We start from the raw sequence: 144,179 nt of genomic DNA on the forward strand, positions 1-144,179 counted from the left end.
TGCTAATTTAGGATAAACAATGTGCAAACACATTAATAGTGGATTGGCATGTCTTTGCTTGGGTGTTAATGTGCTGTGTCAATATGGGGAAAATGTAGTTCATGCAAAGCAATTAACATTTAGATCCCTTTTAGAGGCAAGAAGGCATTGTGAGAAACAACTGAACCAAAACATATAAGAAGCAATAGCCCAAAACAGTACTAACTGCAGAAATTATGAAAACCTCTAGAGGGGGTGACAGGGCACAAACTATTGTGGGGTAAAATGTAACATGGATATTTAGTAAATAAGTAGCAGGTTCTTTGTAAACAGGCTCATGTACAATGTGCTTTTGGTGATCTTCTTGTATCCCTATAGCAACCACGTCAATAGTATCAATAGTAGTCCATTTGTTCTACATATATTCCACCACTGAAAAAAAAAATCCCCATTTTTTTGCAATTAAAGCTACCATTTTGGAAAGTGACAATGTCCAAAACAGTCAATTTACATATAAATTGATCAAAAATGTACTATTCATACAATGTAAACAAACTATATTTAATATAATTCAATTTTATCATGCTGTTATTTGCTGTTTTACTTTGTGATCAAAAATAAATGTGCCATATTTGATCCACTCTCTTATCAGTAATCACTGGTTTTGATGAATATATGTTTTATCCATTTATGTTGGAAATCTTGCCTAGCACAAACAACATAGAACTATAATGAATTAATTATGTTTTGCTGGCAAAATATTTGTGCTTGTGCTTCTTGATCTTAATCCTGCATTTGATACTGTTGACATTCTTTTATACAGACTGGAAAACTGGGTAGGGCCTTCTGACCTGTGGCGTCCCACAAGGATCCATTCTTGGACCTCTACTGTTCAATCTTTATATGCTACCACTGGGCCAGATCCTTAAAAATAATATCTTGCCATTGCTTTGCGACAGCACCCAGATCTACTCAGCTTTTTCGCCAGATGACTTTCGTCCCATTGACTCTACTCCAATCTTTAAGTCACTGAATTGGCTACCAATTAACTACAGAATTGACTTTAAAGTACTTCTAATTGAAAACACATCACTGAATGGTCTTTGACCAAATACATTGCTGCTGTATACAAACCCAATAGGCCTCTCTGATCACTAGAGACCAGTCAGTTAGTAGGGCCCAGCATTAGAACCAAACAGGGCCAACTGCTGAAACAAACACCCAGATGCGGTCAGATATGCTCCAAATGTAGTCATTTTTAATTCCAGTTTGAAGACGTTCCTGTTTTCTTGTGCCTTTATAGAGCACTGGACTTCTTGGCACTACTATCTAGGCATTACAGCATTTTTATTTCCTTCAATCCCTTATTTTATTGTCTTTTAACTCTTCAATGCACTTTAGTTTTCAATTTTTGTACAACTTGCCTGTTACAACTTGCCCCAATCTGCTACAATTAACCCCACATTGTTCACAAATAGTAGGTGCTGGGAACAAAGGTTATGTTTTGATTTGTAGCAGACATGTGTAGGTTGCTTAAATACTTAAATAAAATCATTAAGCAAAAACAAAAATGTGTTAGATTGTGCCCTGCACTCCCTCACACATTTATAAAAGCACAATGTATGTCATTAAGTCTATCAAACTATAATTTACCACTTAAGCATTAGCTTAACACTCTGTGTAAGCCTCCTTTGTAATTATGAAGTTCTTTGAACCTGATCTGTATAAATGGACTGTAAAAATTAGCAGGGGACTTATGTAAGGCCTTCTACAATTAAACAACCCAAACAAAAATGAAATGTGGGAAAAAAGCTACAAAAAAGAAATAGAACAGAAAAATAATACTTGTTTAGTAGAAAAAGAAAAAACGGCCTAGTGCTACAAAGCCACAACCTGATAAACCTTCACAAATTCACACCTGTTATATCAAAATAAGCATATCTTAGACCACCTTAAAACTAAAGTACCTTTTTCTTAAAAGTGTAGGGGTCAAAGTAGTCCAAGCTACTCCAATGCTGGTAATGTCAATGAGCAGCACTGTTCGAATAGAATAAAAAGAATAAATGTATAAATACTAAATCTGTAGTGCTTAAATGAAGCATGCCATTTCCTTTGTGAGGAGAAAAGAATATACAGTGCTTTCAGTCACATCCCCAGATGTTAACGTTCAGGGGTTAAATTAGCATACTGGGTTGTCTCTGACTAATCCTTTCAAATTAAATATGAATTTCCTCATAAAAAGACAGCATATCTTAGCAAGCTGTAATGTAATCGTGTTAATGAATCTGTTTCATTATTATTTTATCAAAGTCTTATGTCATGTTTAATTGCATTTACATTCTCACTAAGTGGCCTTAGTTCCACATAGAAAATGTGTATGCCATTTCGCTGTAGACTACAACATAAATTGCTGAAATGCTAAACCAATAAAAAAAGGACTAGCAAATAATGCAACAATGATTATATTATTACATGATGTTTTAATAGCAATTTATCTACAAAACTTACTGACATCACTGTATTCTGTCCAAGGAAAGTGCACAGTCACTGAAGCAAAATAACATAGAAAAGTTACAAACAATCATACCATATATGTAAAACGTCCCTCCATGTGGTTTCAGTGCAGAACCATACAAGAAAAATGACTCATTTGTTTTGAGCACAATGGTCTATGTATAAATGGAAATTTGTGAGATATCTGAGTGGATGATTCAATTAGTTTATTACGAATCCATCACTGTTCTTTCTCTTTGCAGCCTTGACTCATGCACAGTCTCGTCTGTGTGTGGATGTGATCTACAGCTGTCTGGACTTTTAGCTGTTAGCTACAGAGTTTAGTTGTCTCATAATCAAGAGAGTTTGGAAGCCGGGCACTGAAGGCCTGGAGAGAGGAGTGGATGCGCACCACTTCATTGGCGGTGAGCTTGAGGCGGTGGCGCAGCAAGCAAGAAAAGAGGTCCAGAGGCTGCTGGCCTGGTGGAGAAAGCCTGTTCACCCGGTCTCGGATCTCCAGCAGCTGCAGCAGGGCTGAGTCCTGCGAGCCCTGCGTGTATGGGTAATCCAGCTGCAGGATCAAATCACGGATAGCCTCCGGGTCGAAATGCATGCTGTAACCAAACACTTGGATGCTGTTGATCTTCATGTATCCCAAGTTCCTTGAAGGGTCAGTCATTTCCAGAGGCTCCAGGTAAACGCTCTCGTTGGTGCTAGTACCTGATGTTTTGATGCGGCTCCTCAGGTAAATGTGAATGGTCTCAAAGAAGGTCTTCCACTTGTTGCCCAGAGTCAAGGTCCAGTTGAAACATTCGAGTGGAAGATCCAACTTAGTGGACTGCCAGTCCGGGAAACTGTTTTCACTTACAGGGATCAACCAGCTCTCTGAGTGACTCCCACCAAAAGGATTGATGAAGAGAGTAAGGGCAGGTTCTAGGGTGCTGTTCTTAGTAAGGCAGATTTGAAGGGAGATCCCCAGGAGCATGTGCACCAGGTTCGATTTGTACTTGTTGCTCTTCAGTGTGAGCAGCATTCTCTTCCTCCATGAGGGGTCGAACCAGCTGTTGAGGCGCATATCATTGCTAATGAAGATGGCGTGGACCTCCAGGCGACGGTCAGCCCTTTGCAGGAGGTACCTTAGCTCCAGGTCCTGCAGGTCAGTCTCAAAACCCAGGTAGTTCTCAGTGGAATCAGCCACCATAGGTCGACAGGCTCCCTGGCTTAGCATGTAGCCAGCATTGCAGCTGCCACAGCGAGTGTGGTTGTCACTGGCACAGGCAGCACAGGCCAGACCCTCTCCTATAGAGCATGGAGTGGGCACCTGGCACGAGTTCTGGTCATATGCACAAATGCAGGTGTGCAACTCCTCGGAGAAGAAGCCCAGCTGGTTGTTTTCTGAGCAGTAGAGTAATGACTGGAAGTAGTTCAGCCAGTATGATCGTGGCCTACATTTGAGGAAAGAGGGGGTGGGATTCAGTAAGCATGTCTCAACATGTCTAAAGTAGAGCTCCAGACCATATGTGTGGCCGTGTGCCAGAGGTAGGTTCTGTCACACAGCAGGGTTGAAGCAAAGGCAGTACAAAATCATTTTTTTTTAAATAATCACAGCAGTCGCATTTGCTTTAGGGAGAAAATTAAAACACCATTGGAGTGCATAATTTACTGTTAATTAAGTAGCCTTATTTTCCAAATTTAGCACTTCCACCTTATTGTGAAGCCAAATTGAGCTTTTGACTCTGCTGTTTACAAAAATAAGCAAACATAAACAAACCATTTAGTCTCTTAACTACATTGTATTACAGAGTTTTTGTTCCTGCATGCAGTGTTCTGTGAGCAGCACTGTGTCTGTCATTCCTGTTGTGCCACAATGTTAAAAAATGACAGAAAGCTACATTGGCAATGACAAATAACAGCATTCATCAGTAGGGCTGGGTACCGAAGATCAGTTTGCCAAAACCACTGATTGAAACATCTCGGTAGTACTGAGTACCAGAAAAAATAGTGCCTATTTCTTGATACTTTGGACAAAAATTACATCTTTACTGAGTCCCTTTTTTTAGATAAAAGGAACGTGGTGTATTTTTTTTAGGTAAAAATCTGGTGCGCACCAGATACTATCAGGTGAGCACTCAATACTATCAAGCCAGTACCATATACTATGTGGTGAGCACACGATACTGTCTGGTGAGCACCATATACTATGTGGTGAGCACCTGATATTATGTGGTGAGCACATAATATCACATAATACCCTGATATTATGTGGTGAGCACACGTGTACTAGGTGTATCTGGTGCTCACTTGATAGTATTGGGTGCTCTCCTGATAGTTTTGGGTGCTCACCGCATAATATTTGGTGCTCACTTGATAGTATTGGGTGCTCTCCTGATCGTATTGGGTGCTCACCACATAGTATCTGGTGGTCACTTGATAGTACTGTGTGCTCTCCAGATAGTATCTGGTGTGCACCAGATTTTTATCTAAACATATATAAATATTTTATATAAATACGCCATGTCCCTTCAGAGGCTCCATTCATTTTAGAAGATTATTAGAACTATTTTAAGAAAAAAGAAGAAGACATTGATGCAAGAGTGGAAACAGGCAGCACATACAAATCTAACGGATGATCACAAAGGTCCAAGTTGTGCTGGTATTTCATAAAAGTTATCCTTACATGAGAACAGTTCCTCATGCAGAAAATACTTTAAACTAGTAGTTTCGAAGTTAGGTAATACATCAAATCTGACGTGTCATACAATCAAAAATGATATTTATTTCTGTCGAGAACGCTGTTTGAAGAGCAGCACTACTCCATCGCTGCCGGAGATTAGAAAGCTTGGTCACAACCATGCACAGCCACAAATATTTTCACTAAGGACATAACAGCAGGTAAGTTATTACTGCACCGCTTTCTGACTTTTGCAAGAGCAAAGTTAACTGCTGTGGCATCTGTCAGCGTGGTAAACACATTTAGATTCAGCTGGCACCAACACTCGCCCTGCTTAGCTAGCCAGCCAGCTGCCGTCTGGTGCTGGATTCATCTATACATACATGCTAAATCACTCTTCACAGGTTTCATAAATCAGCCCTCTTAACTATGATGTTTTGTTTGCATGTTGTAAGTGAGAGCTTTGACCATGTTAGGACCAGTTCATCCCCATCTAATGTGACTGCCCACAGGGAAACCACATTCATTATAGAAGTGATTCACATAGAGGGCCAAGAAGAGGGGAACATGGAATTATTATTAATAAATAATAATTCTTTATTATTGTTTTGTTTGTCACAATTGGTAAAAAGGCATCAAAAAAGTATCAAATTGGTATCTGTATCAAACAAATTCAAACGATACCCAGCCCTATTCATCAGACACATTTCATAGCAGATGACATACTCTAAGCCACAGATTTCCTCACTAATTGTCTAACTACACACTGAGAACTAAACTCCTGAATCAACTCTCCTTGTTCCGTCTGGCTTCAATCCGAGCTGCTATCCGACTGCAGGTTTTGCAGGCATAATTGTCAGCACCGAGAAACTGGCCTGAGGAACCGAAATCCAACATGTACAGCTTGTTTGTGTGAAGCGCTCCAAATGGGGTGTGGAAAAATCTTTCATCTGTTCGCTATCACTCTGAGGCACACTGACAAACATTCCTCTCCACAGTCCATCGAGATTTCAGGCTAAAATACAGGCCACTTTTGCGCACCGGCAGTAATTTAGTTCTAAATTGTGTGGGGAACTCCCTCTACTAATACAGAGACCGAGACATTATCCCATTTCTGAATTAGCCATCAACCTACTCACCAGAGTCTCAATGACAAGATAACGAGGCTGTTGTGCTCACCTTTCGCGTGGTAAGTTGATGAGGGGTTGCTTCTGACACCTCTTGCTCAGACTGAAGAGCTTGTACACAACTCGCTGGGCCCTCCTAAAGAGGCCCTTCATGCTACTCTCCAGCAGCTCATAACGCCGCTGAAACGTGCCATCCAGCAGCCACAAGTGCTGGATCGTAGAGGTGTTGAGGAAGAAGTTCTGAGGCAGCCTCATCAGGAATGTCTTGAACTCATCTGGTGAAAATAAGAGGATAAAAAAAGTTCTCTCTTTCTGAGATCCAGCGAGTTTAAAATAAACAAGGCGCAGAGGGTGATTGTGAGGCAACACTTTCTAGCCATTCCCCACAGCAGCAATAAGGAACAACCATTTCACTCCAGAGCGGCTAAGTATTTTTCTTTCCCCAACACATTCTCTATGGAGACAGCATTTAATTTTAGCTGATGGAGCAGAACACTGAATGTCTTTGATATCCCTCACCAAAGGACACATTTATGATACCTGAGAAACTACTTATGCCTGGCACTTCCTGCACTTTCCTCCAGCTCTTATAACATAAACTGTAAAAGTAATTGCACTCACAGATATTTCAGGAAAGAAAAAAAATGATTGAGTTAAGGGAGGAAAAAAATTGTGATCTATTTTAATTTCATTCCTGCTCCAATGGTCTTTGCAGGGTGACCTAAAAGGCAGTCATATTTAAACATTATGTTAAGTGCTCTCATTCATATGTTGTGGCCAGTCTGATGACCAATGCTGGCCTGATAGTAAAGATATTTTATGGACAGTTCATCTTGCTCGGCACATTGTAAACTACCTGTGTGTTGATTACTTTTTTTCAAAATCCTGCTCCATTCAGATCTTGATTTTTTTTACAGTGTGTGAAATGCATCAGTTCACTAGATGTCATCAGTGTTTACTCAGTCTTGCTCATAAATCACATTATGAAGAATAGGTCATGGCTTAGCAGGTTTAATCGTAAGACTAGATTTATTCGGGTCTTATTTTCTTCACACTCTCCCTGTATAATGTATGGCGTATAAAAGGCATCTCTTACCTGAATCCTTAAACTCTTTGTAGAGGAGTTCCCATGATTCAGAGATCCGAAGGAGGCTCTCTTCCATGGCCTGGATATCCATGTATGGACAGTTGCATTCCGGGAACTTAGGGTCACACTTGCACCAGCAGTCGTTGCCTCGGCAGACAAAGTCTCCTTCTCCGTTGCAGGCAATGTAACTAAGAGCTGCTTGGACAAAGGTATCTTTGAGGTAGTCTGGCAGAATGACCTGCAAACCTTCAATTTCAGATAGCAGAAAAGTCACGTAAACTCAGGGGTCTAACACGGGGGTCACTAATCTTATCCGCAAAGGGCTGGTGTGGCTGCAGGTTTTCATTCCAGCCAAGCAGGAGCACAACTCCTATATCTAACCAACTGTTTGAAGACTGAAACCAATCAGGAATGTTCCTGCTTGATTGGAGTGAAAACCTGCAGCAACACTGGTCCTTGTGGATGAGATTGGTTATCCAAGGCCCATATTCAAAAATCTTCTTAGAGTAGGAATGGTGATCTAGGATCAGATCCCCTTCTTATTTACTATGACTTTACTGAGAGAGATATATACTACATCAGCTTAATCTGAGGATCTTTATGAATATGGGCCCTAATCTAATAAATTAAAATATCAGTATCAGTCAAAAGCTTATTAGACTCTCTGACAGCTAGAGTTTTTCATAATTTACAATGCTGGCATTGTTAAAGGTTCTGTAAATCCATGAAAATTAAAATTAGGTTTGCATTGATATGGCAATTTTGTGCAAATGCTGGTAGAGATTTATAAAATATTGAAAAATGTAGATCTACCTGGATTAGCATTACTAAGAAATATAGCACTTATTTCTTTATTTCTTTAATGCAGACGTTAGCACGGAGCCCTAGGATTCTCAGCCAAATTTCAGCCAAAACTAAACATCTGTCCAATGTTGATTTTTTTTTATCCAATTATCTGCCAATACGATGTTATGATATGATTGTGATATCATTGTGCATCCCTAATGGAAATGTAATGATGTTGCTTATACATTTTTTTCAAGGAAACTAAATCATTTCCTGAATCTCAAGTTCGCAAAATAGCCAGGCTTTTTCTTCAAAACACTCTTATAAATTCAAAACATTCAATCAACATGTTCAGACAGAAAATCACTCAACATATCTTCCAAAAACAGTTTCCAGAGATGTAGCGCCCTTGTGGTTTACTTTGCTTTGATTCCTTTATTTATTTCATCCCATAAAAATACTATGAGATTGAGTATTTTTTTTTCAGGTTGATAAACTATTACGCTCAAGACTTTGATCGTGAAAGTTTGCTAAAGATGCAACTGATGAATAACAAAACTATCTGTCAAATTTGTGTGTGCTCATTTTACAATCAGATTAGACCATACAAAACTCTGATGAATAAGGCCCATCATCTTGCTGAAGAACGAAGAACTGCCCAACTAGCTGTAATCTTGATGGATTGGCACACCTCTCAGCTCTGACAGCTATGCTGGTTGAGAGTTCTGCAGAACTGAAAAAGATCAGCTCTGTCACAAGCAAAGTAAACCATGACACTGCCTTCTCCATGACTGACAGTGGAAACCACACATGCGGAACTGCATACACCATCTCTACATCTAATAAATACACCATAGCTGGGCTTCAAGTGTTGCAGTTTTTGACTTGTTGGTCCATAAGACCAAGTTCCACTTCTCAAACATTCTGGTTTTTTTTCTGGCCCTGGCATGACTCTTACGCTTACTTGATTTTATTTTATTCTTTCAAACAGCCCAGCTTCATGCAATCTCCTCTGACTAGCTGATGGTGAAGAATCTGAGAATTCTTCCAGTAGTATTAAGCTGTGCTTCTATTAAAGAAGCAGTTCACAGACTTGTGGCTCAAATTAACTTCTTCTTTGATGGTGAAGTCCCCTGTGGCCTGCCCACCCTTGTTTGGTCTTCAGGAATACCAGTTTCTGACAGCTTTAGCGACAGCAACTTTCTTTGCTTAACTATGTATCATTTGCTATTTTTGGATTTCCTACATTCTACAGTGAGTTGCTGCCTTGTAACTTGTATTTATAGTAATCCACATTATGTTAATGACTGCTCACACAAGGTTAATTAGGCAACATGGCTGTTGCGTCAAAGCCTTAACATTACAGTTACTTAGCTTCCTTTGTGTTCATTTTTATTTTAAAAACTAAAACTGTTGATAAAATTATTTTGGATTATTTGCTAATTGTTAAACGTGATAAAATATTTAGTTAATTATAGGCAAGTTTATCCAGTTTGAAGCACTGACAGCAGTTTTTGGCAGTAGTGCTCCAACTTTGGGCTTGTTTTGTGTATTGAACTTGTATAATCAGCCAAATAAAGATTTTAGAATTTAATCTTGGAATCAATGAAATGTAAACTGACATCATTTTAGCTTCCTCCGAGCTTCACCTGAGACTGGATTATAAAGACATACAGTGCCCTCAATTACTATTAGGGCAGTGAAGAAAAAAAGCAGTGCTGTATTCTCAACAGCTTTGACTGGTGGAGAAAATGTACATGTGCTTTAAAATTAAAGGGGAATTCTACCGATTTTTTTAATTTCTGCATAATTCAATTGTTGAGATGTATAGAGAGTTTTTATATGTTATGTTGATGATTGTAAAACTGAAAAATGGCATAAATGCCATGGCTACCTTTAAAAAAGACATTTTTCAGGCTAAAACATTTTCAAACTGTTGTAAAACAGTGTCTCAGCAGTGTATTCATAACAGCATATCATAACCATTTTATGGCTTTTAGAAGCATAACATTTTTCAGATGTTTGGTTCCTATAACCCCCACTTTGAACGACATTACATGTCAAACCACTCTCACTTTACATCTTAATCATTTAATTATGCAGACATTTTCAGTGGAATTCCCTTTTAATAAAAGCATTTTTGAGCCTAAGTGTTGGAAAAACACAAGTTAATTTAAGCAGTTTAGTAGCAGCATCAAACCACACATCTCACAATCTTCACTGAGCTTTGTCAGTTTGTGTGTTTGGTAAAATGCAGCCTAACTGAATGAGCTTTGCAGTTGGTTATTTGACAATTTGTTGCCAATTCCACCTGAATTGGTTTGGATGTTTTGTATTTTTGTAGTTCTGGTAACTTTTCTGCTGGTTTTTGTTGTGCTCTGGTTTTCTTTCAGCATCCAAACAGCTTCTCTTTGACCCCGTTTACACCTGGTCACGTCACATGACTAGTGTCTGGATTGTATCCTGATAAGGTTTTAGCCACATGCATTTACACTTGGTAGTCAAATGCATCTCCGGTTAGCCGGACTATGCAAATCCACTCGTTATGCGGCAACTAGTTTCTAATGACTCATTAAATCATCTGCAATTTGTTTTGCACAGTAGTGGCTGTCCATATTGCTATTAAGCATTCGTTTCCTCTGGTCCCTGACCATGTGTGTCCTCCATAATTATCGTACTCAAAGACTCGGAGCATGCACCCAGTGACATACTGCATAGGGAGGAGTTTCAGTTGTACTGGGAGGTTTTGGTTGTCAAATGTGTCTTGGAGAGGCGAATGCATTTACACTACTATTACATGTGGCTCAAATGTGTCTCCTCCTGAAGTGGACTGAGCGAACAGATTTGTATCTGTCATAAATGCGTCTTTGGTGCGTTTACACATGCTTATCTGTTTTGAGCTTATCCAGATATAATCCTGATACTCAAGACACATGAGGTGACCATGTGTAAATGGGGTCTTTGGCTATATTCACATTACAAGCCTCTTTGCTCAAATCAGATGTTTTGCTCAGATACGATCTCTCTGACATGACGGTTCACACTCGTTTAGGTAAGTGACTTAAATCTGTCATTTATGAGAACAAACTGGTGTCCTGAAATGACCTGCATGTGGGCAAACTAATCAGTAACGTCATGTGAATGAATCATGCTTAATGAACAGCAAACTAACATGCAGACCGAGCCTTAGCTACGAAGATAATTAATTAGCTTTCAGCCGTTATTATTAAAGTGAGACGAAGGTGAAACGGGTGAGGTGTTGCTTTTTCACTCTTTACTGGCTTTAACTTCTTTTTGGCGCTGCTGCCATGGTAACGCTAAATGACGGAGCACGCACAGTGGGGAAAAAAAGCACATAAATTCCAATTTGAGTGTTCTCATTAAGGTTGCATGGCCACGAATCGGATATGTATCTGATCTAAGACCACATATGAAAGTGGCTCGGGTCAGATTTGAAAAGATCAGATTTGTGTGTTTACACAGCTCTGAATTCACATTACAAGGTCAAAGTGGCATAAATCTGATGTTTTACTCTAATGTAACTCAGATCTAATGTTTTTAGAGCTGTGTGAACACACAAATCTGATCTAAGACCACATATGAAAGTGGCTCAGGTCAGATTTGAAAAAATCAGATTTTTGTGTTCACACAGCTCTGAAAACATCAGATCTAAGTTACATTAGGGCAAAAAATGTGACTTGTGCCACTTCAACCTGGTAAGGTGAATGTAGTCTTTGTCTCACAAACAGCATTCTTGGTGGATGATCTAGTGATTCCAACAGTAAAGAATATTTAGAATAGTTAATAGATTGCTTTTATTTTGAAAATAACCCACATAAAATATTGTTTTATAATGCTCTTACTTGCATTTTTCATTTGTAAACATAACGAATAGATATGTGCAAAAAGATTAATAAAAATCTGTACCCTATCTTCACATCCATGTTTTATTTTTGATTGCACCTGTTTATATATGCAGCAAAAATAGATTGACAGCTGTTTTGCATTCTTCTAAAAGATATCTTGCCTATTCTGTGCAGCCATGTTCTTGTAAGACATAATAAGGAGCAAATCATTACAATCAGAATGAAACAAAGCATATATAGGAAATTCATACCTTGCAAGTGGACTTTGTTTTCAGGGCTTTGAACCAGCACAGAACTAACAGAATCAAGGTTGTCATAGTTACTGCAACCAAGAGGGCCAGTCCTTGTTTCAGTTACCTGGGCAACAAAAGACAGACCATGGAATTATGGTTTAAACATCCAGACGGGGACAGTGCATTACTCTACTTGGAATACAACATGTAATGTATTTCCCTGAAACGGACCATTTAGCATTGCCAATATGTTTCCATTCTGAATATCTTTGCTGGGAAGAAGAAGAAAAAAGAAGAAAAGTGGTTTGAGGACATCCTGCACTTGCTAAAGCACTAGTGCCAATCACAATGATAGCATGCATGCCATGACAGTCCACTCAAAGATAATCACCTACTTGACTTGAATCACTGCAAAGAGAGATGCTTTCAAACTCATATGTTTTTCCATCTCTTCGTACCGCTGCGAGCACTTAATTGATTATCGTCCTTGTTTGACACATTCTTCTGCATCCATAAAGAAAACATTGTCTGATTTAAAAGAGGCTTTGGGGCTTAAAGACTGCATGACTTTTCGCTGCCGTATTGACTGAGGCATCTCAATTTACCCTTAGCTGGTCTTCTCTTTGCATTTGCAATATGGGATCACGCTCAGCTTTTCTTTTTTTTCCTCTCCTCATCCTTCTCTCTTCATGACACGGTGAAGCATACCTAATTGATTCACATTTTCCTCTTCGTGGTGCTGGCACACTTTTATCAATTCGGTGATCTCTTTCGATTTGGCCTGTCAGATGGTATCTTTTCCAGGCTGACAGTCAGATAAGGTAAGACAAGGCAAGCTCCTGCCACTCCATCACAAACTCACTGAGGAGAGCAGTGGTAGTAACATGGGTGCACTTTCATGCACACACATACGGCGCATAAACCACAGTGTTCCCTTAAAGGATAAAACCTGCTTTGACATTAGATTTCTGACCTTTAGAGGGCCCATATCTCACATTTTTCTTAGTTTATGTTTTCCTTGTATTCCACTTTATGTTATTTGTGTGGCTTCATGTGTCCAAAACAGTCATATTTCATTTTACATGACCATTATCCAAACCTCTGTTTATCTTTAGAATTAAACAGGCTGTGATTTTGAAGGTGATGTTCATAATTTTATTATTGGAGTCTACTAGAATAGATTTACATGCTTGAGTGTTCCAAAAACACATTTTTTTTTGTCATACTGTACATCTCTATCCACCTCTGTCTGAAACACTGTTAGAGCTCATGTGTCCTTAAACCCCTCCTCCTGATGAGCCCAATGTGCTCTGATTGGTCAGCATGCCCACTCTGTTCTGACTGGTCAACCACCAGAGTGGTTCTGGCCTGCTACATGTTCCCCCCCTTGTCTTGCAGTCTGCAGACTTTTGCTATTTTTCCGATAGCATCAGTTCAGCCATGTCAGTTTGAGCCAGAATACAATCCTGAAAGTCAGGTCAGCGTCTTCTCGACATGGTTACAAAACTGAACAAACTCTTCCTGGCCTCCAGTAGTTGCTGTGTGTTGTGTGAGGGCATGCAAAGGTTGCCAGCAGATGTGCAATAAGGTTTGTGTTACAAGATTGTGTCATCTTGTAAAAGAGGAAAAAAGCTGGAGGCGTTTCAGGCAGCTGAGAAAAGTGGTTTATGTGGGAGAGAGTTACTCCCCCTGGCGTGTACTTTGGGCTTTGTGAATTTGCAGACCATTTACATGCACAACAAGCTACATAATGCACTACAGGAAAGAGAAAAAAAAAACAGAAAAGCATAATAGGTCTTCTTTAAGATATGTGTACATGACTTCTGCTCTGACTGGCTGCCCTGTATTGTGCCTCATTCAAAAACAGTCTGAACTGAAACACCCCGTATAACTTCAGCATGAATGGATAGGCTATAGTGCTGTAGGCTGACGAGGTGATATACAGTTTCATGCCAAATCAGACCCTTTATTTATTTCATTTTTAGTCAAAACAGCCATTAAAGTTACTCATTTTGTAGAAGATATAGAAGTTCTGGGGAGATTAGTTGTAATATAGTCCACTTGCATAAGGAAGGAGTAAATCAAAAGAATATAAGTTGAAAAACAGGGGTTTCCAAAACTGAAGTCTCAAAAAAATGATTAAAAACAGAGAGAAAATTGGACTCCTAAAGGCCTGGTAGACCACCAAAACTGTCACCATCAGATCAACAGTGCTTAAAGCTTTCAATCCACAGGTGTTTCTGTCCATCCTTCCACTGTCAAGTAGCTGTCAAAAAGCCGTTACTAAGAAAAGGAAATGGAAAAGGTGCAAAGAAGAAAGTTTGCAAATCAAAGAAAAAAGCTGCTGGTGTTCTTAGAACATTTGACTGACCGTCATAGAGTCCAGACCTCAACATCATTAAATTATTTGTATTGTGAGGAGCAGAAAATGCAACCAACTTCTAAGACTGAACTTTTGTGATGTGGAAAAATATCCCTGCAGATTTCTTTGGAAAACTGCAGGTTTTTCTAATAGAATGGATGCCATAATAAAGGTAAAGGTAGATACTGAAATATATTACATAGTAATTAAGGCTTCTGTGTAATTTTTTGTTAAATAAATGTTTTCTGCTTTAATCCTGACGCTGAAAAATAAATATTATGTACTTAATGGCCATTTTGACAGTAAATTAAATAAAATGAATAGTGGTGTCTGACTTTTGCACAGCACTGTACAATATGTCACAAAAGCGTTGAGTTTAAAACAGACTTTGTTGTATTCTAGTTTCTATACATGGACTTCATGAACAGAGAGTGGATGGTACATTTTGTAATGTGATATTTTTTAAGCTCAATTTCCAGGAATATAAGCTTGTAAAAAAAGACAAGACGCCAAGGTTTGCGACAAACATAGCAAATAGAATCTGCTCAGATCAATATCTGTATGAGTCATTATTTGATGTGTCATATGATGCAGATTATGACAAAGAAAAGTTCACTGAGAAGCATGTTGAGTGTGATATTTTGCCATATTTGCTATGCACATAACAGCTGTTGTTCATACTTATACATATTGGCAAATTGCAAAATGGCTAATGGCAGATTACTGCCCACCTGGACCTGTATGGCAGTCTGCTGTTCCGCCTTAACATGTGGTATCAACAGCTCGTACGTGATTTTCCACACAGAGTGCAGCTGTCTTTGGATAAGATGAATTTCCAGATTTTGGCATTCAAATAATTAGATCTCTTGTGGTGGCTCTGCGTAACCAAACTGCTAAGTAGATCCAGATGTCAAACAGGTTGTCGTCAGGTTGCAAATCTGCCTGATAGAGCTGTTTTGTCTGGCCAGAATATGGTCTCATTATGCACTTTAAAAAATAAAGGTTCCAAGAAACAAGTAATGTCAAAGAACCACTTTGGCTTCCCTAAAGAACCTTTCAATGAGTGGTTATTTAAAGCACCCTTTTTTGTGTGAAGAACATGAATAGTTTCATTCCAAAATTCTGTATATCCATTTGTAACAGTTTTGGACATTACAAGCTTTTGGTCACATATAGGGGAAAACACATTTGCATCTCTCTAATAAAGGTGATATCAGTCATAATATAGCTCTGATATTTCTTGTATATGTAAAGCCCACTCCCAGCAATGTATATCCTAAAAAAATGAAGTTTTTTAAGTGGTCTATAATGCATTTTGGAACAAAACCCTTTATATTAACAGCTTAAAGTACTTCGTCTCTTTACCCCTTTAGGGTCTTTTTTTCCTACAGCAAGCAAAGAATAAGGAAGCCTCTTTAAGACTCTGCTCAGATCCTACATACTAAGATTGAGTAAAGCTAACAATGTATAACCCATTTTGCATTTTCATTTGTAAAGCCGACTATGATTTGAAAACCAATTTTCGGATTTACCGCCGACTGTTTTCTTTAAGAAAGTCTGCAAAAGCAATACTGAAGCCTAAACAAAGTAATGTTTTTTTTTTTTAAAGGCAAATCAACAAAGCAGTGGGATTGCACGCCTGCTGTTTAGAAGTTCTGCCACAGTTTGCATTCCAGTAGACACCGAGGTTACGCCTTCACTGGCAGATTTGCAGGGTAGCAGGGCTGTCTGAGCGCTGATTTCGATTTGGGAAATTGTCAAATCATGAACAAAACGATCCCTGCTACTCACAAAAACAGCTTGAGTCATTCTGCATTAAGCAAACACCCTGTGCAGAAGTACGTGGGTGGGATGCATCCTGACTTTTTGAAGGGTCTTGCTGTTTTTTTGTTTTTTTTCCGAGCCCCTGAGGCCCAGCGCACCAGCTCACTAACAGGCTTTTCCTCCAAAATGAGTTGCTAAATTTCTCCTCCACAGAGCCCAGCAGGGAATGCTGGGAGCCTCATCCTGCACTCTAGTTTCATTCAATTTGGAATTCATACAGCAGAACGTTCACTTCTGTCTGTCCCGTGAAACGCAGGCATGGGTCAACGCCCTGTGGAAATGATGCGTGCATCAGAGGCTCCTGCGATTCATTCTCCTCCACTGATGGAGCTGCACCGCCCTGCCTCACAGGCTGCTCCCGTCACTCAGCGAACACCCCGGCTTTCTCACACGAAAGCGCACCTCAGCGAGACGAGCAACCTTCAATGATCAACAGACAAACACTCGCCGACAGCCGAGATCTGCTCTCCCAACTATAATGAAAATGTCTAAGTTCCACAGCAGTGGTGTGCTGAGACAAGGCGCTCCTGTATGTAATGAAATCAAAGGGGATAATGAAGGTTTTGGCCTGGAACAAGAGCATCACTCTTAAAGCTGCTAGGATAGAGTAAATGCAGCTATATAGAATGCTTGGGCAATTTGCCTGGCTATAGTATTAGAGTAGGCTGCAGGGAGGTACTTAGAGAACACATCTAATAAACAGAATTCTATTTAAAAAAAGTGTATGAAAGTATATTAAATCCTGTCAGAATGAATGTGGACCTCTGACATATACAAAAACACAGTGCCCAAATCCTTAATTGGGGCATAACGTCATTTGTCTATTGAAATATGTTTGCATTGACTGGCCAGATTTAAAATGAGAAAATGTCAGAATACATAATATATGTGAGCGATGAATTGTGAGGCCACATATTTAAAAATAAGCCAATAAAAATGTAAAAAAGAAATTAGAATAAGGATATTACGAGGCATTCACATTTGATACAGTCCACTGGGAGATATATGTTGCAAATCTAATACCATTTTAGAATGCTTGTGACTAGAGATGCACTCTTCCTACCTATACCAATACCTGATGCCAACTCTGTCTAACCTAACTACTCAATAGGTACCTATATTCAAATATTTTATGTTGATAAAAGCAGTGTTCTGTGCCACAGACTGAATTAATGGCATTTAGGCTGGCTTTTTACAGTGAAACTTTTAATGCAACCTTAGTGGCTTGAAACCTGCATGAAAATGTATGTAAATATATGTAATGTAAAGCTTCCTGGAACTCATTTTAAACTCAGCCACAGCAGTTGCAAGTGTCTTAACTTAATGGAACAAGTTTAATGGAACAGCCAATCAAAACGGCAATAACATATCATGTGATCATGTCAAATGACATACTTTCAAACCACTAATTTCTCTGACAACAGACCCCCCGCCCAACTGACACAAGGTACTGAATGTGTTGCATGCAACTGTTTTTTTTTTATTGCTTCATGTAACTGTCAAGTTGCATGGAAATTATGTTGCAGGCAACTCACAACATGCAACTATTTAAATGAAGGTTTCACTGTGTAAAGCCAGCCTTACTGGTTGGATAGCTTCACATTTGGTTTCAGAACTACTGCCGTGCTCTTTGGTATGGTTTATCCTTAATCACTATATTGAATTTGAGGTATTGAGCCCCTCAAAACACTGGCATTATAGATTTTGCAATGAGCATTTTTACTGCTGCTTGTCTCAAGTGTGAAAAAATCTTAAACTACTTGCTTCAGAAATTGCTTCATGGCATGTATACATATGCTCCATTGCTGATATTGATACTATATTTAAGTGTCAGTATCAGGGCCGATACAGATATGGTATTGTTATGGGTGCAACACCACAAGTTAGTCAAATGCTGGTTGCCAAAACCTGCTTCATTAATCCAATACAAAATGGTAGAAGTTCTCGTTTTCCACTCATAAGATGCTGCATATAACATAGTAATATGTGTGCTGGTCTGACATAAGTGGTCCAGAGAAATATGATATCTCCTCACAGTGAGACATGACTAATGGCCCACCTTGATGGCAGTGGAGGCGATCTGGAGGTGGTGCAGCTTGCGCAGTGTGCTCTCTCGGTCTATGAAGTAGGAGGCAGCCAGCTGGTGAAGCGCCTCCAGAGTCACAGCCGTGCTGTTGCTGGTATAGTCGCTCACCTCTGCCTTCTTACTCAGCTTCCTCTTGTCCACAAATATGGTGAGAGCCTCCTCTCCTGAATAAGTGAAGAGGAAATGACTGAAATTACCCAAGCTGTTCTTACTGACTATTACAGCATTTACAAGGCAGATGAGCAGTGCTGGTTCATTTTCTTGTAAATGTGATTGGAGTAAAAGCGTACTTTATTTGTAAGAGCCCCAGACTCAAATTACTGATGGCAATATTGTGACTGAAGGAATTTGAGTTGCTTTTTTGTTTAAATTTGTCATATGAATTGGTGGTTGGCTGGTTTTACATTATAATAATTTTGATAGATATACTGATGCATATTGGCTAGTAAGACTACATGTTCACTTACCTACTAATACTTATAACCAATAATAAATATTGAGTGTTCAGTATTCAAGCACATTCGCACATTCCTGTATGTCTGTGTGCAATTCTTTATTATACATCATGGTAATTATGTTCGCTGTTCTCATACTGTACGCATTTAATTGTTGCATATAATCAGTTTTACACTTCCATTTAGAAGCTGCCATAAATGCAAATGGAAGTGTGCACAATAAATGTGCCCACAATGTGCATAACTTAACATTCGATGTACTAAGACTGCAGTGTTCATGCAAGCTGCACGTGGCCCCACCAACTAACTACGTGCTCATGAGGTGCAGGGTTTAAAAGGTGCAGTGAAACCTTCAACAAACTCAAGGCAAAAAAGTTGAGGGGACCGAAAGGATAGGGGTATTATTAAATAATGTGTTTTCCCATCAAAACATTCTCCAGAGGTATAAATCACCTTTGGCAAATAAAACAGAGTTTGTGAAAGATCACATGGACTGCGTGCGCATATTGTGGCCTCATTACAGCCCACGGCCCATAAACCGAGGATTTAGGCTGGTATGGCAGTTCTGTACATAACACGCCGGCAGAATGCCTCTGCAAAAAGGCTTAGTCCACTGGGTCCTGAATGTTCTCTTAAATAAAAATAACTTGTATTGTTGTGATGCTGCTGTCACTACAGTAATTCCTTTTTCATTAAACTCTTAACTGTAGTTGATAGTATTTCCATTCCCCACATCGATCACTGTTATATTATTTACCTCATGAAGGCCATAAGCTCCAATCTAGACTCAGGCATTCAATTTATATCTAAGAAATATCTCCGGCACGAGGCACGGACATGACTCTTCGCTTTCGCATTTCTTACAGTACAAAATATTGTTTGTTTACTGGAACAGTGGAGGTCACATCAGTTGCAAACCTCCATGAGTTTTGCATTACATGGAGCCACTTGTAAGTGCAGCCTTTGACAGGCAGAGAGCAGGGAGGAGTAATCGACAAGTATGGCTTTTGCAGAGGAAACCCATTTCAGACATCATCCTGGGCTTTTTTTTACAGAAATAATCATGTCACTGTTATTCTGAAGCTATCTAGCTGCACCTGCCTCCCACTTACCACTATACACTAGAGTAAATATAGGACCACGGGAATCAGTGCTTGTCACCAGTCATTTTCCCTGGTTTGACATACTACCAGCTGCAGTGGAAATATGCGTGAGCACTAGTGTTCTATATGGGAGTTAGACAGCTTTTGTTGTTTTGCAACAGAAAGTACACATATGGCAGACAGTACTCAAACTCGATTGGAACCGGCTGGAATGATACAACACATAAATATACAATATATATTTCTCTTCTATCTTCCTAAAAAAAGATATCTTGGCAAGTGAAAACATCTTAAATGTAGGCAAGATATCTATTATTTCTTTTTAGAATGTCATAAGATTATTCAACCTACTTTTTTGACACTTTCACTTATGTTAAGTCTTATCCTGTGAAGCTGTAACAGATTTTTGCTTTTTTTATGAACTAATGCTAGAAGAGAGCAAAATTGCCTCATCCATGCTCCGCCCACAAGTGTGTCTGTTGTGAAGTTGGACGAGCTTTACAGAATGCTGATAAAAATCCAATTCAAACTGACGAATCAAGGCTGGAGTTTAGATGCGCTCCATACTATTGAGCTCCCAGTTTAAAATGCTACGCTACTGAGCTGGACTGTGTTGTTGTAGCTATTTGAAACTATGCAGGTTGAAAATTTAACACTAAGCTAATATGAGCTCAATGGTACAAAACTACAGCCTATCCTAAAAGTGTGACCCTTCAAACTCATACAAAAAATAAATATAACTAGAAATGAAGGATTCACTCTAAATATCTGTATTTTTACAAAAAATGATGTACAATTTCTCATTACAACCAGCAAACCAACTGTGTAACAGTTGTTGAGGAAGAACACATTTGTGGGCATAGACTGGATTAGTCAGAGTGATTCATAACAAAACCTCAATGATAACTTAACAGGACAAGAATTGTTACTAAAAAGATTTCATTCTTAATATTTTCTATTGGTCAAGTGGTGCAAAAAAGGATAAGGATATGCAAGATTCCAGTGATAAAGTAAGTAAAAGTGTCTAGAATTGAGTGCTATAGTCTTCTGTGTTCTAACCTTTTATATTATTTTCACTTGCTAAGATATCTTTTTTTTTGCAGTGGACATTTCGTTTGGCAAGCACAGCAGTAGTCTGTAAGATACGGCTACCTCCTAGTGTAGCTGAGAGAAGAAAATGAGTCCCATATTTCTTGATCAGGTTGTCAGTAATTAGCTGGGCGGAGGGTCTTCGCCCCAGGAGTCGAATGTTCCGAATAAACTCAGGGGTGAGAGGTAAAGGGGAGTCCAGGAAATCCCTCCGCTCCACAGCCAGGTTATTCACTTTCCAGCGGCCAAACTCCCTGCAAGAGGATCACACATACAATAAACATGGCTGGCTCTAATGATCTGTTTTTATTACAACACCTCAGCTCCTGCAAGGGAGCAGGACCACATGAGTCCAACAGGGCAGACATAAATAGTGCAAAGACTGCATCATTAGTCTTAAATTCTAAGAGCAGGTAGGCATTTGGAAGACGAACACTACAGAGAGGAAATCGATTCTGGAGATGCTGCTGACAGGTGCAAGGCTTGATAAGCACATCATAGTGGAATCTGCACTGACAGGAAGACCCACAGAAGTCTGCTGAGTGGTGACATCTGCTGTGTTTTATATTGGTAAAAATAAAGAGGAAATATTGCTTAAATTTCCCAGAAAAGCCTTGCAGAAGAAAAAAGAGCCATGGCTCAATTTTCAGAAAAATGGTCATCATAGATTTTCCTCGACGGAAATATCCACCGCGAAACCAATTAGATATGTTTATTCTGAAATAGGTACACTACCTCTGACAGAAATGATTTAGCAACTTTTGAAGTCAGGGTCATAAATAAGTTTCTCAGCTTTTTTCTTATTACGGGCCGCATCAAATTGTCTGCATGAAGACACAATTTGCATACAGTTTGAGGCAATTAAATAAGCAGGCCTTTCTGTCACCACCTTCCTCAGCGCTTTCCTACTTATTACTCTCTCTCACCTCTCTCCGTCATGTGCCTTTGAAAGCAGTAATCCACAAATCAAAGGAGATACTACCATCCACAGAGGGCTTCGCTGATAATACCTCCCCGCTGTGAAACTCGCACATCCTCGGAAACACTCGCCAATGATAGCATGCTCCCTCTTGCCTTTAGTCATCTGAGAAATGGTGGGCAACCTCATAGTCGGTTGATGGATGGAGTTGGTGTGGCCTTATGAAAGGGGATCTATCACATTAAATCAGAAGTAATGACAGGGGCCTCGCGACCAGATGTTTGATTGATTCATTCCAGAAAATACTTTTAATTCCATCTGCTGTTTGGCAATTCATAAGGGGTAAAAAAGAATTATGGGGAAATTAGGTTAAGAATAAAGTGCGTACTATGGCCTACAGTGTGGCCCAAGCTGTTTTTGTTGGACATAAGTCAGGCATAATTTCCAGTAATTTCATAAGCTGTAAATTTAACCGCTGTGAAACAGTCAATGTACCTGGCACGAGCCATTACATCAGTCAAGACTGGGTGAACTGCTGGCTTTGTGAAATTTGATGATTTATCTCAATTTCACGTAGATAAGCCACACCCTCAGCAGGCCTTGGCAGATGTGTGGGAGCCGTTAGCGAGCAAGCCCTCAGCAGTTCAAAGGTTTGCTGGAACAGAGAGGTAGAGGGAGAAAATCCTCCCTGTCATTCTGTTCCTCAGTTACCGCTGAGCATGATAAGCTCGCCTTGTCTTATCTTAAACCCTCACGAGGCCTTGTGGCACTGACCCCAGCAGGGAAAGAGAGCAGTTTATTGGCTACACTGTGAGGCTCTTCCTGGAGCTTTAGATGAGCTACATGAGATGGTTCCTATCATAAATATCATCAGTCTCAACTTCTGGGCAAAACAAAGACCCGCTGACTCCTCTACACTTGTAGACAGAAAGGTTCTTGCCTTTACATTGTGCAAAAAGCTTCTTCACACTCACACAATACAACCTTCTTTACGTGAACTTAACTGAATTATCGACAGTTTGTCGAACCTGATTTACTGGTGTTTGAATTTATGTTGGTCCAACTTATTAGAGTTGTTTTAAAAGTGGTCACTGTAATGTCCAGTCAGTTTAGAACCAAACTAGAAAAAAAGAATATGGTAACACAATAACAAGGCTAAGCAATTAATGGAAATATAGAATGTAAGAATGTCCCCTAGGGAAGTTAGACAAGGAGTAAAGACAATTCAGAGAAGAAAGACACGCCCGATATGCAAATAGACGGAGCCCAGAGCCAAAAAAATTTTGTCTCCTATGCCAATCTCTCCAGTTGCTAATGGCAACAGACTAGACTAAATTTCACTACGCTGAATCAAATCAAAGATCCTACTTGAACACATACAAGCATCAAAAAAGTTCCCCTAACTTATAATAAGTGGTAATCTGGCATAAAATCTATTTTAAGTATAACAAATTTTTTTTAAGTGTGTGTCTTGTGATAGCAAGTGGCAATCCCATGAGACTTGGAAAAACTCAATTCATTCTGTTTTATTTGACTTGGGCTGGTTTAACGCTTGGGACAGTTACAAAAGCCAATTCAATGTTTTTTGAGCTACGAAAAGAAACATTTTTACAGCCACAGAGAGGCTACTTGCTTTGTTTTCTGCTGGTCTCTCACCAAAGCCTGCTCTTGCTGAAGATCAAAAAGGCATCAAAGAGCTTAGAGTTCAGCTTTTGTCCGTTCTTTGAGAGGAGAAAGATTAAAAAGATTAAGAAACTCTTGTAAGCGCAAGTGTCATAAAAAAAGAGGTAGCATTTTACGACGTGACCTTTTAAAAGCAATTTGGAACGAAATTCCCCACTTATGTTATCCAGAGAACTGCAGATATTTTATCTCCTTGTGCATCTGTGTCTATGGCAACAGTCCTTTGGCAGTGGGTCAATTAAGCAGGTGGCGCACCGAAACCTCATCTTTGTCTGGTATGGACGTTGCATCTTTTCTCCAGCAAACACTCTTCATGGTGAATCCCCTCAAATGAGAAGAGCCATTTCTGAGAAAGAGCTCATTAAAATTCTTTCAAATTCAATCAGGAGGAAAGGTGGAAAATTGAAGGAGGGATGAGATGGTGCACTTCCATTACGCGGACATTGCTATTACACACCACTGTAACTACTTCTGGTAATTCATCTTCTCTGTGTCATTGAAGATTATTAAAATTTGGCAGAACAACAACGCCACGCTTGGAGGAAAATACCGGCATCGAAAATAATATTGTCACTTTTAATCTTTTCAGGTCTGTGGTGGGCTGAAATTGTTTGTTATAGGCAAGTGAACGGAGCGGGTAAGAGTGAGGTGGTTTGAGTTAGAACAGTGTGTGCTCCGAGAATGTGCCATAGAAGCAGAGAAGAATCCACAGTGGCGTTGAGAGATCACGTCTTAGCGTTTCATAAGCACAACATGACACTTCTCATACAGAGACACTAAGCTGTAATACCATTATCATGTATCCCTTTCTGCTTCATCTGGCCACACTTTGCGCACACACTGAAATGGGCTGACACACAGAGAGATCAAGCAAATAATTTGGGATTTGACTGTCTTTGATAGCCTGTCTCAACGCCAGCAGGCGAAGGCCCAGTCACGCGATGCTCTCCTTGGGACTTTAATGGTGAACAGAACACAAATATGAGTGCCAGCCCTTATATTTTGAAGTGCAAAGAGAGTTCAGCTCGTAACGGCACTCGCTTACTCTATGGATTATCTGTACCTTATGTCCCTTTAGTGTCGTGTAATAGATAAAAATCTGACCAATCAGAGTGGATATTGAGCATGACTAATGTGAGTTTGACTTTTGGAGGGATAAAACACAGCTGGTGCTCATGCGAGTCCTGCATGCTGATATAATATCACTATTCAATCAAGGAATGATTGTAATCTTCCCTGTCTGTACCACGCCTTGCTACCAACAGTAGCCTCTCAAGGGAATCGTGATAATGCCGAGTAATAAGTATTAAGAACCTACTAATCACTCGGTCATATGATAAGGCTATTAATCTTGCAAAGTACGCAATGAAAATCTGATGTACAGTAGTTGCCAGCTAACAAAAGAAAATCAAAATGTTTTAATGGTGAGCCAATCGCAGGCGCCGTAAAGTAGCTCCCACAAATCCATAGCTGTCAACTGAAGCTGCTGTGACCGGAGGAATATTCAATATCCGTCCCTGCAACGCAGGATGTGATTTATGATGCGCTGCCACTAATTTAAGTGCCAAAGTGTACGTTCGTGTTCTAACAAATCATCCATTTCGCCATGCGCAAGTCAACACATTTTTATCTGTTCACAAAATAGAATATTCATGTTGCTGCAAGGCTCAGATATGAATGATGCATAAATGTGGGAGACATGCTGAAAAATGGTAAATCGTTAACAATGCGAAAACAGTAAAAGTGACTACAGGGGGAGATCAATTCCCCTTACATTATTAGATAGGACGAGAAATATGTTTGGCATATACTTAGTTAGAGCAATATCCTTTTAAATGGTAAGGACTTCAAATCTGATATGCGCTATTATAAGCCACTTAAGTGTGTATGAGTGATGAGCGTGCTCTTGTGTGCACTTGTGTCTGTGATGTTCTTTAATGTTGATCAGTGAGTCTGATTAGGGGTTATGTGTGATTTTGACTGAACTCAGCTTGAGTGCATGTTTATATGTTATCAGATCATAACAGAATTCATGATGCATTCTAATAAGGCAATCAGGCATGATGTCATGCATTACTGTGATTTTATTTTAAGAGGTTTTCTTAGGCACAAAGCAAAGTGGAGTAACTGCCTTATCTCTCGTATAGAAAAATATATGCATATTTTTGCTCAGTTTAAAAATATATGTAGCAAATATATTTAACTGTGAATATTTAAATGCCAATGTATGCACATATATTTCAATGTGTTCATATACATATATATATACATACACATATATAAATGTCAAACATATATGGAACTATATTTTATAGTTCCATTAACTAATACCAACCACAACAGAATTATCCCACTGAGAAATGTATTTTTTTACAGTGTCATCACTGCAGGAACAAAATCTCAACAAGTCATTTTGGACTATTTCTATTGAACCATTTGTCAGGAAGTTTAGATAAACTATAAACAGCAACATATGCTGTTGTTCCCAAACACCTATGGACTGCTGAAAGAGGACAGAAACTGCCTGTCGTTCATCATTGTACAACACCAATAACAGAAACCTTCATCTTGTCTTTTTGCTTCAAAAAATTACTACTGCACCAAAAAGGCTAATTTCTGCTAGCACCTCAATACAATTTCCTGTGTTGTGTTAGCATTAAGCTAACAGTGTCACACATTTGCTTTCACACAATGAGTTTAATACTACTTAAGACAGACTTAAACACATACACATTTGAAGGATGTATGACAGTTGAGTAAGATATCATTGCTGTCCAAAAAAATCCATGCATCTCCAGTTTTGTGTTTTTCTTCTACATCATATATATATATATATATATATATATATATATATATATATATATATATATATATTGTATTTTACAGTGAATTATTCAGTAAAAACTTAAATTTAAAGCCCCACACTGTATACTCATGGAGGAACAGTTTAGCTGCTTAGCTTGCTGTTCTTTAGCCTAGTAAAGAAAATAAGTTGTGAGCCCCTCAGTTTTAGCACAATCAGGTTCTTACATCATCTATCAATACACTTGGTGGTTTAAGGTGACTTTCATATAGAGGCGGACATAGATGTGCATGTAAAGAGTATTTCATAACGACTTCAAACACGCCTCAGCAGTTAGATTTTAGTATCTCAACTATCTGTTTTTATAATCATTACATTAAATATAAAGAATAATTCACTGTATTACATTACACATATAATACACATATGTGATAAGGCTTACTTTTGTGCAAGTCAGAGGGCTACAGAGCTTTTACATTCAGTTTAAATGGAAATATCATGTGATGGTTTGTGCTGCTGGTAATGTGGTGAAAGTAGGCTAAAAGCGGCCACTTGGGCACTCAGATCATCCAAATATGTATTATTTTTGCTGAATTATCAGAGGCAAAGACTTTTAAAACATTCCAAAAATGACCCTGGCCATGAATAAAATGTCACACTCCCTAGTGGTAACTCATTATGTGTACTGAATCAAGGTATTGCAATGAAGAGTCATATGAAGCATCGCTATGGCTACAATGTTCTACAGCATCAAATAATTAATTTACTTTATGAAAGGAAAGCCTCATAATGGTAAATTGTGAAAATAAGTAGAGCATACAAAGCATTTAAGTGTACTTATTTGTCCACATTGCCACATTTTTAACTAAGTATGCTGTTGCAGTGTTACGAGACAATCACCCGCAGCCCTTTACAGCATTAAATAGCTTTCCGAAAAAAATAAGCGTTTAATAATTGAGTGACTACTTGATTTCTGCATTCATCCTTAAGGGAAAACGTTGATTAGTCACCGCATTTAAACAAACCATTAGTTCACAAATTAGTTCACAAATAATATATTGACAGAAGAAGAACACAATGGAATAAATAAAAAGGAAGTGGAAAAAATGCTTAATTCTACGTTTGGCCTATGGCAATGCGCATGCAAGAAGCCTATGAAGGAAATAAAAATTAGATTTTGCTAGTCCATGAGGTAGAGCTCTTAAAAAAGGTTCTGAAACCATACCTGGCATTCCACATTATCCTTTCATTACAACTCAGGACTGGTTCTGTGCACAAGGGCACCTGAGCAGACTGCGATGGAAAGCGAGGGATATTAGATCCTGCAGTTCTTTGTAGTACTTAATTGAACTTTAATGAACTATACTGGATTTGACCCTGGGTTGTTAAAGTGAGGTTAGCGATGTGGTGCCATTGCTGGTTTATACAGTGCATGCAAGATCGCGAAGTTTCTTTTTTTTTGAAAGTTTAATAATTTCTGCTACATATCATGTCCAGAGTGCAGTATATTGAAATGTCTCATGGTAAGATTAACTTTGATATGTTTTTGTCACAACTCCCCCAGCCCCCACTTCCCCTTCCCCAACTTGGTTCTAGCCTATTTCTAGTGTGCAAGAAATAAAAAAAAAATAAAAAAACACCGAATCTCAAAGGTTCTATTGATTTATCAAGACATATACTATAAAGACCTGCTAAAATATTTGTGAAAGTCCATTTTTATCATTAGACACTGAGATAAACACTTCAGTTAGCTACTGAAAAATGTCTAAAAACCCACTTAAGAAACTTTTTATTCAGTGCGAGGAATCACAAATTTTTCAGTCGGCTGATGCACATTGCGAGGTCATTTCCTGGAACCAGCCATAGCTGTTGGAACTTTGTTTGAATGTCTTTCGAAATGTTCTACACCAGAGGGACATCATCTTATGAACCGAGCAAAGTATTTCAGAGGACCAAACTGAGCACTGAAAAAGAAATCTGTGACAAAGCCTATTAACATGTGTAAAAAAAAAAAAAGTCACATTTCAGAGACATAAATGAACGTGAACATTAAGCAGCAGGGCTTTTGTAGCAGTCCTGTGCTGCAGTTTATCCATTCACATCCATTTACATAAACGGCTCATCAAGACAGAGACTGGCAACAGAGCTAGATATCAGGTCAAAAGGCAGATCATTTACATATTTGCAGATTTTTAATTTTAATTTCTGGCTTGAGTAGTGAAGCGACAACATAATTATTTAAAAACGGAAAGTCATTGACGAAAACAGTGTTCAAAATAAATGTGTTTTTTCAAGCTCAAAACGGATGTCTCATCTGTTTAGAGTCTGTGACGGTGGTCAAAAGTGGAAATGTTTAAGACCACTGCGAAACAAATCACTGCAAAGTAACCTACCCACAAAATTTATTTCTGAAGACAAATAAAAAAACCCAAAACTCAACATGATCATAAACATGTTCTTAAACAGCACCTTTATTTTAGGAATTTTTCTTCAGTGGACAAATATTTTTTAAAGTTTTAAGATTTGTTATTTTAAAAATATTTTTGGTCAAACAATTGTACTATTAAAATGATCATTAGATTTTAAAAATATGATCATGTATCAAAATACACTGATCAAGCAATTTATTAGGAACACTATACTAATACACTGCAGGGCCTCCCTTTGCTCTCAAAACAGACTCAATTCTTCATGCCACGGATTTTACAAGATTTTGGAAACATTCCTTTGAGATTCGGGTCCATGTTGACATGATTGCATCATGTGATTACTGCAGATTTTTCAGGAGCTGCGAATCTCTCGTTCTACCACATCCCAAAGATGTATTAGTGGATTCAGATCCGGGGGCTGCGAAGGCCATCGATGAACACTGAACTCAATCTCATGTTCATGAAACCAGTTCAAGGCTACTTTGGCTTTGTGACATGGTGCACTATCATGCTGGAAGTAGACATTAGAAGATGGTCAATTGTAGCCATGAAGGGACACACATGGTCAGCAACAATACTCAAATAGGCTGATTGATTGGTATTAATGGGCCCAAATTGTGCCAAGAAAAGTCCTTACCATTACACCACCTCCACCAGCCTGGCCTGCTGACTCAAGGCAGGTTGGGTCTATAGATTCATGCTGTTGGCACTAAATTCTGACCCTACCAGAACAGGCTATGTTTGTCCAGTCTTCAACTACCAGTTTTGATGAGCCTATGCCCGCTGCAGTCTCAGGTTCCTGTTCTTGGTTGACAGAAGTGGAATCTGACATGGTCATCTTTTGTTGTAGCCCATCTGCCTCGAAGTTGGACGTGTTGTGCATTCTGAGATGTTTTTCTCTTCACCACAATTGTACAGAGTGGTTATCTGAATTACTGTAACCTTTCTGTTAGCCTTAACCACTCTGGTCATTCTCTGTAGACCTCTCTTATCAACAAGGCGTTTTCATCTGCAGAACTGCTGCTTACTGGATGTTTTTCTTTATTGCACCGTTCTGAGTGAGCTCTAGAGACTGCTGTGTGTGAAAATCCCAGGAGATCAGCAGTTATAGAATTACTCAAACCAGCCCATAATAAAGTGCTCGGTAAGTGTATATTTGATGTCTTACTATATTTTATTAGTTGCTTGGACTAATCATTAACGCTTAAGCATTTAAAGGCAGTTATTGTCACCATTCACCTATATTAGACCATTCATCTAGAACTTTGTAAGCAAAAAAAATGATGCGACTGGGCCTGATCTAGACTGACGACTGACATATGGGGATAAATGCACTCTTAAAACTAAAGGTTCCTAAATGGCATTTGGCTTTGACATACGGTTCTTGGAAAGAAAAGTCCTTGACTGATGTAGAACCTTCAAATTACATGGCAGTTCTAAACTTAAAATAGGTTCTTCACCCCCACATATCTCGTTTGCAAAGAGAACTATCCATTGAAAGGTTCTCTTAGTTAAACTAATATAGTTCTTCTATGGCATCACTCCAAAGAACCCTTTTTGGCACTGCTGTTGTTAAGAGTGTAGGTGAAAGTTAAAGCAATACTTGTCCTGGAGTAGCCCTGCTCTGCACATTGTAGCGTCTTCTCTACTCCCAACACACCTGCCTGAACTCATCAGCTAATTAACAAGCCCTTTATGAGGTTAAATGGGTGTGGGGAGCAGGGAAAACGCAAAAAAATGTGCAGCGCAGGAGAACTCCAGGAGCAAGACTGGAAAAGCACTGTTCTAGTGGATCATGCCTTGATCACATCTGACTGCCATAAACAACGCTTCTCAGGGGTCTGGGTGATTATCTGCCAACACAACTGTCAAACATGCTGCTTCTGCTGAACAAATAACTTCGGGGAAACATTAAACTACCCATATAATAATTAACTAGACTGTGCTGTGGGAGATGATTGTGTCTCAGTAGGAAATGTAATGTTTGAATCCAAATGAAGCCAAAAATTTAGCATACACTGAAAAAAGTGATGCAATTAATAGTAACACATATACACACATATACACACAGTATATACTACAACAGCACACTTGTCTCTTTCAGACAGTAATTTTGTTGATGTAGGAAACTATTTTCATGTGGAATTTATGGATACATTTAAATCTAAATCAAATCAAACGGTCAACTGATTTATCCTCAACATATACCCATAAGCCATGACATTAAAACCATATCCATAGTTTTACAATTACAGACTGTAGATCATCTGCTTCAATACTTGCATACTTAGCTCCCTTTTGCCCTGTTCTTCAATAATCTTGACCCCCGCAAGACCACCACAGAGCAGGTATTATTTGGGTGGTGGATCATTCTCAGTACTGCAGTGACACTGACATGGTGGTTGTGTGTTAGTGTGCGTTGCGCTGGTACAAGTGGATCAGACACAGCAGTGCTGCTGGTGTTTTTAAACACCTCACAGCTTAGTGTCACTGCCGGACTGAGAATGGTCCACCAATCAAGAATATCCAGCCAACATCCTGTGGGCAGCATCCTGTGACCACTGATGAAAGACTAGAGTAAGACTAACACAAATTGTGCAGCAGCAGATGAGCTATCGTCTCTGACTTTACATCTACAAGGTGGACCAACAAGGTAGGCGTGTCTAATACAGTGGACTGTGAGTGGACATGGCATTTAAAAATCCACCCAGTGCAACACACACTAACAAACCACCACCACGTCAGTGCTCCGAATAATCCACCACCCAAATAATTCCTGCTCTGTGGTGGTCCCATGGGTGTTCTGCCACAGAAGAACAGGGTGAAAGGGGGCTAACAAAGTATGCAGAGAAACAGATGGACTACAGTCTGTAATTGTAGAACTACAAAGTGCACCTACATAGTAAGTGGAGCTGATAAAATGGACAATGAGCATAGAATCAAGGAGGTGGTCATAATGTTATGCCTGATATGTCAGTACTTTAAAGAGCAAAAAAAACACCAGTTGACTAAAAATGCCATAACGGGTTCACACGCATGACAGTGTTTCTACTTATATTAGGCACTTTTTAATTTTTAGCTTTAAATGTTTAATATATATGTACATACTTGTGTACAACAATGCATCCAAAATTTCCCTGATTTCCACTCATACACAGGCACAGCTCAAGAGAGGACAATGAATTAGGCCAAATAATAAATGTAATAAAAACATTTTTACATTGCCTTACATTAAAAGTGAAGAAGGTGTTTTCCTTCCTGCTGAAAGGTAACTTTTTTTGAGATACAAAGGTTTATTTCAATAGCGATGATTTACATTTCTTTGTGGAAAAGTTGCTTGTACATTATTGAAATGTTGTACATTTTCTTATACTTTATGTTGTTGCTGTTTTATAAAAGCAATCCACTTGAGGTCATGAATAGTGTTTTACCAAGAGGTTACCACCCCCTTTATGTTGTGCCTAAGAACAGCCCTTACCCATGAAAAAATCACAATAATGGCACTATTAGGCATTATTCTCAGGATACCACAAGTTATGTAAACACTTCAGCCCTGTTGTCAAACTGTTCCTGCATATTGCCAGTTCTGAAGTATGCAAGACTTTGATTATGCTGTTTGCATAACTGTCTTGACTTTTACTGAATGCACAAAATCATAGTTAACCTGATGTGAAAAATAAGCTATGAGAGGCAATAGGAACACCAGTCATTACTCCTGTTTTCCGCTCCAGCTTCACCTGAAGCTGGCCCACAGCATCTGCCACCAACTGACAAAGCTCATATGTCGTATACGAATACAAAAAAGAGCCTGAAACATTCCTGCAAATATTCAAAAACTATGAAAATCATGTTCAACAAAGCTACTGGTGCTGGCCAGGAAAGACAATGAAAACCAGCAGCATTAGATGACCACTACAGACATGCATAAAATACATCAATGTCTCACCTGTATATCTTGTATCGGGTGGAAAAGCCTTGGCGGTTCCTCTCCACAAAGTCGGTGTACTCCTGGGAGTGGTGGAAGGGGCCCTTGTCTGAAAGGAGCCAGTCCAGGGGCCCAGCGGGACCATCCTCAGCCAGACTGGCAGACGCAGCCAGCCAGCAGTGGAGGCCCAGAGACAGCAGCAGCTCCCATAGAGCCATGAGGAGGCCAAGCACCGCAGGCTTCAGCAGCACAGGCACTGAGGCAACAGCACGCTCCCCCACTCAGCACTGCAGATCAGCATGGCCTCCTGTCCCCACAAACATCTGGAGAAAGGACAGATTGTACATCTGCACATAGGCACACACACAGTTTTGGTATTTACATATTATGTAGACGTGGTGTCATATATACAGCACTTGCCAAAATAATGTTTTTTGTTATTTTCTACACAATAATAACTTATATAAGGGTGTAACAGTTCACAAAATTCATTATTTGACTCAAAGCTATATAGCAGTGTCTCGAGTTCATACTTTTTCAAAACTGCATTTTGAAATAAGAAATAAAAGAGTACTCAAAATGTGCCTTACATTACTATGTTAATGTTTTATTAGAGCATGCAACATTATAAAAGTGCAATATTTTAGACAAAAGCTGCGTTTCTAGTGTCCCAATCTAATGCTTTAGCCTCAAGCTAATATGTTAGCCATGAGCTAACACACTAGCCTCAGGCTTACATACCAGTCATGATACAACAACACAACATAATATGCTGCAAAAAAATCTGAAACAATTATATGTTGTATTGTTACATCCCCAAACTTATACACAGTAGATTAAAGATGTGTACATGCCTTATTCAACATTTCAAGAATTTAGGAACAACAGGATGATAAATAATATACTGTAAATAACTATTATGATACATAAGTATTATGATCCATTCTGAATGTAATTCTGAGGTATTCTGAGTGGTATTATGTTGCATTGTGAATAGTATTCAAAATGTTATTATGATACATTCTGAATGTCGTTCTGTGTATTATTCTAAGGCATTCTGAATGCTATTCTGAGATATTCTGAATGTTATTATGATGCATTCTGAATGTTATTATGATGCATTCTGAATGTTATTTAATCAATAGAACACTCGAGGTTGTGTGTTATCGTGAAATAACATCACGGCTGTGATTTACCGTAGCACGCGACCTTGAGTGCTCTATTGCTTTTATACAACAGTTAAATAAATAAGCAAGAAATTAATAAATTGGGCCGTGAACGCGGCATTTAATATGTTTTAATGTTCGCAATTCCTTCCGCCAAATTATAGTTCCTTAACAAGCAGCTTGTTGCTACGTCAGAGTAATGACCTCCGCTCACTCTCTGCACAGCCAGCAGTTCTCCAGCTCCTTACACTAAATTCTGAAACTGTCATTACCACTGAGCAAGCTTTTCAGTCGGCAGCAGTGACAGAAGAACACCTAAATAACCTGGAATTAGCCAGAAATGAATCTACTACTATTCGCCAAATGTGTAGTCTCATCTTCAGAGTCATAAAACTGCCGCAATTTTAAGTGTAGCTCAGTTTTGTCAATTTTTGCTAGATCAATATTAATGTTGTTTTGTTTCACCCAGTCTGTAAAGCATCTTACAGCCCATTTTGTTTGGCGAATGGTTTTTGGTTCATTTCTGGCTAATTCCAGGTTGTTTAGGTGTTCTTCTGTCTCAGCTGCTGACTGAAAAGCTTGCTCAGTGGTGATGACAGTTTGGGAATTTAGTGTAGTCTCATCTTCAGAGTCTGACCAAATCGGCTGTCGGTCAAATGTGATCTTAAAAGTATCCATTTTCTGTTTGTGCGCAAAGTAAGAAGTAAAAACGTTCAAATGGCTTGAACGTCTCCTACAGCTGTCAAAGTCGTTGCTTAGCAACGGTGTCTCAGTGGAGTAACACAGTGTTTGTGAAAAAAAAAAACGTGCTGTTGTTTCGCCATAGAATGCTTCTCAACCAATCAACTTGTATGGCCGGAACTAACTGTTGCATAATCTGAGGTATTCTGAATGTTATTATGACGCACTCTGAATGCCATGCTGAGAAATTCTGAATGTTGTTATGATGCATGAATGGTCTTCAAAATGTTATTATAATGCATTGTGAATGTTGTCTTTTGTGTTCTGATGCATTCTGAACATTATCCACCTTATTTCTACACCTCATGATGCTTGAAGTGACTTCCAGAAAACTTCCAGCGAAGCGTAAACTGACAATATGCTTGTAACATCCGAACATAACAGAAATGTGGGAACAAATAAAAATTTCAATAATCGTTATTTTTGGGATGCCTGAATACTTGTGTGCTAATGTTTGTACCTTAATCAACCTGCCAAAAGAGACCTGAACCTGGAGGAGAGAAACACTTCAGTCAGAGGATCCTATTTATAGCCTACACCAGTTATTCATGCTAATAAAGTCATTTAATTTAAACATTTTAAATGTGTTTACACTGAGAGTCACATACAGGCAGAGAACCACAAAGCAGTGCCATTACATAGCTACAGGATTCCTTATATCTTCACAATGGTAGCTAGCTATGTTAGTGTTAAGCTAGTGGGGTTAGCTCGGCGCTATGGGATTTTTATGTCAAGTCTAGTTTAAATATGAATATGTATGTCAGCTCTAGCTTAAACATGGATCTTTTTAGCTCATGACAGTATGTCTCAGTTTTTAAGTAATGCTTTATTTAAAAGCTTGAACTTAAAGTCTGTCTTTTATTATTGCTGCCTGGTCAGCCTACTAGTGAAGCCAAAATATGGCCACTTAAGAGAATATAACCTGTAAACCTGTTAAAGCAAGCCTGTTAGGAGCAAACAGTGATGTTCAACCGGCAGTTCATCAGATTGCATTTTATGTGCCAGATTTCAACTCTAACAACTGGACTTTTTTTAAGCAGTGATTATGAAGCCACATTCACATGTCTGCTGAAGCTCTGTGCTATTTATGCTTGTAACATTGCTGTCCTTGCCGTAATTTCATCTTCACTTGGCTGTACTGACAGCCGCACACTGCATGATGTCTCAGAATGACTCAGAAATAATCTGAAACACAGTGGTCACGTGAAAAATAAGGTGAATAATGATGCATTCCGAATGTTATTATTAGATATTCTGAATGTCATGAGACACTGAACATTATGAGACATTCTGAATATTCAGATGAGACATTCTGTATTAATTATGATGCAGTCTGAATGTTATTTTCAATGTTATTATGAGGCATTCTGAATGTCATGAGGCATTGAATGTTATTATTAGACATTCTGAATGTTCATGTTATGTTTATAGTCTCCTAGCTTCCTGCTTATTATATGAAACATGTAAATTTGCACAAGACTGGCATATTAGAAATATTTTATACATTTGTAAAATATATTTTATACACTCAAATTGGTTTATTACTATGGAAAACACTGATTACAAACTTTTATATGATGATTCCAAGCTCTTGAACAGGAATGGAGTGTATGTGCGAAACCCTAAAAATGAAAGTTGGAGCTTTTATAAAAATAGAACTTTACAAAGTCAGGAGCATTTTGTTGATGGCCCTGTTTTCCTCTGGCTTTTATATAAACTCAGGACACACACACACACACACACCAAGCAATTAGCCAAAAACTCTCCTGACTCCTTAAGGCCATGAAAACTTCATCAGGGCCACTGAGAGATCTCATGAAGACTGAGTGGAGAGCGCAGGAAAATTATCCATTATGGGAATAGCCTACTAATTGTCTGAAAGTGAGAAGAATAAGTATTCACTTAAAATTTTAATGAGCTTTCTTTTTTTTCTTCCAGAGAACAAATTGAAACCAGGTTAACAATGAAAACAAGTAAAAGGAAACTTTTTAGTGGTTGAAAAGGTATACGCCTCGTGCCAGCTTCCATGGTAGGATTATGTTGTTACATCATATCCACTGAAATGACACCACTTACATTAGATTACTAAAAATGAGCCCATCTGCCACAAAGTTATACACACAGTTCACTGTAGACTGCAATACATGGCTTCGAATATCAATGCTACGATTCGCCACAATGCCAAACAAATAATTGCTAGTTTTCCACTTCCTCTGTCTGTAATCTGTCTTCGTTCTCTCTCGCTGTTCCAGCTCTTGTTCTGGTCCTGCTATTATTTCCATATTTTTTTTTCTACCAAGTGCTGTCAATCATTTCCTGCAGCCGTGACTGAAGCAGATGTTGGAAAAGCGTCTCATTACTGTAGTATGATGACAATCTGCCAACTGATGTCTGCCATGTGACCAGATGTGTGGGCGTCTCTCAAAAAACCTTCTCTCTAGTGTGGTGTAGCATGTATGAGGATGCATACAGAGTTTATTAGAAGCGTTAAAGCTACAAACAGCGTCTTTTGGGTTAATGTTTTCCCACTTTCACACTGCTGTAGGCATGACCGTTTTCATGTGTCTGAAACTGGACTGAATAAATTAGCAGCAGATTCTGGCATTTTAGCATGCCCGTTATTCATTCTGGGGTTTAGTATTTTGTGGGCTTATTTAATTGATGTTGACGAGAGTGGCATTCATTTACATGTAATTTAGCGCTGAAAGCTTTCTGATTATAGGGCTTTTAACTATAGCTAAGCAATAAGTGACTCTAGCCACAGAATATATCACAAATGGACCAAATAGGATAGTGTACATCAATGCTTGGTGTTTCAGCATTAAGACTATAATTAACAGTGTAACTCATGAGAGTAATTGTATGACCATAATTAAATCCACTGAAAAAGAACACATGGTAATAGCACTGTCTTGTGCAAAACGTCCTTATTTGATAACAAATGTTCTAACTCAAATTTAAATTGCGTCAGAAAGATGTGGAAGTTATTAATGGTCAGCTGCTGTCCTTTATTGGAGCCTTTTTTGCATGCCTCCAAGTTCTCATCTCCAAAAGGACCCTACAATGTAATGGACTGATAAGCAGATCCATAACAGGCTGAACACAGTTCCAATCTGGGCTACAATGCTTCCGCTGTGATTACAGCAGATTTAAAAGCAGGCCTTTTTTTGCTGCATGACATCTAATTCTTCAACGTAGACGTCCGTTCTCTTCCATGAATAACGATGAGCAGGCTCCAGTGGAACACAACAGCCTCTCAGTGGGGATCCCACAACGCAGCACACTTCAATGCTACGGTGAGCCACAGAACGAGGGGCCTTTCAAATGCCAGCTACCTCTGCATTTCAACAACCACTTGTTCTGGCTTACTGCTCCTCTGTCTTATGTAGCAATCCAGTGCCCCTCTGCTCTAGTGCCAAATCACTGTTTACATGTTGCTCCCAAGAGTGCAGCATTGTTATTCAATTTGAGCTTCTACTTGCGTTTTTAATGGTTTCTAAATGTTAGTTCTATTGAGGATTTAGTAAACGTCTCTGGAGAAAATTTGCTATATGTCAGATTTTAAACAGGCAAAAATAGAAGAATTAGGCCTGACTAGAAATGGCATAATAGGTGCATGCCAGGTTCTCCATATAACCTGTACTAGGCACTATTATGTGACAAGTTACAGTATTAAAAGGTATAGGAAAATGGGAGTCTGACGACCATGCAAGACCTGGTAGCCCACAAATACGGTCACCATCAGATAAATAGTGCTTAAGCTTTCATCTCTGAAAGATAAAAATCAAGCTTCATTTTTGCTTCAGATCTAAAAAAAATAATTCAAAAAATGTTTAAAAGGATCTGAAAGGATGTGTAGCTGTCAAGAAGCCATTACTGAGAAAAGGAAACTAAGAACAAGAAAAATCAAACAAATAAGCTGCTGAACAATGGACTGACCACACCAGAGTCCAGACCTCGACATCATTGAACATGTTTGGAATTACTTGGATCATGAAAAGCAGAAAATGTGACCAACTTCTAAGACTGAACTTTGGAGGTGTGGAAAAATATCTCTGTATATTTCTTTGAAAAACTGAACGCAAGTCTCCTGAAATGAATGGAAGCTGTAATAAAGGTGTGGACATGGGTGGACATACTGTATACTGAAATGTTTTGATTATTTAGATGTTTTCTGTTAAATATATCATTTCTGTGAATTTTATGATACTGAAAAATGAACAGCTTGCACAGCTTGACTTTTTCACAGTACTGTAAACACCTCAGCTCTGATGTCATGCTCTTCTGGATAATGATATGCATTCTTTGCAAAACAATCACTGTTCTGAAGTATGCAAGATTACGATTAAGCATAATTCTCTTACTGAGTGCACATGACTGCAGTTAACCTGAAGTGAAAAATAAGCTATGAGAGGCAATAAGAAGACCAGTCATTACTCCTGTTTTCCACTTCAGCTTCACCTCAAGCTGGCCCACAGCATCTGCCACCAATTGGCAAGTCTCGTCTGTGTGTAAGCATACCAAAAAGAGCCTGAAATATACCTGCACATATTCATCAAACCATGCAAACTCATTTGCTCGGCAAATTGAGTAACGCTGGCCAGGGAAGACAAAACAACATTACATAACACGCTGGCTTTTAACAAACACAACAACACGGCACCACTACAAGCATATAGGTACATAAAGCAACAATCCTATTAAAACTTACAGTTTACCATGCTTTCTGTTAACACACTCAGAGCTAATCCTGAGGCGGCCAATATGCCTTTTCAGCAAATTTCTGTTAGGGGCTTTAAATTCTCTTGAAATAAGACTACACAAACAAGGCTATTTGCATGATGTAGCTTACATGGAAATCCTCCTCTTGGCATAGCCTCACACTTTTTGCTCATTCTCAAAATGCAGTTAAACTGAATGTGTAATTATTTATCTATGCAGAGTCCCTGTTCATTTCAAGTTGGTGTGCACATGAACCCAGTATAATCATATGAACTCCACATATATACAATGGGAGCAGGATTTTGCCTATTATTTCAGTTAATTAACATGTCATTCTGACTTTACAAGACATTATTCCACAACCACTGCTGTAAAGCTGATTCATCCTGATCTAAATGTATAGCCATAATCTTTACAGGACAAATGAAACATTTGTAATGGAGCAGTAATGTGTTTTTGTTACTGAATGTGAAAGCATGAAGTGCGCTAGAGCATCCACACACAGATAATTGTGCAAACCAGCAGCCAGAAATACCCGTAGGCTGGACTGTGCTGCAATAAAAGGGCAATTTTGTTTGTACAATGTTCTGAGCAGCCCAGAAAAGTTAAATATGCTTGTGAGTGGGATGAACTATGGGTCTCCAGATGAAGTGCAGACATATGAGTACAAGAAAAATAAAGTAATAAAATAACTTTGGATATAGTGAACGTTTTTTGTATATATGTGCACGAGAGAAAAAATCAGAGCCTGTTTAAGCACAAGAGATTAAAAAAAGGGGGGGATGGGGGGGTGCAGTGCACAAAGCGTCATCCAAAATTAATGAAACAACAATTATCTTATCACATAATAGATAACGCTCAAAAGTACAGGAGAAAATCCAGAAAAATACGAAGTTTTTAAGGTATTCTCAAGGGTAATTTATGGAGTAAAAATTCAAAAGACAGAAATGTATGATCATCTTAGCCTTGCTTCATGACACACAATTTTTCATTTTAACTCTGTGTTTCAAGAGCATTTGCGCCCAAACCTGCAAGGTTTCCACTGGCTATAGAAACGCGTTGTAATTTGTCATGTAAATGGTAACTATGACAAGGTCCTGTGTGCTTTCCTGGAGGGACGAATCATTTTGAGACTACAGCTATTTCTAGTAATAAGAGGGATGCATTTTATATAAATGGCTGTCAAAATGACAAAAAGACAATTTGTTTTAAACAGTATACCGTTTTGTTCTGGGAGCATAATGACTAGTTGCATTCATTAAGTCGCACTGTGAGACAGGCGTTTTAGATTAAAGACAGCCACAGAAAGTTCAGAATTCATCTGGAAAAAAAGAGTGACTACAAAGGAAGAGTCTGCTTGGCTGAAATTTTAAATCATTTGGAAGAGAGTTTATCCTCAATATAGAATTTTGTATTGTATATTAACTTAATAAGAGGTAAAGAAGACAAAGACAGAAATTGGAGGATAACCTGGCTCAAACAAATGTATAACAATATAACTGGATACTGTATGTGCTGGGATTTAATACATACTGTACTGTGCAAAAGTCAGAGACCACCCTTCATTTAATTACTATCCAGTCAAAACAGACAAGTTCAGTCTTAGAAGTTGGTTGCATTTCATTCAACACATTCAGGGTCCATGTTGAGGTCTAGAATGGGGTGGCCAGTCAGTTGATCTTCTTCTTTATCCATTTTCTTTTCTCAGTAACGGCTTCTTGACAACTACACATTGTATCAAACCCATAGCATTGAGTTGTCTTCTCACAATGGAAGGATGGACTGAAACATCAAATCTGAAGCAAGAGTGGAGCTTGATTTTCTCCTCTCTCACAAAGATGAAAGTTCTGGTTTGACAGTTTTGGTGGTCTACGAGGTTTGTTAGGAGCCCCAATTTCTCTGTATCTTTAATCAGTTGTTGACCTACAGTTTTGGGAACTCTTATATTTTCACTTATTTTGCTTTGACTTTCTCCTACCTTATGCAAGTGGATTATCTTAAATCTCAGAAACATCTCCTGAAAAATGAATACATTCCAATTAATGGCTGTTTTGACTGAAAATCAATAACTAAACAGTGGTCTCTTTTTTTTTTGCACAGTACTGAATGTGCATGTGAAAGGAATTTCATCAACTGTGAAAATAGTCATTTAAAATTACACAAACATTACATAAAGCTTGTGCATATTAATAATCAATACAATTATTTAACATGGATTTAGGGCAATCCCTTCTGTGTGTATCTAAATGGGTCAGAGCTTTATGGGACTGTGCCTAGGCCTCCATTCAATCCACAAAGAACAAGTCTGCCTGGATTCAAATACAAAGAATGTTTTCTGGGTAAACTGACATGACCTCACATTGTTTACTGCAGTGAAATGTATTCTTAGTCATTAAAGTAATATGTTAATGTATTCAGCAGTGGAGATGATGAGTGTTCTACCATTCATTGTGCCTCACAAGACAAAAAGGTTATTGATGTTGAAGCCAGACAGACCTTAATCAAATTTTCTACTGGACTGACAGTTCATAAACAACGACACGTTAATGTATTTCTCTCTGTTTTGGTGCAAAGTCAATGCTGCCCAATGCTCATCAACAGCTCTGGCCACTTAGGACCTACCAGCTTCTACTGGGACTTTAGCTCAACCCTGTATAAGAGATAAGCATTTGTTCAAGTGTCAGATTGACTGCATGGAAATGTATTACTTCTCCAAATGGCCTTAAGAAGGTTGTGATGATGAGATTTGGGAACTCAAACCTGAGTTCTCCAAGGCGTTTCCTTGAATTATAATTAGAGAACAGGCTGAAGTGTGTGGGGGCAAGTTGGACTCCAAGCATCTGTTCAAGGCTCTCGTCTGAAAGCCTCGCCACAGCGCAGAGCCTCAACTGACTCTGCTGGAAGTATGCAAATGACACTACCTTTTTTTTTTTGTGAAACTCCCTTCCTCAAGTGTGTCTGAGGAGTGTGGGTGGAGGGCTTTGTGGGTACGAGGAGGGTGGGGGTTAGCTGATTAAAAGGTTTCTTCAACAGGATCCAATTTGTAATTCTGCCATTCTGAAGCTTGTCTCCAAGCCATCCCCAAAACCATCTTCAAAGACGGCTCCAGGAAGCGCTAAACTTTACATCCTGCCTTATCTGCTGAGTAAGGGGTTCTCGCTCCTAATTAGCTCTCTTATCATCTAGCCCACGACAGTAAACAATACCTTTCATTGGGTGCCAGAGCAACGCACTCCTTTGTAAAATAATATGACTCCGAGTCATAATTATTTATATATTACAGATGAGCGCGAAAAAGATATGTACAAAGAAGTGCATGGTAGTAATGTTTGTAATGTATCAAAGAGAATATTCCAGCAGAAAGGCAATAAAACAAATATGAAGCTGTGATAATGAACGGAACATGGGAGTCAGACCCATTGTGTGATACTGTATCGGATATTCTGTCTAATCTTGCTGCCCTTCTGAGAGATAGAGAACAGGTAGCTTCAGAGACAAGAATCAGTCTCAGAGCTAAGATGAAAATTGAATAAAGGCAAGTGTATACTAGACTATACACTCTACAATAAAGATTTCAAAAAGGGCTCTTTGTAGTGATACTATAGATATCTAAAGAACCCAATAATGGATGTTTTTTAAATGACCCTTTTTATAACTGATATGCAATGTGCGAGTGTAAAGAAAGTTTTTTTAAGGTTCGAGGAAACTCCACATAATGTAAAGGGTCCATATCAATGAGAGGCTGTTCATAGAACTGGACAAGGCAAGAATCTTTGAGGAACCCAAAAAGTTACACAAAAACCTCAACAAGTAAATATAAAATTCAAAATTCTTACTGTGTCCACACTCTACCTCTATTACAACTTCCATTCTTTTCATGAGACTTGCTTTTGACTTTTCAAAGAAACCTGCAGGGATTTTTGCACACCTCCAAAGTTAGAAGTTGGGTGTATTTTCTGGGTCTCACAATCCAAGCAATCCCAAAATTATTCAGTGATGTTGAGGTCTGGACTCTAGGGTGGCCAGTCAATTGTCCAGAGAACAAGCTCATTTCCTTCTGTTTTGAGAACAGCAAGTTCTCTTTTTCTTTTATTTTTTTTGTCAGTTTTCCTTTCTCAGTAATGTCTTTTTGACACCTACACATTCTCTTAGACCCATAGTGTTGAGTCCTCTCACAGAATGGACAGAAACACCTGCAGACCAATAGAGAGTGCACGTGAACGCCTTCTTCTAAAACCTGTCCCCCGTGAAAAAGTGCCAAAAGTTGGAAGCAAAAGAATGATTTCAGAAGCAAAAAATATATCAGCGAAATCAGCAAACAGAAAAAGATTCCAGCAAAAACTGGCAAAATGAGTAGTAAATTTATGAATGAATGAGTAAAAATGAGCAGTAAACTTTTTGAAAAATTAAGTTTAATTTAACTCTCATCATTTGTACTTGCGGACGGAGGGTGCAGTACTGTTGCCTCACAGCAAGAAGGGCCTGGGTTCAATTCCCCGGCCAGGCGACCAGGGTCCTTTCTGTGTGGAGTTTGCCTGTTCTCTCCAAGTCTGCATGGGTTTCCTCCCACAGTCCAAGGACATGAAGTCAGGCCAATCGGAGATGCTAAATTGCCCCTTGGTGTGAGTGTGTGCGTGTATGTGCGTGCGCGTGTGTGTGTGTGTGTGTGTGTGTGTGTGTGTGTGTGTATGAATGTATATGTTTGTGTGTCTGTGCTGTATTAGACAGGTGACCTGTCCAGGGTGCCTGCCTTCCACCCAGTGATTGTGTGTGTATTTGTTCTTGCAACATATTTTAGAGATTTTCATACTTAGCATTTTAATTGTGGATGTTATTATTTCATTTTAAACTTCTGGCACAAAATTAACTCTTTAATTAACATTGTTATGCTGAGCATTGAACAGGGTCCATTCACTCTTCAGCTTTTTCACATTCACTGTTGCATGAATAGGCAGCAATGTATACTGTGGACAACTGTCCTCAGGGTAGACAGCGCTTGATTGGTCCACACTGGCTCTGGCTCCACCCTTTCATCATCAAACACAGCTTCAGCTAGTTATGCATTCATTACCTTCAGTATATATGCCATATTGTCTGGTTTATCTCTTTGTGTGTGTCCTGCTTTTCCTTTGGGCATTTCTAAGCTGTTCTCTAGTTTTGTAGTTTTCAGATATTTCTCATGGTTTTGACTCTTGCTCTGCTCTTTTGGTTCTAGATAATGGATTACCTTTGTGTCCGCCTGTCTACATGTGTACTGTCTTCTGCTATTCAGCACATGTGACTCAGACATTACAACAGTAAATTAACATGTGCTTTTGATCTTTTGGAAGACTGGCAAACTAGTAATTCAGATGATTACCTGAGCCACTCTTTGTGTCAATGATCCAGACTGCATCATCATCCTGAGGCGTATGTAAATTTAGCTTCATGGCTGGTGTGATTTAGTGTCAAGACAACCAACCTGCATGTAAGGCTTAAGGTTTAGAGCGGATTTCATCAATTAACCATGACCATTAAACTGAGGGGGTTATTTAATTAAAATGTGTGTAGGCTGAATAAAACACAACAAAGAATTGATTACCGGTTCTATAAAAAGCCCTCTTGAAATGTGGATGGGGGGTAAATTAAAAAGATACCATTTTAATTATTGCTCTCCTGCTCGTAAAGTTCTCACTTTTGCAGTTTTATTTGGCCACATATCACCGTGTGGCTTAGGGAAGTGCAAGGGAAAAAGCACCTATAAATCTCAGCAAAGCACACATAGGTCTCACTTCAAATGGGACCAACAAGACCTGGTGCAAGAGGCCTAGTGCATCCTCCTAAAACAAGACTATTAAGGTTATTTTGTGACATGCTGGATATAAATCTTAAGAATAGCCGGTTCAAGTTTGAGCGTATTATGTATGTGTAAACAATAGACCATCTGAAAGGAATGCACTGGAGGGGCTGGCTGTTTGTCAGTGCAAGTTAAACCTTTCAAGATTTGTTACAAAAACCATGTTACTGCAACATGCTCAGTCTTAAAAAAAGCAAAAAAAAGGCTTATACTCTTAAAAGGGATCTATTATGCTTATTTTCAGTGTTCGTAATTTTATTTTGGGGGTCTACCGGAATAGATTTACACACTTCCAAAACGTTTTTTTTTCCTCACTGTACATCCCTATTCACTCTCAGGAAAGAAGGGTCTGTCTGTTAGAGCTCTACATGTTCCTGTCTTGCAGTCTGCAGTCTTTTACTATTTTTCCAATAGCATCGGTTCTGCTGTATTAGTTTGAGCCAGAATACGATCCTGAAAGTCCGCTCAGTGTCTTCTCGACATGGATACAAAACTGACCTCCAGGAGTTGCTGTCTGTTGTGTGAGGGTGTGTGAAGCTTTCCAGTAGGTAAGCAGTAAAGACTTTTTTACAACCCCATTTCCAAAAAAGTTGGGACGCTGTGCAAAATGTAAATAAAAACAAAATGCTATAATGTGCGAATCATTTAAACAGTATATTTGATTGAAAATAGTACAAAGACAACATATCAAATGTGAGAAAGTTTTTTTGAAAAATATATGCCCATTTTGAATTTGATGCCAACACGTTCCAAAAAGTTGTGATGGGGGCATGTTTACCACTGTATTTCATCACCTCTTCTTTTAACAATACTCTGTAAGTGTTTGGGAACTGAGGAGACCAATTGCTGTAGTTTTGGAAGTGAAATGTTTTTTTTTTGTTTGATATAGGATTTCAGCTGCTCATCAGTTCGGGGCCTCATTTGTTGTATTTTTCATTTCATAATGCACCATATGTTGTCAGTGGGTAACAGGTCTGGACTGCAGGCATGCCAGCTTAGCACATGGACTCTTTTAATACAGAGCTATGCTGTTGTAATACATGCAGAATGTGGTTTGGCATCATCTTACTGAAATAAGTAAGGCCTTCCCTGGAAAAGACGTTGTCTGGAAGACAGCATATGTTGCCAAAACATGTATATCGTTTGGCATTAATGGTGCCTTCACAGATGTTCATGTCATCCATACTATGTGCACTAATGAACCCCCTCATGAATACTGGCTTTTGAACTGTGCACTCATAACAAGCCGAATGGTCTTTAGCCTGGAGGACACACTGTCCATGGTTTCCAAAAAGAATTTCAAATGTTGATTTGTCAGACCACAGGACACTGTTCCACTTCCCCTCAGTCCATTTTAAATGATCTTGGGCCCAGAGAAGGTGGCAGCGTTCCTGGGATCCTGTTTATGTACAGTTTCCTCTTTGCATTTTAGAGTTTTAATTTGCATTTGTGGATGCAGCGACAAGCTGTTTTTACAGACAGTGGTTTGCAGAAGTGTTTCTGAGCCCATGCAGTGATTTCCACTAGAGAATCATGTCTGTTTTTAATGCAGTATCACCTGAGGGCCCAAAGATCATGGCCAGCGAATACTGGTTTTCTGCCTTGTCCCTTGCGTACAGAGATTTCTCCAAATTCTCTGAATCTTTTAATGTTATTATGTATTTTGCTATTTTATGTTGAGAAATGTTATTCTTGAATTGTTGCACTATTTGATCATGCAGTCTTTCACAGAGTGGTGAACCCCTCCTCATCTTTACTTCTGAAAGATGCTCTTTTTATACCCAATTATGTTACTGACCTGTTGTCAATCAACCCCAAGGTGTTTTTTTTGTTCAGCATTTCACAACTTTACCAGCCCTCTGTCGCCCCTGTCCCAACTTTTTTGGAACATATTGTTGGCGTCAAATTCAAAATGGGTATATATTTTTCAAAAAACAATAAAATTTCTCAGTTTCAACACTTGATGTGTTGTATTTGTACTATTTTCAATCAAATGTAGGGTTTAAATGATTTGCACATCATTGCATTTTGTTTTTCTTTATATTTTGCACAGCGTCCCAACTTTTTTGGAAATGAGGTTGACCCCTTTGTTGCTGTTGTTGTAGTAGCCAGTCAAAGGATATAGCAGTCAAGTAGATCCAATCAAAGCAGGAATTTAGCTTTAGAGACCCTCCTACTCCCACACCTCTGTGGTTTCATTTTGAAAATACAACTGCAGACATTGTGGTAGCTGACAGCACTGAGAATGGTCACAGATCTGTAATTATAGACAATATGGACTTCCACTGACTTTTACAAACTGAAAATGTTTTGATTATTCATTCAAATGGTTTCATTCAATTTTTTTTGTTTTCTCAGTAAAAATGTAAAACAAAAAAGGAGTTTCTAGATTTCTTTTTAGGTATTTTTCTACAGTTTTTATCCTAAACATTGAACATTAGTATTAATAACTAGCATTATTAGACTTTCATTTTAAACTTATTATTACTTATTATAGACTTATTACTAGACTGATTCTAAAAACATCTACACCTACACCAGGGGTGTCCAGTCTTATCCGCAAAGGGCCGTGTGGCTGCAGGTTTTCACTCCAAACAAGCTGGAGCACACCTGATTTTACTTGTTTATTAGTTGGTCTTAGTCGTCAAACATTTCAACAGGTGACCTCCTGCTTTGTTGGAAAGAAGACCTGCAGCCACACCGGCCCTCTGCAGATGAGACTGGACACCCCTGATCTATATTATGTGGAGGGTTTTTAAACTTTTAACAAAATCTTCACACTCATCTCAGCTCAACTCATTTACAAAAAAAAAGAAAGAACCATTTGAAAGGATCTTTAGGGAACCAAAAATGGTTCTTCTATGGCATAGCTCGAAAGAACCTTTTCAGCGCTTTCATTTTTCAGAGCTGTTATTATTATTCAGTAATGCTAATGGCAGCCCAGAGACACGAGTTTCTTACTTTTTTTACCTCTTATTACCTGTTTACACTCTCATCAAAGTTTGTGGTCAAAGGGTGTCTGGATCTACCTTGCGTCAGATTTTTTTAATGATGCCGTGTTCCTGGAGGTCTCTGTTTTAAAGCTCTAATCAGTGAGCCAATCTCCCTAAGCCCCTCTTTTCTCTCGTATGTCTCGCATGAGGCCCAGAGTCAGGACGGATTCAGTGATCTGCCAGTTTTCCTCATTATCATAAAATAATGGGCTATGGCTGCTCAGCACAAAGCCCCTCTCATGCTCAGGCCTGTCTGCCTGCTGCATGTTCAGCCGATCACTCACTCGCCCTGGGATTTCTGATGTGTTACAATAGCTGCAGTAGAGCCTTCATGCATGAGTCATTCATTAATCTGAAGACTTGTTAGGGAGCCACTTTACCTGTAGATAGCCATTTGAAGAAAACAGCTCCACAGGGGCACGCTGTGCCACATTCACTTCACTAAGAGGGGATATTTGTTTGGCTCTCGTGGCTTTTGATCTCTGGCTACATCTACGCATTTGGATGGCTGAAAGAATCATCCAGGAAAAGTGGGCAGCATTAGATACTGATGTTTGTACATGTCACTCTAAAGGTCTTTTGTAACCCTCTAAAGCTAGTGGTGGTCTACAGAGAGAGAGAGAGAGAGAGAGAGAGAGAGAGAGAGAGAAAGAGAGAGACAGACAGAGAGAGAGGGACAGAAAGAAAGAGAAAGAGAATGTAAGAGAGGGACAGACAGAGACAGATACAGAGAGAAAGAAAGACAGAGAGAGAGAGAGAGAGAGAGAGAGATGGAAAAAGGCAGTAAGAGAAATAGAAAGACATACTGACCGAAAGAGAGAGAGAGAGACAGGCAGACAGACAGACAGAAAGAAAGAGAGAGAGACAGAAAGAAAGAGAAAGAGAATGTGAGAGAGGGTCAGAGAGAGAGAAAAAGAGAGAGAGAGAGAGAGAGAGAGCGAGAGACAGAGAGAGAGATAGAGAGAAAGAGAGAAAGAGAGAGAGAGACAGAAAGAGAGAGAGATGGAAAAAGGCAGTAAGAGAGACAGAAAGATATACAGACTGAAAGAGAGAGAGAGAGACTGAGAGGAAGTCAAAGAAAGAGACAGAAAGAGCGAGACAGAGGAAGAGAGAGAGAGGGAGAAGGGGACAGAAAGAACGGGAATGTGCGAGAGAGAGAGACAGAGAGAGAAACAGAAAAGGAGGAAAGAGAGAGAGAGATAGAAACTGTGTGAAGACAGAGACAGAGAGTGAAACGGAGAGTGAGAGAAAGAGAGAGATATAAAGAGAGACTGTGAAACAAAGACAGAAACAGAGAGAGAGGAAGAGAGAGAGGGCAAAGGTAGAGAGAGGGACAAAAAAGAGAGGAATGAGAGAGGTAGGGAGAGAGAGGACAAGGACAGAGAGAGAAAGAGAGACAGACAGAAAGAAAGAGAGAGCGAGACAGACAGTAAAAGTTTGTGGCATCAAACTGAAACAGATTTAACAGAGAAGGTTGTGAACAGGCCTCTACAATGATCTGCTCTCACTGTATACTGTCCCTTCTTACTCTATTAAACAAATCACAACCAGACTAGACCAACTGTCCGCCTGCAACTAAACAGCCAACACCGGCGCTGCATAAAACAAACCCACAAAACACTCACAATCTTTAACATCCTCTATATGAATTAGCTGAAAGAGCCTTTTAAAGAAATCGCACTCACACACACACACACATCTAAAAGAGCAGAACATTCACACCATGCTTTAAGCCCTGTATTGTGCAGGCTTTGAGGCTGGATCAGAAGGATGCTGAACAGTGAGCCCGCTGTGGGTAATAAACAGGACCATAACAGCGCTCTGCTAAAATCCTCACAGGGCATTGGCTGCCATGCTCTTTCCATCGGCCAGAGCCTCGCGAGCAGTGTGCTGCAGCACAGTCGCTCCATCTGTGACAAACCAAGCTGATATACCTCATAATATTTGACCAGATCTGTGTGTCATACGCCGCTCTGCCAATAAACACAGTGTGCATGATCTATGATTATACTCTTCTGTCCATTCCTTATGGAAATCACATACAGTGACACAATACTTCCAGCAAGAACTGTTCCATCATTTGCACTTAAAAGGCCCAAATCCTATGTTTTTTTTGTGTTTTTTCTTCTCAATGAACAGTACCAGAAACAGATGCAAATTCATTACATTTCCATTTTCCAACCTCTCTTTATTCACCAGTATTAAACAGACTATTTTTGTTACTGTGCTGTAGACTGATGTATGACTTCTGTTCTGATTGGCTGCCCTGAACTGTGATGAAATGCCCTAAACACTCCTTACAACTTCAGTGTGAATGGGAGGATCTTAACTGCTGTACTCTGAAGACGGGGTATATGAAAATGTGCTGGTTTTCATGATGTCACAAAAACAATGATTTCAAAATAAGCTGTTTGTGCAGCTTTGTTTGCATACTGGGACGTGAACAGCATGTTCTGAAAGTTCTACAGTGATTACATGTTACATCAAACTCTTTCAATTCAGAAAAGCATTGGAAACTAGTTTTCCCTAATATGGGCCCTTTCACACTCTGAACTTACATAACAATGTACAGTGTACAGAGCCCTGCTGGTGACATCCTGTATAAATAAAAATAATGAGTGACCACGACTTAGTAAGGCATGAGAATGAGATTCTAATACATGGCCATGACTTAGTAAGGCATGGGAATGATATCCTAATGCATGATCATGACTTAGTAAGGCATTGGAATGAGATCCTAATGCATGATCATGACTTAGTAAGGCATGGGAATGAGACCTAATGCATGGTCATGACTTAGTAAGGCATGGGAATGAGACCTAATGCATGGTCATGACTTAGTAAGGCATGGGAATGAGACCTAATGCATGGTCATGACTTAGTAAGGCATGGGAATGAGACCTAATGCATGGTCATGACTTAGTAAGGCATGGGAATGAGACCTAATGCATGGTCATGACTTAGTAAGGCATGGGAATGAGACCTAATGCATGGTCATGACTTAGTAAGGCATGGGAATGAGACCTAATGCATGGTCATGACTTAGTAAGGCATGGGAATGAGACCTAATGCATGGTCATGACTTAGTAAGGCATGGGAATGAGACCTAATGCGTGGCCATGACTTATTAAGGTGTGTGAATGAGATTCTTATGCATGGCCATGACTTAGTAAAGTGTGGGAATGAGCTCCCAATGCGTGGCCATGACTTAGTAAGGTGAGGGAATGAGATTGTAATGCGTGGCCATGACTTAGTAAGGCATGGGAATGAGATCCTAATGCATGGCTGTGACTTAGTAAAGTGTGAGAATGAGCTCCTAATGCGTGGTCATGACTTAGTAAGGCGAGGGAATGAGATTGTAATGCGTGGCCATGACTTAGCAAGGCATGGGAGTGAGATCCTAATGCATGGCCATGACTTAGTAAGGCATGGGAATAAGATCCTGATGCGTGGCCATGACTTAGTAAGGTGTGGGAATGAAGTCCTAATACGTGGCCATGACTTAGTAAGGCGTGGGAATGAGGTCCAAATGCGTGGCCATGACTTAGTGAGGCGTGGGAATGAAGTCCTAATATGTGGCCATGACTTAGTATGGTGCAGGAATGAAGTCCTAATGCGTAGCCATGACTAAGTAAGGCGCAGGAATGAGATCCTAATGCTTGGCCATGACTTGGTAAAGCGTGAGAATGAGATTCTAATGCATGGCCATGACTTAGTAAGGTGTGGGAATGAGAGCCAAATGCGTGGGCGTGACTTGGTAAAGCATGGGAATGACATTGTAATGCATGGCCATGACTTAGTAAGACATGGGAATGAGATCGTAATGCATGGCTATGACTTAGCAAGGCATGATCTTGTTCCAACACCTTTCTAAGTCATGGCCATGACTTAATTATTTCATTCCCATGCCTTACCAAGTTGTGGCCACACATTATTTGGATTTATACAGGTTGTCACCAGCAGGGCTCTGTAATGTACTGTATATTTTAGATATATATTATATATCATCCCTGTGAAGGCCAGAGCACACTGACCAAACAAACACCATGTTTGGCTGGTATAAACCTGTGTTTGCTGCAGGAAGAGATATCTAGAATGTTCTCTCCACATTCGCTCTGGTTCATTTGGTTCATTATTTCTTTTTCTGTGCATTTTGAGGACAACCACAGACCTCTGAATGTTTCTGTTAGTTTCAGACTGTTTTGTTGGTGTTTGGCCTCAACACTGATTCAGCTCTACCCTCTTCAGTTGTTTTCTCTGTGCAGTGACTCATGAAGTTGATTTTTTTTGGTATGAAGGCATATTCGGATTCCTCCGAGCCATCAAAATGACCTGATCTGTGACGCCTTTCATTGAGGCTTAAAGGCAAAGATTTAAATTAGTCAATCACTGGACAAATGGTTTGTGAATTGCTTGAAGCTGGTCCTCCATGCATCAGTAACACTCGACACTAGTCAGCTCAGAGCTCATCACTGCTGGGGTACTTGGGCCCCTGGAGAAATATAAACAAACTCTGAGAGAGAGAGTGAGAGAGAGAGAGAGAGAGAGAGAGAGAGAGAGAGAGAGAGAGAGAGAGAGAGAGAGAGAATATGAGTCAGTGTGAGACAGCATGTATGTGTGAGAGAGTAAATGAGTGAGGGGGCGATCAAGTGAGAAAGAAAGAGAGGGAGAGAAGTGAAAGGGTGAAAGAGAAACAGAGAGAGACAGAATGAGTGATTGAGAGTGAGTGAGAAACAGAATGACTGAGAGAAGAGAGAGATGGAGAGAGAGAGAGAAAGAGAGCAAGACAGAGAGAGACAGAGGAAAAAGAGGAAGAGGGTGAGAGAGTGACTGAGAGAAAAGCAGGGAGAGAGAGATGAGTAAATGAACGAGCTAATGAATGAGAACGAGATAGCGAGGAACAGAGAAGAAAGGGGGATAGGGAGTGATAGAGGATGACAGAGTGAAAGAATAAATGAGAGTGAGTGAATGAGTGAGTAATATAGAGGCAGAGGGAGAGAAATTAGGAAAATGAGTGCATGTGTGTGTGCGAGAGAGAGGGTGAGTGAGTGATTTGAGATATATAGAGGCATAGATAGAGAGAAATTAGGAAATTGTGTGTGTGTGAGAAAGAGAGATAGAGGGGTCATAAGAATGATAGAGCGAATGAATAAGTAAATGAGCGAGTGAGTAATTTAGTGATTTGAGAGAGAGAGAGAGAAAGTAAATGGGAAATCGAGTGACGAGGAAGAGAGAGAGAGAGAGAGAGAGAATACATATGACCCATCAAATAGCATCACATGGCATCATAAATAGCTGAATGTTCTTGCGGGATTAGAGTTGTAGCTCAGCAGCTCAGGTACTGCGTGTAATAGGCTTAATGCGCCGCTGTGCGCTGCCCGTCTCTCATGTGGATACATGACAGACTAAAGGCAGCACATTCTGCAGCACAAACTCACTAAAGCACCCCGCGGCCAGCTTCACAGGCAGGGCTGGACTTGGGAGATGCTTTTAGCGTGTTAACGCAGCGCGAACGGGAGCACAAACCGAGCGTTAACTCACCCCAACAACGAGCAGCCTGTAAACTTGACCCGAGCTCGTCCCATTCTCCGCTGAAACGTCCACACAGTCGCTGCCTCCCAACTTCATCCAGTGTTCGGCTTCAGAAATATCAGGGCGCGCGTGCAGAGAAAACAGGAGCACAAACCGAACCAGGAGCGAAAAAAAGTCGGTCAGTCCGCGCCAGTGCCCTAGTCCACTGACGAACTTGGGTAACACACTGCTCCCATTGTGCAGCGCGAGCGGGGCTGTCCGATTGTTCCCCCAGCACCTCCTGCACGCGCCTAGAACGACCTTTTTGGTCCTGAGCGGAGCTGAAACGTATCCTTTGAGCGCGAGAGGGCTGGAAGGTAGCGCGTGGAGCTGCGATAGACCGCAGTGCTGCACGGTGCGTAATGCCTATAGACGACGCTTAAATATTCCCTCATAAAAGTCCGAGACAGCTCTGCTCTGCTTGACCCTCCTGCTCTGCATCGTCGTCCCTGTGTGTGTCTGCGTGTGTTTGCGCGCGCGTGTGTGTTTGTGTGCGAGGGGACCACATTTCAATGCATAGACGCTGATCGCCACGGCTGCCTTGCTTCTTTGCTGCCCCCCTCTTTCTCTCTCTCTCTCTCACTCACTCAAGTCACATGTTTAAAACACAAGTAGTCCTCTGTAATGTTTTTTGGAGGGTGTGCTCGAGCCCCTTGACGAGGCAGGAATGATAACTACATTAGAAGCTAAAGCCCCCTTTATTTAAGAAAGCTGCCGCTATACAGGCTTATATACCCAGCTTTATGTCTGTTAGTGGGATTGCAGGCTGAAGCTTGATTTTATTTAGAAAAAATAATGTTTTTGAGTTTGGAATTTGCAGATTTGTCCTAAATGGTTCTTGGCTTGAGCGCATGGTTCTAGGAAAAACCTTGCAATGATAATAGATGTGCATATTCAGTGACATTCGGCATGCGGTATTGTTGTCTTAAAATATTGTCACTGCATTTCAATCAAACAAGAAGCAGTTTTACCACAGATGTTTTTAGACACACAGAGTAGCTCTGGTTTCACATCCTGTTTTATTTGATGTTTATACAGCTGTTTTAGTGTGTTATTGGCCTGAGCTGAGCACCTTCACAGCTCACAGTAAAGGTGTCAGCGCTATTCTTTCATTCTCAGTGTGCTAGCTCGAGGGTCCACCACCCAGCCAGAGCAAACAATAACAACAACAATAAATTTAGGAAAAACTAAATACATGGTGGCTATTAAGACTATCAAAAAATAAGATTCCATAAATGAATGAAGATTACTGTGCCATCATACAGAACACTATCAAGGGAGTCTTTTTCAAAGAATCCCCAAAATGTATAATCCCCAATATATTATTGCTAAAAATCACATCACAACACTACTTGCTTGTTCACTGTGAAATAAAGGTTCTGTGCAGGTACATTTTTCGCTCATCAAGGAACAGACAATGTAAATGTACCCTCAAAGGTACAACAGTGGTTTTAAGGTACAATTGTGTAACTTAAATAACATTTTTCCAAGTGAAAAGTACATATTTACACCAAATGTTTCAAAACAGAAGAATAAAAAAGGCCTGGAGATGAGACGGGGTATGTGGAGTCAATAAAACTTAGAAAATATAATTTTAGTGGATTTTGGAACAGTTATGTTTCCTGACTAAATGTACCCTTGAGGGTACCACCCCGGTGACAAGAGGGGTACTCCCCCAGTGACAGCTTCGTACCTTTTTTTCTGAGAGTGCACATGTATTATAACATGGAGTGTTTATTCATAACACAGTATCATGGTAATACCCAAACTGTGATAAACATGCCTAATTGGTGCACTCTCAGAAAAAAAAAGGTACTAAACTGTCACTGGGGTGGTACCCTCTCTCACTCTTTTAAGTTGTGTTGACTACCACACACCCTGTCTCATCTCCAGGCTTTTTATTTTATTGTTCTGTTTTAAAATATCAAGTTATAAAAGGGTACAAATATATACTTTTCTTATGGGACAAAAACTTATTTAATGAACACAATAGAACCTTAAAACTGCTGTTGTAACTTTGTGGATACATTTACATTCTACCTTGATGAATGAACGCATTACCTTTTTTATCTAACAGTGTAGAGAAACATTACGTTATGTGGAGGTTCTTTCATTTTTAAAAAGGTTCTTAGCACTCACATCTTATGTACAAAATGGATATTTAATAATTCATTGAAAGGTTCTTTAAGGAACCAAAATGGTTCTTTGATGGCATCACTCCAGAGAACCCTTTTTGGCACATTCATATTCATGTGTTACATTGAATTTACTTGATTTAACCCCTTAACAATCCAGGCTTATTACATACAAATGTATATTATTCATTAACTACAGGGACTTCAATACAAACTAATGGAGCTATTATTAGGTTATAGAAGTGTGATCTTAAAATAGGTCAGATCAGCACAATTTTGTCTTTTAAATCCTTAGTTTTGGCAAAAAACTGCGTTGATGTTATATGACAGGGTAAATAAATTGTCACAATACACTACAAATGGCTTTCCTGTGCACATTAGGTTACCTGAAGAACACTGACTAACTACATTTCATTAAAAAGAGAGCATAATTGATCCTGTTTAATTGGATTTAGTGCAGCTGTGAAACATTTAATAAAAATCATGCTTTCAATAAATGTGGCTCCACTGGGTCATTCTGTGTGTTCCAACTTACGCAAACTCAGTAAAACTACTGTGATACACACTGTATATAACAAAAACATCAAAGTATCATGACACTGTAATTTTGCCATGTCACCCACTCTTATGATCTAATAGATTTTATTCATGTGGAAATGAAACCGATTAGGATCAAGCAAATTCAAGAGCGCTGTTCTGACTGCAGCCCTGGTTGAGTAAAATCTCTTAGAGTAAGTAGAAAATGTATGCAGTGAAGTTGCCCTGAGATAAATGGAAAACTCCATATACTAGCAGATCTATATTTGTGCCATATCAAGAGGCAGAGCTGTGCCATTATGTGCTCCCTTAATGTGTGTAGGTGCTGCGCTCCCTTCTTTGGACCCTAGCCCTCATCTATGCTGGAAGAGTGAGTCAGACTGCAGAGGCAGGTAATAAAATCATGCTTCTGATTTTTTTTACCCCAATGCATCCATTCAAATTCCTCAGTGAGAATGAATAGTGTCTTACAACAAGAGAGGAAATGGCAAATGACAAGCATTCAGCACTGCTACTATTGGACATGTTCCTGATGTCATTTTAGATATATTTAGTCTTTTTTTTTTCTTTTTTTCGGCTGCTTGAGAGTTTTAGTGAAAACCTGTCTGCAGTGTTCAGAGCGAGCACTACTCTTTAACCATGGACACACAGAACAAATCCATCGCTGAGGTTGGCAAAGAGAGGCTGTTTGTCTTCTGGTGATTTGCAGGAACACCGATCTGTGCTGTGTGTGTGTGTGTGTGTGTGTTATCAGAGAACAGATCGTGATAGATGGGCTAAAGCCACAGCGGAACAGCTCTGGACTCTCAGCAAAACAGGAACTGTCCATGGTGCTGAACTCATAATTCACGAAGCCCCAGCGTAATTCTGATCATATGATTACACACGAGTTACTTCGCTATTTGTCACTGCAGTTTTACAGTGTTTGAGTTTGAATATATACATCTCTGGAATTTAATTTTATAAACCAGTTTTATTAAAGAAGAAAAATGGGTAAAATTTTATTTTATAGTGCCATTATTACACCACAATTAACTAACTGTTGAATAAACAGAGCTTACAAGGCTTGGAATATGGAAATAATATCTGTTAAACAACTTGTACATAGTAAGTAGTTTCAAAATTATGAAATGATTCTAGTTCAAATTCATATTAACGCCTTAAAATCCCAGGCTTATTACAAACTAGGACTTATTCTTCAGTAACTACAGGGACTAAACTGGCTGAGCTATTCTTAGGTTATAGAAGTGTATGATAAACCTTTGGGCCTGTTGGTGGTCTCTGGCCATTTAAGGGGTTAACCAGCAAATAATAAACAAGCACATTATCAAGTCATCACTAAGTGAATGCTATCAAGCATCAGTTTAACTACAACAATAGCTAAATGGTAAACAGTGCTAACCAACTAAGTAGGACAAAGTGCTAATGCTAGCTTAGCAAGTATGATAACAGCTCCACACCCCTCAAAACAGGTCTAATTAACTTCTCTGCTGAGGATAAAGGCTCAAATGTGAGTAAGCAAAGTCCAGTTAGCAATCCTGTGATGTGTTCAGTTGTTAGTCTGCTATCTAAGCTAGTGCTAGGATAACAGCCAGCTCCACTCTGCTGTCCTAGCACTGTTAACATTTTGCACTTGTTGTTAGATTGATGCTTTAGCATTTATTGAATAGTAAATATTTCCCTTGACTGTTTTTGTTCTGTTTAATCTGATAAGCTGACTGAAAGGCTGAAGGTTGTTAAAATAAAAGTGCATTCAATTTTAAAAGAAGTACATACTTGGAATCAGTTTCGAACGCTGTTCTTACTATTTATGAAACTGTTAACTGTAGTTACACTGTAAAGTAATTTGTTGCCAGGGAGTTAATTGCTAATGCAATACTGCCTTTACTAGAAGCATCTTTTTTAGCTTTACAGAAGGCAACAACATCAGGTCTTAATAAGACTCAAGCATGCTATTACTGTCTTTAACCTTTTCTAGATCACTGTACCAGTCCCTGTACACTTCCGTCAAAACATTCTATTGTGGTTTTTTTTATGTATCATATAATCCAGCAATATAGTGACAGAATATAGTGTAGAAAAGCTTGAAATCTCAGGATTCGATTCCCGATACGATCAGTAAATTTGCAATATAAGCACCAAATGGGTAAATGCAGGCAAATCTGTGAATCCTTACCTTCAAAGATTTGCTACTACCCACAGAGACATTATAATCTAGAACATGTGGTCTTAATAACATGGCTAGAGTCAGAGATCAGTTCAGAGATATATGAGTAAGGTGGAAATAAACTCATCCATTCTATCATCTGTTATTCTCTTTCAACAATTCATACCATTATTCTCACGGTTGGAGGACAAAAACTTGAGAATGTTTCCTTTCAAATGAGACCAAGATCATGACTGTAGCCCAAAGTATTTGGGTGCTCCTTTAACTTTGGGTACAGTGCTCCTTTAACTTTGGGTATGTTGTTACTGATGCACAGTTAAAAGGTTAAAATCTATTCAGTGTACAATGAAGCATTTCTTTAATAAGTATGTGAAATGACTATGACTAAAATGTAAAAATAACAATGTCAAAAGTTCATCATGGTGTAATTTCAGCAAAACAGGTGTCAAGGCCAGTCTTGATTTTATGGTCTTAGAGAATCACTGAAATCAATATACATCTCTTTGTCTTTGATGACAAAGTGAATGCAAATTGATTGATCCCACGCCGCCTAAGCACTTTAAGAGGTGGCACCTCGAGATAAATGGTCGAAGTGAGCTTTATTCTTTTCTTTTCTCCACAGATGGTACAAAGGGGCTGTGATAAATAGACATGTTAAGTGGTCTCAGACCTAATTCAGGCTCTTTTGATGCCGTTGCTCTTAGGCTAACATAACATCAGTCACGTCAACTTGCTATTCTACAGAGGGAAGACCTTAAAGATCAGACGCTCTTATGACATTGAAACTACAGGATAAATGATCAAAGCGTTTGTGAATCGCTCTCAGGGTTTTCAGTTAATTCACTTCATCAGCATACGAGATTACCATTGTAGAACACCTTACAAAAGGCATTACTTCAGTTGTGCCTCTTGATTATTATTATTTTTTTGATTTATATGGAGTTTATGGATGTATTCAGCTCCTCTGTCTCTTCTGAGCACACAAGGAGGTTGTGATTATCTCTTTTGGAGTTGGAAAACTTTTCTCTGCCAGAGAAGTTTAATGCTTTCCGAATCCCATGTAATTTGACCTTGCCTTTCCTCAATATCCCTTGGTGAATATAGGACAGTTGATTCAGATAACTCCATTCCGTGAGCTGGCAAAATGAATTTAGCTCTGTTGGACTAAGCGCAGTTTCACCTCGGCTCTATCCGTGCAGGTTTATCGCTTTGCAGAAAACCATCAGCAGGGCAGTTAGGGTCTGTTTTACATTTAAAACTGGGAGGATTATTCAGCACCCTCAGAGCTGATGAGAAACATACAATACCTTGCATGGATTAATGCATGCTATCTCCTTTTGTGATAGCCTCATCTGCTGGTGGATAGACCATTCAAATGGAATTCTCATTGTGGTCGTTATCATGGAGTGAATTACGATTAAACCTTAACAAAGCTCAATCTTTCCACTGGGGCGTTAAACAAAAACTTTTTATTATTTTGAAGAGTTCCTCTTGTTTTATGTGGTTATACTCATTTTACTGCTACATCCCAAAGACGTTTTCATTGATTTTGCTGTTGAGATTGCCTTGCTGAGAAAAAAACAAGGGTTCCTTTTGATTCTGGGGGGTATTTCTTGTTGTAATAACTTATCTGAATGAGCTGCTACTCACAGACACTTTTTTTTTCTTTTGCCTGCAAGATGCCGCAAGATGTTTTGTTCAGCATTAAAAATATGATATAATGAAAGTGATAAAGGGCTTTTCAACTCAGGCAGATACTATACTAATCTCCCTCTTCAGTGATGTGGTGACTAATTCTACTGGATTCTCAAGTGATAACCTCCAAACAGATAACAGTAAGCTGCTTTTTTCCATGCTCGGGCAGAGGAATCAAATTCTGCATCTAACTGAGGTAATAGTCCGGATGTAACTGCATTAAATCTAAAGACCACCCTGCTGAATGTGGCCCGCTGAATTTTGAATAATACTTTAATTTTAGATTTTTTAGTGGGATAAAATAATGAAACCTCACTTGCTTGACTGTCCATTTTGTTATTAATAATTGGATTTTAGTATTGTTAATAATAATGGGATTGTATTAATATGCCATTGTAGAGCATCTCAATTCAATTGTTTAAGCACTCAATGTGATAAAATGGCAATTTAGATGATCATAAGAGGTTTTCTTGGTGGACTGAGGAAAGCTAATGACTCATTAAAATGTTTTTATGATAGAACTTTTGACAGTTTTGTACTTCACCTAAATAGTTTTTTTTGTGTGTGTGTGTGTTCAAAAATAGCTCTTGAATGCTGTTTCAGCCCTTGAGCGTAATTTACTAATGGCCAGTGCTGTACATTAGATCTCTTGCTATTTTTGTAAATCCTGCATTTTATGTAAAACTCCATAATGTGTGATACAGTACTGTGCAAAAGTCCACTTGCGTAAGGAATGGGAAAGTTGAAGGAAAATAAGTACATTTCCAGAAAATTTCAAAAACTTACAGAGAACATAGGACCTGTGAAAGACTGGTAGACCACCAAAACTGCCACAGTCAGATAAACAGTACTTAAAGCTTTCATCTTTGAGAGAGAGCAGAAAATCAAACTCCACTCTTGCTTTATATCTGAAAAACCCACAGGTGTTTCTGTCCATTGTTCCACTGTGAGAGAATAGCTGACCACTGTGAAAAGATGAATGGCTGGCAACTTTTGAGAAAAGCAAATAGACAAAAAAGAAGAAATACTGTAGCTGTGTTCTCAGAACAACAGACTGACCACCCCAGAGTCCAGACCTCAACATCACTGAATGTGTTTGGGATTACTTGGACTGTGAGAAGCAAAAAAGTGTAGCCAACTTTTAACGCTGAACTTTGGAGGTGTGGAAAAATATCCCTGCAGATTTCACTGAAGAACTGAAAGCAAAACCAATGAACTGTAATAAAGGTGAAGACTGGGCACAGCAAATACTGAAATGTAGAATTTACAGTTGATGCAAAAATTTGGGCACCTCAGGTAAAGATAAAAATAAGTGAACACATCCTCTACAGAGAACACACTTCTGCACATCTTAATACACAATTATTGTTTAATTGCTGAATTTAACAAATTGAAATGTAATATTTAAAATGTGGCCTGTGCGAAAGTTATGGTATATGTTAAACTACACATTTTACTTTTTTCCCCAATATATTAAACTTAGCAAATAAATAGAAATTACGCAGTAAAACGTGCAGAAAATGCCATATTAAGTTCTCTGTAGAGGATGTGTTCACTTATTTTCACTTAGAAAATCAACAAAACGTAATTTGAATAGAGGCGATCAAACTTTTGCATGCAGCTGTGTGTAGTCGTTGATGCTTCTGTGTAATTTTCTATTAAATATATTTAATATGCTTAAATATGTGCAAATATGTTGTTTTTCACTGAGAAATTGATAACTTGTATGGTTTCCGTTTATGCTGGAAATTAAATAAATAAATGGAGATCTCTGATTTCTCACAGTACTGTATATAACTGTAGAGGTATTAGCTTCATCATTTCTATAAATAGTGAATGAAGCTTTGACGCAGACTGAAGCAGAGTAGAAGTGTCTGAATTCACATCAGGGTTGTACCTTAGCAGCACGCTGCAAATACCAAGAAACGAGGAGATGATGTAATGCTGAGAGTAACGTGGATTTTGTTACTTTTTTCAAAGTCCTTGTCTCAACAGAACCCACAACAAAATATGTGGCTACCCCTGCCTGTATGCTTTCTGGGATGGTAGTATCTCTTTTGTGGAAATAAGAAGAGTGCAACACCCTTGTTCTGACCACTGACCCACTACAAAAATCAATAGTTTGGACAGCTGTCTGACAAGCCAACAAACAGATGGTTTTCTGGAATCATAAAACAGAAGCACTTCTTCATCAAAAACAAAGTAGTGCTTACGTCAGAAAGCCACAGCACCAGGATCAGATTTGTTGAACGCGAACAAATGACATACAGTTTGTGGATTCGCTCAAATGTGCGGCAGCATGCGTAAATCCAGCGCCTTCTGTGTGTACTCCAGAGGCTGATTGGATAAATCTGTGAGGAGCAAGATGACAGGGATAATTCAGGGTCATAAGACTGACTGCTTGGTGACAGTGTTGGGAAGAGCTGCTGAAAAAAGTGCATGACTCAGCATATTATATTGCTCCATTAAAATTCAATTTACAGCCTGTTTCAGGCACATCCCTGCTCCCAAGCAATATGAAGGCTACTGGGGATGTGGTGGACACTGCAAATTTACACATTTCAGTGCAGTATAGTTCGTTATTAACCTTACCACTGCCCCAGCACTGTCCTTTGGCTGCTGGAACCATAAAACACTATTGACCACTGCTGAGTTTTAAGAAATGACCTCGTAAAAAATGTGATGCAGAAAATTATTGCATAGATTCTCATGACAAGTGTCCCAAATGCACTGTAGTGTGAGCTTCTTCAAAACAAGAAAGATCTTCATTCCATGACTTGAAATTGGACCTTGAAAACATACTGTTGATTATGACATGTGGAGATGAGTACAAAGTATGGCTGGGTGGTATGATGGTAATACAGTATACCACAGTATGTAAAAATAATGACGATATTTAAAATTGATGACTGTATTTCAAAATTATGACGTGTCACATTTTTATTCCATGTCTGAATGGATAAGTAAAGACATTCCACCCATTTAGATTTAAGAGGCTCACTGATTGGTTGTGTGGGAGCTCATAGAGAGGTGGTGCTAACAAAAAAGGGGAGAAATCAGATCCAGGAAAAACCTCAGAAAAACTAAGCATGATAGCAGCTCAGCCACAGCAAAGAGCTACACGCATCAGAGCCGCACGTTCTCTGCACACACCACAGAACACATTCAACTTCAGCTTTCACTCCAACACCAGTCACTCCACTTTGCACTTTCCTCTAAATGGGTATTATTTTAGCATCAGTTAGATACAACGGAGCCCATGCTGTGGTGTGGCATGTATGGCCTGCTAACTCTTTCCCAAACACCACACAATAGGTTTGATTGCGGTTTACCTTTGCTCTCTTAAAAAATGTTATCCTCTAAATTTGTGTTAACATAGTTCCAATTTTCAGAATCACGCCTGTACTGTGATGGGTGGCACTCTTTATGTCTGTAGCCTGCTCGCTAAGCTAACGTTAATGTAGCCTGTCAGGCTACAGATCCAAACACCACAGAACAGGTTTCATTTTGCCTATTATTAATCATTCAAACTTCTGTCGGTGCTTCGGGTAGCCGGATTTGAACATGTTCTGTGTTGGGTACAGCTGTTGGCATGCTAGCAGAGCTAACGCATACCAGCTCCTCTCTCCTAGTTAGCAGCACTGTTTAACATTGCTCAATTGTTCAATAGATGGTTTGACATTTATTGAATGATGACTTGAAAATCATGCACTGTGTTCACTTATTTGGTAACCATGTAAAGCAAACTACTTTTTTCGCTTGTGATTTTGAAGTAGTGCTAAAAGAGAGGCCAAAAAGCATTGATGGTCCATCCACTGTTACATATCTATTAATAAATGCTTTAATTTCATCCTAATCATTAGTAGTAGTTTGTTTTAGGATTTAATTGCTTGATTCTCATAACTGACAGTTAAACAATACTACAATTTCAGTTATTAAGAGTTCACTTAACTGCATATAAACAATTCATAATCATTATGAAAAACTACTCCATAAACTTGTGCATTACATTTTAAATGATGAAGTAGTTGTTTATTATCTTGCTAATTTGTGATTAATAAACTAAATTTCCTTAGTTTATCACTTTTAAATGGCTCATATTCTTCTTTAATAGTTAAAAGGACGCTTACTATAATGTTATGACTGAATTTACAATTTATTCATTTACGATTGTCCTTTAAAAGCATTTAAAAGCATTTCTACGGTTGGGCAGCTTAATTTTGATGGCATTTCAATATTGTTACTGTGATGTCTAATCATTAGTTATTCACAGTGAATATGAATTATTTGTATATAAACATTTTACATGAAGTTGTTTAACTTGAGTATAATGAGTAGATGAGTATAAAATATCTAAACAATTACTAACAAACAGTTGTTAATGGTTAGGGTTTATAACAAATTATTTATCTGCATGTCAATAATTAAAATAAGTAATAACTGAAATTAAAGCATTTATTATTTCCTTGTTAAAAGTCATGAATAAACTATTAGATATTTATAAAGGCCTGTAAATATAAATTGACATCAAAAACTATTGACATATCAGCATAACTTTATGCAAGAACATATCTGTGAGCCCTCAAGACCATGGAAAGAAGTAATCGTGAGGAAGAACAAAATATTTATATAATTGTATTAAATGTATGTTTGCACACATTTGAACAGTTGCATTCCAAAATGCTGTGTATCCATTTGTAACAAAAAACTTTGTTAACTTTGTCATTATAATTTCTCTAAAGAAGATGTTAATCATAATATAGCATTACTATTCTTTGTATGTGTAAAGCACTCTCACAACAATGTATATCATGAAAAAAAGAAAAGAAAGTGTATGAAAGGGGTGTTTAATGCATTTCGGAAACCAATTATTTCATGAGAAATGGACCAATAGAAAATCACCAGGAATAAAATCTCATTACTTCAACCACAATTAAATGTTAACAATGTTTTTCCCCTTTTTTTATCAATTAGGAGATGCAAGGTTTATTTATGATTGCAACGTTATCTCAGTTTCTCTAACATGTTGCAATAAATCTAAACAAAATTGATGGCCATTTCAGTCATTATGTTTGTATATTAGAGTATAATCACCTGTATTTCTTTTGCATGTTTTCCTGGATTCATTTGAAGTCATTTGGAGGCAAAGTAGATTGGACACCTGTTCTGCTGCGAGGGGAAATACACGCAATGACCATTGTTTCCTCTCCCCCCCTCTGTCTTTCTCCTTTCCTGTCACTGCAATGGCATAAGGGAATGTTAAGGAAACTCTGATTGACAGCACTGTTAAATTACTGTGAAATTTCAGGAGAGGCTCTTCCACAAGGGAAGCCTGGCGGTAATTCTCCTCAAATCAGGCACAGGCATTCCCATGTTCCTCGAGCTTAAATTAACAGTTCTAAAACAGCCCCATGAGCTCGGCGCTAAACAAAACCGAACGTGGCTAATGCCAAGTTAATTAACACAGACCCAGATGCTCAGCCTTCTGAATACTTGTACCGCCAAAGAGGGAATATTCCACTCTAGATATGTTTATTTTGACGGTAATGCCTCAGTGTCAGTGGGACAGGCAGTGCTAGCTCTCCTCAGCTGCTTTGCTCACTTGGTTTTACCCGATTGCCTCTCTTGAATCGTGTGATTAAATCCAACGTCCTGGCATCTGAGGACACCAGCGGCAGCCTGATTATTATTGATGCCAGGATCTGTCAGCGCAGGAACCGAAATTAAAGGTGAAACTTCAGGCAATGAGAGAGGAAATCAAAGTCATTGTAAGAAGAAATAAATCTTTAAACCTCTACCTATGATTCTTAATGCAAAGATCTATGTTCTGTTTTTCTCCTTCTTTGTTCAGATGCTGCTTGTCAGAGTCGTCTACAAAGGAGGCTGATGTACTGCAGAGTGATCATTAGCCTCCAACAACAACAAGATCAAACAATGTGACTCACCTTTAAAGATTTCCTGACTAATGAATAGCTCATATGCATGGCCATTAGCCTGTAACCCTGGATTTTTACTTATTTATTTATTTAGTTTGTGGCTATAGTGTTTGGCACAGAGCAAGCGATGCTTAATTAGTACTGCTTTTTGGTATTTCATACACTCTTTAAAAGATGGTTCTGCAAGGGTTCTTTAGTAAGGGGGACAGTTCTAATTAGAATCAAGAGTTCTACATGCTTCAAAAAGATCACTCAGCAGAACTCTTTTTATGCTATATAGAATACTTCTGCATCAATCTGAAGAACCATTTCACCATGCAAAGAACCATTTAAGCATGCAATGGTTCTATATACCCTCTCAAAAAAGATGGTTCTTCAAGGGTTTTTTAGCAAAGACAATGGTTCTATGAAGAACCATGAACACTCAAAGAGACATTTGCGCTCTTAAATGCTTCTTTGAATGTTGAAAAGGTCCTTTATTATTGATGGATAATATGTTGTTCTATATAGAACTTGTTTGAAAATGGTTCTATATAGCACCGAAAAGCGTTCTTCTATTGTTATCGCTTGACATCGTGTTCATGGTTCTATTTAGAACCATTGTCTTTACTAAAAAACCCTTGACGAACCATCTTTTTTGAGAGGGTATATAGAACCATTGCATGCTTAAATGGTTCTTTGCATGGTGAAATGGTTCTTCAGACTGATACAGAAGTATTCTATATAGCATAAAAAGAGTTCTGCTACTGTTAGGTTACTTATTGTTAGCTTGCAACAATAGAAGAATCTTTTTTAAGCTATATAGAACCATCTTCAAATAGGTTCTTTATAGAACAAAACATCTCCATCAATCTGAAGAACCTTTTCACCATTCAAAGAAGCTTTTAAGCATGCAAATGGCTCTTTGAGTATTCATGGTTCTACATACAACCATTGTCTTCACTACAGAACCCTTGAAGAACCATATTTTTAGGAGAGTATATAGAATCATTGCATGCTTAAATGGTTCTTTGCATGGTTAAATGGTTCTTTATATTGATTGGAAATAATTCTATATAGCACCAAAAATAGTTCTGCTATTGTTAGGTTGTCAAGCTTGCAACAATAGAAGAACCCTTTTTGATGCTATATAGAACCATATACAACATACCATCAAAGAACCATCAAATGATTCTACATAACTCATGGCTCTAAGCAAAACCAATTCTCTTACTAAAGAACCCTTGAAGAACCATATTTTTAAGAGTGTAGTAGACTATTTGAGCACATGTTCACAATACTAGTTACTACTTTGTTTAAACTCTATGAACTCCAGCCATCAGTCATTAAATGAAAAGACTCAGGCACGCTGCTGTTTAGTTTATGGTACCATTGGAACCAAGATGTTAGCACAGATATTCCCTTTGTACTTTGTATTGCTTTTGCTTGTCTGGCATAAAAGCATTTAGAGTTTACACACAGTTCATTCCAGCATGAGTCCTAGTGTAGTGTTTTCAAAGTGTCAGTTTCTTCGAGCTTCTGAGCCTTTGTGGGCTTTCAAACCCCCCTTACACTGTCTCGCTTATGTGTTTACTTAAAAAGTAATCAAGGCAGAACAGAAAACATGATACTTAAAAAATTAAGCCAAATTTTGCATCTTTCACGTCATTTAAATATCCAGCTGAAATGAACAAGAAGTCTTTCTAGGCAGTCAAGGCAGTTAAAAACATCAGTGACTGAATCAGCTGCTTGGAAGGAATTTTACACACAAGCACACAAGTTTATCATTGCACAATATGCACATTTTCCTTTTCTCCTATTTTGTATTGATATAATGTAGTATAGAATTATGGTGCATTTAGACAGCTTCAACACCAGTATATAACTACCAGTTTCTGAGCGGTAATCAGTAACTGAGACAGGTATGGAACAATGACATCATTCACTGAAAAAATATTTACTTTGATAAAGCTTATTGTAGGAGTTATTGGTAAATTATTACAATTAATAAAGGTGTTACAAATTATTATTAATACATACATACATACATACATACATACATCATCTAAACCGCTTATCCTTCTGGGTCGCGGTGGGGTGCTGGAGCCTATCTCAGCTGTCATTGGGCAAAAGGCAGGATACACCCTGGACAGGTTGCCAGTCCATCGCAGGGCAGACAGACATACACAGTCACACATTCACGCCTAGGGGCAATTCAGCATTTCCAATTGGCCTGACTGCATGTCTTTGGACTGTGGGAGGAAACTGGAGTACCCAGAGGAAACCCACACAGACACAGGGAGATCAGGCAAACTCCACACAGAAATGACGCTGGTCACCTGGCCGGTAATCGAACCCAGGCCATTCTTGCTGTGAGGCGACAGCGCTACCCACTGCGCCACCGTGCCGCCCATTATTATTAATAATAATATTAATTCTAATAAGCGAGGCACCAGATCAACAAGACACAATAGTGTCCACATGAGGAATATTTGATGGGCAACTCTAAGGGGACAGTATATAACAAGTGAAACAGTAATCATTTTCTCAATATCTGAGAGAAATCTTAGTTCTTGGTTATTAGAACTCATGGAATTCAAGGTTTAATGAAAGACAGGAATAATGCAGGATGTACATAGAAAAGGAAAATGACCACAGCATACATAGTAAGATAAACAAACTGAAACAACTAAATATGAGAACTCTAAGAGATATACATGTATCTCTATAGGTGAGATCAAATCAGACAGTACTATTAAATTACCCCAGTGAAAACCAGGAGTCAGATTAGTTAACAATCTATGCAACATGGCATACAACAACAATAAACTTCTATCTAGAGCAGTGGTCACTAACTCTTCTCCTAGAAATCTACTTTCCTTTAGAGTTTGGCTCAAATCTAAAGCTAGCATGCTACCCTTCCCGTTACCCATAATGTATCTGATCTAACCAATCACAGACCTCTGAAGAAGTGAACCTTCTGAAGGCATTTTCTCATTTTTTTGCATATCTTCTTAAATTTGCCCATAAAGGCACTTGCATATAACATCATCGCTACTTTGCAAACCATTGCAGCAACTTCAGCGGCTGTAAACTTTTTTTTGCGTGCCATTTCACGTGTCTCTGATGTGGAATGAAAGGAAGAATGAAGGGTTCTGATGTAATGGGTCAGTCCTTAGTGACTTCCCGAGCGTCCATTGGTCAATTTCACACAAAATGTAGACACACAAATCCACATATTACACACGGTGAGAGGCATGTATTTCAAGCCCTCTTCACAGCCTCGTAAATCTGGAAATGTTTGAACAGTGTTTCTGTGCTGTATTACCACTACATAGAGAAAGATAGATAGAGAAACAAATGTAGAAACATTTTATGCATTTAATGCGTGGGCCAGTTCATGGACCCCAGAGGGTTCATTAGCTGGAGCAGGTGTGGCAGATTGCAGTTTGAACTAGACTTTGCAGGATAGTATATATCCAGGACCAGGTTTGGTGGCCACTGATCTACAGTTTACCCTGAATCTGGTTCCAGAGTGCTACAGCATCACATGCGGACACTGGAGAGGAAAGCAGAGAAAAGCTTTAGGTTTATGGTCTAGATGGTCCTTAGGTTGAGACTGAGAGGCTTGGCTACTAGCCTGACTTTGGTCAGTTTTCCTCAGAAATCAAGGGAAAAAGACCCAGTGTACCTTTGAGATCCAGAAGTCCTCATCTGACAAGAAAGATTCTGATTGAGTTCAGAATGGGTTCAACAAGATTGAGTTGAAAATGAGGAGACCCTCAATTCACAACTCATAGAGAAACTTGAGGTGCTGTGACTAATGGGGTTTAGGCATGGGAACTGTCTGGGTCACTGTCATGTCTGGTCCTCAATGCTGATTAATTCTCTGATGAGTTATTTCAGTCACACTTTATTTGGATGGTCCCCTAACTCTACTCTACCGATACTTAAATCATTAACAAACTTTCCAGTGATGTTCAGCTGATTATCAACAACATTGTGGTTAGGGTTAAGGTTAGGAGTAGGTGTAAGTTTAGCCTTGAGGTTAGGGTTATGGTTAGGTTTAGGGTTAGGGATAGATTTAATAAACTCTTTCACACTGATATAGATAGTTTAGTTGAATGTTACTTATTAGCAGACTGAGCATTTACAAAGCATCTACAGTGGATCCTCCAAATAACACTCAACTTAAAGTTCAGTTGCTTTTAACAAATACTTAGTTGAATTTTACTTAACGATATACTGAGCATTTACAAAGCATCTACAGTGGACCATCCAAATAAAGTGTTACCATTTCTCACCACACGTCTTATATCAGGTTTGTACTGTGATAACTGGAAATCCTGCAACTGGCGTCTCATATGACTTCATCATCTCAATGTATCAGGCATGATTTTACATTTAATTTGAGATGAAACCATGTCAGGAAAATGAATGAACTACGCTTTCATACAACATGATAGCATTACAAAAACAACACATGGCACAGGATGTTAGGAAGGTCTTGTGAAATTGTCATTTTTATTGTGACAATTGTGACATTTGTCTTCTTCCACTGAATGCTGTGTGGTTGTGACTAACTGTCAGTAGGTCAAGAGAGAGGTCACACACTTGGGAAAAGTTCCCTTTAAGTAATCCAGGACATTGTTTTTTGGCTGGTTGTTGTCATTGTTTCTGAAGATAAGGGTAAAACAGAACTTTTTTTTAATGATCACTTCCCCATTACAGCAATAAGCCCTGTAGAGGAGTAGCACACTCATAGTTTATGGCCTAGGTCAGACTGGCCAGACAGCTTGACATAGTCTTTACACTGTTCACAACAAGCAACAATTTACCATTAACTTGGCAGACCGCAGTGTTTGCCACCTTGGTCAGCAAAATTCACCAGAACATACTGACTGGTGATATGTGGGTGATTTCCCGACCAGAGCTGTGGTTTAGCCTTTGTGGCTCTTAACATACATACATACATACATACATACATACATACATGCATACATTCATACTTCTGACTCTTAACATACATACATTCATTCATTCATTTATTTATTCTCTTTTTTCAACACTGAATCAAAGAAAATGTTTAACCTCTCAAAAATGTGTTTACATTTTGTTCAGGTAACAGGATTGAGTGAATGTTGAGGGATGTTTTGTAACCTATAATGGATGTATGAGATTTTAAATGAATTCATACATGAATGCAAAAAATAATATGATTTTTGAAATATTTTAATGATTATTTTTTAACATCTGAAATGGCCAGGAGGCACCAGCAGGCCTAAGGATTTATTTAATGCTTCTATAACATAAGAATAGCTCAACCAGTTTACATTGAAATCCATGCAGTTACTGACCCTTAGTATGTAATAAACCTGGGATTTTAAGGGTTAAGGTAAAGTAAATATAGTGGGCTGAGCAGGCAAAAGTACTGTTTTCTAAGTGCTGTAGGTTTATTGCTGTATAAACAGAACTTGCCCAAGCTTGCCACTAGCATTTCTGACTTGATGAGTGCAACATCATTGTGGTGAGTTTATAAGGACAAAACACACTATTAAACCAATCATTTGCAGAAGATACACTCAATGGAATAAAAGATTTCTGGAGTTTGAAAGAAGGCTGCAAGCCAAAATTCCACCTTCAAGTGACAGCACGACAAGCTTTGACAACAGGACATGAACAAATGATCATCAAGATCATAATGAAAACTGCTAAAGCTAAAAGCCATTAAACATGAGCTAAAGCCATTAAACATGAGTGGTGTTGCCAAATATCAGTAATTGCCATTCAATAATTGCAATTAATTTACTGAGACCTTAACATCTTTGTGCCTAGAGCAACAACTGATGCTTTTTTAAGCTGCACTTCACTTAAAGTCGGACATCTTTAAACCAAGCCCTCAAGGAGTTCTGCAGAGTTTTTACTGCTCTAACTCACCTTACACTATGACGGAAGATTTAAGTATGGTGTTTTTAAACCTGTAGTCCTCTAGCATTGAGACCCTTTAAGCTTACACATTTCCAAATATTCCTACTGACAAGAGCTGATATGAAAAGAAAATGATCAAACAAAGCCAAAGTGCGTTTATTCCCACATGAGCCACATGAGGAAACAAATAAAGTAAACAGTGGGAATATACTTCAAACTTTAGCTTAATTTTTTTCATGCTTTGCCAGAGCATTTTCCTGATCATAAATAAATCACGGAGGCTGTATAGCTAGCTTTACTTAGGAGCAGAAACAGACTGCAGCCTGTGGCAGAACTCCTCTTTTAAATGCTACAAAACAATGTAACATGTAGCAAAATAACTGCAATGTTATATTATGTCCATGTCATGCAGTCTTAATTTCAACGGCCTCAATGACTGTAGTGGTCACTTTACAGAGGAGGGTGAGGAGATTTGAGCAGTATTATTAGCTATTAGTGGTCTGCACTTAGCTTTCACAGCATGGTGGCATTAAGTCAGAACTCTATACTATTATAGCACATGTCAAGAACATTTTATAGTATATGTGTATACCAGTGGGGAACCTTCATTGCCTGCTCAGCCTTCATAAGGCTTAATGATTTCTGGGAACTGAAAAATAAATGTCTGTAATGTGTAGTTCATTTTTATTTAAAGGGCCCATATCATGGAAAACTGCCTTTCCCTTGCTTTTTTAAAACAAAGAAGTATATCTATCTAGCCTACAGTAGTTTAGCCCCACCCATTCAGATTGAAGTTATAAGGTCTCTCTGTTTCAGTGCTTTTTGAATGAAGCACAATACAGAACAGCCAAACACAATAGAGCTCATTTATCCTTATTTCAGCCCTGAAGGCACAGTAACAAAAACAGCCTGTTTCATTGTAAGGGATAAAGAGAGGTTAGAAAATGGTCATGTAAAAGTGAGTTGTTCTCTTTTTGGTATATAAAACCACACAAATGTTGCAAGTGGACCTCAGGATGAAAAATAAAATAGAAGGAAAATGTAGGATATTGGTCCTTTATTGGAATAACTGGAATCATCATGATTGTTTTATTTAAATTCTGCAAGCATTGTAGTAACGCTCTCATTTTGTTTTTGGTGGAAACACTCCATCTTGAAACGCTCAGCAGAAAATTGTCCAATCAGGATTTCTTTCTCTGTGGTGTCTAAGTAGATACAGCCAAGTGAGCTCGCTTACTGGTTAGGTCTTCGGGGGCTGGATAGAAGGCCTAACACTTTAAATTAATGCCATTTTTACAGCACTTTTTAAACATTTATTTGGCGACTTTAACTCACCACTTAGAAGTGCGTCACAATTATGTTACACAAGTGACTGCTCAGCACAAGGGTATGGTGAGGTCAAGTTGACGACGGCTTGTTAAAAGCAGAATTGAAATGGATGGTAACTACCATCGTAATTACGAAGTAACAGTGGAAGCAACTAGACCTGGGTGCTGTAATCGGATATTGTCGATGATGGACAAGTCAACCGATGGTGTTGTGTAAAAGGCGAGAATAGCCGTTTTGGGAAAAGAACTGACAGGGATTTGGAGAGGATTACTTTAACTTTAAACAGCTTGCTAAAAAGGATTTTAGAAGTGTGCGGACATGCACACAAGCAGTCAGCCTCCCACTGTCTGCGCTGAGTAATTTACTGAGTAAAATGTGCAGTATTTTCTGTATTTTTCTAAATCGTATAGGTGGTTAGCTGAATTATGAAAACAGGGCTGTAATGACAGTAAGGAATGCTGATATTATCAATAATCACAATTTTTAACTAGAAAATATAGTGAGAATTAGTTTTAGATACCGCCTAGGCCTAGAATCAACCGCCTTTTGGTTTATAGATGAAATGGGTGAGTAGAACCAATTTTGTAAGAAAAAATGTCCCTCTAGGCTTTCTGGAGGCCTAAATACATCACTGCCGAAGCCATTAGCAAGGGGTTTCAGTCAGTTGTTAAAAATGGAAAATGACTTTTCTCAAAGCAGATTTCCTGATATCGAGGAACAGCACTCATCAGGACTGTGAGGGCCGAATGTCAGTGATGAATGATATACCCAAAACACAATAGTCAATAATCTTTCACAATCATAATGCCACCACAGATGTTTTAAGACAGCCTAGGTGGGCTGTATGTGGTCATTGTCCACCTTTTTGAAGGGGAAAAATAAAACACAGATAATGCTGATAAATATCAAGCCTCTCTCTTTGCTGCCACTCATCAAATGACAAGGGTAATTGAAAAGAGATAGCAATGTGTGTTCACTGGTTTTTGTCTTTATCAGTGCTGTTTTTTTTTCCAAAGAAGATAATTAAAGGTCAAGCAAGTGACCAAGGCAACTGGGATGTTTTGGAAATCTCAGTGATAGCTGCCCCTATTACACAATCATTTAATTGACTTTGCTTTGCATGCCATATCTCCCTAATTATACTGGAGAACAGGGGACACACAAAGAGGAAAGGTCCACAGTCATCACGTGGACAGAAAATACACAGAGGATTTCAACCACTATATTAAATAAACAGTTAAATATTCTCAGGAAAGTCAGTTAATGTGTTAATGTAACAAGAGAGCTCCTCCTTGTGTTTCATCATTTAAAAAAAAATATTAGCTGCCTTTTATGTTGTGTGAAGGCTTGAAGGTGCATTTTTTTTATTTGCTTGTTGGATTCTCAGGGTAGTAGATCTCCAGGTTTGGGCACCCCTGCTCTCACTGAACTTCATTGAGCACTGTCAATTCTAGGGGCATGTTTGGTGTTGATGGCAGGAATGCAGTGCGGATCCATCTGGTGAACGTTCCAGTGTTGTAGCTCACCTGTTTAACTGCTAGAGTATCTTGAGTGTGTCTGATGGCTCAATACAAGGGGCCCTAAAATCTTATTACATTAAAGCCAAAGTTAAGAATGTTTTTTTTTTTCCGTTTCAGAATTATGAGATTTACGACAGTGTGATATAATACACACTATACATTACTGCTCTCTTTGTTGGTAGACTCAGAGCTCACCCTGGGCTGACAGTAATACTGTTTGTGCCATTGCTAATTCCTAATTGAACCAACCATATCTGGTCTCTTTCAGCTACTCTCTGTAAGAAGTGCGGTGCTAGTGTTTGTTATGTTGTCTAACCCGGTAATGAAAAGTCAGAGTGCTTTCATTGGAGCTGTTGTAGTCTAATGCCTGATTCATTGCTCATGCAGTGGCTGCTGCGACAAACCTTTATATTTCGTATGGATTTTCTGATACTGAGAAATAGGCCACACTGGGAAACATTCTAGCTGATATGTTGGCACAGATATCAGTAATCGCTGGGACCTAATGAAACTAAAATATGTATGCATCTTCCCCTTAGTGTGGAATGTGCAACATTGATTTCTGCAAGGCACAATCAATCATACTGGTAATTTTAAAATCACATGTTTTATTGAGGACCATCCCTCAGCTAGCAGCCACAGGGTATACAGAAACTGGAATATATGGTGGCTTATGAACAATAAGGTCTTCACTGCTTGCAGTGTTTAGTAGTAGTAATATGATTTGAAGTAATATATTAGCAAACATTAACACAGTTACCACCTTCTATTTCTCAAAAGTGATTCTAAACGATAAGAAAACTGTTAGCAACAGACAACACTGTTCCCTGTATGTGCTGAAGAAATGCTTTAGCAATTCTCACATCTTCCTGTAAAGCTTAATTAAGAATGACAGCTTGCTTAATACAGCTACCCTTTACATCTGTGAAGTCAAACAAGGATGTGAATAGTGTGCTTAGAGGCAAACAAAGAGATAAAAAAGTACCACTGCTGTTAATGCTGCAAAAAGGAATTTCAACAAAGTGGCAAAGTGGCATCTCGAGTATTTTGATTCTTGAAGTCAGAAAACATCCTACTTGCGCCTATAAGGAAGTATGATAGCTGTTATCAGCAAATTAGGCTTTTAAATATTATCCTAGACAATATTTCTGTTATGAGTAAAATAAAAATGACATTACAAACAGTAGAATGCTGCTTTAAGTGTGAGTATCACAAAAAAGAAGGCATTAATGGTTCTTGCAATGGTTAAATGGTTCATCTATATAACGGAAATCCAGTTGTATATGGTTCTTACAAGAACCCTTTCAGTAATAGTTCTACATAACACTAAAAAGGGTTCCACTGCACTGTTTGAAACAAAGGTGCTGTGCAGGTACATTTTTTGTTCATCAAGCTGCGAACAATGCAAATGTATCATCAAAGGTACAACAGCAATTTTAAGGTCCAATTGTGTGCCTTAAATAAGTTTTTCCTTGGGAGAAAGTACATATTTATATCTTTTCATAACTGAATGTTTTAAAATAGGACAATAAATTAAAAGCCTGAAGATGAGATGGGGTGCGTGGGAATCAATACAATTTAGAAAATATAATTTCAATGGATTATAGTACAATTATGGTCCCTGAATAAAGATACTGAGATGTACTCTTGAAGGTACCATCCCAATGACAAGAGGGGTACCGCCCCAGTTTCGTAACTTTTTACTGAGAGTGTATTGTTGAATCAAAGAATCCTTCTTAAATACTATATAGAGCTACATAGAGTGGGGTGAATTCTCTAATAGAGAATTCTCTAATAATTCTCTAATATCTGACATTTGCCTTTTATGGGGGCAAAACTGCAGATGGATTGGTTTTGACTAGTTTTTAAAAATACATCTAACAAGACTGAAAAACTTAATGAGTATGCTTTTTGGTTTGTCAAGCTTGCCAGTCTTTCCAATACAAGTGTTCTAATTAATGTATCAAAGAGAAGGTGAAACAGAGAACAAACAAAACATAGATGAAACTAATGATGATACGAGAAGCCAAAGTGGAACAGGAGAGGAACATTTATATTTATGTGCTCATTTATATATGACTCATATAAAGGAATCAAATAATTTTGATTGAAATATTCTTGTACTAATAAATAGATGTACTAGTTGATGTTTGGGTCACACTTTATGTGCATAGTGCACTTGAATGCCTAAATTATTAATTTATCTGGTGATTCTCACTAGTGGTAAGACTAGGGGTAGATTAAAAATTGGGTTTAGGGGTGGGATTAGGACTAGAATTAAGTTCTGGGTTGATGGTTAATGTTTTTAGTTAAGGTTACATTTGTTGAGGTTGAATGTGACTTGATGACAAATTAAGAGTCTGCAAAAAGTCTACAGTGGCCCATCAAAAAGTCACATAGACATTAAAGAGAAACTGAAAGACAAGCTGTAATTTTCAGATTTGGTGTTGATAATTGCAGAGCTTTGAGTTGAAACAGTCCATGTTTTAACCTTCTCCAAATTAAAGATGTCCTTTGTTTCATTCTAATTACACAAACAACAAAGCAAGGTTGACTTGGCTTTTACTTGAAACTAAATTTATAGCATTCTGTCACTGATGGAACAAAATCTTGTGTCTCCAGAATGAGAACTTACAGGAGAAGGAAAAAAATAAAACATAATTTTAATGTAAGTTAATGTAACAAGATTTTATTAGAAGTAATTTTTGACCTTTTTATTTGCTCATTCATCATAAGATGCTCACACAATGTAAAAAATAGTCAGTATTTGCAAATGATAACAATTAAAACAGAGATACAAGAAGAAAAGTCCTTATTAAGGTATCATAAGACTCATCTAAACATTAACGAACCAATATAGTTCTTGTTTACGAATCTTGATAGTACATATACACCTATTAGAGAATTGCTTCATGTTTCATGATGTTACTCAATAGCGCTCTTTTCTAAAGCTTTAGATAGGAAATTGTAAAGGGAAACATATCTCCAACTCCTTCTTTTAACATTATAGCACAAAGTTCAAAACCCTTTGGAGTGTACCTTTCAGTATCTCCTTTGAATTGCCCTTGGATTGCTCTACTATAAGTGAGATCTCATATAGAACTAAATACAGCAAAGTTTTTCAAAGGCTTTATAAATGGTCTCTGCCTTGACTCCCATGTTCGTCTCCTATTATCAGTAATAGCTTAATTGGAAAATGGCTGCACAAAACTAAAGTCATTTTAGCTCTGAGAGAGTGTTAAAGGCAAACCTTGTTCAGCAGTTTTATGATCTCCATGCTTAGATACTTCGGAGCTGAGTCTCAGACTCTTAAAACTAAAGGTGGCAAAGAGGGATATTTAAAGCGATGCCTCAAAGAACCATTTTTGGATGCCATTTAAAGCAAAGCCATTTGAAGCGAAGCCATTAAAGAACCTAAAGAACTTTTTAATAGATGACTCCTTCAGGAACCATTATTGTAAATGAGATGTATGGGCTGGAAGAAATGTTTTAAATTTAGAGAATGTACACATAATGTAAAGATTCCATACCATGCCTTGAGTTTTTTTCCTTCAACTGTGCACCCAAACAAAGAACCATTTAAGAAATTCTGTTTTTAATTAAAATAATTATTTTTTTATTACTAGACTTGTGTAATATTATTTGTAATTATTGCACTCATAATATATCATAATAGTCATCTTGTGAAAAATCTTTTCAGGGCTCTTGGGGACTATGAACAATCCACAAAGAAACACAGATCCTTTTAATACAAAACCTATTTTTCAGATTTTTTGACTGTGAAGTAAGAAAAAAAAACATGTTCTTCACAAATTACTGTCAATGTGACATCCCAAAGGCATAAAACAGCGCAAGCTCTGATACAAAGCAAGAAAAAAAGGTTGCGATGGCAACGCGAAAGGCTGCCATTTCCATTTATGTGCAGCAGCTTCCAGTAAACAAGCATTTACATTTACCTTGTGTTTCAATGTGGCTGTAATACTTGTCATGGGTCAAATGAAAATTCATAAAGATGTTGTGAACAGCAACCAAAGTCAAATTACGAACAAGTGCGTCATACAGTGTAAGTGTTCCTGCTGGCATCATCGAGCAGGTTTTGTAAATAAAAGCGCTGTGGGAGTCATGGCTCTTCCTTTTAGCCCGCTCTCTCTTTTCAATAACAGGAAATGTTTCAAGCTTTGATGTAAAAGAGAGGTCAAAAATGTATGAACCACCTCCTGTATTTTACAGGCTTTTAAAAACTTCATTGGGATGAGCGTCAGAGCGTATGCTTGACCTTTCTGCTCTGTTTGAGAAGCATAAATTGGAGCCCATTTGTGGTCCACTTGTTTCTCACTGAGAGTAATAGGGTTTAATGGATCTCAGTTATTTAACTGTAAACACATTGTTTACTGACATGGCTATTTCATTTTTCAGCGCTTGGGTCAGCTGGTAATAGATTTTTTTACAAAGATGCATAATGTTCAAAAGTGTAAACATTCAAGAAAAATAAATAATGTGGTTATTTACACTGAGCATTTTGGAATTTGTTGTTCGTTATTGTTTTTCTTTTTCATCCAATTCATGAAATTCTGTCTTAGCCTTGTCAGTGCACCTGAAGGTGCTGTGCAGCTGTTTGACAAGAGAAAAAAAAAATTACTATTCAACACACTGACCTTGAACACAAGCATAAATAAATCTCATTCTAATTCAGCATCATTGAAATTCAGGTGAAGTGCAAAGTGATTTTGGAAGGTTGAAACTGCTGTCTGTTTAATGTAGTTTCCCCTGCAGAGAGCCACGTCTGCCAGAAGAGAGATCTTATATAGGTGTTAGCCAGCTTTAGAGTGGATTTGGAGGGTTAGACTGGCTGGAACAGAGAGCTTCGTCTGACACTGATTCTGTAATGGCCAGACAGTGATGTCTTTGTCCATCTGCCAGTGAAACAGATCTGCCAACAAACTCAGACTCCACAAATCCACAAAAGTATGTCAAAAAAACAAAAACGATGAATTGGTTTTACCCCTAAATGCTCTGTAAACTGAATTACATCGCATCACTGTCATATACAACCATATGCAGAAGTTTAAACACCCTTAGTCAAATTACGTGTTGTTGCATTTCTAAGTGAAAATAAATTAACGCGTCCTCTACAGGAAGCTTAAAAATGCATTTTTCCACAGTTCTTAGTGCACAATTTCTATATTTTTGCATTTAACATTTGAGTTTACGTAAAATATAAATGTGTCTTTTTTATTCTGTTTTAATTTAAACTAAACATGACGTGACCATGGTGCCCAAACTTTTGCATACAACTGTATATTTGTAATATATTGTTGTTGCGTGAATATTTCATCATAAAAGGAGCAAGAGAAAAAGACTAAAAATGACCTCTTTACTAGGGCTTGCAAACAATTGAAATAATTGCAATTAATGACTTGTTATAGTTAATCATGAGAATCATGACTGCATTTGTATGGTGGCCGAGAAGACCCAACAAACTGCAAATAAAAACGAGCTGCAAAACACAGAAAACACTTTCATCAAATTGACAACATGGGCGCTGTATTTTACAAACGTGCTGCAAATTCGTAGACACTCTGAAAACACAGAAAACACTTTCACCAAAATGACGACACTAACGCTACATTTAATAAACGAGCTGCAAATACAGAAAACGCTTTCATCAACATGACTACACTGGAGCTACATTTTACAAACGCACTGCAAATAAAGAAAACACACACAACCTCAGAAACACTGCAAAGCCAGTCACAACACAATGGAAGTGAGCCACAGCACAACAGAAATGTTTCTGGAAGCTTAAAGAGGATGGGATATCTACGATGGAAAATTACTGACAGAAGTAGATAAGACCACGGACACTCACGTCCCAAGTTCATGGTTAACCTGGCTGGTTTGCTCTCTGACATGTCATAGCTGTACTGTGGTAGTTTATCTGGTATTCCTAGTTAAACTTTTACAGCTAATTCCTATTATGATGCAATGATAGTAGTAAACTGCTCAAATAAAAGTTAACTTACTTCTGCTGGTGAATATTCGTGCTGCATACAATTTAAAAGTCTGAATGGCTCCATCCTCTCTGAGTGTCCTCCGGAAACATCTACGTTGTGTTGTGACTGGCTTATCAGCGTTTCTGAAGTTGCATGTGTTTTCTGTATTTGCAGCATGTTTGCGAAATGTAGTGTCGGTGTCGTCACTTTTGATGAAAGTGTTTTCTGCGTTTGCAGCTCTTTTTTTTATTTGCAGTTTGTTCTTGTTCTTGGCCACCATACGTTTGTCTAATTGGGTCAAATTTAGCTCAAAAGAAAGATTTTCCATTTCTATTTGAAAAACAGCATATTTTGTTATAGCTAGACAAGCTATACTTTATCAGAACACATTTATTAAATATATTTCCAGTTTTCATCACTGACATCCAGTGAGAGCAACAGTGGCAGTATGTTCCAACTCCTCCACGACTGAAGGCCTCTCTCATACCAATACATTAAGTCTTGTGTCGAGAGGAACTGGAGGTTTCCTCTTTGCTATTGCTTTTTTAATTTGTCGCTCAATGATTTAATTACAGTTCTCCTGCAAGCACTGTCTGGATTATTCTGCCAAATGTGTCTTCCAGTGCTAACATCACTGATATTACTGATATTGCCAGCACCGGTGCTGATGCTCAGACTTGATGTACATTGATGATAAACAAATTCACAATGGCAGTAGATGGAAATAAGACATACCATCAATGAAAAGCTATTTCGAATCTGTACTTGAACAAGAGGGCTAGAGAGTCATAACAGCGGTGCACATGCAGCTGAACTATGGCTGGTTTGAAGGGTCAAACTATGAAAATTAGTGGCATTAATAATTTATCATGTTACTGCGTTTTTAACTTTGACACCACTACTTTTTACATTATCATACATTAAAGTTAAGAACATCTTTTTCCTTCTTTCATTAACTTACCATTTCAGAGGCACAGGGTTTTCTTATGACAGTGACAATGTGATGATAATTACAACAGTTTAACTTGTCTGTCTGTCTGTCTGTCTGCCTGACCCTCAAAGCCAATTTTGGGTAAAATCATGTGGCTAAAAATTGTCATTCTGATTCCATGATGAGGCATGATAATGAAGGTATTTATTTCTCTGGGGTGCAGTGAGTTTGTTTGGATCATAAGCCTTCATTACCCATTGTCAACATACACCAAGTGCCATTGCGGCTAAAGTCTCTGGCCTCTGTTGTTGTTCACGGTAGAAAATTAACAAATGCCAATCAAAGCTGTGTGGCTCTGGAGCGGAGGATATGAGAGAAGAAGAGGAAGGATACCCCCCCACACCCATCCATCCCCTTTTCTCACTGCCATCTCTGCTCCTGCATTTCAATTGGTCCCCATCACTTTCATCCTCCGCTGAGACCTGAATCCTCACCCAAGGCTACTCACTCACTGCAGGATGTCCCTCTTCCAAGAAAAAATGAGATATTTTGAACCATTAGCTTATGTTAATTAGCTGGCTCTGACTACATCAATCAGCAGTGCTTTGGACTGAAATATCCACGCCATCATCTCGTTAAGACCTGTACCCTACTGATAGAATCTAATATACATAAAAGTCGGGGGTCAGCTTGGACTGAGATCCTTATTACGAAACATGAAGAGAAAAGAGTCGACTTTCTTTTGTTTGTATGTTGTTTTTTTCCCCTCCTGTGCATACAGTCTTTAAATATTTTATTTTGCATTTGTTTTATGAGCAATATCAATCGATTTATTGTTCTCTGTTTATAAAAAATCCCCTCAGTCATTTTGGATTTCATCATTTAATACCAGATTTGGGTAACGCTTTATTTAAATAGCCCCCTGTAGATGCCTTGTATATGGACATAAAATCTTATCTTGCATTTAATTTTCACTCAACTAAATATCTCTAAGTCTACCTTCATTTTTCCTGAAACTAACCCACACCCTAACCCTAACCTTAATGTCATCCCAAAACATGCCCTTAACCCTCCTCCTAGTCCAAAACCTAACCCTAACCCCAATATCATCCCAAAACCTATCCCAAACCCTCCTCCTACCCCACCCCAACCCTAAAATCTTCCCAAAACCTACCCCAAACCTTCTCCTACCCCAACCTTAACATCATCCCAAAGCCTAAAACCCCTTAGTCCTAACCCTAACCCTAACATCATCACCTAAACCTACCCGTAACCCTCCTTCTACACTACCTCTAATGCTAAAATCACCTCAGAACCTACCCTTAACCCTGACATCATCCCAAAACCTACCCCTTAGGCTCCTCTTCATCCTATCCCTAAACCTAACCTTAACATCATTCCATAACCCTTTTCCTAGTCCTAAGCCTAACCCTGGTACTAATCCTAACCCCAGCTCTAACATCTTTGCTGAGAAGCAACAGACCAGAAAGTTTGGTAATAATTTGAACATCAATAGATAATCTATTGGATGCTCTCCAAATAAAGTGGAACCCAGATTTGTGTAGCAACTGTTCAAACGTAGTGGGATTTTTATAACGTATGGAGGATTAGATTTATTGCATTTTAATGCTAATTTTGGATAAATATAAAAAGCATGTTTCCCTATTCTAAAGTTGCTGCTGCATCTTATTAGATGCTGGAATATTTATCTATGGCTTAACAATGGCAACAAAAAAAGCATAATAACTGAAAAAACAGATAGCCAATTAGCATACAATCGCTATAAACAAATAGTACAAATAAATGTGCATATGTACAAGGGCAAGACAGAATAATAACTACGATGTTTTGATAATGCCAGCGGAGCACTACAAGTGAGCAAAAAGCTAGAGAGATAAAACGAGGCCGCTCGGTTCTGCATTCTTAAGAGATTGATCACATTATGCTTCCTCAAACCCTCTTTGAGCCGCTCTCCCTGAGGTGCTGTCACGTCATCTGGAACACAAGAAAAGAGGAAATAGAAAGAGAAAAAAATTATATATTTAACAAAAATAGGCGAAGGCTTTGATTGATGTCTAGGTGTCTGTTTTCAGGTGCAAAGTGACATACGCTAAGTCAAAAGCAATCTTGTTTGTACACAGTACTGTTTACCGAGAATTTATTCATGGCTTTAAATGACAATAAACAAGACTGCTGCTGAATATGTTAGCCTACGGCTCATCATCAAGCTGTGGGTAAGTCACCCTTTCTGCTCTGGAAATATTCAGCACAGTCATTCTTGGTGATTATCTTAGCTTCAGATATGGATTATCACCCCTATTAGTCTGCACGTATTGCATATAATTTATAGTAACACCACAGATTTTTCACTTGTTTGCCTGAAAAGTAAAGAAAGTTTTATTTACACTGAAAACTATCTAGGTGGTAGCACTTAACGCATAAATGTCAATGTTCTCTGACAATATTTATTTTGTTGGAGGATTGATCATCACAGGCAGAGGTTAAGCAGACAGCAGCATGGAAAATAATGAAGGACATTTATTAATACAAGAACATGTGCAGTCCCAGGGAGAAGAGGATGCTCTTTGTTTTAGTAAGTGAGGCTGCTTTCCAGGGAGCACAGCCCAGCTGTGAGCACTTTTATCCTGAATTCACAAGTCTGCTGCCACAGATTTATATTCATCATTTATTCAGGCTCTTCTGCCCCCACGGTAAGAAATGTTTAACGTTTAAACCATGAAACTTCTTAAAAAGGTAAAGAAGAGTGGGAGTCAAAGAAAGTCATGTATGTATTTGGGCCTCAGAGTCCACGTCCCCATACAGAAATCTGACGGATAGCCATATAGACACATATATCATACAGGGGCAGGCACTCATACCAGCACAACACACACTAACACACCACCACCATGTCAGTGTTAATGCAGTGCTGAGCATGATCCACCACCCAAATAGTACCTGCTCTGTGAGGGTCCATGGGGGTCCTGACCACTGAAGAACGGGGTAAAAGGGGGCTAACAAAGTATGCAGAGAAACAGATGGACTACAGTCTGTAATTGTAGAACTACAAAGTGCACCTATACAGTAAGTGGAGCTGATAAAATGGACAATGAGCGTAGAAACAAGGAGGTGGTCATAATGTTATGCCTGATTGGTGTATTTTAGACTGTGTATATTTGTGTTGTGTACATATAGGTACATTTCAAATATTGGACATATATACATGGATCACACATATATGTCTGTTACATAGTTGAATACATCCCAGTACATTTATATTTGTTACTATGTTATCTGTTTGCTTTTAAATATTAAATTATTCAAATGGGTCAGGGAACAATATTTTTAATTTTATCATGTTTTGATGAATGTATTGCATAGCTTACAATGTACAGGTTTTTAGAGTAATATATGCCATCCATATATGTATATTTTCTATCATATATTCTTAAATATTCTTATCATATATTCTTTAATATATACATTAGTATATACTGTATATATATATATATATATGGCTGAAATATATGTCCCATATTTGAAAATGGCCAATTTCAAATTTGATTTTCAATTTGCTGCATGCATGTTCATATGTGACAAATATAAGAATGGGAAACACTTATATGATAAAATAAATCATGTAACTGAACTCCATTTTATTTTGATAGTCCATTTCAGATGCTTTGTAGATTATTATCTCACATCTGTCTTGCATTCAACTTAATATTTATTAAAATTCACCTTAACTGGCCCTAATCCTAACCTTAACCTCAACCTAAAACCCAAACTTAATTTTCACCCTGGTCCTAAACATGTAGAGCTCTGTCCTGATAAAGTGAGACTAACATTTTTATAAATGAGATGTTTGAATTTGAAGAACCTTTTCAAAGTTCCATTTAGGAACATTTATTTTTTCAGAGTGCAGAGTCTGCATTTGCTTTTCGACTCTCTAAAATATGTAAAACTCAAACATATCGGGGCCATGTCGGCTTGTCCCAGAAACTGAATGTTTGGGCTGCAGTGCTTCAGCATAATTTTAAACTTGTTTTGAATCTCTTAGTCTTGGGTGGATTCATTTACTTAGGATATTTTTCATGACAACCTAAATTACTTCTGTTATGATGTAAACTTTTTGAAGTGTAAAAAGAGAAATTTGCATAAGAATTAAAGAAAAGCAAGATAGAAAGAAAAGTGTACATTTAAAATAGGACATGCAAAAAATAATGTAAATAAAACAAAGGACTTCATGACTCCTATATGAGCTCATCATGACAACTGACGTACACCTGCGTAAACATTTATAAAGGCTTATTTCAATGGGTGTTGAAGGTCACAAAGGCTGATCATGCCAACTTACATGTTAAATTGACATAATACATATGTTTCATGGCAACTTTTTGGCTGAAATGAGATGCATGTTATAGCAACTTATTTAACAGCTTAGGGTATTTCACAATGACATAATGCTGAGGATACATTACATAGTTTCAATCATTTTAATGATAAAACAAAACTCACATTACCCTGAAGGTAACAAAGAATGCTCACTTTTGATAAACTAGCCTGACATAGCAAGCATATTATCAGCATTATATTGCTATTACATACATTGAGCTACAAAGTATGTCGTTTTCCCCCAAAAGCTATCATTTATGACAGTTAATACCATTGGATTAAATGTTTACAAATGTTCATGCAGATTTGTCAGTTAATTATGAGTTCATGTTCATGTAGATCTGTCAGTTCATTGTCTGTTCATGACAGTTTACTGTGATAAAGGGCTTATGTAGGTGTCATGTTGCCATGTGAACACTGAACAATGTTTATGCAAACATGTAGACTGACGCCACATGAATGGAATATATTACATCAACACAATTACTTTCTCCAAGAACCGTGCCGATGTATGTACAACCAATGTTACACATTTGAAATGAATAAATTCAAAGCTACACATTATCCAGTGCAGTACAGTAAAATATTCTATAGTAAAATGTTACCACAAAATAATACACTGCATACACTTCATTATAGACTTTGTCTGTTTAAGTTTGTTCATGAATAAAAAAAAATAATCATAATTCCTTTCGCAATTCACACATTTAAATGGAATATATAAAGTGAGACTGTGCAGTGGAACAAAATTCATATGATGATGCAGGTGATGAAATCAAGTATTTCAGGGGAAAAAGTGCATGTTTTATTCATACTCTTGTCACTTAATCCATGACCTCACCAGCCATTCAAATTTGTGTCATATCATTCCCCGATTACTTTCAGTGTAAGTCCTTTTCTATCACATCATATTATCCTACTGCCAATATAGATATTCACTAGCCACAAATATGTCATTTTTGATAATTAAATGTATTTTATGTTGTCTCATGGTTGCCAGGTATCTGGATTTAACACACCCCAAAAGTATCAGTTTTCACATCATTAGGGCTCACCACCTGACAGGAGCCACTCATCGTAACAAACTCTGGCATACCTCATACACCAAATGTGTCCATTGTCATCAATTTTATGTCCACCTGTCAGTGACATACCTCACCTTTGGTTAGACAAAATGTGTATAAGGTGGACAATGAGTAAGGTTCGTATTACAAAGTGTAGAGAGAAGAGCTGGACAGTGAAATCAAATCTGTTTGTCAAGCTTAAATTCCATGTTGTACACCTGATAGAGTTGGAAAGAACATTCAACTTCTCTGGGGTTGATTTTCTTCCCAATGTGACAGATATGTGGTGTAATGTTTGGTCAACATTACTCAACGTGGACATCCAGAGGTTTCTTTTTGACAAATTAATTTTCGTTTTCCCCTCGTGAATCACACTGTGTTTTATAATTAGCCAATTAAATGACATTTCTTTTCAGTGTAGGGAGGTTTAATTAAACATGAGTACTGCAGTCACTGGATAGGAATGGTCAATGAACAGCGCAGTATATTTGTGTGTATGTTGATAGCTGCATCGCAAAGGAATATGAAGCATGATTGAGCGAGAGAGAGGGAGAGAAATTATTCTCAGGAGCTGCTGCTAATTGCCTTGCTCACGCTATCTGAGACATGTTAGCCAGCTAGCCTGATGGAGCTGCTCTGCTGGTACCTCGGGGTGTTGGCATCGCAGCTCACCAGACGACAGCTTAGTTTGCAGAGGACTTTTTTCTCCCTCTAGTCATTGCAGCCTGCCTCTCCTGAGGTTGGCCCCCATCGAGAGCAGCTTGTGTGTGATGGATTGGCATCCTGTGTGTGTCAAGCTGCTTTATGCCACTCTAATGAGCAGCCCAGGCTAAGACACGACCGCTGCTGCTGCTTTATGGGAAATCTGCTGTAATAAAATCTCCATTTTAGACTGAGAGCTTGGCTGACGTTTCAGTGCCTCGTGAAAATGTCGAAGCTGAGCCAAAAGCCTGCCTCCCATGTGACCTCATGTGTTGTGTAGCATGTAAAAGCTAGCAGTAAACAAGTACTGCATGCATAATTGTTTCTGGGAAACAATTAGGACTGGTATAGTACCATTATATTATTTACAACAATGGTTCTTATACCGTCTGATGAAAGGTTCTTTAAGGAACCTGAGGTGGTTATTCTACAGTATTGCTCCCAAGAACACTTTTTAGCATGTTAATTTTGAAGTGCCTTGTATTCTTTTTCCTTGAGGTCTGCTTACAAAGTTTGTGTGGTTTTATGTACCAGAACAGCCAGAACTAATTTGTATATAACAATTTTTCAACCTCTGTGGATTGCTTAGGATATTTTTGTTACTTTGCCTTTAAGACTGATACATATATGCATATATCTGTTTTATTTGGCTGCTGTGTATACTACAGACTGGGCTGAAACACTTCTTTTATCTTCAATGTGTTAAGATATGCAGATATATGTAAATGTGGCTTTGTGACATCACAAAATACATGTATTTAAAACTGACTAATTTTACAGCTTAGTGTCCATGTATGGACTACATGGACTAGGAAGTGAAAAGCATGGTTAACACTTTACCTGAAGGGTGTCTAAATAACACATTCATAACATCTTACATAAACTCTCCATAACATGTTGATGAATGTTTAAATCAACATTTATAAAGTATACATGTTTTACATAATATTAATATGAACTACTATGTCATTTTACTCAGATACATTTTTCAAAATAAAAATCCTCACTTTAATTTGATTAAGTAAATTAGTAAAACGCCTCATTTCTGGACAGCCAAAATTAAAATGATCATACTTTATCCCTTTGGTTGTTAACTGCTTTATCACTCAGGCATGTTTCACCTACACTTCTAACTTCTTTTGAATTGTTTGTTTTTTCTTAAGCATTTGTTTATTTTGTATGTCACTTTACTACATGGACAGCAAATTACTCATAAATATGCTTAGGGACGTTTAACTGAATCTTAGTATGGTGGTGTCAATTGTCAAAGCTCTTAATGCTCTTAATGACCCAAGGTCATTTTTATTTTGGCTGTCTAGAAATTATGCGCTTTACTGAAAACAATATCATTTTTCAAAATAAAAAATGAGAACCTTTATTTTGAAAAATGTCTCTTAGTTTAATGACATAGCAGTCCATATTAATATCATGTAAAACATGTATGCTTTATGAATGTTGATTAAAACGTTCATGAAAATGTTATGAAGCGTTCATTAAAGATGTTATCAATGGGTCGTGTAGACACCCTTCAAGTAAAGTGTTACAAAAAGCATATTATGAAACTTATCTATTAAATATATTTACATACTATATCAAACTCTTGTATTTCAAACAAGTAAGAAGAATTCAATTTTCCATGATATGAACCCTTTAAAACATGGTCATAGAGTTTTCCAAATGAGTTCACTACTGTCCACCCATCATTGGTGTACTGGACCTTTGCCCAGACAAAATCTGAAGGTGGACGTAGAGTGGGTGGCTCTTATTACAGACCAAATGAAGGACTGGACAGTGAAATGAAGTCAAACTAAACTCCAGTACTCCAGTGTTATAAAAAAAATGAAAACGTACCATATGTAATATATATATATCATGATGGGAATTGATATATGGAAAACATCTGTAGGAAAAACTCATAATTTAACATGGTAACAAACATAAACACTCATCTACTACATTCTTCTCATTCAGATTAAGTCGTAGACACAGTAAACACAGCAAACTACTAATATACTACTAATATAACAGCTGAAAAAGTCCAGAGCAATTACTCTAACCTTGCCAGCTGTCAAACTTGTAATCAGGCAGTGCATATGTGCTGCAGTATTTAATCAGTCACGGATAGCTTGCCACGGTGCTCAGGGGCACTGTGTTTGGGAGATCTGTAAATAGATTTGCTGGCTTCACCTCAAACCTTTCTCTAAACAGGGAAACATTTGTACGGTTAAGGGTTTAAACCTATTGCATCTTCTTCTGTATAATGCACTTACTAAGGTTAATGTGACAGTGAGAGCAGCTTATTGAAGTAATTGGAGAAGCAACTGCATATGGCTTGTTGGGAAAGCAAGTTGTTTACACAAACACACACATGCATAGCCCTGTCTATGTATGAACAGTACAAAAAAGAGAAAATTTCATTCACAGAGAGTTTGGTTAGGTCTTGATAATTTTCAGAAGTGCTTGTTTCCAGCATTTCGTTATGCCCTTCCATGGATGAGTAAGCATCAACCTGTCACATTTTCTAATTGAAAAGACTCCATGCTCTGAGCTTTCAGAGAAATCATTTGGGCAATGACATGAGAGTTGACTGGAGAAATGTGGGTCCCAGGAAGCACTCCCAAAACAGATGCAATTTCATGCTGCTTTAACACTGAGAAAATCATTCTTAATTCAAGCGCACAAGGCTTGAATTAGCACCCTCCCACCCCCCTCCCCTCCGGAGCAGCAAGGCTGTTAACATGAAATTAAAACCTGTCTAATAGAAAATATTTGGGAGCATGGACTCTACACTTTGACCTCACATGATATCTTTAGTTCAGGTTGACAGCTCAGTTTAGAGTTTTGAAATGAGCTCAGTGAAATGTTTCGAATAACAAGGCACACGGCTTTTAAAAGCATTGCTAGCAGTCAGAGATGTGGTGTTTTGGGGATAGATTGTTTTTGGGAGCTGTTCTAGTTGCCGTAGGCATGACGTTTTTCATGTGTCTCACAGCAGATTGTCTAAATGGCTAGCAGAAGCTCTGTTAGAAGCAACACCATCTGTGATTTGCTCGTTCTGAACAGCAGATTTCTGAATGGTCATTACTCATCTAGAAGATGATTCTGATGCTGAATATTTTCATGTTGGACTCTTTCATTCAAACACCATACAAACTGAGGAGCTTGATTTCAGTCATACAGTTTTAATGTTATTTATATCAATTTTGGGAGCAAATTTCAAGATTAATACATCAGTGTTTCACTATGATAGTATGTCATTAATAAACTAGTTTACTTTGCATTGTATTTCAAAGATATTTATTTTTTTCTTTTTCAGAATTTGTGAACTCTCTATGCGCTGCCTATTGTGCAGTAAGTGTGGCTTTCTCCAGTTTGTGCCACAGGCAGTTCAATTCAATACATTCTGAATGAACAATGAGTTATGCATGGATTGGTGCTTCCACAACATGTTTTCTTTTCTGCTCGTGTTTTTCTAAATCCCATGACGAAGTGCACATGTAACCAATAAATATATCGACAACAAAACATGCCATACATTAAAATGTTGAATGAGTTTATAATACCCTGAAGACATCCTTTGAACCAATAAATGTACCTTTTCAACAAAGAATACAATGGAAACTGGGTTGTGTACATTAAAAAAATGGTGTGTTGAATGTATCCTACAGTAATGTGCAAATGTCAGAGACCGCATTTCTAGTCAAAAGAGCTCTTAAGTACAGGTTGTTCATTTTTTCAGGCGATATTGCTGAGGAGGTTACATTTAAGACTTGCATAATGCTGCTGTCAGAAAAAAAAAACATCTCGTATCTCTATTTTTGTCATTTTTCAGTTTTTGACATACTATGAAAATGCCTGTTGCCCTTTACATTGTGTGTAAATTTCATGAAGAATGGACCAAAAGAAATGGCCCAGAATGACCTGGAAAAAAGTCTTACATTAAAAGTAAAGTAGGTTTTTTCCTTCTCCTGTAAAGTTACGATTTAGGAGAGCGAAAAAACAGGTTTCAAAATTCGAGTTCAAACATAACTAAAAGATACAGAGAAAATGGGACTCCTGACAAGCATCTAAGACCTGGTAGACCACCAAAACTGTCACCATCAGATAAACAGTACTCTTATCTTTGAGAGAGAGGAGAAAATCAAGCTCTACTCCTGCCTCAGATCTGAAAAAGTCCACAGGTGTTTCTGTCCATCCTTCCACTGTGAGAAGACAACTCAACACTTTGAGTGTGTCAATGAGCCATCACTGAGAAAAAGAAATTAGATAATGAAAAAAAAAGAAGAAAATGTATAAATCAAACAGAAAAGCTGCTGGTCTGGTGTTCTCAAAACAATGTACTGACCACCCCATTCAAACAGGTAGTGCAGAGGCCAGTCCAGACGTCAACATTATTAAATATGTTTGGATTACTTGGATTGTGAGAAACAGAAAATGCAACCACTTCTAAAACTGAACTTTGGAGGTTTTGAAGGGTATATATATATTGAAACCTCTGTGCATTTTTGTTAAATATATATTTCCTGTACAAATTAATAACTTGTTTAACTTAATAGCTGTTTTGACTGGAAATTGAATGAATGGTGGTCTCTGACTTTTGCGCAGTACTGTATGTCCAAAAGTTTCCAGATGCTCTTTACTGATTTGCAAATTCAGCTACTTTAAGTTGCACCTGTTGCTGACATAGATGTTCAACTGCACACAAATGCTTGTATAATGTCCACAGAAAAGCATTGATAAAAGAATGGGAGGCTCTGAAGCAGCTGCACATGAACCTAGGGTCACCTTGCCCAATGCTAAGCATGGGTTAGAGTGGTATAAAGCCCAGCTGCATTGAGATGTGGAGCCATGGAACTGCATTCTCTGCAGTAATGGAGCTTCATTCAATGCCTCTGGGATGAGTTGGAGCGCTATTAGTGATCCAGAACTAATCATCAAGCATGAATACTTGACCTCACTAATGCTCCTGTGGCTGAATGCAATCAAACGCTGACAGCATTGTTCCAACATCTAGTGTAAAGCCTTCCTAGAGGAGTAGAGGCTGCAACAAACTGCTGTTAAGGTGGACAACAATGGACAGGTGTCTAAAACTTTTGTCAGTTACTTGCTGATGAGTAAAATATATTACACTAACACAATTTCTGAAATTACATTTATTTTTTGGCAATTATTTTTTAAGTATGTTTATGTGTATCCAATATCATGTAAATGCACCTTTTTTCAACGTCTGATTGTTACTTTGAAAACCACAGTCATCTCTGTTTAACTGTCTCTTATAATTAAGCACCTTAGTGCTATACCATAAGCTTGATGTGCCAGCTCTCTGTAGGGTGTCTAGAACCTGCACTAAGCATATATTTATGACATTTTTTCTTTCAATTGAACATTTATTGAATTTTTTCCCTGATTATTTGTGCATATGTGAATAAATCCATTTCCACATACCAAGACGATAAAGGATCAAATCATCAAAATGACTGACGTGTTTGTAATTGAATATCTCTTCATGTTCCAACGCATTTGTGTCATTTTTCAATAAAGATACATCTGAAAATCTAATGTTATTATTAAGCAATTTTTTGCTGCTTCAGATAATATAAACTTTATTGACATTGAAGTCCGAAATCAATATTCACTGAATTATATATTTCACGCTTTTAATTTTTATGGTGAGATTTAATCTGTGTATTTAATCGAAAAGCCATGGAGCAAGCCTATTTGCATTAGATTTAATATGATTACTGAAATGAACTGCTGAGAAAAAAAGCAATGCCAACGTAACAACAACAGTCACTTTTTATTTTTAATCTTAATAAGCATTTAATCACCTTAAAATGCAATGTAATAGCCTTGACAAACATAGGCTATTTAAATGACAAGTAAATCAGCTGCAAAGCACCCACATATGTTTTCATTTGAAGAGTGGGCTTTCCAGACACAGACTATGATTAATTCTGAACTAAAAACATCTTTCAATGCAGACATTCCTCTGACAGCATAATACCCAACTCTAGTTTCAATGTGTGTTTAGAAAGTGTTTGTTGTTTGCCAAAGATAAAGATCTTTTGCACCTATTTTGGCAAAAAGGTAATGTAATAAAAGCATTAAACATGACGAATGAGAAATATATAACATGTACATACTGAATTAGATGAAGTCCTTGACAAGGAATTATGTAAACTTTTCTTTTTTGCAGATATAGTCATTTTCTTTGAGTCATTTGAGTCTAGATCTATGAGTTGTACATCGATCCATTTCATGCTTAACTGGTTCTCTGCATGGTGAAATGATTTCTCATGGAGATTGTGTTGTATGTGGTTCTATATAGAACCTTTCTGAGGTATATAGATCATTTTTGGTTCTATATGAAACTTATAGTTCTAAATAGAATCATTGCCTTTACTAAAGAGCCATCTTTTTTAAGAGTGTACCTTTGTTTCTGAAAGATGACTTTAGGTGTTTGAGCAGCAATTCATTTGTGTTAATGGTGCAATACAGGCTGAAATAATCGCATTTGTATTTAAATTGCTTGCCTGATATAGCTGGGTGAAGCTTAACTGAGTGGTAGTGGATTTCTGGGGGGAGGGAGGGTTGAGGCAGCAGCTCGTTCACAGGTGAAAATCATTTGACTTAAAATCCTCCGACTAAGATGTTGAATTACTTCCTTTTAATTATAAACACAGCACCTCATATGATATTTCACTTATCTTTTCCTGCATGAAATTGCAAATAGCAAAGCTGACATGAGGAAACAAAGGAATGAGCTGTGATGATGAATAAGAAACCATACTGTGTTACCTAATGAAGTATCTTTCGCTATAAGGTAATAGGAATTATACTGAAGTGTTGACAACCTATTGGCCACCTTTAGCCACTGGCTCATTCAACTAATCAGAACCTTTGTGCTGACTGCTATCAGTATCCACAATGCCTCAGAGTGTAAATATGCGTAGTGTTTATGATGTGTATACAGTCGTGTATGAAAGTTTGAACATTCCAGTCAAATGTGTTCACTGTTCTATGTTAATGTTAATGTGCATTTAAAAAGTGGTTGTAGTTTTGTAAATATGGCATTTTCTGCTACCTTTAAGCATTAAATTCTATTTATTTGCTGTTTAACATATTGGGAAAAAGTAAAATATAAAATGTGCCAATAACTTTGCACACAGCACATTTATGTTCTATTAATTTTATAATATGTTAAATTTAGCAAATAAACAGTAATTGTGCATTAAACTGTGTGTTGTCTGTAGATGATGTGTTTAATTTCACTTGGAAAATCAACAAAACATGTCATTCGACCAGGAGCAATCAAACTTTGCATTCAACTGTACAATGTTCTTGGGCAGCACGTAGTTCTTGGGTAGTGCTGTCACCTCACAGCAAGAAGAGCCTGGGTTCAATTCTCCGGCCGGGTGACCAGGGTCCTTTCTTTGGAGAGTTTTCCCCATGTCTGCGTGGGTTCCCTCCCAAGACCTTGTTATTCAAATTAATGAGCACGAATTATGATAAAATTATGCTTGATAACAGACCTCCAGTTTTGTACTACTACAGGTCTTGATGAATGAAGCTTAAGGCACAGTGAATAAACAATTTAGAAGTGTCTAACTTGGTCTTTATTGAACAAAGAACAAGACCTTAACAAACCCCCAAAACTTCCAATCTTTCTATCTATCTGCTTGTTAATCTATCCATCTAATCCAGTGTCTAAATTCATGTGACAGCCAATTTGTCTTACAGCTAATAAGGAAATGAATCCCTTCAACATTCCTTCAGTTTCTTCAGTCTTCTTTGAGAAGACACCACATTATATAACTCCTTCAGGATTTCTGTGCAGGCAAACACTGAATCAGCAAAACTGATGTACCCAATCCTACAAATAGGAATATTCCTTTATGTATTTTATGTATAATGTAATAGCATATATTTGCCTTCCACAAGAATGCATACAGCCTAGAGTCCCAATAGATTTGTCACCTGCTTCTTGGGTAATAATATCACCAATGACAAGAAAAACTTTCAACCTCAGCTTCGGACACCAGCATGCACTGGCTTGAATATGATCATAATGAAAATATTGGAATAATCGTGTAAAACACTGAAATGCTAAGATCTTGTGTAGAGAGATACATTAGAGTGTGTGGTACTGTGTGGGTTGGAGAATATATATATACATATCATAGCGAACTACGCCGCCTCACTCTCATGAATCATTCCAACACTATATTCTTTTGGAGTCTCTTTGTCAGAGGACAGTTCACACCCTCCATGTTCTTCAAAATAAATAAATGATCTGAGAAACCCCAGATTTACAATATATTCCTTGTGAAAGAGCAGAAGAAGTACAATGTTTCAAACATAAAAAAAAACCCCTCAAACTAAATGCAAAAGCTGCATGAACTGACATTTGTCATCTTTATCGGAAATATCAGGCAATTATTGTATTATTATTTACTGACACATACTGGCTCGCCAAACAGGGTAGCAAAATAATCCACTAATTATCTTTTAATGCGCATTGTTCTATTAATTAGACATAAGAGAGGGATTTTGCTCTGCCTAACGAGATCAAGTCAGTGAGTTTGTCTAGTAATTAATAAACTGTAGTAATTAATTTGAGAAATACTGTACAGATCATGCTACTGGTTAATTAAATGCAAAATGGTTTCCAAAAGAGACCTGATGGCATCAGCATCCACTGAAATGTTTAAGACTGTTATTTAAATGTAGAAAACCTCTTTTATAAGGAACTTATCAAACTACAACATTAGGCCATATTAAAGCCACACAATACGCAAGCAAAGCTACTGCAAGTATTAGTTTTGGTGCTCAGGTCAAATGAAACACTTATTTGCGTTGTCTTTTGGGCCTTGAGAAGAATTAAGAGATACTGAGAATGGTTTTAATTAAAACTGGTAAGAGAATTAAATGTGAACCACTCAAGTGCCTTGACTGCAAAGTGCCACTCATTAAAGCTTAGAAGAAGAGAGCCAAGACAAAAATTCATGAATGCATATTAGTTATCAGTATTGGAAAGATTTACATTTGTCCAGTTACAAATCCCTGCTAAGATCCTTAAAAGAAAAAAAGAAAGAACTCAAAGAAAAGAGAAAATGCCAAATGAGCCACTAGGGTTTGAAGCTAAAGTGCGCATCATTTCATCAGTGTTAATCATATTCTGATTAAACTCATATTCTTATGGCATTTATTGAAAAGACAGTTAAAAAGTGCACTGGTCATTCCAAAAGATGCTTAAACAGAACAAGTCAAAGACATCAGATTTATACAATCGACCATGATTAGCATGGTGCTTATCAGATTAGCATACATTTGAAGGGCCAAAACAAGCTGAGTTTTAGATATGATTACTGTTCTCTTGGTACAATAAAGGGATGATAGTTTACTGAACAGCTGGAGGGAAAGCTGTAGCAATTCTCTCTTCTTCAAATCACACATGCAAAAAGCAATAGGTCAATAGCACAAACACAAATAGTAGTTTAAAGCTGTACATTGTTTACATTGTCAATGTATTTAAATAATAAAATATGGACTGTTTTGGGGCTTTTGGGTGTCAAGGAATTGCAAACAAATGTAACAAAATGGCTTAGAAATCAATGTACCTATTTAATTAATCAATTCCATTACAAACATATAAAATTATGATAATATTGATAGTGCACTGGGCTCAATATATACACAGTTCATTAAAAGGAAATTGCTGTTTATTATCAGCAACATGGTCCCACCCTGTCTGTGGACTGTGCTAAGCAATGAGGTGTATTAAAGGTGTAGCACTTAGGAAAGCACCACAGATGGTTGGAGTTGGCAAATGTAAACAGCCTTAAAAACTCATTGATAACACCAGGTTGGCCTAATGAGAGGAATGCTTAGCATCTAACAACTAAATACAAATGACTCCTCAAAGTGGGAAATTCCAAATCCTTATGTTTTATTCATTTTCAGAAATGCTGAAAAATGCCTTGTGTGCTTGATTGGCACTCATTGACAATTATGAACGTACTCAAACTGTGATTACTATTGAGTAAAGATACTTGTTAAAACTAGTTTTTCACTACTGTTCTGTATAGAGTATACAATGTCCTGTGACACCCATATAAAGTTTGTATGGTAACACTTTATTTGCACCCTGTTCAATAACATTGTTATTACCACATCATAAGCATGTTATAGAAGGTGTCGTATGCTCTCATGACCGATTTTTTCAGTAATACAACAGTGTCATGATACCTTTGCATGTATGGCCATGATACATTGAGTGAACAGTCAGAGCTGAGGTAAGCTGTCATCTAATGGAGTAGCAATTTTACTGTCTGACAACTGACTAAAGCTTAAAAAACACTTTGGGTGACACTTTATTTGGAGTGGTCGTTTGTAGATGATTAATAAACTCTTAACAGATTATCAGTAACACTGCAACAACATATCAGTGAGGTAGCAGTAGTGCAGCATGTGAATACATCTTGTAGATGTACTGTTGATATAACACTTACATTACACAAAACCTAAACCTAACCCTGGCCCTAATCCTAACCCTCATATGTTTTTGACATGTTACTGAGAGCCCGTTTAGTGTTAATCTAAAACGCACTATTCAAAATAAAGTGTCACCAAACTACTTACTGTTTTTATGTTTATTTGTATTCATTGTAATGTTGTATAGTGTCTTTATAGACAAAAACAAACTTACTGCATATAAAGTCTTTGATCCTTTTTTCCTGACATGGGCTCTGTGCCCCTGTATTGTTCTCCTGGTGATTAAAAATGCAACTCACATCTATTTTGTTTGAGACGTTTATTCTCTTGAAAGGACAGCCTCTGAGACATTATTATGACTGTCAATTAATACATATATTGTCAGGGGAAAACACCACTGTTAATCAAGACTACTGTTTTGACTGATCATAAATACAGCCTTAAAACCATAGGATGACTTTAGCAGTGTAGTGAATATACGGCTCTAACAACTGAACTAACAGCACAATGACTAGAATGCTATTGATGCAACTGATGAAATGAACAGTAGTATGACATTTGATGTCAATAGAATCGTCATTAGAAGAACAGAAGCTGCAAGATTATTTCATATCTACAAATTCAAATGTTACCAGTGAAGAATTTATGAGTCTTACTTGTTGTTGAAAACAAAACAAGATATACAATAGTTAATAATAGTTTTCCCACATTGGCTAGCTGGCTAGCATTAAATCACAATGAGCAAGAAGCCAGGTTTGCACAAAAAGACTATAACAGTTCTGAAAGCTTTTTCAACCACTATAAATATGTCAGACCACAATGGAACTCCACAAGAAGTAAACTTTAACATAATAACATTGTAAAATAAGGTCATCCTAACCTTTTAACGGCATGCTAGCTAAAGCTATTTGAGTACCTGGGTCAATTGACAACCGTATTAGCACTTTTGGTTCAACTCAGCTCTGACTGTTTGCAAAGGACCAGTAGGTAAATTTAGCATCTCCTGATTATTGTGACAGATGCCATAATGTTTGATGTCATGAAAGCTCATGCCACATGCTAACGTTTGCTGTGTATTCTAGTTAGCAGTCATCAAAACACATCAAAGACATCAAAATTTTGACATATATCATGACAAGTAATGAAAATGGTAACAAGACACCGTGATATTAACATGATTTGTCATGACAGCTCCAGGCACTGTATGACATCTGCCATGACATGTTTATGGCACGGTTATGTCAATGTTATATAGCAGGGTTCAAGTGAAATGTTACCACATTTTTTTTCTTATCCACACTTCCTGACGTATATATCTGAGTAAAAATAAACACTGAGTTCCTGTCTTGTGGTGCTCTTGAAGCTCTGGTGGATGAGCAGTTGGAATGCGGAGAACAAGATTGAATCTAAATTGCCCTAATCCTGCTATTAGAGAGCAGAAAGCGTACCTCACAATACTCCCGCTAGTCAGTTGTTTCTGTTGTCACTTTAACGGTAATAAGAAGGCTTTTGGGTTCAGCGTTCACTGTTTAGTCTTTTAAACACTGATCTGCTGCAGAACATTGATAAATCCTACACCTTCCTCTGGCAGCTCCTATTTGGAGCTGAGCATTTGGCTGAGGTTAATTTGAGCTAGCAGTGTGTTTTTATACTATGGAGTTCGTTCGTTTGGTCATTCTCTCCTGGTGACTCTCAGTGGGTGAGTTCTGGGCTTGTATCATGGTCTCAGTGAAAACTTCACTTCGATACAAAGTTTAATTGCTTGCCCCCTATGTTCCTGGATCAGAGAGGGAAGGGTCAGATTACACTTTTTCTTCTCAACGACCACAATCTCAAAGTGCAGCACCATCACACTAACACGACCAACAGTTTAATTTAAAAATAATTACTTTCTCTATTGGAAAAGGAGAGTGAAAAAAAAAAATCCTTTTAAATGTACCAAATTAACTTGGAATGCTTTCAGAAAATAAATAAATAAATTGGGTTGAATAAACAAACAGTTCTAAAGAGTGCCACTCTAAGTTCATGGTCTCTAGTTTTGCGATTGAAACTGGTGTGAAACCGAACAAATATGAATTAAATCATTACCACCAATTGAAACATGCTCTTAAGGGAAAGGGGTCATAAGATATAATTTCTGAAATGAGCTTTGTTGCCTGAAATGCAGAACATAGTTCAAGCTGTGGCATTCATATTATTTTAATTAAGCTGATATGCTTCTACTGAGCAAACAGATTCTGTGAATACAAGGGTAAATTGCATAACCAGCAGGTGATGATTATTTGCAAAATATGTGTGAAAAAGTCCCTACAGTATGACAGAGGAAAGAAATATATAAAGCAGAGATCCTGATATTCCATGCAAATTTGCAGGCAGTGTGAAACCAATTGATCAAGTAGAATGCAAAGGTTAGCAGCAAAATTTAATCTAGTGATGCAACCAAATGAAGATTCTTGGCTGGAGCTAAAATGCAGAACAGACACCAAAAAACAAAACCAAAAAACCAAAGAAAGCTGACAATAAAAACAGTTTACATAAAATAAACCTCCTCAAATGATTACAGTATGTAGGTTACAGTGCGTTCCACAAAATCTATTGTCCTCAATAATTGAATGGTTGGTCATCCAAAGCAATGAATTCCATTAAAGTTTTTAGTTATTCTTTGCACTTTGTCTCTTTTCTTTGTCTCATTTGTGGATTTTTTCATTATGTCACAACTATGCCTATAGATGCTGTCATTGTGCCAGCAGGGACTTTCCTTTCTGCTTCTGCTGTTTTGCTGTATTCTGTGTATTGAGCTGGATGTTGTGTTTTCAAGGATAATCAAACCTGTAATGAAGTCCCTCAGTATTGTAGCCCCTTTGGAACATCTGCACTGTCTAGCGAATGAACCAAACATCACTATTTCTCAATTTCATGACAATTAATGTTATTTTTTATTATTTTATTTTCCTGTTTTGGCGCAAACCTGAAAGTGCCATTTTTTTTCCAATTGGCCAAAAAGTTAGTCCCTAATTGAGGCTGGACTAGTGTACATTTTCTCTCTTTTGAACAGTTGAACTGAATGCTTTGTCTAAATCCGCGAATAACACATTGTGTGAGGGATTCAGTTGTTTACAGTGTAATATATAATGCTATATCTAACTTTACAACTTGACATCAAAAGAGGAACCTCAAACCACTGCAGCATGCCTTGCTGCACAACACCTTCTTCAAATTAGCATCATCCAGTGTCTTTTACTCTGTAAAATAAGAAGCTAACACCACTTACTTCTAGATAGTTTGTCACACCAGTCTCAAATTTCAGAGTCAGCAAGTAAACTCTTAAACAAAAAGGCAAAAAAAGAGATAATTCTGTTTTAGAACTCTTAAGCAGCTGATCTGTCCAGGCATTAATGTGTTCTTTCATAGCAACTGTTGCCAGGATGGGCAAAGGATGTTAACAAAAATCTCACTCAACCTAACGATAAATTATACTGCATAACTCATGTTTTATCAAATGCCTACATTTGAGCACATTATTAATTTTAAATTATATTTATTTGGTAAACATGTAAAGTAATCAAGCAAGTGTTGTCATGGTAACAACAAATCTTTGTTGATTCCTGCCTGTCTAGTTGTGATTAGCTACAACAACATAGTCCAGCTTGGTAGCATTGCATTTTAAACTGGAAACACATCATTATGTGTGGTACTATTCCTCATTAGGTTGAATAGGAGTTTACGGACAAGATTATCTAACCTCACAACAATCAATGCATCATTTCTTGCTTAACAATTACATGATGTTTAAAAGTGTGATGACAAATCCAACATATATACTGAGAATATTGCATTTCAATCCCATGTTTCAAACCAGACACTGCTTACGAGTCTTCATGGCATTGCTTTCTTATTTCAGAAGATTCCATTCCAAAGAGCCTTAAATTCAGCATAAAACATGGTAAGGGATGACACCTCTGCAGAGATTTAAAAACATTGCATCGTTCCATTTCCAAAGTAACTCTGGGTCAGAGATTATGATAATGTTATCCTAGGGTTGGGCAGGGACAGTTTTGTTTCATGCAGCTCCACACAAACTATAAACACCACATTTTAATTTGTACACTGCAAACAGCAGTTAGTACCTTAAAAAAAGAGTGTAACAGCAACACAAAACCAGATACAGCTACCTGACAACGTGTTCAGCATATTGATATCTGCACCACTTGCCAATAATTTGCTCAGAAGACGCATCTTTCAATCTGCCAAGATGATTGTCATTTTAATAAGTTATTGTCATGAAATGCTCATATCCATTAAACATGCTTATTAATAATACAGTTAACTTGGCATCTTCAAATATAATTAGCATTGGGGAAGTGATCAAAGGGGATTCAGCAGATCATGAGAGAAACAAGGATACAAGATCAGGAGATACACACTGAACAAGAAACACATATTTGCTGGATGTTTAATTAGATTGTTATCAAGCTTAGCCTCAAAGTTCAAAAATAAGGAAGATAATTCAGGGGATATCTGTCCTTTTTAAAAAGGTGGAATATGAGCATGCAAAATATGCAGCATCAACTATAATTGTCAGAGCAGGAATTAGGCTAATCTGTTATGGTCCACAACATGACAGATAGTGACAAGTTAGGTAATTGCTTCTATTCAAATAGTCAAAATGCTTTGAACCGACTCATTTGCTGAGGTTGGCATTCTGATTCATCACGAGGACAAAAAAGCAGAAATTATATCAAGTGATGTCCAGCTGCACAGAAACACTTTACTAGGCTGATATCAGAAATTAAAGTTTGAATGGAGTAGTGGAGGAGAAACAGCACCTTCAGGAAATATTCCATAGCCACTGTCTCTATAGACATAGAAGCAGAAGTCCTGGTGAGTCTCTGTGGTGTAGACTTGCAAACATGGATGCATTAAATATAATGTCATTGTACTATATACACTGTGCAAATATCACCTTATCATTTAGTTCACTTCCATTTTAAATTGTCTTTTTCAGCAGTTGGAAAAAGCAGAAAACATATATATATATATATAACAGAAATTACATAGAATTCTCAACAACTAAGTATTTAACCATAGTATTTAGTCTTCTCACAGTGGAGGGATGGACAGAATTACCTGTGGATTTTTTCAGAACTGAAGTAAGAGTAGAGCTTGATTTTCTCCTCTCTCTCCAAGATGAAAGCTTTAAGCGCTGTTCATCTGATGGTGACAGTTTTGGTGGTCTACCAGGTCTTGCACAGTTGGCTCATATGCTCTGTGTCAGCAGTAAGAGCGGATTCCAGGACCATTATGATGGGGAATAACATGTGTTTATTAACTCTCCTGAGAGTTGGAGAGAGGGAAAAATTGTAAGTTGGCTAATAACAGTATATCCATTCACACTCTGTAGGGGTTTTCATCATCTAGATTTTGGCTCGTCCTCCCTCTGTCCCTCACACTTACTGGGGAAAGTAAGAGAACAATCACTGTAAGCATGGTTCATGTGAAAATTGTCTTCTGTTACCCACTGCTTTCTCTTTTTGCAGCCAATGCTAGACTCCGCCCCACCTTGCCATTCATAACCATTAAGAAATAGTCTATATAGCCAGTTTGGGGCGCATGTGTGCTATTGTGAAATGGAGAACCGCAATCTGATGTGGATACTCTACCTTCACACAGGATTCAGGAAAACCCCTTTTTTTCCTTGTAAAAATGATCAAGGCATATTAGAGCCCACCTCCATAGCTGGGATTGATATGTGGTTTGTAATAGGGTCATTATCTAGGGTGGCAGAGTGTGTCCCAGATGTTACTGAGGTTAAAACATGCTTATAATACAGACAACATTTAGTAGTATATAAATGTATCAGTTTATGGTAGACATACTAGTTTTCCTGTTTTGACTAAATGATTTTGTGCACCAAAAAGCAATTCTACTGTCACTGCTATAAAAATTCTGTGTTGGTGTTACACAGTGTTGTGTTGATATTTTTCTGTTTTCTGATGGATCATGGTAATAATAACAAAACATTAACAGAATTCGTTGAATTTGTCTTATAGTTTTTTCATCAGTCAATTAAAATCAATCAGTTTTATTTCTATACTCCCTACAATGAATACAATTAATGAAAGAATGAGAGACAAGGATCATAAAGATACCATATGAAAGCACTTAAATGCCATATTTTTGTTGGCTTTTTAACCCCAAATCCAAAATATATGGCAAAAATATTGAACATTTCATTTTCGAGCATATCGGTGTGATGACACCAGTGACATAAATGCTAGAATCTGACTTTTGTCAATGAAATATCAAAAAATACATTGTAAAAATATATATTTTACCCCATTCCAAATGCCAGGCTGTACAGAGAATGAACCAACTCTTAAGAGTGAGTCAGATGTTTGTATGAGTTTTACCAAGACACATTGATAATCTTGGTCAAAAACAACAGCGGGGGATAACAACACAGCTGTGCCGCGGTAGTGAGAGGAAAGGCTCAGGGTAGAGTGGATCCAGGATGGGGTGGATCCAGGATGGAGAGATCATGACATGATTATTGAGCTTGGTTCACCAACTATGTTGCTGTGGATGTTTGCCAGAAGAAGCTATTTGTTTTCATAACTGTAGGGTGGAAGACCTTTTGACTTCTCACACTGTGATAAGCAGTCATCTGTAGAGCAGGGCAGCACTGCGTGGTGGAGCACCATGCCAAAACCTATCTGAATGAAAGTGCTTCATGAATAGACTTCAAGTCTTAAATATTGATCGGTTTGCCCAACTCAAGCTTCATACGCAGATATTCTACAGATGAAAAGGGCAACAGCTAGTTTATACCCTCAAGACAACATTAATATCACAATAAATAGTGAACGCAATGTACCAGTGACAGCCATGAGCAACGCTCTGTTATAACAATACACTCACACTCTCAGCATATATTTATGCACAATATCCATGCAAATGAAATGGTAAATCAATGCGAATTCAACTTTCAATACACAAATAAAGACATTATCTGCATATTTCCTTGTAAAGTTTACAATATTAGAACTAAGTAAGTTATCATAACATCTCATGAAAAAAATCTGTCTAGACAAATAGATAAAGTAAATGGATGAAATTATAACATACTAGACCATCTTTCAGAGTCTGAGTGTGCTTTCATTACCACTTGGCACTGCCACTGTTTCTCATAGCCATAAAAAACAGTGAGACTTTGCTGGCATGAGAATGGCAGTAGAAATATATACTGCATTTGGGGCTGCAGTGTGACTAACGCATGGCATTTTGAGGGACAAAAATAAGAAAATGAAAGTAAACAAGTCTGCCACTGCTGTCTCACCTGTCATACTGTTCGTGTCTGCCTCTCCTGGTCTTACCCTCTCCAATATACTGCAATTTTGCTTCAAAATAGAAAACAGTTCTCTCACAGCATGAGCCTTATGACTATGTGCATGTTTGGTGAATTTTTTTAACTCTTGAACAAAGCAGCGAATCCACCACAAGTGAAGACCATTTGTTTATCATTGCAAAGCTAATGGTTGAACAACCCACACACACATTCATTGAACTCAGCATAATACAGTATTGGTGTATTGTGGTTGCTTCCATCTCTTGAACATATATAACAAATCATCAGGCTTTTTATGCATGTAAGTTCAAAACAGGCTACATTTGTTGTCTTATATAATGTGATACTTTGCATTATATTAGATTATATTGCACTTTTAAAACTATGCTCTTAAAATTAAAGGTGCCATAAAGGTTTTTTAATGTATATTATGACTGATGCCATAGAACAGGGCTCATCAAACAGATTTGATCTTACAAAGCATGAGCTCTCTGGACAAACTCCTGCTTATAAAGCCAAACTGTTTGGTCGATTATATAGCCAAAAGCTATCAATAAAGAACACAGTGGATTGAGGATGGCTCATGTGAGTTAGCCTCTTTAATGCGCTCTGCACCACTGTCTCATGAAACATACTCTTTTTTTCTATATAAGATGCTATATAAGGTGCTAGAAAATCTCCTATATAGTGCGGAAAAGTCATCTTTCAACAATTATATCATGGTGTTTGTTTTATTTGTTAATGAATTATGTAAGTACATAATTTCAGCTATTACTTTTAAATCAATACTTTTGGTTCAACTACACAATCACAACCTGCCAAAATATCATCTAATCCCAGTTTTAAGGTTGCAAAAAAGGAACACTAATCCAAATGCACACACACTTGTCAGAAATCTCCAATATTACTCCTACAAAGCCACCATCCAACATATGACTTAGTAAAACTTAAAAAACCTATTATAGTGTAAAAGATATTGCTATATAATACTTGAATTTAGAGTTTAATTAATCTGTCAAAAATACTGTTTCTTGGTAACAAAACATCTCTGAGAAAAATTGAATATTGCCTTGAAAATTCTAAAATCAAGCTTAAAAAATGCATTGAAATCATGGGGGAAAAATGGAATGGTTCAACATCTGCCACCAACCTCTGGCTATCTAAAAGAGAAATCAAGCCTGGCTGCAGCATCAGTCATGCAAACTTATTATTATTAATTATTAAAAGACTTCAAAATGTCATCCAAAAGAAGAGACAAAACACTAACCTGAATAAAGTTTAAACTACAAGCCTATATAAAAGAAAGAGACACTAATGTTTGTCCTAAAGTTTAAGTAATTTTACTACCTTAGTTTTCAATTCATTACCAGGATTATTTTCAGTTTCAGTTAGTCAACCTGGTTTCCTGAAAGTGTCATTGAGCAACTACTACGGTAACCATGGAGAGAGAGTGTTCAAAATGATCTTTCATCATTTAACTATGCTAGTTGTTCAGGGATGTGTTTGGAAAATACACCCCTTGTTATTATTACTGGTTATCATGATTTTCTTGATGCATACATGATTTTCTTGATGCATACATGATTTTCTTGATGCATACATAGGAATAAATGATAACTTTGGCCAGTAAAGTAAAAATAAACAAGATAACGATATCAGTTGTATTCAGACAGTGTCCCAAGACTATATATGTTTATACATTTCAGCAGGTGTTGATGCTACAGCTGTGCATGGGTACTCGAGTAGTCAAAGGCAACCAATGGAAATGATTATTCACTATGACGGAGAAAACGCACAGACCGTTGAGACAGGGTGCACTGCAACACTGATTTCATGCTTTTTACAGCAGTGTGACGGTTTTGCTAATATTTATGGGGTAACACTTTATTTGGATGGTCCACTGTAGATTCTTTGTAAATGTTCAGTATATCTTTAAGTAATATTCAACTTAATAGCCTTTAAGTGCAATGGATTGTAAAGTTGTGTTACTTAGATGGTCCGCTGTAGTGCTTTGTAAATACATTCCACTAAATATCCATTAAATTCAACTGAACTTCAAGTTTAGTGTGAAAGAATTTATTAAATCTAACCCTAGCCCTAAACCTAACCCTCACCTTGACCTCAAGGTAAAACCGACATCTACTCCTAACCCTAACCCAAACCATAATGTTGTTGATAATCAACTGAACATCAGCAGAACATTTTTAAATGATTTAAGTCTCTGTAGAGCATCTATAGGTGACCATCCAAATAAAGGGTGACCATTTATGGTATTATATTCCACTTTGCTACTACAAAACGCAAGTGGCTTAACTTGAGCCATTGTTAGGGATGTGACTGAGAAAGCAGAGATAGAACAGATGGCTCTTGCATGGCTTATCGATACCTGGGCTAAGTACTCTAGCTGATGTTAGATAGGTCCAGAGACAGTGAAAAGATGATGAGTTGTCAGCATCCAGCTGTAGTGTTAGCTCATTAGCTCTTCTGAAGAAGGAGCCTCCGCTATTCATCTAACATGAACACCTACCAGTTTCTTCAGGGTATTTCTATTAATAAAACATGTTTCAAATGTATTCATCTCTTTCCTTTAATTTTTTTTTGTCTCCTAACACCAGTGTTATGACCTAAAACAGTAAGCTCACAGCCCTATGTTCATTTCAGACAATTGTTTTGATTATTTTTTTGTTGTTTATTTCCAGCAGTTATGCAAATATCTGTTCATTAATTCTTATAGATAATTACATATCAGAATTAGTCAGAATTAGTCCAAAAACCCAGACCCAAACACAGGTTCCTGACCCCCACTCCCCAATACTGAACTCTGACATTCTCAGGGACTGTTACGCACCCATCCATTTCTGTTATGCACTCATCACTTTAACAGCTCCATAAGCTCATTCTAATTGCACTACTGTTTATATTTGCACTATTTATACCCACAGACCTTAATCTGTATGTGCCTTATGTCACTTTAGTGTTAATTTCAGGACCTTCTATAATTATATTATTTTTTATTATTCTATTTTTCTACAATTAGTGTTTATTTTTACAATTAGTGTTTAGTGTTTTTTAATGTCTATTTAAAGCTGAGTTGACTTGACTTGACTTGACTTGACTTGACTTGACTTGACTTGACTTGACTTGACTTGAATGCACTTCCCTAAATTCTTAAAAAAGATTTTCGGTAACACTTTCTATGAATGTCACCTTTGTAAGCATCTATAAACACATTCATAACATGTTATAGTGCATTCATAAGGCATTATAAATATTTATAAAAATACATTACATGTTATAGCCATGCTTATTATGCATTATGAATTGTTAACATAATACATTGTAAGTACTGTTCATAACAAATTCTAAGAGCTCATAAGTCGTATTTGTCCACTCTAAGTACAGTGAAGCGTATTGTACTAAAGCCTCCTCCAGTGTTAAGAGTGAGGCTTCAAGCTGAAATATTTACTGAAGAATTTACTGAAACATTAAAACATACATAATAAAGCACATTACAGGCTTCAAATGTCAGAGTTTAAACTAGTGCTGTCATCAGTGTTTTACCCAGCATGGGAAAGTTAATGTACACCACCATTAGCTTGGTATTTGTCTTTACTTTGCAGTCTCCAAGCTGGGACTGACTTCTTTGGCACTGACAGTATCATGTAATCAACACTACTTATAATGCCTTATATTAACAATTCATAATGTATAATAAACATGGCTATAAAGCATAATCCAGTGTAATTCATTTTTATAAATGTTTATAACCATGTTTATAATGCCGTATGAAGGCATTATAGCATGTTATAAATGTGTTTATAGATGCTTACAAATGTGACATTCATAGAAAGTGTTACCAGATTTTCTTTACGGGTTCTTCAGTTAAATGAAAATGGTTCTATAAAGAACTATATACACTCAAAGAACCTTTTGCATGATTAAATGATTCTTTGCATCATGAAAGGGTTCTTTGGGTTGATAGAGAATGTGTTGAAGATGGTCCTATATAGAACCTTTTTGAAAAGGGTTCTATATACACCAAAATGGTTCTTCTATTGTTATCATGTCAAGCTTGTCACAACAGCAGCACCATTTTTGGTGCTATATAGAACCCTTTTCAAAAAGCACCTTCTCTTGAGTAACCTTTTCTTGATGTAAAGAACCCTTCAATAATGCAAATGGTTCTTTGAGTGTTCCTGGTTCTGTATAGAACCATTTTCTTTACTTGAAGAATCGTCTTTTTTCAAGTGTGTAGTTAATGCTAGAACAGTGTCCACTGCTTTAGCCTACCACATAATTGTACAGCTTTGGAGAGCGAATTGAGGCTAGATAACTTGCTCTTGGGCAGGATTTGGGCTACTATTTGATGACCACAGCTTTAGAAAAATGACTTTTGGTTCCCTAAAGAATGTTGCAATGGAGATGCATGGAAAGAAGATGTTTTAAAGTGAAAGAACATCCATATAATTCGATGATCCTATACAAAATACTGTTGCTTTATGGCAAGCCAAGAACCGCTGAGTATACATATAATCATCCTTATGTTGAAATAAGGTAGTTCTTGCCTATAAGCACCCATCTTACAGTTATGGAGTGTAACTGATGATTACAGTTGTAGTGTCTAATTCATCACTTCTCTTTTTACTCTCACATTATTCAAGTTCACTCATTTTCACATTAGCCTGTTTTAGCACCGGCACGGTAATGTGCACCTCACAATTGCAACGTGTTTTGTTGTGCAATTAATGGGAAACATCTAACAGTAATAATTATCTGTTTGTAGACATGACTGTTAGTCTGTGCCCTTTATATTGGGAGAGATTTTGACACCTCACTACCTTGTTTTCAATCTAGCGGATAAATGCTGACCTGAGTGGCAAGGCAGGAAGCAGACAGCTTGAGCTGGAAAGTGCAGCTCAACATGTTTATGGTATAGCTGAACAGATGTAGCTAATGGCTTCTTTTTATCTCTAAAACAAGCACATCTCCATTTTCCCTGGTGCAGTGGATTGGTTTGAATAAGTGATCTTTTTAAGTAGACATTTCATGAACACTGAAGGTCAACACATCTGATAAATTTGCTGGATTCTCCTCAATAAAATGCATCTTTTATAATCAAATAGCATTTTGATCACCCCAAACCTATGAATGAACTATATTATATGATAATTATCCATGGGTTTGAAAATGCTGTGGGCTGTGAATTGTTCAATGTGAGATGCAAGCTCTGTTGTCTAATAGTATAATTAATTTTCATTGTTCATGCTCTTCTATCAAATTAAAAACATATTGCAATGTAAATGCATGTTTTACACTTGAATGCTGAGGATAAAAATCACCAATCACCACTATTTCTGCCTTTTAATCTACTACTAAAGATTATTTACAACCTAAAGCCAAATGTTTACAAACTGAAAGATATTGCACTGTAATAATAAATGACATTGGCGGTCCTGTTAAAGTTTGTACATTTCTATGTAAAAGATATTTATCATAGTCAGTTCAGGTCCTACAAAGCTGCTTCGGGTTCAGCTCTATGTTGTAGCTCAGTACAAGAGTGTAAAGCTACAGCATATTTTTTTAATATATTTTTTAACCTGTTTTGTGCGACTAATTACCTCTGCTAGCACGTCTATGGAGTTTTCAGTGTTACCATAGTTAAACACAAGATGAGTTTGGATATATGCATGCTCAGATAATCATGCCCCATTTTGTCCATCCCTCTTCTATTCTGTTTGTGTATGTGTGCTAAGACTATAAGACAGATATGGTATTTTGTAAAGGCATGCATGTTCCTCATCAGCATTATCATAATTGTGTTTTTAGGCTATATTTGACTCACAGTGAAGTTAAAGTGAAGTTTTGGTATTCATTTTTTGGTTTGCTTCTTTGCATTGTAGATGCCACCCACAGTCCACCATTCCATTTTTGAGCATTCTATTCCATTTCAAAAGCTGAACAACTCGTGGAGTTGCCTGAAGCTAGAGGGATGATGTTTAATGCCCTTAATTCATATAATAAAGTTATTCATTTTCAGCAACAGAAAAAAACAGAAGACATATATTTAGCCTCAACAATCTATCAATAGAATAGGATCAATAGAAATGGTCCAAAGTTACTTGGAATACATTTTTTTCCTTCCTCTGTAAAGTTACTATTTGTGAAATATGAGATTTGGTTTTGACAGTAGCGATATAGCTGTGACTTTATATACAATATAAACCAATAACAAATTTCCACTGTGTGAGGTGCCTGGAGACTACTAGAAAGGCCTTCGCTGGATATTGTTCATCTTCCCCAAAAGATGAAAAATGTTCTCAACAATGTTACCTGCACCTTTAACTTCATCACTTGAAGTGCAGAGTCATTTCTTGAGGTTTTTTGCAGATCCAGCTGCCCATACAGAGAGGGTGCAAAGAACATCCCTCTTTTTCCCCCTTTCACAAAGAGCAACTTAAAACACTCGCTGGCACTGGCTCCCGCGTCTGTCCTCCAGAGACCCGCTGCCAAGGGAGGCGTAATGTTTCCACAGGAGTTAGTCTTCAGCACAGCCAGACTCTGTCACTGCCTATAGAGTGCCACAGGCCTCCACAGAGCCCTGAACCTTCTACATAAAGGCTGACCGCTGTACACCTTTGTCCAGCATGGAAGGGAAGTGGGAAGGCCCACTTGCTCAGATATTTTCAGAGTAAGAGCTTTTTTTATTCAGTGGAATGAATTGGTGGAGCACTGTTTATCTATTAAAGATGACATATCTCTCTGCAATTCTCTCTCTCTCTCTCTCTCTCTCTCTCTCTCTTTCTGTCTCTTTTATTTGTGAGCACACACACACACACACACACACACACACACACACACACACTCATAAAGAGACAAAAGCATCACACAAACCTTTCAAAACCTGCAAACTGAACTGGTCATTGGATTGCAGTTGAAGGCTTGTTGCCCAGGTGGCTTTACCAATTCCACACAGTTCTAGGCAAAGCAATCTAATCCACAAATGCCCTAAGGACCTCTCTACTGTGCTGTCTTTCCGCCAAAAGTCAAGGACACTCTCCAAGCGTGGCTGGAACTACCAGGCCATACAAGGTCATCCTATCGCTCCCTTTTACTTTCAGAGTTAACCCCTTAAATGAACGGCAGGCCCAAAGCTTTATTACACACTTGGATAACCTAAGAATAGTTTAGCCAGTTTCCATTGAAGTCCATATAGTTACTGAATAATAAGCCTTAGTATGTAATAAGCCTGGGCTTTTAAGGGGTTAAGAACTCAAAAGTGACTATTTGTTTGGAAGTAGCCTGAGCATGATAGTGCCAGTGATTATCACAACAGTCCACTAATTGGTCAAGCCATGCTCCTCACACACAGTTTTTTTTACCATATCATGTAATCAGTCTAACACTGGCATGGTGGCAAATTTGTCATTTTCATTTACATCCTTCCTATTTTTGATTACCTACGACACATTGATCAAATAACATGTTCTGTTGATTTTCTAAGTGAAAATAAGTGAACACTTCCTGTATAGCGTTCTCAAATGTGATATTTTTCTGCAAATTTTACTGCACTAATTCTATTTATTTGCTGAGTTTAACATATTAGGATAAAAATAAAACATTGAGCTTAAAATGTGCTTTAGTTTTGCACAGCATTAGTTTTTCTCCAACATGGTAAAATCAGCAAACAAATATTTACTTTACTTAGAAGATCAACAAAACACGTAATTTGACCAGGGGCACTCAGACATTTGCACATAATATAACAATAATTTACTGTATGATAATACAGCCCATACTGGTCCAGAACTTTTATCATATCAAATTGTAAGCTTGTTCACAGTTTTTGGAACAAAATGGCAGATAGACTACCAACTTGCTACGTCTTTGTAGTCAGCGCTGAGCATCATCTAATACAAACTGATAGCAAAATAACTTTTTCCACAGCATAACCTTCCAAAGAGCTGCTGTGTAATTCGGTGTGTCAAATGAGATGTAACTGGCTCTTGGACTAAATGCATGGCTCTGAGAGCAGAGGGGTTCCTCTCAGAAGTTTTTTCAAAGGCAAGTGTCCCTCAGATATGAAAGTGTGTGCCAGTGGCACCCCGGGTGGGAGGAGAATGCACTTGTTACACAAACAGCCCAGACTGCAGCATGGGCCAACTGCCATACCTCAAACCATCAGCATAGCCAGCATGCCAGTCTAATAATACAGATGATGAAAACATTTTCCGGCTGCCAGTTTTGAAACGCTTGCATTTTAAATGCTAATGAATGCTTAGCTACCAGCAATTTAAGTACAAAGTGATTCTTAACTAATCCCTAGAAGTCCAGAGTTGTTATAGCAGTTCTGCTATACTAGTTAATGCAATAATTGAAGACATAGTTTGATTACATTTGAATTCAATTGTTTAAATTTAAATGTTGACAGGTTTTAGTCTGCACTTCTGACTGTTTTTCTGACAAAAAGAAAGACAGTTTTTTATTCTGCCAAACATGGTCACACACAAGAATACTAGCGGCCATATTACAGAAACTTTCTACCTTTTGTCCTGAGTTAAGAAGAAGGACAAGATAAGATTTTTCACAAATTCATATTACAGAAGTGAATTTTATCTCACAGCAACCTATCTGAAGTTGGGAAATCTTCACGTATTCAATTCAAGTCAATAATAAGCTGTCATGTCTGCTACCAAGCAACCGATGAAACACGCTCAGCTGAAACATAAACACGTCATGAAAATTATGTTAAAAATGTAAGTTAGTTAGCTAGATGGGTACCGTCACTGATGTAAAAAGGGTCAAAACATAACTAAAGTGCAATAAACTGGAAGTTAAGGATATTGTGACAGCGCCCCCTGCTGTTTACCAGAGCATCACCGCCCCTCTGATTCAGTTTCCATTTCCTAAAAGCTTTAGCGGATCACAGAGCCATGCTAATGTCTATCCTCCTAATAAACAACCACACGTTCAACTCTATCTCCTCATTCTTCACCACAATCACTGTCCATTGCAGCGATTTATAGACTGCCCAGCTAGCAGGGAATGTTCCCATAACTTTGGCTAACGTTACCTAGAAGTTCTTATGATGTTTAAAGAAAACCATTTAATCTAATGTTCAAAGAACATTTTAAGGATGTTTAGCATTTCAAATAATGTTCCTATAAGGTTACATGTTAATAAGACATAACGTTTTAACTGCAAACATTCGGAGGATGTTTTAAGGATGTTGCCAGGACAATAGATTGTTACGTTTTGATGTTTTTAGGGAACATTCCCCGAAGAACATTCTGGGCACAAAATCGCTGAAAACATTAATAGAACGTGTGTAATATTCTCAGAACATTTTTAGAACAAAGCATTTCTAGCTGGGTGGTTCTTATCATGTCATCGTCATGTTAAAGCAACGTATGATTTAGTTAATTGTTACTAGTTAAGACATGACTTAAAGATTTGTGGTGCAACCAAATTTAGTAAGGATAGTTTGAAACTAACTAGCGTAACTAAGAACTGAGTAAAGAATTTATGCCCAAACTTAGGTATAAACATACGCAAAACTGGTGCAACCCAGTCCAGATTTGGTTCACCAAGACATTTAGTATCCTCAAGAGGACGTTTTCTTTAGTTTAGCACTGGAGCCACAAGGCTAATGTTGCTATGAAACAATAGCCATCCAAATCTTTTCTGCAAATACATCCCTGAAAACTTCTCTAAACCTGCTCAAACTGCTTCCATGTGTTTATCCAGAAATTGCAAATGTAATCGATAACATTCCTTTCAGCACAACACCTACACAACACATGCTGTCTAAAATGGCTGCCCACACTGTTCAGCTACCCAGTAAAAGTTTTATTTAATTTTTAGTTCACAGTCAGTCATACTGTGTCTTAACCAACATCAACAAATCTGTGCAAACTTAATAAAGACCTGGATGTGGTTTGAGCAGATTAAGAGATGTTTTGGTGATGTGTATATGGAAAAGGTTTGGGTGACTATTGACTTCTAGTGTTTGTGAGCAAGATTAGGTCTGGTTTAAAAATAAAAAAAAGCAAAATTTAGACACTGAACCTCACAACGGCTGATCAAATACATCTGAGGTAAGTGAACACCCGGGTAAATCAGATTTTTCACAGAACTATTCCTTCATGTTGTAAAGTACATTTTGAAAAATAGAGCACATTTTGGTTGCAGGCATATTTCAGTACATTCACTAGTGTTTCCAGTACATGAAGAGAAGCAAGAGAAGGAAACAGTAATGCTTGTGTGATTACTTATTTGTAGGCTCATCTATGTGTGTGTGCTCCCAGAGTAGCATTGGTTTAATGCTAAACAGTGTTCCATGTCTGCAAAACATATTTCCTTTGAAATGTACAAAGACGTTTCAGAAGCTGCTTTGCAAAATGTGCATTTGTATCGATACAGAAAGTCCGAGTCTGTGCCTGCGTGTGTGTGTGCACTCCTTTGTTCATGTTGCAGCATTTCAGAAGCAGATGGAATGACTACAGGCAACTGAAGTTATGCAAAATTCTGGCTATGCGAGCATTGCAGGGAGCCACGGTCCAAACAGTGCACTGACAGCGTGTAGAGCATAAAACTGTCATAACGTGCACGCTGCAGACTGAGGGAGGCCCATTAATATCTTCCATTGAGCTTGCGATAATGTTCAGTCCTGGCTTTGTGGATTTGTATGACTGCGTGCATTACTTTTGGCAACAAGCCCATGGCACAGTGAGTGAAAAGTTAAAAGTTTGCTATGTGAAATTATTAATATGACTTCTGTTGAAGTCTGAGTTTGTGCAACACAGAAACAAAGACTTCATTTGCACTGCCGTTTATAGAGGCACTTCACTGCGTATGGCAAGCTGTCCTTATCATAATGAAAACTCATAGTATGTGTATTATAAAATCACTGAGTCAGATTTTATTTAGATAAAGGGTGAGAGGACAAGTCTGCTGCTTCAATATGACTCTCAGAGTTATTATAGAATATTAAATCATTATTGAGATAAATCATTTTTATCTTCTTGGCTTCCTTATGAATTATTCATGGGAAATTTCAATATTACCATACCGAACCCCTTAAATTACACTAACCATAATATTGTTCCAAAATTAGAGAAGCAGATTAAAATGGTATTATTTGCAACAAGGCTTCCAGGTATGTTTTATCAGTTTCCAGGTATGCTTAGTTACCATGGAAACATTAAAATGACCATTATAATGAAACATATATGTTGGAACAATGTTGCTCCCCTTGCACTCAACCAACATCAACTATCTACTATATACACTACAAGGCTAAAAGTATGTGGAAACCCAAACATCACATTCATATGTGCTGGTTGTACATCTCATTCCAAAACCATGAGCACAATCCAATATCTAAAACGCAAACAAAGTCATTCAGAGTTGTTTGAAATGTCTCATTCTAGAGAAAATGTCAGAACTGTTCACAGTGGTGGTGACTGAAACCAGACATCTGAAGAGTTTAATGGCTCTAAAATCTCCCTCACAGAAAGATATTACATGAAATGATTATGAATACATTGCATGAAGTCTGATGCATTGTTTTACAATAGTTTTGCGATGAGGGTTTGGCTGAAAACATTTTTTGAAAATGTATTCATTGAGAGGGTTGTTATGCAAAATAGTGCTCAGAGAGACCATTCTCAGTGTTACATGTAAAAACTTAGAAGATGCATGTAGGTTCAATGGTTATTTTGGCTAGCAAACAAAATGGCGATATTTGCATTATAGACATTGTGACCCCTGGTTCCTTTCACCACCAATATAAAGAAATATGTGTTTGTGAGTCTTTCTACAGTGCACATTTCACATCAAACCAAGTAGATGCACACAAATAAAATACATGAAACACTGTTTCCTTATTTAAATTTGCTTGTTATGACAATAATTGTGTTGATATAACATATTTTATTCATGTTCAACTATTTGGCACAATCCTGTAAATCCAAAGTGCCCTTTTATAAATGTGAAGTTGATCCCTACCTTTACTACATTCTTCTGTGGAGGCTTGTGTGTGGCCACTAGGCCAAGGAAACCCAATCTATGAAGCTTCTGGCAAATAGTTCTCATGCTTATCTTACTTCTGGAGGCAGTTTGCAACTCAGAACTCAGTGAGTGAGAAGAGATTATTTTTATTCCCATTTTATAGGTTTGAATGGCCTATTGCTTCACAACTGGGCTGTTGTTCCTAGACATGCCACTTCACAATAACAGCACTTACAGTTGTCTAGGGCAACTCTAACACAAACTGACTCACTGGAAAATTGGCACACTGTGACACTGCTGCACTGAAAGTCACTGAGCTCTTCAGTATATCTACTGCTGTTGTCAATGTTTGTCTATGGAGATTTTATGGCTATTTGGTTATACAGTTATATGATTATATGCATGTTTGATTTTATACACTTGCGATGAGTGTGGCTGAAATAGTTAGACTCACTTATTAGAAGAGGTGTCCAAACATGTTTGGCCATGTGGTGTATCTGATATTAATGCATGTCAAATTTGTTACTGATATTTAAAAATGACAGACTAGAACAAAATGGATTAAATGGATTATTTATTTACTATTTGTATTTTAATTTCTCAAATTTTACTCATGAGAATGCTGTACCTCCTCATGAGCAATTAAACGAGACGGAGTTTATAGTCCCTAATCTGATATTTCTAGATACATGGGTTTCTAAATACCCTTTCATACTGCATGACCTACAAGCTCCTACATTCTCAGTGCCTTTTACAAATACATGGTTTGCTGCTAAATGTTCTATAAAGACATCAGTAGGACACAGAGCTTTTCTATTTTAAATGATCCAAAGTATTGCGTTCAAAAATCAGCACACAAACACACATGCATCCCACAGTGTGTGTGACAGAGGGAGAAAAATGATACTATAATCCTTGCCTCATATCCACTGCAGTCAGCATTTTTGGCAAAGTGTAATGATCAGTGGTAGCCCTGGCTAAACTGCATGCTTTGAATACTGCCAAGTCAGTAATTGCTGTCCCTCAATTGTGGAGATTTTATGCTGCTGGAGGACTTGCTCTTCAGTTGTATGCACCACTTAACATTAACAGCAATGATGAATGGATCGATGAATGCAGCATGCTCTTTTTTAAGACAATGGAAAAGTGTTGAAAATCTATTTTTCATACTCATCAACTTTTTTTTTAAACTTAGGGATGGGATATAATGCTCAGTGGCCATTTTATGTTTATCTGAAATGGACTGGCTTGCTGGGACAGGGTGATATAGATGCGGTCATTGCATTCCTGGGCCTGTGAGGTTGCATGTTGTTAATCAGGTATGTTTAGAATTTCAGTGATATATCTATCTATCTATCTATCTATCTATCTGTATATATATATATATATATATATATATATATATATATATATATATATATATTGCATATATGCCTGTTAGGGCTAAACAATTAAAATACTTCATTGTCAGTCATCACATTATTTTGTGTAGTATTTTGTCTCCTTTTTTCAAATTTGACCCTAAAGAGATTTTAATTTTTTTCTACTTTAAAAGCATCATGTTTTTTGGTGTAGTTACATAAGTGGGCAGTGAGAGCAACAGTGGCTGCATGTGCCAACTAATGATTATATCTGTCATATTTATCTTTTGTTCCCTTGCTGTTTGTTGATTTATCCATAGCCCTCCTGCAAGCACTGCCTAATGTATTCAGCTGAAGGTGCTAGAGGTGTCACTTAAAAGCTGTGATTGTATGAGAGGGCTAAAATCATAGATTATATCTTAGCGATGCATAGTGCGTGAGCAGCTGAGCTTCAGCCTACTACAAATGGTTTGAGGTGCCAAGCTATTTTGAATTTGAAGAAATAGATTTTTATCCTAACAATTTTTTTAATGTTTTGCTCCATTTGAAAACCCCTTTTGTACTTTACATTGTGTGAACATTTCTTGACAAATGAACCAGAGAAATGGTCTAAAACTTAAAAAGATTTATTACATTAACATGTATTCATTATACGAATGCTTTTTTTCCTTCTCACTAAGGCTGATTATGTATAAGACATGAGGTAATGACAACAATGTTTCTCTGTATGGGAAATCATCTGTTTCCCATCCGTGCTTTATTGATCCACTCATTGGTCCACACAGTCATAAAAGTCATAAAAGTGTCCACCGAGAATCTGAGAACATAAATTGCGTCATGGAAAAATAATGCTTTAAAAAGTTTCCCAGTGTTGGCTATGGAAACAGAAATGTTGCAAAAAACTACAGTGGAAATGTTTTTTGACCAGAAAAATAACACACTTACACATAAATTTAGTGTCATGTGACAGATTTCCCTCAAGTCCTCTTACAACAAACACAAACAGCAAGGCAGAGAGGAGACAACTAAAGAGACGAGAGTTTTAAAAGAAAGCTGTCATTTTTCAGCACTTACAGAGAGAGAAACGCAGAAAAGGCTACAGTCTTTCTCAATGGAAAGTGCTCAAACTGCACTGTATGGTAGAGAAACATGATCTGATGCATTTTCTTATCAGTAGCTTTTGGAAATTCAGGGAAGCCCAAGGTACACAATGTGCAACATGCATGAAATTAGAGATGGAAACGTGTAAAACAACTTTTTTATTGAAAACTTGTGACAACAGTTTTTTATGGGAAATAACTTTATAGTGTAAAGCATTTGTATCACAGAAAGTCTATTCAATTGAAAGAAGCAGCAAAAATTGCAAATGTTTTTACATTTTCTTTCTTTTTTTACATTTATTGCTTGCAATTTGTTCAGAAAGTCGATAGAAATGCAGCTACTGTACCAACCCTGAACATTTGGTGTTCTGCTGATATTCATTGTATCAAAACCCTACCACAACATCAACAGATTAAAAGGCTTTAAGGAGTGCTTCACTCATCACTTCACCACTTTATTTTGGTTCATAACAGTAAAACACATCATGCTTCAATACCTTTACACAACTGTATAGATGTAAAAAAAAATAATAATAATTTATTTTTGCCAAAAGGGAGCATAATCTTTGCATTTTGAACTTGCTCCAGTGTAGCTCATATATTTATTTTGACATTAAATGTCCCTTTGTGAATTATAAGGCTGCAGAGCTATATTCTAAAGAGCGTGTGCTGTAGATTACTGTATGTTTTTTTTTTTTTATATTTGCTTGAAGTGCTGTGTTCGAGTGGCGCAGGCAGCATTTCTGAATCCCAGGACAAACACTCCAGAGGGCAAAACAAACACGCTACCATAAAATATTAATTCCTGAACTAACAGCGCTATTGTAAAGGCCTGTTGGAAAAAAAAGAAGGCTGAAAGGCACATTGCACCATTTTGGTGAACTAAGTGGACCATGACCTTTGCTTAGTGTTGTTATGGAGTGTTGAGGTGTTGTGATATGCTGCAGGCTGAATGGTTTTTGATTTTGGCATAGAAGAAGATGGAGTTTTGGCATTATTCCATTTGTTTCTAGTAAACACGCAGTGTCGTAGGCAGCTGAATGAGCTTGGAAGAGAGCGTTAACTGTGCTGATCTGTTTACATGAGATAACAGACACCCTCGACTGGCTAGCAACACTCTGTATGGACAGAGAGAGAGGAACTATGCCATCCTGCCCACCCCATGAGAGCTCAGCCAATTATACTCCCTGCTTTGACTCCCGATGAGCTCAAGTCTCAGCGACAGAGCCCAACTTTGCTCTTTCGGAGACGTGCCATGTCAATTTTTTTAAATAAAATGATGTTATATAAGAGCATTGTAAAGACTACACCATTTCCCTCTCAGTTCAGTTATATCCACCTGTATCACAAAGCAATGACTCTAGTATGTGCTTCTCTCCACTGTGCATCCAGCTGCTGCAGCTTATTAAAAAACAAGCCATGCAGCACTGCCAACATGCTAACACACTCTGAGGAGAATGCTAAACACTCAGCTCGACCATATGACCATACAGACACCCAGCTGGCTGGTTTGTGACTTAAACAGTGGAGACACGAACTCTGCCATCCTTCTCTCACAATGAAGATGTGATCAGTCTCCCACAAGGATCATAGCACTTAGCCATATGTTGCTGGAGTTGCTGACTGTACTTTATTTATTATGAGGAAATCACAAAATTTTACTTGACTTTTAAGTGAAAAATCAAATGAATAGTAACTCTACATACAGTAATGTTTCATTGATGTCATTTCAAAACTACCTTTTTGTAAATGTATTTAAATGCATAATTACATCTATAGGTTGTGTGAACATTTCATGACTTCTGGCCAGTAGAAATGACCCAAAGATGCTCATTAAAATCTTGCTATGTTAATGCATATTAAAATTTAACACTGAAAGCTATGACACTGACATTGTACTGGGCACAACCTGTCATGGCAACTCATGACCACATGTGATACCTGCCATGATATGTTTATGGCTTCAGTGTTAGGTAGCAGCGTTCAAGTAAAGTGTTATACTACCATTCAAAAGTTTGGAATCACTGTGTTTGTAAGTTGTTGAAGAGACATGTATTAAATGGTTCTATAATGATGCTACTACATTTCAACAAATATATTATGTGTCCAGAATGAAGAGTGAAGTTGCTGATGGTCCCATAATCACTTAGAAGGCTGTTTAACTTCTAAAAAATTACCATTTAGAATGACTTGTATTTGAAAAGTCGTGATTAAATGTCAAGGCTGATAACATATGAAGAAATGATTAAACATGGATAATTACAGATTATCATTTATCATTAAAAAACTTCTTGGTGTTCCCAAACTTGAAATTTTACATAAAACTTCGTGAAATATATTTTGGCATGTTACTTCTAGTGTTTTAGTCCACATTATATGGATTATTCTACTCAATTAGTTCAAACTGCAGACCCACAGTAAAACAAAACAAAACAAAAAAATTAACAAACAAAAATAAACTAAACAGTACATAAAATTATTTATACCTTAGATACTTACAAGGATTATGTTGTGATCTAAGGCATATGAACCAAGGCATTAGTAGAGAGAGTAATAAGCTAAATATATATAAAATCATCATTTATATGGTACTGTCTATTAAGTGTCCATCCCAAACCTTAACCCCTACATTTCTCATCAGATCTACTTAAAAAAAAATTACTTCATGTGGTAACAAGCAATTGAACTAGTTTTATTCAACTCAAAAAATGACTTTGAAAGAATCGCTTATTCAAAGTATTTGTTCAGGTTGAATAAAACTAGTTAATTTACTAGGTAGATCTGACGAGCCACTTTTCAGTGTGTGCTTTATAGCACTGTTAGTGCAGTCTGGCTGGAATTCTTCACAAAGTCTCCACAAAGGGAGTCTACCATCGGTTTGATGTTGCACTAAAAGTGTTTCACTGAAACAAATATAATTTTGTTGAATATTTAATGAAGTAAACTAAAGACCTTCACCTAAGTTTACCCATGGTTAAAGTGCCCAAATACTTTACAACAAAATACAACAAAACCATGATGCACCAGATCTTTACTGTTTCTCTGCTACAAGTCCTTATTAATAATTCTAAATCCATACAATAAATATTAGCTTCAGCACTCTGTGATATTGTTAGCTTCATGTAAAATAATGATCTTCATCCAATGATGTTTTTGGGAAGCTAGGCCCAGAGATGTCAGGCCATGGCTCAAAAACTGGGCTCCAGTTCAAAGCCAGAGGGAGTTTGTCTCTGATTGTCAATGATGTATGGACCCAACAGCTGTCTAGTGGCATGTGAATTTAGATGAATGAGGAGGATCAAACCATAGGGCCCAGGTGGACAACTGCTGCATTCTGAGCAATGCTGCTCAGCAAATAACCTTGTAAGACACAGCACTATGCCTTTACCATACCATCAAGAGGAAAAGACAAACACTGGCTGTCTATTTTGTATTGAACTGCACATATAATTTCTCCTAATTACCAATAAAAAGGGAAACAATCCTGGAAAAGGCAAAATTCAATTATTACTGCAAAACAGTGGCATTTCTGGGTTGGCATGGTGAGTGTTACTTCACTTTTTTCTATGGACATATGGGTCTTGTTTTCACAGTCAAGATATTTTGGTTCCAAAAAACACTGCACAGAACTACTTGGAATTGATCAATTTGGCATGTGACTTTTCCAATATCAGTGTCTAATCATGGCTCAGCCATCACTAATTGGTTATTTAACATGATTGGGCCACAGTTAGATGTATAACAGAACAAATTTGGGGCAATGGATATAAATGACAGAGCTCTTGCTGGCAGACTGTGAAATGAAATTCAGTCTGAATGAATATGCTGACCTTTGTATTACTTACAGTGATCATACTTTGCAAAGGAATACATTTTTCTACATCAAGATTGCAAACCCAAGCACTGGCAAGTGAGCCTGCATTATTAATCTAATCAATTTATGGGTTAATCACTTTTGCATGCCTCATGTAATGTGTCAGGACATCCAATATTTTAAAAGAAACTGGAAAAGTAAAGTGTATTTGAAGGATTTTGTTTCAAAATGGCATTACAGGCCACTTTCAAGAATGTTCTTATTTGCTCATGATATACATTGTTGGGAGCAGTTTATACATACACAGAATTCCATTTCCATCCCATCTCAGTTTCTATTACACATGAGCTGTTATCCTTTTGAAAAACTCTTATATCCAAACTTATACACATAATTGCTACAAATGTATATACTGCATTTAGTAATGAAACTCTTCATTTCAAAGCATGAAATGAGGTCTCGCTTGACCTGCTGTTCAGTAAGAGGATTAAAGCTGCTCTCATGTAGAGTACCTTTGACTGGTCTAATCTGAGAAGAAGTGTTCAGCACTGTTGGAAAAGTACATTATCTAATCCCACCTATCAAAATAAATTAGATCACCTTTTTGCTTATTTGTAGATCCGATCCTGGCATTTGGGGCTTTTTGGTAAGATTTTGGACTGTCAGTTCAGATACTAAGGAATACAGACAAAATAAGTAAAAATATTTTAGACAGTTGGTAAAATAACACATGAATAATTTTGTAACCAGCCTTACTTGTCAAGTTATGTAATATAATCACCAAAAATATATTGAGCTACAAAGTCAATTGTTATGTCATTTCACCCCAGAAAGTGTTGACACAACTTAATGTCAACAAAAACCTATATTACCGGAATAAACCTTTATAAATGTTTATGTAGATCTATATCAGTTGTCAAGAATAGCTTATGTAATTATGATGTAGCCTTATAAATGTCACCACAGTAAAGTGTTACCAAATATCATAAATACACAAGTTTTGATTTAGATGTGCTATGAAGTCCCTATGTAGGTAGCCTTCAGATAAGGTTACCAGAAAATGTACTGTTTGGTTAACTATTGGACAGACACTTCTTTGACCCCTTAAATGGCCACCAGTAGGCTCAAAGCTTTATTACACACTTCTTTAACCTAAAAATAGCTCAGCAAGTTTAGACTGAAGTCTGTGTAATTACTGAATAATACACCTTAGTATGCACTAAGCCTGGGACTTTAAGGGTTAATGGCTCCCTAATAATACATAAGAGTGTAAAACTACTGATGTCTATTATTCCACACAGAAAACTCTCTTGAAGTCATTGTTTTGGCTGCCTATTCCCATATATCTGCAACTTTTTAAACCTTTCTTTATGCATGGTAGGGCCATTGACCAGTTCCTGTCGTTTTCCAGCGGAATAGAGGAGACAGGTTTGCTGAAGCAGCTCGGGGTTAAGTGCTTTGTTCAAGAGAACAACAGTGGTGGTGCAGTAGGTCAACATTCATACTGCCCAAACTAGAAATAGGACCAGTAACTCTCTGTTTCACCATGATGAGTCATTGCCACCCCCACTCACTGCACAATAATAATGCCCTACTGCAGCCTGCTTGTCAACCTGTCACATGTAAGAATAACGTAGCATGCTCAGTTAAGCACATTACGAAGGTTCATTAGTATGTCATATGATTAAGAATTGCTGGTCATACTCCATCCTTGAATGTCTGAACTGCAGACTGCACTTTCTGCCATGCAGTAGTTTTGAATGGCACTTCACAGCAATGGCTTATTTCCAGTCCTCTCAGCATGCACGCTGGATCAAGCTTCTTTCTATTTTCTGCCCTTTCAAATATAATGGCATCATAACCGAAACTGAAAACAAAAATGATCCAATAACTTTCTCTATTGGATTTACAATGATGGAAGTTGATGAAACTTTTATTGTCTTCATACCCATTATGGAGGTTGCGAAAGAAGCTCTACAGTTATAAGCACAGAAAAACAGACAGAAGGAGAGAAACCACCAGGCACTGGAATAAAGCAAGGTTTACAGGCTGGTAAACACAGGAGTGGGCTTCTAACACAGCGTTCTCCCTATGCCAGGCCATCAGTGCATTCACTGATTCTACAAGCTTGTAATCAGTGAGTTGTCTATGTAAATCGCCATGAAGATGTTTCCTGCACAGACACTGAAAGTGAGCAATCCTTTGCAGGATTTACGGTTAAAACTGCAGCACATGTATTGATGTTCTCATCAGTTCAGGATCAGGGCTATAATTAATAGGATGTCAGCATTCCCTTTGAATGCAGGAGACCAGGTGCACTGCTAATTAGCTGCTTGGTAGCTATCTGTCATTCAGCAAACAGCATAACTCTACTGTGATCCAGATCAAGCCTCCCAGAGCTAATTGGGTGCTGACCAAATCCAGACTGTGAGCTACATCTATTTTACGTACAAAAGAACACAGTGGTGGTGTTTTCACAATGAGAGATCTAGGGGTGGCTTCTAAATCCAAAGAACTTGGAATAACTTGGTCTTTAACTGTATGGCACTTAAATAAGGGCCATCCAATTAGAACAGAGGTCATTTACATATCTCACTTTTATAGGCAAAGTAAACAGGCATAGTAAATGTAACCGCCTATTTAATTCTAAAGAAAAACAGCAGGTTGGGAAATGGTCATGAATCAATACATGGACCTCAGCAAACATATAAATGAAACATGAGAAATATATAGAATAGGGATTCTTTAAATGACACATGTATCTTTTATAGCTCATAGGTATCTTATACTGAGTGTGAGATAAACATTATTATGCAGCACTCAGCTTTCAACTACTAGCTATGAGAAGATCCCAGTATGTTCTACAGCACAGTATGCTCACTCTCAAGAGGCTTTATCTATGCAGTTACATAATACGCCTGTACTGCAAGTCTTGGCAAATGCAGTTCCGTTTGGCGGCCCAGCGCATTTTAAACTGAACTATCAAAGTTGTTCATGTTGTCTTGGTCTGGAGTCAGTGCAAATGAAACATTTACATTCAGCGATATTTTAAAATGGTCACACACCAATTTGTGTGCCTCGCATAAAAGTGAACAGCGCAAAAGCATTCGATCACATTAGTGGCTGATTGATTCTCAGTTTTCAACTTCTGGCAGAATTCTCAAAGATTGAGGACCTCCTTTTTGGATATTGCAATTTCTCCAGCAATTTCTTCAATAAGCATGGAGTACTGTAATCCCTTCTCCCTGATGTGCCATTTTACCAAAACACAATGCTCTTCAACTGAAACCATAAGCTAAAATGCATTAATCTGTCCAAGAGCTCAGTGTTGCCAACTCATTTGGATTAGAATGTCTCAGGGATGGCTGCTGCCCAATACAGGCTGAAACTCAACAACAGGGGGATGTATTCATGTTACTTAGTAAGGCAGTGCTTCTGCTCACTATGATGTACATCAGGAGAGTCCAATTCCAGTCCTGGAGGGTCAGAGTCCAGCATAGTTTTGTGTTTTCCCTGTTCTAACACATTTGACTCAATTTTTAGTTAATCCCCAGGTTTAGCAAAAAAATCATCCACCTAAGCTGGACAGAGTTTGGCCCACCTTGGTATGCATGATGAAGCATCAAGCATTAAGCTTTAACACAGCGTTCTTCCTGTGATTAATATCTGTTAACGTTGTCTCATCTATTATTTATCTTTCACAAACTGTATTTACTTCTACATTCACAGACAATTAGAGGCCGAAAAAGGGCCTGAGGCTACCATAAAGCTAACAGTACAGCTGATGTTCCAACCCACAACAATTAGCATAATGACCCATCTCTATAGTATAGAAAAGACCCTTCGCTGTGTTGCTGTGACTGCTGGACCAAGGAGTATGGAGGCTCTGAGTCTTCTTTATGGACTTCCTCAAGAGGTTCTTATATATTACTGCACTCTCATCCATTACCAGTTCATAAGGACAATCCAATTACTCTCTGGCCAAGGGCACATGTTGGAGTTTATGAACTGGGCAATTTCTGCGATCCATGTAGTTCTTATTGCAATTCAGGGTGCTTAAGCATAGATTCTACAAGCCTCTGGAACTATACTGGAGGGATGGAATGCCATTCTTCCAAATTATATTCCCTCAGTTGATATTTTGATGATGACGGTGGAAAGCGCTGTCTAAAACATCAAAAATCTCCCATAGGTGTTCACTTGGGTTGAGATCTGGTGACTGCAATTCCATCATTTTCATACTCATCAAACCATTCAGTGATCCCTTATATTGTGCCTGTGGATGGGGCATTGTCACCCTGGAAGAGACCCCTCTCATCCTTTCCCAGGATAGAAATGCTTAGTCATATGATAAAGGTATTCAGTCAGATTAACTTTGTATGGATTTGCAGTGACCCTTTCCTCTGCAAGAAAATGCTGTCCACAGCATAACAAAACCATGGGACCCCCTTATTGTAGTTGTCAAGTATTCAAGCCAGTACCACCCTTCTAGCTTACACATGCATTTACCCACACGAAGAATATAGTGAATGATGATTCTTTTAACTACATCCATTTTCCCACATCTTTATAGACCAGTACTTATGTTCTTTAAAACACTAAACCTTTAAATGTGCATTTGTCTTGGTAATGAGGGATTTATACACTGCAGCCCTACTATAATATTCCTGTCTGTGTAGATGTGAACGGACTGTTCTTGCTGATGCAGTCGAATCACATCCTGCACTGACATTCTCAGTCACATGAGGAACATTGCCTCTTCTGTTTTTCTTGCAGATCACAGTTAGCATCACACTCATTGAATAGGAACTTTCAACCATACTTTCTAACCCAGTTCACTGATGTCTTTCCTCAAGATATAAATTCAGATATCATTTTACTCACTGTTCCTAATGAAACACTAGCTAGCTGAGCAGGCTTGGTGACTGAAGCTCCTGCCATCCATGCCCCAGTAATGAACCCACTTTTAAAGTTACTTAGATCTTTTTCTCTCAACTGGGCCTGCTAAGCATTTTTATATATCACAGAGCATTGCTGAATGTTTCTGAATTGTATCATGGTCTGGAAGCATCTTCATTCATTGTTTCTCCACTCATTTATTCAGGTTTTCCCTTGTCATCTGTCTATGCCCCAGATGTATTATACACATATATAATGATCTCCATGTAATACTAGTATGTCCCATATGTATTGTATGTAGCTGTCTATATGTAATAAAGCAATGAGCCACAAGAGGCTGTGCTTTATTATAATTGTATAGATAAAGGGTGTTCTTGGGCACGATATGAAGCAGCACACAAGAAACCCCCTTACTTGTGGTAAAATAACTGTAATCACTGTGGTCTCAAGTATACTGCAATGATTTATGAACTAGTTAATGTTTTGTCATATAATAATGAAAATTTCTAAATATAGCAGCCTTTAATGCAAAAACTTTCATCATATAAGTAGATTTTGCTCACCAAATTACCACTGCAATGATAATGCGAATTTCCACTAGCGTCTCAGGGCGAGTTTCTGTATGATATTTAGCCTACACACTGAAAAAAAGAGTGCTTCAAGAGTTCTTTGGTAAAGAAAAATGGTTCTATATAGAACCATGAACCCTCCACATGATTAAACGTTTCCTTTTTCTTTCCTTTTCAAAAAGGGGTCTATATAGCACCCAAAAGGGTTTTTATATTGTTTTAAGCTTGGCGTCATAACAATAGATGAACCCTTTTTGGTGCTATATGGAACACTTTTTAATAAGGTTCCATATAGAACCATCTACAGCACATTCTTAAGAACCCTTTCTTAGAACCATCTTTTTTTAAGAATGTAGTTATTAAGAAAATAAGCTTTTAGCCCCTCAGTTTAAACAAAACTGGATTCTTATTGCATCAGTATCTATGTTTTTTAGTGATGTGGCATTTTAGTATTCAGAATTCAGTTGTTGTGAGGAGTTCAAATGTGTGCTTATACTGAGTATTCTACAGTGGCTTTGAATGCTGTGCAGCCAATCAGATTTTAGGACTGGAACTACCCATTTTTTTAATGCCTAACCCTGATCCCAGCCATAACCTTAACCCTACTGAACCAAGTGTCTCACAGACATCTTGTTAAAGTGAAATGCATTACTGTATAGAATCATAAATCAGTGTGTTACCGTGTTTCCCTCACTGTATGAAAGATGCCCGAGGGTTCCATGCGTTGTGATTTTTTTTCCTGAGTGAACGCACAAGCTCATTCAGAGTGCAGCTGAGATTGTTAAGCTCTTTTTATCGGTTTGTTTCATCAGAACAATCATCACACATGACTGACATGTGACTTATATTCCTAATCATGTGTTTTCTTTATTGAAAAATATGGTGAGACAAACTATATAAAATCTAAGGATTTTCATCTTTGTTACACTCTAAAAAGCGATGTACTTACAACACCTACCTGTGTTACCTTCTTTAACATATTTTGGGTTACTTTTGTAATGTATTCTGTTTAAAGTTACACAAAATGTGTTTTCCATAATGGTGCACAGAAATATTTGAATACATTTTGTATAAAAAGTAACAAGTGTCCATAACTGAACACAACAAGATAAAGATAAAGAAAAAAAAAATGTTTTTAACACATCTCTGTTACAAGTGTAGATACATATGAAAGAAATGCAACAAAGACAAATTATGAGTTTAACAGATAAGAGCAGATTAAACAGCAGAAATAGTTTTGCTTCAGCTTTAAAGAGTTAACAGCAACAAACTTGGACTTTCAATTTTAAAATATTAAACACGGAGTGAAAAAAACACTTACCAAATCAGGACCATTTTTGCTGGTCCCGACATTGTAGGTTAGCCTTGTGTGTCTCTGGTTGTCCTAGAAAGTCATGAATAAATATGAAAAGAAACAAACACACACACACACACACACACACACACACACACACACACACACGACTAATACACAGTCAAAGCATGTGGATCTTGACTATTTAAAATTCTCTCTTTACTCTTTAGCCTGAATTACTGTATGTAAAGATCAATATCTTTCAAAAGATGGCTGTGATGTGTATGTTTTCAGACCATTACTAAAGGAAGAAAAGATTTGGAAATCTGTTAATTTGTAGTTTATAGGAAACTGGCCCTGTTCACTTCAATCAATAATGCAGTCCTCAAATGGAAATGCAGTCAGGCTGAACTGCAGAATCAGTTTGTAATCTAACAGCAGGTGGGTACTAGCTCAAAGCCTGTGGCCTCAAAAATGGAGTGAGTTCAAACAAGTATGAGAGCAGAAATTGAACAAGGCCTTCCTGTCACCACTGAGCTAATCCTGCTCTTTGTGGACAGAAGGGGGAGCAGATTTGATTAAATACTGCCATAAGCAGATGAATGCCATCGTTTCCTGACACTTGGCATCCTCTGTAAAGCCCTCGCTTTCCATGCTCCTGCAATAGAGCGCAAACATATGTGGGATTCAATTGATTTTTCTTTACACTGAGTGTAAAGATAAATATATTGAATCCCATATGTTTTCCTCCAAGCATAAATATGCAGCATACCTTTTTTCTTTATTTAGATGTAGATATTTGCTCATAGATATTATATAACACTGAAAAAAATGTGTGCAAAAACTTGCAATAAACTTGCCTTTCTAAGTGAAAATAAGTTTCAACACATTTTCTAGAACACAAGCATTTGTAAAGCACTATTACTGTTTATTTGCTTAGTTTAACATAATGAGGAAAAAAGGCTTATGAAAAGGTTATGGCTCATTTTATTTATTTATTTGTTTTTTGTACATTAACATAAAAAATGTGCACTACAATTAGCAGAAAAATGCCATATTTAAGTTGGTTCCCTGTAGAAGATGTGTTAACTTATTTTCACTTAGAGAATCAACAAAGACAAACAATCTAACTATTCGAGGGTGTTCAAACTTCCCCATATGACTGTATATAAGTGCAGTATTTCTCTACTGTACCATGAATGTTTAATGAATAGAGCTTGGCTCCCCTGCTTACGCATCTGATGACAGATTTCTCACACCTCCTCTGCTGTGGCCAGCGACTTCACACAGTTCCCATCATAAGGAGGCGAAAATAAGAACAGCAAAGGCAAATTGAAAAAGCCTGAATCGAGTGCTCAGAGAGCACAAACAGCACAGAGGAAAGGCAAACAACACACAAAGAATGACAGTTCAGACCTGAGAAACACACGAAGCAATTTAAGTCTTTTAGAAGAAAAAAAAATCAATCTCCTCAATCTCCTTGAAACAAAAACTTTATACCCAGATCTCGTTTTTGCCTCTGCCAGAGTCTGCAGGATAGAATAATATAAACTTGTCATAAATTGGAGGGAAGATGTCAGGCAAGCCATGTCACAGCACTGTGCCCAGTACAACTGTGAGTGACAGTTATTCTGTGGCTATTCTGCTTCCGCAGAGGAGTTCAGAAGTTTACACATTTGCTCTGTTGTTAGTTTGCTGATTAAAATGTCCATTCGCTACTGCACACACCAGTGGAAATACAAGGTGTCAAACAATGGAGCAAGAACTCAAGAACTCCAAAAGAAAGCATTAAGGATCACGTTGAAGTTTCAGTCTTCTGAAAGTGAAGTAACATATACTTTAGTAAAACACCTCTAGCGCACTCTGGTCCTGGGGACTACTGATTTAGAGAAAAGCCACATGATTTCTTTCATGGTACTGTGATAATGATATTTTCTTTCAATCATATGAAAATCTTGTAACTCCATGGTTCTTTTATGCTACTTGAAAATGGCAGTAGTCTCTTATTTTGAGTGAGCATTTCATGATAAATGAGCCAATAGAAATGGACAAAACTGACTTGGAATAAGATCTTAATGTAGGTGTCAAGAATATTTAAGAATGTAAAACTTTATATGAATCCTATATGCATAATGCTTTATAAATGTATACTATATGGCATGCATAATACTTTATAATGCCTGACATCAGCTTGTATAATTGCTATAGCTCTAATTAAATACATACCATTTTATAAAACAAGAGTATATCCTTTATATTGTTATATATATTCACTTCTCCCTCCAAGAGCTATGGGAGACTTGGGAGAAGATACTGTATGGAGTGAAAGAATAAGAGCTGTTTGTTGGCCTCTTAAAATTCCAGACTTATTATATACCAAGGTTTATTATTCAGTAGCTACAGGGACTTCAATGCAAACCGGTTCAGCCATTCATTAACCATCATGACATCAAACCTTATCATCTGTCATGGCAATTAACAGTAATGGTAACATGACATTCTTATATCATTGAAGAACTTTTTTCATGACATCCCATGACAGCATGTGACATCTGCCAAAACAGGTTTATGACATGACAACGTTATGTGGCATAGTTTAAGTAAAGTGTTACTGACAGGTATATAGGCCAATTTCAACTCTTTTGGTCCATTTTACTGTCAAATAAATCAAAGAATTAGTGCATAAAACTTAGTGCATTTCTGATATGCTGGAGCTACATAATGCTGATGATGTCACATACCTTGCCAAGTGAAATTAATTGGAAAATTAATCACAGCTAATCTAATCAAGCTGAGCACTTCAAAAATATGCTCTGTGGTGACTACTGTGCTTAGCATTTGGTGACATGAAAAACTACCCTGAGGGAGAGGACAACCAGATCCCACTTTAGGCTTTTGTGTTTAATTTATACATAGTAATCTACGTCAAGTTACAACTTGTTTCCAAATCATATCATATATTAAAGTTGCACATTTGATCAATTTGACTGTGTCATTAAATTGAATGCCATACTAATCAGTGTATGACACTAATCAGCGCTGGAGACATAAACTTTATGGGTATGTATTACTGTATGGCAGTCTGTGTGCTTTGGTTTGATGTATTGTCATAATATGCTTTGTCATTTCAGCCTGGAAAGTGTAATAACAACTTTATCTCAACAAAATCAGAACACATAAATATTTACGTACATTTATGTCACTTGTCATGAGAGCTTATATAGGTCATATGTAAGCTTTTCTAAGTAAAGGCTCCTAACCCCTTAAAGTCCCAAGCTTATTACATGCTAAGGCTTATTATTCAGTAACTACAAGGACTTCAATGCAAATTGGCTGAGGTATTCTAATGTTATATATGTATGTAATAAAACTTGGGGCCTGCTGGCAGGCCCTGGCCTTTCAAGGAGTTTAAAAAAGTTGTCTTTGACTGTCGCCTCCAATATCCTCACACAATTCACTTCCATCTCCTCTAAACATGCTTGAAAATGTTTCAGCTTAAATCCACTCTAAGGAGTTCCAGAAATGTTTCCCGCAAGCTGAAAAACAGCCTCCCTCCCCCTTTACCACTTCTTTGTTTCTAGTGGGACTTTAACTTTTTATTTTCCAATTATTTAGACTCAGCAACAGGGGTGCTATACAGTAAATGCCTCCATGACCTCCGTGATCCAGTCGCTACACTGTTATGCACATTTCCTTCTATGGTATGATCAAAAGCAATGGTCTATGAACCACAGCATAGAGACGTACAAATCATCCCAGTCTAGAGATCTAGTTGTGGGGCCAACAAACAGCTTCCCCTCCCCTCAGTGCCCTCCAAAATGAGAGTGCAGACAAGGGGTGCTGGGCTGGAACTGATGTGGGCATCATCTGGAGAAGCCAGTTAAGACTGTCTCGGCTCAGTTCACACTGACTACTGGCGCAGGGAGACATGCTGCCACGATTCTGCAAGACAGTTCTATTTCCTCCCCCAAGAGAAACTGCTCAACAGTTGACTTAACACTTTAATATGACCTCCCCAATCTATCTATTCATTTGGATGTTTTGCTTATAGTGGAAAATTCTTCAACCTGTACAGTACTTCAAACCCCCCGGCTTCATGTGTGCTGTCAATATACTCAAGGGATTATCTAACTGATTTTCTGAAGCTGCAAATTGAGGTGCAGCATTACACAATCCTGGAGGAAGCCCTCATGTAAAAACATTTTTATTTGCAGAATAAAAAAGCGGATATGATCTCAAACTGCAATGAATTTCTCAGAGGTACAGCCACTGAATGTTTTTGACAGCCAATCTTTTTTTATGATACGACATAAACATCTCAGAATGCTCGCAGACAGCACATGGAACCACTACACAGAGTATGATGCATAACTTAGACACGTTCGCTCGTGAAAGAGGAAAAATGACGCCCTGAAAAATCAAGTTAGTCAGTGATGTGCCTCTCCACGCACTTCTGCATCATTTGTCACATCGGGGATGTTCACCTTGTTTGAAGGGAGAGGTTACAGACAGATCTCATTTAAAAAAGACTTTCTCAAATATTTATTAGCAGCAGCTTAAGCCATGATATTACAGACAGAGATGAATAACGTAGAGCAGGTGAGGGAGGCTGAACGAAGGACAATGAGAGAGAGAGAGAAACACAGTGGCTGCATTAGTGTAATCTCCATCCTGAGTAGTAATGACTACATTATCATCTCATATAAGCCCACCGCACTCCAGCCTCTACAGTAATTAAGATTTGGGTCATTAGCAGTAATTAAATGAAAGATTGGTTACCTTATCCAGTTTGACTTCACCCACACTGTGCACATCCCTCATGTTTTCCACGAGTCAATCTCTGCCCGTAAGTGTCTTCATATACTATTAACTAATCTAATTAAATCCCTCACGGAGAGGGGATATTTCTCTTCATGGCTGTTGTCAAACACTTTAATTAGCTATTTATTGAATTGAATTCAGAGGCTACCTTGTCCGCGTCAACAAAGCAGAACAAAGAGAATGCATTCACGTTCATATCAGATCTGCTGAGGCAAATCTAATTTGGCTATTACTCCATAGCAGCTTGTCTGGGACTCTGTAATTACGGTATTTCTTGAACTCGGGGTGATTTGTAAACAAATATAAACCCGATTGAAATTGGAGCGGCTGTGCGCTCTCCTATTTGCTCCACAACTGGACTGCAAATATGTTCCTTCCAGATGCTGTGTGCACGCATGATCTCAATCAGTAAACTGGTTTGCGGACACAATATGACAAGATTACACAATCTCGCCAGAGGTATTTTTCTAGCTAATGAAATCACGCAGGCGCGCTGATCTTTTAACGTGTAAATGTTTGAATTTCTCAGATGTACTGCTGCTTATGTAAGCAGGTGACAAAGGAAATCTGTGGTGGTTAGAACTGCAGGATTTTAAGAAATTGAACACCAGCTGGACACCAAATTAACTTTTGGTAAGACTATTTGAAGGCTACTTACATGCAGGGGTGGTCTTTGCACTATGCAAGAGTAAGCAGCTGTCTAGGGCCCCCATAGGTCAGTAACCTCAATAACTTAACATAAACACATACAACTTGTCAATTATTTTTATTTATTTTTTTAGTATTTTAATAATTTTATTAAGTGAGATTATCTCACTGTATTGACAGATGATTTTGCTTGTTTCAATTATATTTCTTAAATCAAGTAAAATTATCTTTCAATACAGTGAGATAACAAAGCATTAAAACAAGTGAAATGTATAGAAATGAAGGCCAATATCACACAAAACCAATTTTCCTTGCTTTTTTAGATAAAAGAGATTAGTGTAGTATGTAAATCTTGTTCATGTTTAATAACTACTGTTCACTCCACAGCCATACATAGAAAGCAAACTGCAAAAACAGCCCATTTGGAATTCATTGTTTTAGTGATGTATCTGCCTGTTCAGCATACAGCAGTTTAGCCCCACCCACTTACACTAAAGTTATAAGGAGTGTTTTAGCCCACACTGCTTTTTGAATGCGGTATAAAACAACACAGCCTATAAGAACTGGGCTCACTTACATATATCAGTCTTAAAGATGCAGCAACAAAAACAGCCTGTTTAACTTCTAGAGAGATGAGGAAAATGGTCATGTACAAATTAAATATGGCTTTTAGTACCTAAACCCAAAAAAAACATTATAAATGGAACTCAGGGACAAGAAAAATAGGCTACAACAAAAAATGTAAGACATGGGCTCTTTAAATAATCTTAAAATATTCTTACAACAATCTCAAAATGAGAAATATTAGACTATTAGAATAGTGACTAGGTTTAAGAGCCTCAACTAATTTAAAAATATACATACAGAGGCCCCATGCCTGTCCATACCTTGAGCCCCAGAATTTGTCTCTCTTTATATAGGGACTACAAAACATGTGCATAAGCATTGAATAACATATTTTAAAAGCAATATTTCAACATTTACAGCTTGAAATTGATGGACATTTGTTCCATTTATAAAACTGTTAAGAACCCCATATATCATGTCTATATGTAGTTATGTGTCATATGTGTCATAAATAGTGGCATAAGGTGTTCATAAGTATTTGAGTATTGCTTTTAAAGTATGTCATTAATTCATGTATGCATGTGTCATAAAGTCCCTGTGTAAGTAGCCTTCAAATGAAGTGTTTTTGGACTTTACAGTACATGTACAGTTTTATCAAGTTGCTGAATGGAGAGAATAAGAAAGCTTATGTTAACCAAACTTTGAAAGGATGTTTTCCATTGTCAGTGAAATATGTGCTCCATTATTGAATATTAAATTATAACCACCACTCCACCCCACCCCCTTGCTCCTCAGTCCATGCTTCTGAAGAATCACTGTCACAAGAGCATAGCTCTCCTATAAGAATCCTTACTTGCATTTATTTATTTGCTCCACATCTACTAAATCTAATGCTATTTGCACTCCTATTCACTCTGGCAGTCTGCCACAGCTCAGCTGCCTTTCATTAATCAAAAGGCACACTATACAAACTGCACTAACCATGTAATCAGTCCTCATTGTTACCTAGATCTCTTTATTGTGGCACTGACTAGCTTTCTGACAGCTTATGAGAGAATCTTGACAATAACAAGTCCCTCTCATCGTCACATAAATGATAATGATACATTAATGTATATATAACATACATGCTTATAATATCTTAATGGATTTTGTGCAAAGCTAGATAGCTGAAGGTGTGATAGTACTATGAGACCTCTTCACATCTGCATGGGACGCTGGGTATTAAGACACTGAAGTGATTTTTTCCCACTGTGCTTTAGCAAAATTAGGGTTACGGACAAAAAGTCAAACATAAAGCTGAACTGAATGTGTATTTCTAGGAATGTATGCTTTGGGATATATGTTCAACAATAATATATGTCCAATCCATCAAGCACATAGGAGTGATTTGGAGACTGGCAGAGTGGGAGAGGGGATTGCGTGTCTGGGGTTTACTCAAAAAATAAAAATGAACAGTCTAATACAGGAATGAAATTTATGCTATACTACGATCAGAGCTTAATTTAAACAAGAAGCACAGATTTTTTGTTATATGACAAATTAGGTGGCTACTTGAATACATTCTACCCATTAGGCAATGACATTGCCAGGCGTGCAAATTTGGTTTGATTATTTGGGGAGGTACAACAATGCATTCTACATGAAATAGGGTAAACAAAGTACCTACCTGCAGCACGTACATGTAGTACCTACTATTACACATATTATATTGATATCTGATGCTTTATATGTCATTGTTGATTTGACAAGTGACATAACCTTACATAAATGATTATAAATGCTTATTGCAATAGGAGTCATCTGTCATAAAGGCTACTTTAACTAACTTCAAAATTGGCAAATGTAACCTTTACAGTGAATTGTACCTATTGGAATAAGCATTTATAAACATTTATGTAGGGTTGTGTCAGTTGTGAATACAAGCTTATGTAGATGTAACCTAACATGTAGCCTTTTGACCCGTACAGTAAAGTGCTACCATATTAAGCACAAAAACAAATAATATTATTAACAGGAATAATAATTGTATCATACACATACAATACAGAGATTAAATTTTGTTGCCAATAAAATGCCATTTCTTAATGTCTATTGTATCACTAAAATTCTTAGTTCGATTTACATGTTCTTATAAATATTTTAGGAAAATATCCTAATAAAGCTAAATATGATGATCATTAAGAAGAAAAGGAAAGACTATTACGATGACAGCTGTAAGTAGTATGAGAACTCCAGGGTCTGGAGCTCGGTAGTTTCAGAAGGACTTTATGAGATGGGAAACAGCAAAGAGACAGTCAGCAGTGAGTGGCTCGTTCTCAGCTGACCTCAGAATGTGATTGTTTATCTGTGTTTCAGATGCAACACTACAACATGACTACTCTAGAGTGAATCTGACTTCTTGAGATATTCAAGTATGCCACACACGATTTAGGCTAATATGTCTTCACTAAAATGATAAAGTTTATTAGAGAAATCGACAGATTGTACTTGTAAAATGCAAACCTCATAATTTGCTTTTTTCTACTCATAATGTTGCTAGCTAAATCTGCACGCTTTAGTCTCGTTCCAGTCACTGCTCAGTTTAGGCTACAAGCTCTGTAGTCAGCTATATTAGTGGTCAAATGAGAAATGAATTGTAATTTTCAAATGGTAAAGTTCAAAATCATCATATTGTGTTACTTCTTCATAACCTAATGCAATGAGCATGATGAAGTTCTCTGTTAAATAGCATATTAATGGCATAGTATCATGTAAAATAATTCAGAAATGAACTGGTACATTAGGCTGTATCATGTCTCGTTAACTATATGACTTGCCAACCTTCCCATTAGCTGTGGTTTGGTTTGGCTTTTATATGTATTTTATTATATGCTTTTTCAGTAATCAGTAAAGACTGAAAATGAAGAGAGAAATGAATGTGAGAGTGAGAGAGAATGAGAGAGGTAAATTAAATTAAATCAATGTAAAATCCTCAACTAACTTAGTATTTATAGGTTTCAACATGTATATTCAGCTGAAAATAAATGGGCAAATGAATAAATAAATAAGTAACTTTATAAAATTAAACAGCTTAACTGGAGTTTATGGGACCGTAATAGCAGTTTGTGGAGGAGTGGGAAATAAACAAATGAAAGAAAAAGATAGAGAACAATTATGGCTGTTATGGATAGGTAAAAAAAGGAGAAATGAAATGGTTTAAAACTAAAGGAGAAATCGACAGTTGACTGGGACCCTGTTCAACTGTTTAAGACTACAGACAGGAAAATGTGTGTATAGTCAGAGTTATAATTAATATTTGTTTTTATCGCAGCTATGAATTATAAATCTGTGTTTTGATGTATTATTCCTTTTCGTTTGTTTGTTTGTTTGTTTGCTTGTTTATTTGGTTTCATTGGTTTAAATCCCTTACTTTACTGCGTTTTGCTTCCTGCTGCATGCACCACATGAAAAAATAGGCTCAGTGCCTGTTCTCTAGCTGCAGAGACGCTTATGTGTGTATCTGCGACACACTGTCGTTTCGCTCACACAGACTGTGTGAATGCTCTAACCTGTTCACATCAGTGCCAAAATGAAAATCAAGACATATTACGTGTGAAATAGGCCTTATCCACCCTCTTCTTCCGGAAGAAAAATGAAATATTTTGTTCTCTTCATGTTTCTCTCTCTGCAGCATTTTGGTGTAGTTTATTCTGGGGCTCCAATTTCTGTTCGAGGGGGTGGTCTGAATTTTCATTTCTTCCACCAAGAGCAATTTTCAGTTTATCATATCCAATTTGAACACATTAAATATGATACTGTATTTGAACTTTTGTGTAAACAAGCAATTGATAGAACCAGTAAAAGTGATGGGGACACAATATACATTTTTAAAAGGTGAAAGGAACATGTCCCCCACTAAGTAGTACAGCTGTACTGTTTTTGTATAATTCCGAAACAGGACAAATGTAAATAAAACAGACAATAATGCAAATCCTTTTTGACCCATTGTACCTGAAAACTAAACTTGTACTAAGACAAGATATTTAATATTTTAACTAATTAACTAATTATTGCTTATCCTAAATTAGATACCTGCTACATGTTCCAAAAAATTGGAACAGGGCCATGTTAACCACTGTCCATGTGACCATGTGGCCAATTTTTATAGCTGTGAAAGTGGAATTTTCTTCCCATTCTTGCTTGATACAACACTTCAATGTTTAATGGAAGAAAGGTCTGGACTGCAGGTAGGCCAGTTTAGCACCAAACCCACACTGTTGTAAAATATGACATTTTCTTGCTGAAACAAGTAGGGAGATCCCTGAAAAAAACTGTCATCTCGATGGCAGCATATGATTCTCCAAAATGCATATGCATTAAAGGCAGCATTAATGGTGCCTTTACAGATGTGCTAGTTACCCATACCATTGGCACTACCCCCATACCGCTACACCAAGAAAAATGCTGGTTTTTCAACTTTGCACTGGTAACAATCTGGGTGGTCTGGAGTGTCCATTATTTCCAAATGTCCACTGTCCATTGTTTCCAAAAACAATTTGAAGGGTGGACTTGTCAGACCACAGCACACGTTTCCACTTTGCGTCAATCCTTATCAGATAAGCTTCAACTCAGAGAAGTCGGCGGTGTTTCTGGACGTTGCTGATTTATGGCTTTTATTTTGCTCAGAGTCTTTGTTCAGAGTCTTAACTTGCATTTGTAGATGCAATGATCAAGTTTTTACTGACAAGGTTCTGAAGTATTCCCGAGCCTGTGTGGTTATATGCATTACAGAAGCATGTCAGTTTTTAATGCAATGCTGTCTGAGGTATCAAAGGTCACAGACATTCAATGCTCCAAACTTATTGTTTCAGAGATATGAGGCTTTATTATGACAATGACGTATGCATGCAAACATACGAAGGGCACACTATGTTAGCTTTAGAAAATACATAAACGACCCCCAGCACATAAAACTTAATTTATATAAACTACTTTGGAAGATCTCGTCCATTACCACAACTGAAACCATAACAGGAAAGACAAAACCAAAGTGGCCTACAAATATCTAAATATGAATTGCTAAAAAATGATGGCAGCAAGTAATTAAACCCAGATGATAAGGATAAGCCTACCTGGGGCTTAACAGGAACAAACCAATGAAAGCTCTGGGACAGGGCACACTGAGGAGCATGTAGAAAATTACATGTAACCCCTTTTTATAAGCGACAACCCAGTGGATGGTTCACCCATGGACTAATTAATTAACTTATTAACCTCACACCTAACCACACTGGAATTCCTTCAACCAAAAAGAAAGGAAAGGCTTAGAACTTATGGCCCCATTTTGTGGTCATAGCACAGGAGCAAAAATCAGGCGTAAAAATCACATGTGGGTGTGAAACGTCTTCTGAGCTCGAAGGCAGGAAAATATTGTTTTGCAGTTGCGTTTGTGACGAGACCAGGTCTGACGAGGTGACAGTGCAAGCATGTTTTAAGACCAAAGTAAGTTCAAAACTGCCGCTGCATTGAATGTTACAACCATATGTGCTATGATTGCGTGTGGGTGTCACATCCATAATATGCTAAGATTATGATGCTTTGAGCTTCAGAGCTTCACTTGCAAAGGCATACCATCATAGCTACTGTTGCTAGGGTGGATAAGCTTTTCTAAATGTTGAAAAAAATCCCTTTCCACCTAGTACATATATATATACATATATATATATATATATATATATATATATATATATATATATACATCAACTCAGAGAAGTCGGCAGTGTTTCTGGATGTTAGAGTAGAGTCTTAACTTGCATTTGTAGATGCAACAATCAACGTTTTACTGACAAGGGTTTTCTGAAGTATTCCCGAGCCTGTGTGTATATGTTTACATATATATATAGTTTTTTTCCCTTTGAGTTTACTGCTGTGTGCAATACTACCAAGATGGAGTTGCTGTTGTAGCCACATGAAACTAGGTAGGTTGGAATGCTAAAAAAAAAAAATTGCCACCGTGATAACATTAGTTCTCTTACACATTGGGTTAGAAGGAATTTGTCAACATTCTCTGCATCTCAGTCAACCTCTTAAAATCCACTATGAAAGAACACATTTATTGACAGAGCATGAATAGGACAAATGTCTGGAGCTTCATTCATAAAGCCTGTGACTTTTTACCATGCAATGACTTTTCTCTCACTAAAGCACAGATGACCCCTGGCTCTTAAATTCCTCAGGTAAAAGTATCATCATTACTTAACTCAATATGCAGTGCAAGAGCTGGTTTCGGTTAAGTAATTTCCCTTGTCAGTTAACCTCCACCTTTGATCAATGTTTCTAATTTGGAAACGGCACTGGTTTAATATAGGATGCTTCAAGTCTCCAGGGCAACAATGTAGCCTGTAGTAAACACTTGCGATTAGCAGACTGTATGTCAAGTTTGATGTAACAAACTTAAAGCAATTATGGAGAATGTTGATTTGCATTGACATTATGTAAATGACTTTTGAATCGATTAACTGAAGAAACCAAAGACGAAGTGACAGGGAATAGGCTGTGCTCCCTTAGTCGAGCTGTTTATTAGAACAGTTTATTTCAACATCATAAATCTTCTACATGCAAATTTAGATATGTGGTCATAGTAATATAAAATATATTAGCAGCATAGTGCAGTAATATATTTATCAGTTCAGTACAATTCAAACACTGAGCCTGTTTGAAAAGCCCAATGACAGCGGCATAATCACAAACTCCTCATTCTCAACCAGGAAAGGTACCATCATACAGGACACCTTGGATTCCCAATAACCAAAAAATTCTAAACATCCCCACATGAACTGAAAAAGGCATCACAAGTATTTCTGAATAACACTTTTGGGTCTCACTTTATTTGGATAGTCCATATAGTTCCCTATAGATTATCTACAGATGTTTAAATTGTTAACAAACTATCTGTTGAAGCTCAGCTGATTCTAAACAGTGGTGGGGTTAGGGTTAGGCTTTGGACCAGGGTTAGG

The 144,179-nt window shown here is 37.6% G+C and overlaps 1 protein-coding gene across 1 annotated transcript; it reads right to left on the reverse strand.

Moving 5' to 3' along the window:
* Positions 1-2,439: 2,439 nt before the first annotated feature.
* On the reverse strand, positions 2,440-54,174 carry brinp3a.2 (bone morphogenetic protein/retinoic acid inducible neural-specific 3a, tandem duplicate 2). The gene is made up of 8 exons (XM_036570687.1): positions 53,920-54,174; positions 32,942-33,243; positions 21,225-21,415; positions 18,488-18,678; positions 12,261-12,366; positions 7,367-7,603; positions 6,323-6,545; positions 2,440-3,917 (listed from the first exon to the last, which is right to left on the reverse strand). The coding sequence occupies exons 2-8, from the start codon at positions 33,136-33,138 to the stop codon at positions 2,801-2,803; spliced, it is 2,262 nt and encodes a 753-aa protein (XP_036426580.1). The 5' UTR covers positions 33,139-33,243; positions 53,920-54,174; the 3' UTR covers positions 2,440-2,800.
* Positions 54,175-144,179: the final 90,005 nt, after the last annotated feature.

The sequence above is a fragment of the Colossoma macropomum genome, unplaced genomic scaffold, assembly GCF_904425465.1.
Source record: "Colossoma macropomum unplaced genomic scaffold, Colossoma_macropomum, whole genome shotgun sequence".
Lineage (NCBI taxonomy): Eukaryota > Metazoa > Chordata > Actinopteri > Characiformes > Serrasalmidae > Colossoma > Colossoma macropomum.

Excerpts from the sequence above, each read along its gene's own strand:
- brinp3a.2 (XM_036570687.1), bottom strand. The coding sequence starts at position 33,138 with ATGGCTCTATGGGAGCTGCTGCTGTCTCTGGGCCTCCACTGCTGGCTG. Across the intron at positions 12,367-18,487 it reads TCGCCTCCACTGCCATCAAG|GTAACTGAAACAAGGACTGG; the intron begins GTGGGCCATTAG and ends TTTGTTGCCCAG. Across the intron at positions 6,546-7,366 it reads CAAAGAGTTTAAGGATTCAG|ATGAGTTCAAGACATTCCTG; the intron begins GTAAGAGATGCC and ends TATTTTCACCAG.